Below are 123995 nucleotides of genomic sequence, written 5' to 3'. Positions count from 1 at the left end.
CCATAGACGTGTTTGCCATGGCACTCTATCTGGTTATGAGGATGAACTCTCCCAAAAAATTGCAGGAAGCGGCAAACTACGTACCAATAAATGAATACCTGACGGATTAGCCAACTTTTGTAGGTTAACAATGAGACGCTCAGGCTTGATGTTGGAGCGAACATGGGGGTCAGAGAAGCCATGGAGAATGTCCCAGTTGACGGGTACGTGATTCCTAAAGGCACCTGCGCCATTCTCTTAATAGATGCTGTCCACAAGGAGAAGGACAACCATGAATCCCCCTTGGCTTTCAACCCGTGGAGATGGAAATCAGATGACATCCAGGTAATGAACTTGTAAAGGCTTTGCAGTTCAGTCCTACAACTGGCTGATTTGATACATCTTATAACTAATCAAAAGTTGGCGCTATCTGAGTATAGAAGAAATCATCGATGGATGGGATATTTACACCATTTAGTGGAGGGCCAAGGCTATGCTCTGGAGCACAATTTGCTCAGATGGAGATCTCTGTCTTCATTCACCATTTAGTGACTAATTGCAGGTGACGCTTTCTTCTTTTTCCTTTTTTAACTGATCTCAAAATATTTATTGAAAGCTGTGATCTCTAACCAATTTCAATCCTTGTACTCGAATATCAGGTTATTTGTCGGATCCCAGCTTATTTGGTGAAACTGTGAACTCCTAAGTTGGCACAGAATATACTCGCATGAATGATAACACATTTTGGGTGTATAAAAAGGCGCACTCGCTTCATCATCTAAATATAAAATGAGATTTTTCTGAGATCGCACCTTCCTTTCCAAAATAAAAATCAAATTTTCTCATATGGCATAACATAATTAGTGACGGCATGTGTATTTCCATTTTCATGAATGTTATACTTTTTGTTTTAAGTAATAAGGCACGATATTCAAGTTGAAGGATATGCCGTTGACATTAAAATAGTCCAAAATCTTGGACGTGAGCCCTTTGTTTATTTAGGTGGATCTAGCATGATACCATGCAAAAGATTATACATATATATACAATATATATACACACACATGTACATACATACACACACGTATATATGTATATACCCATGGGAAAGTAGCACTTGCTTTTTTCTAAAACTGATAAAGACAACGGAAAAATGATCACATTAATGAGTCGGGACTTGGATTAGTTTGAAAACTGCCCCTTTTTACAATGTCCCTGTGCACTACAACCTAAAATGAAAGATCGTCAAAGTAGCCATTAAATGTCGCTGTGCACTACAACATAAGTGAAAGATCATGAAACTTAATGTTTGGGCACTAACAAAATACCTTGTAGGATTCATTCAACCAATTCCATTTTTTGTTTGCTTTCTTGACACCATGAACTTGATCACATGTTTTTGCACCTAATCTGCATATTTAATTTAGCCTGGCAAAGTTTATGGGGAGGAGAATTTTTGTGTGAGGGACCTAATTTGGTTCAAATATTGGGTACCCAAATAAATTCAAAAAAAAAGAAACAGAAAAAAGCAAAGGAGCTGACTCAATTAGCTTAGGTAGGGGCTTTTAGCCCAGACCAGTCTTCTCTGGGTTTCAACCGCAGGTCTATTGGAAAAAAAAAATAAAATGAACAAGAAGAAGAAGCAAGTTAATGTGGTTCGGTGTTCAATTACCTACGTCCATGGAAAGCCACAACCGTCGGCCTTAGGGTTGATAGCGTGCAACATCTGATATAGAAGTCATGTATCAAAAAGTTGCTTCTTATATTAACAAGTTGCTACAATTTTTTCTTTCATTATTATTATTAACATATGACATCAAGTATGGAACGAGCAGGTTGAAGACCAGCTAAAATTAAGAAAAAAAATCTCAATAGGAGATTTTTGTGGTAGAACATTATGGTGTTGTAAATGCAAAATATTTTTCATTTACAACACCATGTTTTTACCAAAAAAAATTTCTATTGAGATTTTCTTCTTGATTTTGACTTGCATTTTATAATGCTTATTCTATGCTTGAAGCCATATTGTATTTTTTTTTTCATACTCCCTCAAACTGGATGGCAAAATAGAAAGGTAAGTTTGCTGCTTGTTCATCAGGATCGAGTTTCCACTTTAGTGAAAAAGGTGGTGATATCTTTGTTCTTCTACCGACCATCTTGAGGCTCTAATCTTCTTCTCCAAGCATCTTGCTCTGACACCATTTTCAAATAAAATAAAATTAACAAGAAGGAGAAGAAATGTAACATGGTTCCTTGTGTAATCACTTACATCCACAAAAGGGCCAAACCCATAGACCTTAGGTGATAGCATTAACGGAGCCAGAAATTTTAGCTGGTGGGGCCACTAGTTCAATAACCTTATGTTTTAAGGGGCATATATATATATATATATATATATATATATATATATATATATATATATATATATATATATATATATATATATATATATATATATATATATATATATATATATATATATATATATATATATATATATATATATATATATAAACAACCAAATATATAAAATTATTAACATAAAAATAAGTAAAATTTGTGAGGATGGTGTGGGCAACTGCCAACACTAGCCACCATGTGGCTCAGCTATTGGTTGATAGTGTATGTAGCATCTCATTATATAGAAATCATACATCCAACGTTGCTCTTTTATGTTAAGGAGTTGTTACAACTTCTTTTTTATTATCATGAAATGAAACTCAAAATATTTTTGATCTACGGGGACCATAAAGAGCTTCTATTGAGATTTTCTGCTTGATTTTAGTTTGCCTTTGATATGCTCATTAATTCCATATTCGATCCATATTTTATTGCTTTCAAGGTTGAAGAGCAGTTCCACACACTCATATTACCTACAAGGTATTTTATTGATGTACATCAATGTTGTCTATAACAACCGGCTGCCTACCAGCCATCTGCTCAATGCTTGATGTGGTTATGTGCATCCCGTTCCACCGTATATAGTTTTTGGTGCATGACTTGTGTTCTTCTACCCACTTCAAAGGGTAGGTATCAAGCATATGCGCCTCTGCACAATACCCAGGTGCACAAGTCTATAACCAGCTTCGGCTCAAGGTAGTGTGCCAAACCCCCTCAGTGCCATTAGTTCAATCACTTCATACTTTCACTGTCAAAGGTGGTGTAGAGCAGGTCCTTATTACTCTTAATGCTGCAGTGAGATTGAAGAAAGTAACAGCTGTAACTCTTTCCTTTTTCGTGTAAAAACTACCCATTTCACTATGGGAAGGGAAGCAGCAATAGAGAAAAGAAAAATTAGGCAAGTTTAAAGTTCTGTTAAGTGGTAATCACTAATTAAATACAATAAATCTCATGCTGCTCGTATCTTTGTTATCAGATGTAATGATTATCAAAAGGAAAAGCGATTGCACATGATGAAGAACTCAAGTGATCTTTAATGGGTGCATGCAAAGCACAAGTCATAATGTTCGGTAGATTAACTAATGTGTGCATTGAACTGATTATCAACCCACGATTCTTGCACTAAAGCGTAGATGCAGTAACACGTATTCCTTTTTTTGCAACTTAATTTCTGTTTTATTTTTTATTTTCTCCTCTGGCCAAGAAAAATAGATGGCTGCAAGCCATAGAATATACATCGAAAATTTCAATATAATCTCTAAACAATTGATCAACCAGACGCAACTATCAGTTCAAAAAATCAAATACCAAATTTTATTGAAAGAATGTGACAAATCAAGCAACAGTTATGAACAATAAAAAATGATCTAGTGCACTAGACTCTACTTTGCATCTAGCATGCAGACCATGGACACTAGATGTTCCGGTCTGGCTAAATTAAGAGAAATCCTTAAAGCGGGTAGACTGGCCAGCCGGCAGTTTGGTTACTAAGGAAATAATCGCCGGAGGTTGCCGTGGTTCCGTGAAAGTTCGAGGACGACACCATGAAAGCATTGTTGCTGTAAGTGAACGGGATGGTCATGGAGTTGGTGTTGTGGCCACCAAGGAAGGAGCTGGATGGCAGAGGAGCAGAGGAGTAACTGGTCGAAGCATAAGAAGAGGAGGGAGCGACGACAAAGGAAATTGGTGGTGGTGACTGGTGGCTGCCGGTAGATGCATCGCTGCCATTCCCATCATGAGCTCGTTGGCGCGGTTGGCTGTTGGTGTATGGAACTTGATCCATACTGGACACTCATTTGCAAATGCGGGTTTGCTCTAATCCTTATGTTTTGAGGATGACCGCCGCTTGTTTTGTGTCTGTCTGTATGTTATTCTGAGAGAGAGAATACAAGAGATCTGTGCGACCGTGGACGTAGGAGATTATTGCTTCGAACCACGTAAATCGTTGTCTTCTTTCTTGTTACTTCTAACCCCCTCTTGAGAGTGTGAAAGGAGAGTTTGTTGTGTTGTTCCCGAACCTCATCTCCTCCAGGGCGCCCTTCAACACCTCGAGCTACTTGAGCGAGAAGTTCTCCACGTCGGCATCCCAGAAGTCGCTGCCCATGCGGCCGCACCCCTAGCTCCGTTGCAGCTTCTGCAGCAGGACACGGCGCTTCTTCTCGGCTTCGATCTATTGGACGAGCTCGTCGTTTTGGCGGTTGAGCTCGTCAATGGTAGACGCACGGTGGGCATCGGGAGGGGTGGGGACGTGGGTGGAAGGGTCGAGGAAGCGGTTGATGACGGCATCCATGGAAGGGTCGCCGTAGGAGAAGGCTTTGCCAGCGGGAGAGAAGACGATGATGGCAATCTCTGCACCACAGAGGATGCAGAGCTCTCCGGCCTTCTTGATGAGCCCATTTCGTCGCTTTGAGAAGCAGACCTGACGAGCCTCCTCGTTGTGATCTTCTTTATCTCTATCTTCTACCTCCCCATTCTTGATTTGCTTTTGCACCCACCAGTATTGTTGCTTCCATTGTTTTTCCCCATGAGATCTAAGAAGAGTTGAAGGATTCAATCTTCTTGAAAATCCTTATGATTACTGGATCGACTGCTTTGTGCCTTGCCTTACTCTACAAAAGAGGGGGAACGTAAATTTAAACTTTGACCTTCAAACCGTCACGGCCAACAAAATCAATCTCATAGATTTCTTCCGCAGTTAAAATAGAAAGAAACAAAACACGTGCAAACTCTCTCTCTTTCTCTCGTGTAACTACCCAATGGAATGTCAAGAGTTTACTAATTTGAACCTTTGTCTGTTGACCAACACTCGTTGGTTGGTGATCGAGCCGAGCTTGTTTGGATCTTTGATCCAAGCCGTTAGATGCATGGTTGAATACTACGGATCCAAGTATTAATGTATCCAAACAAATATCCCAAATTTGATATTTGAGATCCATGTTTAATTAGGAAGTTCATGTTCAAATAGGGAATGTGGGTTGGAAGTTCATGTCCAACGTATATTCTTTTAGACTTGTCTTCTAGCATATGCTCATTTATGAATTACACGAGTTTGCTATCCCAAAGTTGGAAATCCCTGAATTAACATACTAACATGACATCAGGATGATACTAGAAATTGCCCAACTTTATCTAGTAAGAAAACATGAATACTGAATGTTTTATTATTGAATCTAAGAACAACATCTATAATTACATCACATTTTTTATAATGTATACACGGTGTTTGTGAATCATGTACCGTAGAACAAGTATTTTAAGGTCACAATGCATTTTTTTTTCTTAGCAACAGGCATCTAAGAAGCATGGCACGGCCCACAGAGATCGAGTTATAATATTATTATTTCATTGGTCTTCTTTCCCTGGTCCTGTTTCCATTCAAGAGACACTTCATAATGCATCAATGTCAAGGACAATGATTTTTATTATAATATACTTTTTCTCTCTCTTTCTCTTTCTCTCTCTCTCTCTTCATATATATATATATATATATATATATATATATATATATATATATATATATATATATATATATATATATATATATATATAACACAACAACACAAGAGAGTGAGGTTGAGGGGCCAACGTTGGGTTGGTGTTTGTACCGGAATCATGTCCTCATCATAAATAAATGAGGCCACAAGCGTGGGTACCAAGGCCGGCGTGTCCACCACTCGTCACCATTGGTAGCGTACAAGGCCCCCCACCTTCGCCAACTTCACCATCATTATCATATCACCCTCTCACTCGCCTTTCACCTCTAACATCACTCCCAGTAACTCTCTCTCTCTCTCTCCCTAAATGACCCCCATGCTTTGTTGTATACATTAGCTCTTTGACCTATTCAATTACACATATTCAATTAGTACGAAATAAAAGTATATAACATCTAATGAACCCTTTCTCTCTCTTATATACATATATAATTGGGGGTGTGGAGGACTTCAATGCCATAAAAAGAAAGCAGCACTTGTGGGAATCGAACTGCAGATGTATGGTGTATCCACTTTTTTTTTTTTTTCAGGGCACTCGTTTTTGTTTCCAAAAAGTTTAAGAAAGGGTTTGGAGTCATTTGGGTGGACTAGGTTAATTTTTAAAAAGTTTTTGCTGGTAAAAATGCATTTTTTCAGGAATTCAAGGGCCTTAAGGTGGTTATTAGTAGGCCTTGATCTCCTGTTAAAAAGAAAAACAGACTAAGATAATTTTACATAAAAGGAAGCTTGGATGAGCACACCGGAAGAATATGCTTCTTTCCAGAGGCACTTTTTCCTCGGCATCAAATCTTGTTCATGGGCAAATCATGGTGATTAATGTGTCCTCGGCTTTTAATAGATGCCGCCCTCTCCCCTTGCTTTTGCTTTCCTCCCATTTTTGTACTTAGAGGTCTGGGTTTTCTTTTTTAAAAATAAGGGCATTCTGGTCATTTCAATCTCAGAACATGCAACTCTTGTTTTCAAAACCCAAAATATGCCCTTTTTCATTTTGCCTATGTACGTATGAATTTTTTTCAATAAGCAACCGACCAACATTTTGGATCTTGATTTGCACATAAGATGGTAAACATGTTTGCACAACTTTTTAAGGCATTCGGCAAGAAGAACACTATGTTCTTAGAACATATAATCCTAAAACACATATTCCAAAAGCATAATATCCTTGTTTATGAAACATGGCGCATTCACATGTACTGTTTGATTGTTAGATTTAGAAATAGCATTCGTGATCCCGTCATATTTCTTGAAACAAGAACATGGTGTTCATAAAACATATGTTGTAGAACAACTATCTAATTTGAAGGTTACACCGATACTGGCGAAAAGTCTTAATCTCCCCATCGTTGTATGTACGTACCCATGTGCATCTACATGTACCATGCATGGCAGGCGGCTAAGAAAACCCTAGTAGGCCTTTTCTTCTCTGCTTTGCCCATGGACCTTCCATTTGTTTTGACATGGGGTAAATGAAGTTGCTCTCCTTCTCACACTTCCACCACCATAGGATGGGGAGAGCTGGTGCAGGTGGTACCAAACGAATAATGGCGGATCCAGAGGCTTCTTCTACACTTGTGCATTATGTGTTGTACCGTGACCAAGACCTGGAGAAGAATGGTTGGTGGCTTAGGAAGGGCAGTGCTGAAGGAACTCTGCTACCTTCCAAACCAGCACGTGAAAGGGATTTGTTCGCAAGTGGCGAAAAAAACGACACAGGAAAATTTGTCCAAGTTGGAACATAGATATTAGGTTCTTTTATATCCAGACATTCCAAATGGGAAAGATTTTCCCAACAACAAAGGGTAAAAGATGTGTGTGTGTGAGAGAGAGGGAGAGAGAGAGAGAGAGAGAGAGAGAAATTGGTATATACATGATGCTTAGCTGCACGACCTTTAAAAAAATCATTCCGTTGATCTTCGTGAAGATGAAAGTCAGAGAAAATCAATGAAGAAAAGAGATAAGATACATCTAGAACTCATCAACAACTTTTCTTCTTATTTTCTCTCAACCTTCTGTCTTGGAAAGATCAACCAAAGTGATTTCTAGTGTTTTATATATATATATATATATATATATATATATATAGAGAGAGAGAGAGAGAGATGCCCAACTTGAGAGAACTAAATAAAAAAAAAGGAAAATATTCTGCATATGTGGGCATAAGCAATATAGGCACTGCAAAAGATATTTTCTAGCTAGCCATTTGCAACATTGTTGGCGACAACTATACGCTTGCTCATTCACGATACGCTTTATCAGTACCTGACCAGTCCACTTGGGCCACAAATGGTCGCCATTGTTCAGAAGAATTGTGGACCTTTTGGAGACCAACAAGCTGAGTATTTTGGATATTAGCAGACCTTCCTCTCGTCCTTGTCCTTAGTTGGGAATTATCTCTACTATTGAACCAAGTCACCTTTTTAATGGTCCACGATGGTTCCTCCGAGCATTAACCCTAGTTATGAATCTGCTTCATTTTCATGAGACAGTAACAATGTGTTACTGATGGCAAAAAGCCCCTTGAGGTCTTGTCTGTTTTCTTCCGCTTTAAAAAGTCAAGCCAGAGTTAGGCAGACTCTAGCTCACTATATATACCACGCTGAAAGAGACAATTCCGTATTTGACCGCCTTTTGCTTTGAAATCTTAAGGCCAATTCCTAGCTTGAAGCTTCATTTCAGAACTAAAAAGAAAAAAAAAAATGGTCAGGATGTTGCCTTCATAACCAAGATGCATTTTTCTTCATATGCAGTTGAATGAGCCCCCAAATATGAATTCTCAAACATGACTATTATGTTACTATTCCCACCTGCTAAATCCAATGAGGCTGATGTTAAAGTAAAGATCAAGTAGTTGCTGGGAAACTTCATTTCATGTTTAGTGCAATGTGCAGCACAGATTGGTGAATTATGGTAGGTGGGGAAACTGGGAAAGTAGTTTGACCTTTGTTGTGGAGGAAGAGATCCTTTCAACTAGTACCTCAAGATATGGGTAGTGCTTAGGTCACTCATGCCATGATGAATCCACAAATGCCTTCTATACTTTTCTTTCTCTCAATAATTCTTTATCAAACTTTTTACTGCTAAGATTGGGTGGGCCAACTCTCACCATATTATTTTCAAAAATGCATTGGTTATTGAACTTTTTTGACCTTTTTCAACTTGAAGGCCTAAAGTTAAAGTTGCTCATCCAATCAAGATCAAAGTCGGCGAGCTAATTCAGCTACGAGTGTCATAGTGTAGTGGGTCAGGTCGGCACCAGTGAAATTTTGTGTCATCAGTTTGATTCTTATGGGCGTTATGTCTCTGTCCAATGGAGTAGGAGCACTATACTATTTGACATACTTTAATCCTATACTAGGTTTTGAGGGGAAAAGAGTTCAGCTCTTAAAGATAAGGTAGGATAAAATACTTGTATTGCTGACCTAGAATGCAATTGCAAAGATATGCTACAAAACCATACAACTGAAAGAGGAAAGTATGAAATGGATTTGGACTACCAAATCTACTCATTTTATAAGATTTGATCTTCAAACCAGATTCGTTTTCTTTCAATTTTAAACTGCCCATGTGTGTGTGTATATATATATATATATATAACCTTTCTGTTGCACAAAGTTTGTAGGCCACATTTGTTTGTTCAAAAAACCTGAAAAGCTAGGTCGAGAAGTGACATTTGTTCTATTTGCAGCACATAGCCATGGGAAAGAGGCACTCGTATGTGTCTAGGAACGGAAAGTGGTTACGTTAATGAATTAGGACTTTGAATTATTGCGAAAATTCCCCCTTTTACAAAGCCACCGTGCACTACAACATAAAGTGAAGGAGAAAGCAGCCACCACATATTTTTTATGGTGTGTTCTTAATTTTCTATTTCTATACAAGAAACTCCACCGGATTGAAGATTTGGTTTTTGGGCACCATCTTATGATCTTGCCCAAAAGCAGAACTGTTCATTCATCCAATTCCTTTTCTTGGATTGCTTTCTTGACGCATGAACATGACCTGCTTTCCCACCTAATCTTCACATTTAATTTAGCCTGGCAAAGTTTCTATGGAGGAGAACTTTTTGTTCTTGCACACCAAAAAAAAAAAAAAAAAAAAAAAGCTGCCTACTCAAGCTTAGAATATGTACCTCTAAGCCCAGACGGGCCTACTGCTGGGTTCGAACGCGAAAGGTCAGGTGACAAGCAGTCCCTACATGCTCATGTTATCTAGATGCCACCAAGATCATGTTAAACTCAGTTTTAATGTCACCCAAACAAATAGTTATGCCTTCTACACACATAACTAGGAATTTATGGGTTCTTCCAAAACTTTTTTAGCTGTTTATGGATCTAACTCACACCATGTTTAGCTACTTAGCACTAACCCTATGCGTACGTGTGCACGTACACATATTCACACACACAGCCTCTTGTGTCAAGTATGGGCATATACTGAGTGGATCAACTTAAGCCCATGGAATTAGGAATGAACAATGAGCTCCAGCTCGACTCGTTAAAGCTCGGCTCGTGAATGAGTTGAAGCCGAGTCATTTGCTTAACAAGTCGAGCTCGAGCTCATGAGTCAACTCGTTCAAATAATCGAGTCAAGTTCGAGTTCATTGAACCTGAGTTGTTAAAGCTTGACTTGGCTCGAAAATGATGTGTAGCAATTTTTAAAATATCCGACCGGTTTATTGACGTTAATTAATTATGTAAGTTTTTACAAAAGCTCATTCAAGTTTGTCGAGCCTTAATCGAGTCGGGCTCGATTTATGACAAAGTAATAGTTCATATATTCAAAAGAGTTTTTTGAGCCTTAATCAATTGGAGCTTGAGCTCAACACACAACTGCAGAGTTGAGCTTGAGTTGTTTTTGTCGAGCTATTCTCGAGCTTGAGGTTTCATTAGTTGAGTCGAGCTCGAGCTAGCTGAACTCGGGCTCGACTCTGCTTTTGTTCAGCCCTACATGGACTTCCATTTTGCCTTTTTGCATTCGTGATTTGCTATATAGGAGCACAGTTCATGCTCGACCGTTATTCAACCAACAAGAAGTTTGTCTATTTAGTGCAGTTCGGGTGAGCAAGAGGAATATCCTACCACCCAAGTGAGTGCCTAAGTAGTTGTAGGGTTGCATCAGCACTTGGTGATGAGCCTCCAAGGCACGCCAGCCAAATCCTTGTTCTCCCTTATTGGCACAAGAGAAGTTGACACCCATGCCGCTCGAACCAGTAACCGCCCTCCTACCAGCCATCGATAGTCCCCACTTGCACGTGCTTGCATAACAACTTGTATCATATGTTAGTCCCCTAAACATCGCCAATAGGTTGAGAATTAAATGAGAGAATATTATTGCTGGGCGACTTAGTAAAAGTGAAATAAATGGCCGCATAATCTTTATTGTTGTAGTTAAGTCGATCATGGTAGTTCCATTTAATGGCTAAAGCGTGTTATATATAGAGATACTACAACGTTTCAGTATATGTACTATTTAATATCAACCGAATCCTCCAAAGACCAGACCGCTTAATATTGATCTTGCTTCTTAAGAGGAATATTTATGGTCAACTCCGACCACCCTGAGCCGAGAAGCCAGAGAATCTGATTTTATATAGAATGCCCATGTGATTTTGCTATTTGAAACTGTTTGCATCTGAATTTAATACTACTTTTGCCTACATTGAACTCAAATCTAGTTAGATGCTGTCTTTTGAACCGGAATTATCTTTAGGCTGTGTTTGATTGCCTCTGATCTCAGGTCCGAGCCGAGATTTGTATAGATCTTAGATCCATGGATCTATCATTCGCCTCCTGTTGTTTTGGGTAGAGATCCATAATTTTTTGTTGATCCGAAACCGTTTGTTTAGATTATAGATTTGAGTCATGGGCGGCAATGCGGATCTCATATCATCGCGGAACTGAAAGCAAACTACCAAATGCAGCCCAATAATGCTCTTGTCAAACAGTTCTTGTGGTCAAAACTCTCACTAAAGCTCGAATCTTGACTTAATCAACAGATTTATTTGGATCCGAATTTAACCTCCTTCAGATATGAGGATCTGTTGTCCACCCCTTGATCGGATTAAAAATCCACAAATTTTGCATTGAATTGTGGATTTGAAATCCTCGAATACTCAAATCCGCTGCTTGTTCTTGTCAAACCGTTCCTGCAATCAAACACGTCGGTCTCTTTCCCTCTCCAAAGGCGCTCCTGACCTGAGTGGGGACCAGGTCAAAGACACCTCTGACAGTTAAAAAGAGATAAGGGATGATCCCAAGCCGTTCATTTCACAAGATGAACGGCTTCCCGCCATTGGTTGAGACCAACTTTCAGCCGTCCATCTCAGACATCAACGGTGTCGAAGGGCTCGGTTGGACCCGTGCCGGTCCAAGAACCTGATGCGGACGTCGGATTGTTCTCCGCCGTAAACCCGTCAAGATGGACGGCTGAGAACCTTTCCCACGGTAAGACATCGATGGGTCCCTCTGACCAGATCCTCAGTCTCTCCTCTCGGAGAAGCCATTTTGTTTTTGCTTGTTCGAAAAATAATTAATTACCTGAAGCGATTAAATTAATCACCGATTTTTTAAAAAAGGCAAAAAAAATTCGGAGTGCGTAGTACGCTTTGGTTCCTTGTCTCGTAGCTCTTTCGCCGTAGGAAAGACGCGCACCGTAAGAACGCTGTTTCCTAGGAGTACTTTTATTTTATCGTACTTATTAACTCGGTTTATTATTTTTCACCGTTTTTCCTAAAATGTGGTTCTCTTAGTTTTTCCTGGATCGCTTTTCCTGTAGTTTCACTTTCTCACTTTTGTTTTTTCGGTTTTTCGTTGGTTGGAATTTATATCCGGGGGAAAGAGGAGGGAATCGAAGGGGGTAGTAGTTGCTATCTCGTCGATCGGAGGCTTCCCAGCACCTCTTGTTTCCTGCAATTCTTGATGGAGGCGAGAGGAATATCCAGCTACACCGTTCGATTGGTCCTATTCGATCTGCTCTGAGGTTTGCGCTGGGTTTTTTTGTTGATTTTTTCGGGAGTTTGTATGGATTTCGGGTTTGGAGGAGGTAGGGTTTGCTGTTTCACTGTGGACAGGGGTTAGGGAAATTTTCCGGGGAATTTTTTTGGCGGGTGTTCTGGCGGCGGGTTCCCGGATGGAGGCGGAGATCGGTGGCGGGAGCGGCAGGTTCTGCGCGGGTGGCGTGCCGGGGTTTCTTGTGAAGGGAAAGGGTTTGGTGCAGAGCCGGGAGTGGGAGGTGGGCGATTGGCGGTGGGACGGGGATCTGTTCGTCGCTAGACCCTTGAGCGGGGTTCCGGCCGGTCGGCAGTTTTTGCCAGTGTCGGGCGGCGAGGGATCCTCGGAAGGTTCGGATGAGGGCAAGGGCGAGGTGGAGAAGCGGCGAAGGTTTCAGGAGGAGGGGCAGGAGGTGGAGGGAGGTGGATTTCTGGCCTTGAAACTGGGGGAGCAAGTGTATCCGGTGGGCGAGGCGAACGGGGTGGATGGCAGGAACTGCAAGAGATCGAAGGTGCAGGGAGGGGGAACAGGAACGTCTTCGTCGGCGGGACGGCCAGCATGTCAGGTCGAGGGTTGCAGGGTCGATCTCAGCAGCGCCAAGGACTACCATCGTCGCCATAAGGTCTGTGAGGTACACGCTAAAGCGAGCATGGTGCGCGTTGGCGGGATTGTGCAGAGGTTTTGTCAGCAGTGTAGCAGGTTCGGACTTGGCCAGTTTCTTTTTGTTTCTCTAGAATTCATTTGTAGGAAGGAGCACCTTATATCCTGTGTATGTCAGATGTTTATTACATTGCATTGGGGCTCCGTGAAACAGGTTTTGTTGACGTATTCCTGTGGCATATATGTATGTGAACATTCTGGCGCTAGCTTCTCTCGTTTGGTTCAATGGAACATAAACTTCTTATCCCTTTTCATGGTAGAATTGCTAAAAGCAACATTGATTTAACTGCTTTATAGTAGGGGCACTAGTAACTATTGAAATGCTTACAGTTTGCTGGTATTGTAGTTATGGTTCATGGATATTTTTAGAATGGTGACAGTAATCTGAAAATGCTACTGATTCAGTCCAAGTTGTTGTGTCAGATCTGAAATGATTTCTATTGTGTTTTTATTTACATTCTTACTGGCCTGAACTGAGTGTAATTGTGATGGCATTGACTTGTTAATTAAGAATACTTAATATTAAGTTATGATTTCCGTTGTTTCTTTTGTTAACTTTTTGTGGCACTTTATCTAAGGTTCTAAATCATGCCTTGCAACCATCGGTAGTTACCGTTTCAATTCCTTCTGCTAAGTAAGCAGTTTCTTATTGTCCTCTAAGAGACTTGTTTTGTCGGATCCCAGCTTATTTGGTGAAACTATGAACTGCTAAGTTGGCACAGGATATACTCGCATGAATGATAACACAATAGATATTAAATAGGAAATGAAGAATATTATTACCTTCTTTCACGAGCTTCTTCTTAACGACTTTGGCCATGGATTTTTTTTTTTTTCTTCTCGGTTCACTGTAGACACTTCCATGGATATTATTGCTAGCATTTTTAGAATTTATTTGGTCATTGTTTGTTATTTCCCTGTTTGATGCAACAGGCAGTGAGGGATGGACCCTCTCTCCTTCTTCTTCTCCCTCTCCCCTTCTCTCTCTCTTCCCCACCTGGCACTTGATATGGAAGCTGTGATACATACGTCCATAAATTTGATTGAAAAGCTTCAGTTTTTCACTTGTGAGCTTCAAATTTAAATTTCGTCATTCTGGCTGTTTCTCAATCTTTCTTGAAATGTTGGTATCTCCTGAAATGTTTATCATTTCTAGACCAACTTGCATATGAATCTTCTGTTATTTGAGTGATATCCTTTCTGCTAGTGGCAGTGACAGTTGTCTATTATTTGTGTTGGTATATCATCTTGATTGACATTGTGTGATGAATTTTCATTACTGCTATTTTGCTTCCATTATCAGTTTACTAAATATGTTTGATGACTTATGCTTAGGTTTCATGTTCTTCAAGAATTTGATGAAGGGAAGAGAAGCTGTAGGAGGCGTTTGGCAGGTCATAATATACGGAGAAGGAAAACACATCCTGAAAATGTGGTTGGTGCAAATTCACTAGATGTTGATCGTGCCACAGGCTACATCTTGATTAGTCTCTTGAGAATACTCTCAAATCTACATTGTAAAGTGTCCAAATCTTTCTCACTATGATTTCTGTTGCTTATACATGCCCAAATTTCCTTTCATTTGATAAGTTTTTTTCATCCATTAGCAATTTGTCTATCGAGAGCCATTGTTAATTGCTGGCATCATGGAAAATATCATCCTGAGTCCCTGACATTTCTTTTCTTCAAAGAGGAATTTCATAGTGAACCATGTTTCTGCAGAAAGCAGAAAAATGAAAACATTTGTATAGCTTGAATGAATATTTGACAAGAATATGCTCAAATTTGCAATCCTTAAGAAATAGAAAGGCATGGTTTTGTATGAATATTTTACTTTTAGCTTCTCAAAGTTATAAACTTATTGCATGAATGGGTAGTTGATTGGTTTTTGTTACTTCATTCAGAGTTAGCGAATTTCATAAATATGCTATCTTAAATCCTATAGATGCTTAAAATATTAAAAATTTGAAGTACCATGTTCCTGTTGGTTGCAAGTCTTATGACTTGTGAGAAACTGTTTGGTCATTAATTTGAAATAAAAGACCTGTCATAACAGGAGTACTTTGTTGTCTTGCTACAACTAATGCTATCAAGGTAAACTTTTTTTTTTGTTTTTGGTTTTTCCATTGTATAAAGAAAACTATAAACTTTTTTTTGTTTCCATGTATAATGAACACTTTCTTTAGTTTTTCTTTTGCTGGACACATGCTTGCTCCTATTTTTTATTTGTGGAAGTACTTGCATATTTATTAGTTGCACTTTCTTGTTAAGCATGTGCATGCTTTCTGACTACCTAGGCTAATATGGTGACTTGTGTCAGACTCGGACATTCAACAGCTGATTAGGGTGGAAATTGTGTCAAACAAATCTGTAGAATTGGACTTCTGAAAATCCAGATGCAAAATCCCTCCTGCCTGTGTAGAATTTATCTGTTATGCATACTAAACTTTAGTAAGCTCATATCACTTTCCTTGTTATACAGCTAATCCAACTGACCATGCGAAGGATCAGGATCTTTTGTCTCATTTGTTAAGCAACCTAGCAAGCGCTGCTGGTAAATGTGATATACAAGGTCTGTTGGGAAAACAGTCTTCTCAAACACTACAAAATGGTGGTGGCCCTCTTGAAACATCACCACAAAAATCCTCTGCTGCAGTTCCAACAAGTGCTGCCAATGTCACTGCTCAAGGTTCACCTCTGCCTATTAACTTAAATGAAGTAGGAGCTTGTTCTAATGGCGTGCATGATCTCAATGTGAGGGGCATAGACCTTTCTGCAGTTGTCATGCCAGATGGCATGCAACAAAACGTATTTGCTGACAGGATAGGTTCTGGTGATACTGAGCAAGCAGATGCATGGCAGAAAGATAAAGGGGAAAAGGTCAAATTAAATGATTTTGATTTGAACAGTGTGTATCATGAATCAGAAGAATATATGGTCAGTCCTGTATGCCATATTTCTCCACCCTTTCCTAAGTTTGGAGCTGGTTCACCTGACTATCCTTCATGGATGGTGCAAGAATCAAACCAGACAAGCCCACCTCAAACAAGCATTCACTCAGATTCAACATCTACTTTGTCTCCATCAAGTTCTAATGGCGAGGGTCAAGTAAGCTTTCCATGTTCTGCATGTTTTTACTTTTTCTTTTTTCTTTTTGGATTCCTCTTTTATATGGTTGTCTTTGCTCCTATATTTGTCTAAGGTCTGCCCAGCATTTCCAACTTATACTAGTCCTATCGTCAGTTGTGCAGTCCAGGTTGAGTTTCTTTCTTGAATTCATTGGAGGACTAAAGATGCCTATTCTGATTGTGATTAAGTGGATCTTTTGTAATAGCATGTAAATGCCATCCTTTTTCTGACCATATTGTTTTGGTATTACTTTTAGTTTCTTGCCATGAACTTGGTATGAAAAGACAAGTTTTGACAGTTACGACTGTTGGGATGTTGGCCGCCTGCAATTAATGACATAAAATTTTTGCAACAAGCACATCTAACTACTTTCCTATCTGAAAGTGTTAAATGGCAGCTTGAGATGATAGAGAAAGTTGACTCAAATTTCCTGCTCTGCTACACAAATATGATTTATAGAACATGCTATTCTAAAACATTAAAAAATACAGATCTAATTGATATAAAAAAATTTCCTTTGTTCAAAGAATAAAATTGTCATAAAGATTTTTTTTTGTATTATTGCCATAAAGATGGACTGAATTTAGAAAAGGAAATTCAGTGTCAATTTGATGAGTAGTCTGCTATTCTTGATTCTACTGTTAGAGAACTGAAAAGACTTGTGGATTCAGCATGAAACCAGCTTCTGAAAACATTTCAACTGGTGATGGAGCTTTAAAGTTTTAAACAAAACCATTCCCAGTGTGATTATAATATATATATATATATATATATATATATATATATAATTGCACTGAATTATAAAGTCAGACTTTTGCAAGATGTTGGAAAAATTGTTACAAAAAGCAAAATGAAGCTGTTATACTCTTGGCAGTGAAGGCTCTTTTGTCTTTTCAATAGCAAACTAAATTCTGCTTATTCAAAATTTGAAGTATGTGAAATATTGGAAATGATGTCTCGTGAACATCACATTTACTCCAAATGTTCGGCAGACTTGACACTAGGAGATGCATCACCAATTACACTATTGGCCTGCTAAATTTTTTCCTGTACCTGCTGGCTTCAACTTGCAGTGTTCTAAGATGTCATAAATTCCCTGACTCCTGGTCATAGATGACCTGATAGGTTTAGACTTTAGATATGACTAGGATGCTGTTCCTTACCATTTAATCTTGCCACACAACATATGGGAATTGGTCGAGACCTGTAAAATGATCATGGATAGGACATGCTTTCTTGTTGGTCAAAATGGTCTTTGATATTTCCTTTGTTCTTTCATAATTTTTTGTTCAGCTTAGACATAACTAGGCCTTCTGGAGAAATGATTAAGTATTAAGCACCAAAATGTTTGCTTTGATGTACTTTTTTTATCTTTCTGTTTATCCAGTTAATAATTTTGATCTTGTCCTGAATCTGGATCCATGTCCACTATTTACTTGGAGTGTGCTCAAGAAGATCCTTTCATTTTTTCAAGATAGTGTTTCAAATGATTGAGTAGTATTTTGTTAATAGTCATAAGGATAGAATTGTTGATTATATTTGTGTCTTAATCTACAATTGCTTGCAATGATGCAATGTCTACATTTCACTGTTAACGTGCCTCTTAGTGTACCATTGTATTCTGCTTATGATCTTTCTATTTTCTTTTCATGTCAGAATCGGACAGATCGTATCATTCTCAAACTATTTGATAAAGAACCACATGATCTTCCCCTTTCTCTAAGAGGACAGGTACTTTATGTTTTGTTCTGTTGTGGCTGTGAATGATTCAAGGTTGTTTCTTTTGTGGAAAACAGTTGGTTTTGCCGCATGATGTTTGGAGTCATGATTGTCTATCTGGAATATGTGTTCAGATTCTTGAATGGCTACAAAATAGCCCTACAGACATGGAAAGTTACATAAGGCCTGGTTGCATTGTTTTGACTCTTTATATACGGTTGCAGCAGTGTGTGTGGGATGAGGTACCATTTGGGTTTGCTTGTAATATGGAACTTTGCTTGCCGTTGTTTTTCTTTTGAACATCCTATGGTTTGACTTGCAGCTGTGCAACAGTTTGAGTGTACATTTGAAGAAACTTCTTGATACTTCTGATGATTTATTTTGGAGATCTGGATGGATATATGCCAGGGTGCAAAATCAGATGGCATTTATTAACAATGGTATCTTGATATTTGTTGTCAAGTGTCAGATTTTAATTTGTTGAAGTTTTCGGCGACTTGTTATTCCAGGACTGAGTTCTATTCTTGTATGTCATTTAGGTCAAGTGGTGCTTGATTCTCCTTTTCCAATCAATTTTTCAAATCGTCCAAGGATCGTAACTATCTCCCCTCTTGCTGTTACAAAATCTCAGCAAGCAACCTTCAGAATAAAAGGCTTTAATCTGTTGCATCCAGCCTCTAGGTAGCCTCTCTTTCTGGGTACATGCATACATCTGGAGACAGACACTGTTCAAGGATGAATAATAGGTATGCACCTAAATCTGTCTTATTTTCTTTTTTCAGGTGGTTTTGCGCATTTGAAGGAAACTATTTAGCCCAAGAATCTGTGTTTTCTGCTGCTGATGCGTGTGGTAGTTCTGGTGAGGGTATCCAGAACTTCAGCTTCTCTTGCTCTTTCCCTGATGCATCTGGGAGAGGTTTTATTGAGGTACCATATAAAAGGGTTTTGCTTGCTAAGTCTGATGCGTCACATATCATGTAGGCTTACTTCTTTCATGTGTTTATCTAGGTTGAAGATGATGGCCTCAGCAGCTGCTTCTTTCCCTTCATTGTGGCAGAACAAGATATGTGCTCTGAAATATGTATGCTGGAGGACACATTTGAGGTTGCTGAGTTTGATAATGACAAGGAAGAGGCTGACAATTTGAAGAACAAGGCTGAAGCCTTGGAGTTTTTGCATGAACTAGGTTGGATTCTTAGGAGGAGTCAGGCGATCTTTAAGATGGATCACAGCATTTCAAGTACATGCTCTTTCACACATTTACGGTTCAAGAGGCTGTTGGAGTTCTCTATAAATCGTGATTGGTGTGCTGTAGTTAAGAAACTTCTGGACATCTTATTTGATGGTAGGGTGGTTGGAGAGGAACAAAGTTCTTCCAAATTTGTTGTTTCTGAATTATGCCTACTCCATGTTGCCGTTAGCAGAAAATGCAGGCCCATGGTCGAGCTTTTGTTAAGATATGTTCCACCCAGGACTTCATCTAAAACGGAAGCTCAACATAACGAATATGGCAGTAATGATTATTTATTTAGACCTGACCTTGCTGGGCCTGCTGATGTGACTCCTCTTCACATTGCGGCCAGTACAGGTGGTGCGGAGACTATAGTGGATGCGCTCATCAATGATCCGCGAATGGTATTTTCTTCATAACCTTCATACCCCATCATCATCAACTTTCTTGTGGAAACAAAAATGGACATGCTATTAAGTGAAATCTCTGCTCTAGCAAATTGTATAATAAACTAGTGCTGGATCTCTTGATTCACTGGGTTGTACAGAAAAATGGTTAAGCTGGAACTGCAGTTTCAAATGTGATGCAAGTTCCCAACTTAATGCTATCTTTCTGGTTTCAGTGAGCTGATCCGAGCACACCATTTAGTGCTCTTCAGTAATCTGCTTTTGCACCTTCTGGGATAAGGTGCTGAAACTTACAAATCCCGTAATTTCTTTCTGCAGTAAAGATGGAAAGGAAGAGAGATCAACTTTTGTTTCATCTATTCCCAAGTTCTATATTGATAGCTTTTTTTGCATGTATACAGGTGGGCCCTGAGGCTTGGAAGCGTGTTAAAGATAAAGCTGGGCTTACCCCTGAAGATTACGCATTAGTGAGAGGCTACACTGCTTACAATCAGCTGGTGCAGCAGAAAGTTGATGAAAAATGTAAATCTGCACATTTGATTCTTGACATAGCCAGTGGTTTGATAGGTCCCAATAAGTCCTTCAAACAAACGCCTCGTCACGATGAAGTTTCAGGAATGCAAATTGACAGCAACAGAAAACAGCCTTGTAAACTTTGCGCTCAACAATTGAGATACAGGAACACCAGGTCATCTCTCGTGTACCGGCCAGTGGTGCTCTCGATGGTAGCCATTGCTGCAGTCTGTGTGTGTGTTGCCTTGATATTTAAGGGCCCACCTGTCCTCTTGGGCTTCCCGCCTTTTAGGTGGGAGCTGTTGGGTTATGGACCTATATGAGCGGCTGGACTACTTTCTTGCTTTTATGTAAATTAACAGGTTTGACTAGGTCGTGTGCAATGTGTCTGTAGCATATTGCTCAGTCGTGTATTTGATAGTGTAATGTCATCCCTGTATCTTTTAAGTTCTCCTCCACATTCCTTTTCTGGGTGGATCATTCCCTAAAGATGATGACGTTCATAAGCTACCGATTTTTCAGTTGGTATAGATGTCTAAACGGTGATCTGCGAAAAACAATATTGGTAGGAGAAAGCGTTTATCGAGTTGACGTTCTCCCCCAACAGCGAAGGTGCTTTCTAAATGAGTATTATTTGCTTAAAACCCTTTTAGTTCAAACTAAAATATTTCTGAGAATGAGGAAAATCATACTTTCAATTTCGAAGATTTCAAACCTCAAACTTTTGGTTTACACCTTTCCATTTAGTTTTCTTTTTTTTTTTTCTTCCTGTGGTTATTCACTTGTAATCATCACCTTTTTTCTTTTCCAAAGCTGTTTCAGGGGGCATGGATTGACCAGTTTCCGATAATAAAATAAATGCCCATTCTGATTGAGGCCGCTTCATCCAATAACAAGGTCCACAACTTTGACCGTGCACCCGTCCATTCATGTCAAATCATGTTACAGTGGCGTGCTGGCGATCACCATCATTGGAAGGTGAAAGTTCTACTAAAGGGGGAAGCATTATAGAAATTCGGGTGACATCTACGGCGTAATGCAAATACTGAAGTGTATTTTCTAGATAAACTTTTGAAATAGAACAATTCAACAAGTAAATAGTAGCCCCTGCCAAATTAGTATCTTCACTGGTAATTATTGCAGCATAAGTTTCTGTTTGAAAGAGAACACGTCAACAAATCAAGTAAGTACAGTTGCCCCTGCCAAATTATCATCTTCGCTGGCAATTATTGCAGGGTAAGTTTCTGTTTGAAATAGAACATGACAACCAGTAAATGCAGTAGCCTTTTACTGGCAGTTCCTGTTGTATCCAAATTTGGCTTGTAGATAGCATTTTTTGCTTGCATCTGTTCATGGTCTTCTTGGGATTGTCTGACGGGTCCAACTTAGAAAGAAGGAAAATTGTTTGAAAAAATCGTGGACCGATGCCTAGCTGTGTGATTCAAGTTGATATACGGATTGTGGCAGAGGTTACAACTAAATCTTAAGACAGCTCACCTTGTACACTGGCCTTGTCTTTTGGAGGTGTTTAAGGGACGAATGATTTGAAAAAAAAGGTACATTGGATGAGTTAAATTTCAACTTCTCACTTTGAAAACAAACGTGGCTGAACTCAAACACAAAAATTTCACCAAAAATAGTTAGCCTTGGAGGATTCAGCTTTACCAGAAAAATTTCACCCTCCATGCAACATGGAATTCTTTTCCAACAACCTTTTTTGTGCTGTTCAAACGCCCCTTAGAAAATGTGAGAAATGTCCAACCAACTGTTTTGCTATAGATTCCCCCAAGGATTGACAATCCATGACACCTGATGCTTTACAGTACATGCGTTAGAAGAAAATTTTTCTGGGGGAACATTGATTCACAAATTTTGATAGGCACTTACATATATAACAAAGTAAATACTAGAAGACCTAATGTAAAATGAAAGAAAATTGAGGAGCTGGTGTGGCCCACACCAGACTATATGTGGCTCCACCACTGGAAATGGCCAGATATTCCCCAAGCTCACCCTTGTTGAGTACAGATTCCCGTAAATTGGTAACTGATATCGTGATGCCTGAGGCATCATAGTTGTACCAAAAGCACACATGCATCGATCTGTGTGCTGGTAATGGTACACCAACTTATCTTGCTTGTTGATGTTTTCTATTGATAAGACAAAGTTTGACACAAGTAACCTGATGGAGTAAGAGTAATAAGAAATATCCAACCCAACTGGTTGCTGGTGAAGAAAAAGTGAATTGCACCAACAGTGGTATCATTTAAGGGGCGCAGCTTAGCTGTTCAAACTGATGAAGTAGTGAAAGGTCGATCGTCAGTCCAATTCTTACAGGCACTACTCTCTTGAACTGTTTGAAACAGTAGGTGCACCACACTTACTTGGCCAGTATCCCACTCCCCTTCCAAAATAGTCATAAACCCAAAAGGAGAGATTTTGACATATTCAGAGAATCTTCTCCTCCAACTTTTCCTTATTTAAAATAAGGTGAAAGGGAAAAAAGAATGTCTTCTCTTTTAATTCAGTATTTTTTCACTGGTAAAAAAATTGCACTCCCCTGCCAGTTCAACATTCTCCTATCATTTGAAGCCGAAAGACAGGTGCTGGAAAGACATTGAGCGAGGGTTGCAAACGTTGCAGGTTCAAAATGCACGCGTCGAGGCTGAAACAAACCCTCGAAAACTCTCGTCGACGCTTCCCTACCAGTTCAACATTTTCTAATCATTTGAGGAAAGACATTGAGCGAGTGATGCAAACGTTGCAGGTTCAAAATGCGCGCGTCGAGGCTGAATCAAACTCTCAAAGACTCTCACCGACCCAAGCGTCGCCGGCACCCATTCCAGCGATCTTGCTCGTTAACTTGTTACCGAAACTCGTATTTCAAGGGTATGCACTTAAGCTACAGAATAGTAATAGTGGGCACCCCACTAGAAGCAGAGAAGACATGAAAGCTCATTCAATAGAAAGGCTGCAAGAAAACCCGGTTCTAAGACTTGTCATCGACGGGGCACATACATTTATATACAAAATGATCTTTTTCTGTAACATACCGTGAGGTGCAGGTACTAAAGTTCGTAGATCTGCATTGAAAGGAAGGAACGAGCATATGGGTATTCTGTAAACGAATTCTTTCTCCAGCTACATTTGAATAAAACATGTTTGAAACTGTTGGAACAAAAAGATCACTTCGACTACATATGTAGTAATCCAATGCCTTCTCGAACTGCGTCCTTCCAGAGTAAAGCACCTGTTTCTCTTCATTGAAGGGCATGCTGTACTCCTGTTCAGAAACCAGAAAAGGAATAGTATTTCAGTCTGGTCAGCTTAAAATTTGTGATTAATGAGACAGGGTTGTGGTGTCTACGACTGTGACGATTGTGTGCAACAAAGCTTGTTAATTTACAAATATTCATAACTGCAATAAGTAACATATTACAATCTACGCAAGCACTAAGCATCATGGTGGCACCTCATGCAAAATGCCGTCAGTATGTTAAAAGCTACAATGCTAGAAAATTCTACAACAACCTTGTAAAAGAAACCCAACTTCTAGAACACTGACATCGCTTTTACTCTCACCATGACAAATTAATCAGGCTTTGGTTACAATCAACTCTTGCCACTATATCCCAGCGGAATCAGTGCATTTGAGAAAATTTAGTTATTCGCAAACACATTAGCGAGTCAAAGCAAGCAGCAAAACAAGCATTCAATTTGAAGGACATAATTAGTACATATTTACAGGTAATCAACTTGTAACCTCTTTCTTACCTTTGTGTGCACATTCTTAAATATGTTAGTTAGGGGTTCCAAGTTGGGATCATGACGGGATTGTGTCAGATATATTGCGGTATCATCTTCAAATCCAAAGTTCACCAACAATGTTCCGATGACAGTGATGTCAACACATTTTCTACTTTTTGGAAGTTCAGACGCTTCTCTGCTAGAGCTGCAATTTTTAGGGATGGTGCCATCGGTCGACAGGTCAATACATACAAAATGACGACCAGCACTTCCACCTGCTTCCCTCAAACGGCTAATAATGTGATCTCCCAGTCTGGCAACAGAAGGCTGAAACTGCAAGGCCTTATACATAACAAGACACCTCAATGCCTCAAGTTCAGGAAGTGGTTCTTCCTTCATCTTGTTTCTACTGACAAAAAAATTCCCAAGAATGACAACAGCACTTCGTTTCAAGGCAGGGCGTATGTCCTCCTCAATGAAATTTGGTGTGGCTTCATAAGGAACATTGACCACTGCTGGAGAAACAGAACTCAGATCATCAGGAAGACGACCAACAACTCGCACAACACCTTGCAGGCTCTTGATGAAGTTTCCTGTGTGGTAAATGTTGTCGAATTGCCTGCATATTACATGTGCAACTGAAGGCCCAATTAGGAAGAAAATTAAGTGAAAATCAGAGATGTTATACCCAATACAAACAAGGTCCATTACACAACTAGTTCTCAACCGCTTATATGACACATTATTGAGGTTTGACCCTATTGTGATTTACAATTATCATAAGCTGGGGTGTGGGTTCCAAAAAGGAAAAGGCATTTTTGCTCAGTTTGTTATCCACAAAATAACCTGAAGCACTAAGGTTCAGGAAATGATAAAAATAGCTTAAAATGCACCACATCAAGAAGGAAAATCTCACCAAAAGATGATCATGTGGGTAAGTAACAAACAGAATGCTAAACACTAGTAAAGGGAATTAATGGTAAGTCCATCGGCACCTACACCTAGTACATGCACCACATCCTGGCAGTGATTTCATAGCCAAATAAAAGGAATAATAACACAGTGCATGGTGCTGTTAAGAGGGAAAACTGAAACAAATTAAGGCCAATCTATGTCAATAGAAGAGGTAAATGTCAGCTTGGAAGAAACAGATGACATGTATTTTGGGAAGTTCTGCAGAAAATTATCCCTTGAGGTCCAATCAGCCTATGTCTAGTTACACATTCTCAGGATAGCTAACAGTTGCTCTTTTGCAATTTAGAAACAACTGAAAATAACAATTTGAATGTTTAATACTTTCAGATACAACAGATCTTGTACTCACCCATTAGGTTCATTCTCACTATTCTTGATGGTTGGTAACAAAAGTGTTGCTCCCAAATACTTTGCAATCACCACAGCCTCAGCCATCTAACAAGTAACAAACTGACAGTTTATCGATTTTTGGCCAATAAAAATCTTCAAGTAAAAGATGTACTAATAGTCAGAATAATTGCTTTGTCCTGAAGAAATGAATAATAATGAGGAAGTTACACTTCCCATAGACAGTAAACTGACAGATTATAATCATTTACATCACAGCAGCGAACATTTAATCAGCCATAGGGCATAAAGATGTAACCAATCTCTACAAAACATGTTCATATTAGTAGCATTTGTGATATACCAAATGACCAAAATAAATGTGATGTCATTTTGGAGATGCATATCTAGATCCAAAAAGAAAAAGACAACATGCAGTAAGATCAAATAAAAATTTCTTAAAGAAAAGGCATGACTAGAGGCATTTTATTAAAAGTTAAAGTTTTTCCAACATGAAAAGAAAATAATTGTTACAAAGTTAAGACTGTTGCACTTTCATTTGGTATTTCTTAGATAGTAGTATATTTAACATACAATTTCAACTAAGGCACAAATGAAGAAGCAGATAAACAAATAGAAAGAAACAACCATCTGCCTTTTTGTTAACTTCCCAAGCTAACACAAACTCACACACACAGCCTTAATGAAAGCCCAGCCTTCACTAAACAGGGTAAATCTCATTCTCCTTTAGGGTTTAATCCCTGCTCAATTTATACAAAGTGTATGCTGAGGTGGGATACCTACCTGTTACCATGACCCAACCCGCAGAGAGGGTCCATCTAAATGACCCACTAACCCGACTTCAGACTGAAGAGTCAACATAACTACAAAGACTCTAACGTGATTCCAGCTTAACACTACTGAAAACCTACTGACTTCAGCATGTCTAACACTTTTTGAAGCTTACAAACCAACCAAGCTGGTTTATGGGGCCCATGCTCATTGCTAGATTGTTTGCTATTGACAAAAGAGGTTGCGTACCAAAATCAAGTTTATACCTGAATATGATGGTACTGTGGCCCATTTGAAAGTACAACACCAATATAGCCCCAAGGTCTCTCTTTCAGCACTGCAGATAGAAAATCAAAATGAATTGAGGACCCATACGCTAGAAACTCAATCTTTCAGGATGTTAAACTCAGAATTCCAATTGAAACTTCAGTTTTAGCATTTATGGACCATCAAGAGGAAATGAACACAGCCAAACAACTGAGGAAGGCGGGAAAAGCCAGACTGCAGTATGCAGAGGTTTAAATCCCTAACGAAGCAATCCCATTAACCAAAAATTTAGCCAATGGCACATTCCGTCATATTTACATGGTTCAGAGTTCAGAAAACTAGATATTGCCTTAAACGATGACAGATTCCACCAAAACAAAGAAGCACTTAAAAATTTGACAGCATGCAGTTGATCTCGCATGGATACAGCTGCATGCACTGGCATGAGGCCCTTTTGTGAAGTTTTCAGTATGAGCTCCACTGATGGGGATAGGATCACAGAAAATAAGCTGGAAACTATGTGTGGGACGTACAAACAGACTCACTGGGTAGATCTCACCTCATATCTACCATCAAATGAGAACAAAAAAGGTGTGTAATGTAATTGAGATAACATATTAATTTTGTTCAGCTTTCAATGGGCTTCAGTTATGTTTTGAGCTCCTACATTTTGATCCACCAGTTCCTTTACCTCGAGAACAATTTTGTTTCAAGTCCAAGAATTCCACATTGAATTCAATACCTAAACAATGTGCTGACATGATGAGCATTTCATGATTGCATCATCATAGAGCTTCAAACTACATAATGCATAATGGTATCAGCAACTGAATGAGCATTGCATGATTAGTAGAGTTGGCTAGGAAAGCTGTTCCATGAAAAGGACGAATATTTCAGATTCACATTGTCTTTGTGGAATTGCTGCTTATCCGATCAGTACTTCAAAAAAAAAAAAAGGCAAACTTTGGAAAAGCTTTACTTGAAGGAGGATTTCTTTCTCCAAACGCAGAACTGTGCACCATATCTCTACCAAAGAAATCTTCTTATGCTACACTTAAATTTTGCTGTGCAACCACTGGGAAACGGCTCAAAATTTGCAGCAATCAATGCAAGTTCTACAATCAAACTCACTATACGAAAAAGCCCATCCAGCTATCAGAAGTGGCATGCAATTCTACCCCAAGCCTAGAATACATTTTTTTTTTCTTTTTCGGTTTTATCTCCTGTGAGATCCAAAGAAAGGCAACCGCATACCAAAACAAGCTCATATAATCGTCCAGAAAAAAGAAGTTTCGTTATGCAAGACTCGATCGTGGAAGGAACTAGCTTCAATTTGCAAAACCAAAACAACGACCAACCGTCCATTTTTCTGGTTGAAAGAAGAAAGGAAAAAAGTGCTACTTACGCGCATTTAAAATAAAGAGAAAGAAGAAAAATATAGGTGCATTACCATGACCAATCATTTAAGTGGCAAAATGTACAAAGTAGAAAACTCATAAAAAGAAACAAAAGCCAGAATCAATCATCAGGGAATGGATATATACCATGAGGCAAGGAAAACGAAAGAAGGGGATTGCCCTGCAGCTAATTATTGAGCAAAAGAGTAACTAACCCGTCAAACGCTCTTCCCAGCAGGGCTGGAGAAAAGGTCCAGGCTCACCCCATAATCGCCGCTGCTTCTCCCTACTTACTTTGTTCACCACAACACCGTCGCCAACCGTACTGGACTCATTCACACTCTTCAAAAATTTTTCCAGAAAACAGAAAATGGGCCATCAAAAAATCGACACAGAGAGAATGCGAGAAGCAAAAGAAAAGGGGAAAGCCAGAAAACAACAAAATCTAAACCTTAAGAACGTAGACAAACAGGAAAGAGAAGAATAAAAAGAAGGGTAACCAATAAAAGGTACCGGGAGGGGAAGACTCTCAGGATCAAACTGTGGTCGATTGGTGGTCATATTGATGAGCAAAACGAAGATTCCGAAAGAAAGAAACCCGACCACCATTTGCTTAACGTCTTTCATCCTGAGATGAATAACTGAGGAAACGAGGAAAAAGCCACGACCAACTATGGCCTGTTCAATTTTTCTTTCCTTGCACGCTTTGAGCACATTGACCATAAGAGAGGACGGACATCCCTTTTGAAACGTAGTCTGATACGGTCTACAGACAGTCGCCTGAAGTTCGTAAGTGGACCGGGTATGAAACGAAACCCAATTCGTAACTGTAACGAATATAATATGGTCATCTGGTGGGAGCAACGGGCAATCACAGATTGCGGAGTAGAAACTAGGTCAAGGCATCATTGTCAGTTCCAAGCCCGCGAGTGCCTGCCTTCTATGTCGAAACAGTTGTAGTGTTCATGGATCCCATCTTTCAGTTGAAAAATTAGAACGAATAGACAATTGATTTCAGATTGAATAATTAAGCATTTGAGTTAAAAAGTTAACAATTGCAGGATTTCGAGGGCAAATAAAAAAACTTAGACCACTCGAGGGTCAAAAAAAAGTTGGTCTTTCATTATACACCGACTGACGAAAATATGGGCAGTACAAAAGCACAAAGTCCCCGATTTTGGACCAAGTAAAGGGCAAATTTTCAGCAAAATTTATCCCTCTTATTTAAGTTAAGCCCTCTGATTGGAAGAGTTTATATCCTTTTTCTGGTTGGAATTTAGGCAGATTGAAAGAGGACGCTTGCCAAGGAAGCACCTCAGTTAAGTCAGTTCGAATCCTTGACCTTTAATTAGGATTGCAAATAGATCGGTTTAGAATTTGTTTTCTGGGCATTTTTACTTGTCCTGAATTCTCTTTCGATACGACGCCGTCTAACGAATTAATTTGTGTAAAGCCAGATCTTTTGCATCCCCACCTGAAAGCTAACTCCAAATCCTTTGTCTGGTCGACTAAGCTCTTGCAACTAAATATGTTTCTTTGAATGAATATGGTTCATCGCCTAATAACTTTGTAAAAAGCACCGTGAAAAATGAAAGCGCCGTTGGAAAGAAAATTGGCTTCCAATTAAAACTGATCATTTGCAGACACATTTCCAAAGGGAACTGCATTATCGAACTCATCCAAACGCTCTCAATGCAAGTCGTCTAACCTACTAAAAGATGAACTATCACTAATGCTCATAACATAAAAAAGGTTGCAGATCTCATTTAGAATATGAATTTGACATATTACGTAGTCGAATTGCTTCTTTGCTTCAAGTTATCAATCGCAAAGCAGGGGCTGTAGTAGCTTGTAAAATATGAATTTCAAATATTACATAGTCTGAATTGCATCTTTGTTTCTAGACATCAGTCTCTCTAGGAAGAATCGTTGCCAAGGAAGACGCTTTCCTTTTGACCAAAGTTCAAACCGAGGCCAGACTGTCGGATGCGATGACAGCTGCAAGCAGCAGATTTTATCCCCAATCTGATCCCCTGAAGCTTTCTTCTGAACATTTCTTACTGGATTATCTCAGTCGGATGAACCTTGCTTATCGAATCCCAGTACGCATATTTAGGTCCTATGACCATCATAATCTAAATTCATTTTGATTATTCTCTCTGGTTAAGCGACATGAGCAAACTTCAACCGCAGGAAAAAGAAAGAGGATCCAAGCACTTCGAATCACAGCCAACATGGATTGCTGAATCACATTGGCAGTCAGTGACTACATCGAATTTGGAGTATCGCTGAAATTCCACCGCTAAACAATATGCGTCGGCATTTAAATAGGCGTTTAGTTCTGTTCTGGATAAATACTTGATTCGGTTCAATTGATACTCGTAAAATCCTCCATTATGTATAAAGGTGGTGGTTGGTTGGTCGGATGATTCTGGACATGACTCTAGAGAGTCATCATTTATAATATATATATATATATATATATATATATATATATATATATATATATATATATATATAAAAGGTCAAAAGAGAAACTAAGAAAGCAGGTTTTGTGGACTATTTTACTTCGCATGTAATGTCTTGTCGACGGTCGAGATTGACTATGTATCTTGCATCACATGCACCGTCTTATCCATTTACAGGGCTGCGGTTTGCAGGAAGAGCCTCACTGCGGTCTGGTGAATCTACAGAACGAAACAAAGAGGGAAAGTGACGAACATTAAAGAGCGTGCTACCGGGTCCATCCATCTCAAGAGCCAGGATCATCGAGATGAACGCTTTCAGACAGTTCGAAGACGGTGACCTCATAGCGACACACCTCACGTTGCTCTTGCAATAGCAGGAGAATTAAATGCAGAATTCTGCGACGCGTGTTTGTGCATGTGTGCGAGAGAGACAGGAAGAAAGAGAGCTGATCGATCTTTATACGGCAAGCCTACAGATTGTTGTGAACCCACAGTTTACAGATATGATATTGAATGCCGTTACACTTCCTAGGCATCCATGACCGCATTTCTTCTATACCATTTTTATATATTAATATATACTTTCATGTGCCTGCATGGATATAAGTAGTCATGGAACAAGGGAGAAGAGACTTTTCACTCTGATATATTCAAGCACAAACTTATTCTACATAGACTAAAGCACACTGATCAGCTTGGAAGAAGTCCATATGCAGATAACCTACATTCAACATATGATGAAACAACAATATCTTCCCTTTTATCGACACCTCATTGATGCTGCAACTTCAAATGCATCAGCAACCTGCAGGAAAGCAGAGAAAAGGGCAAGTAACAATTTGGGCATGCAAGGAAAACGAAGATTGTTGAGTGCATGTTCATTTTAAGAAGACGAGCTACAGAAGACTGAGCAGATAAGTGTAGTCACCTATAGTCCTCTTCTGTCAATCCAGTAGTAGCTCTTCCCCTGTTGTCGACAATGGAGGACCTATAGTTAGGGAAGGGCACATTGCCTGACTCGATGGACCTCAGGTCCTCCATGAGGAGCTCATAGTGGCGCTTCACTTCCTCCGCAGTCTTGCCTCCAACCATGGCAGCCACATTTTTCCAGCGGTCGGGAGTTTCCTTGTCATACACCGCTAAGGCCCTCTCGAAGGACTTGTTCTGCTTCGAAGTCCAAGAAGAGGTAGCAGAACGGGAGGCCATTGAGGAGAGAGAGGGGGAGGATAATAACAAAAGGGAAACAAAGGAACTTCAGAAACTGAAGGTGGCTATCATTCAATGATGGCAAAGGCTTCTGTAGTAATGGGTATTTATAGCAAGGGAGGGAATTTTCCTCTCTGAGAAAGAACAGAGACTGGGGTGCCTTAATTTCTCTCAAACCCAAGAAGATGAAGAAAGAATTGTCCAAAAAATGGAGAGAGAGAGAGAGAGAGAGAGAAAGAGATGAATGAATAAAACCAGAGGAGATGAATGCATAAAAAGGTGGAAGTCTAACGGCTAAAGTGGCGTTTTGTGATATACCCATGATAGAAAGAGAATTAGATTCACGAAAATGCGATCACATGATTAAAGGGGTGTTCCTAGAGGTACCAACAAAAGAGAAAAGTTTTAAAAATTAGATTTTACAGGTTGCAGTTGGAACTTTCTTTAGCACCCTACCATCGCTACAAATTTTTTACTGAGATATTGCCGACATACAGTCTCCCCCAATGCATGTTACAGAGAAAACAGACACCATTGACCAAAGACGGGGGTGGAGATCAGACTTTCCCATTCTCTTCAAATTTTGTGGTAGAGAAGAGGTACACAAATTCTGTAAACTCACGTGACTTGTTCACCTTGGGACAAGACACCAAACGGGATCTACTGATATTGCAGGACATGGTTTACTTTAAAAATGGCAAGCAAACACGGTTACGCCCTTATACTGGAACCATTATTCGGAAAGAAGTTCTAGCGATGAACCCGATAATAAGCACAACAATTCTATGAAAGTCAAAAACTGTATTCTACAGCACTGCACCATTCTTGCATTGGAAGAAGTGCATTGAGATGGGGTCGCTGCCTTTATTGCGAGCAAATGTATTTACAGAAAATAATTGTAACAGGGAAAGAAAAGGGATGTTAAGCGTCGAACGGCATCAGAAAAAACTGGGTGTGAATTGAGGCTCTCACCTCCTGTCAATAAAATCCATCTCTTTCCCAAAGAGTTCTTTCTTATCCTATTTTATCTTCTTTCTCATCCTATTTTATATCTCCCATCAACTTCTCTGCAACCCTTGAAGACATGGCGGCAAGGTTTGATTGAAATAGATTTTCTTGAATAAGGTGGTCAAGATTTACCTGATGTTACCTTCCTTAAATGCTTATTTGTCATCAAAGATGGCATTTGGATAATGTTTAGTAGGATTTATTTCCAATTTTTCTTGCATTAAGCTTGAGCCTTATATCAATATGTTTTAGGGTGCAAAGCACCATCTTTTGTCATCTCGTATTCAAAGTTTGTCATGTACAAAAGCTGTACATATAGCTAAGTGAAAAATTAACTAACACACTAAATAGATCTATTGAAGCATGTGAATAAAAGCATATATATGATTGTAAGGTCAGCCATTTCTTAACAAGATAAATGTCACCGGCCATTTACTTCTGAATGGATCACCATGTGCACTGACAAAAGACCACGGAACAATTACTCTCTCTCTCTCTCTCTCTCTCTCACACACACACACACACACATTATACACACGCGCACACGCACTCACATGCACGTATGCACACACAAACATTAGGTGTGGCAGATTTTGGTTGTGGATCAGATTATCAAAAAAACTGTATGCATCAAAACAAGAATCACAAAAAAGTCATTTATAGACGGACTTTTTCAAGGTTCCCAAAGTTAATAATATCTTTGTAGATCATGTCATAAAGTGAATCTCCACATCCAATTTTTGCGATTTTTTTTGGAAACTTATAGCTTCGGATTTTTGAAAGCAAAATCCAACCAAACATGCTACATGCCCCCACTGAACTGTACACATTTGATCTAAGCCTTTCAGAAGTTATCTGTGTGGTATATTAAAACCAGCTTGAATATTTGAGTTCAAGTCACCTTCTGCATGAATCATCTTGGTAACTCGATCAAATAAAGGCTCTTGCGGCTAGGCAACATAAGAAGCTGAAATGGGTGCTGATCTCACGGTATTCTTATTCCTTGTATTAAATGTACATGTTTGACAACAATACAAAAGAATTGGAGAACGAGTAGCTCACCGTTTGTCAATAAAGATAGAAGAGCTCATTTCTGCAACAGATGGTGCAGGATCTCGTCTCCTAAAAGTGTGGCTAAACCGGCTGCTCGAAGTAATTAACCGTCTTTTCCATGCCTTGATATTAGCAACTCAGTAGTAATTACCTGTCATCGCTACCAAGCATACTAACAAAATTCCAAATATATGATCACATCAATATGTAACTGATATAGCTCACAGTAGTCCACATTCCATTGTCAACATTGATAATTTCATGATGGAACTTAACGTAATTATCATTCATATTCAATACAGGAACACAGTTAGAAAACGAACGTGGAGAGAGAATGGGTTTGTCCACATGTTGGACAGGCAAGACAAAGAATTAACATGCCTTATTGTCATATTTTTCTTAGTAATAGGGTGGCAAGGAGCCGTCCGAATCTAGTGTGAAGATTTCCCTAATTTTTAGTGCATAGATTCTGATTTACATTTGACCTCTAATATGTTTTGTCTCCGGAACAGTTTGCAACGTTACCTTCTAGTGAGGTCTAACCTACCCCTAGATCACTTGAATTATCAGTAAAGCTAACTACATGGGTGGCAGATATTCTCATCCCTCCTGCACCCATCATTCATGTATACTGAAATCCAAAGTTCATAAATCATAATACTAAACTCTTTTGGTTAAAATAACTTGATCTAAAATACTTTTTGTAAATAATCATTCAAAAGTACATGTATGCATTATAATTTCATCAGAAACATCATTTGATATGTTTTTTGTGATGAATGCATTTCTTTCAGTCTAGCCCGAGGTCACTTTTCGGAAAAAACATATATTATGTATAAACAGTTTATCTGCCAGTAGTGATAGTTTATGGTGCAGGACAGTTGTTGTTGCTTTTGGCAACGGATTTTAGTGTAGCCATCTCACAACATCCAGAATCTCACATTTTGAAGCCTACCGGGCCCGAACTTAGGTTTGTCTTTTAAGAACCATTTGGCCCCTCAATGCATAGGCATAGGGTAGCTGGTCAGTAAAGCCCCGTCAACAATTCGATTTTTGTGGGCGCTACTTCTTTAAAATGCAAAAGGCATGTGCACGATGCTTAATTGATGGGTGTCTTGCTTCCCACTCATGCCCTTAAATAGTTTTGGACCCAAGGGCAGAGAAATATGGGGGAAGACTGCAGTCTTTTCGGGTATCTCCCCCTACCATAAAGAATTTTTTCGAAAAGCATTAATTTGGTTTGTTTTTTCCATTCTGGAAATCGTGACATCAGTCATCATTTCCTTGAAAGCTCCCAAATACAACCATAAAAAGGTTCGTATCAATCATCTTGAGAAAACTGAAATGAACCTGCTCTTGGCCGCACCAATGCAAGCTCTATGCTTATGGTTTGGTTTAATCTCATTGTAGCTTATCTTCATTAGCTAACTGATAATTGGCAAAAACAGATAAGTCTCCATTTCATGGTTTTTCGTAAGATCAATGACTTGTATACCAAACTCTAAAAGTAAGAACAAGAAATTGGCAGCCGACTGAAAAAGGTCCACACACATGCACACGCAGGAAAGTTTTTTTTTTATTTTATTAGCCTAAAGCTGGTAATTTTATTCGTTTATGCCCAAGCGACACAATTTAAATATCAACCAGAGGTTTCAAGTCCAAGTCAGATGAATGATGCTCTTTTCATTAATATATGTTTCGAGAAACCGCTATTGGGGTGAGGGATCTGTTACATTGGCCATGTCAACCATGTAAAACTATGGTGCCGAAGGCCCTGAACATCCACATCTCTCTCTCTCTCTCTCTCTCTCTCTCTTTGTATATATATATATATATATATATATAATTGACAAAGTAGTCAAATTCATGAGGACCTTTTAACGAACTCCGAAATTCTTTTGGGAAGAAGAGAATAAATTGAATTACCGAGGGAACTCAAGTGAGAGATGAAGGCAAGTTGCAGCAAAAGAAGAAAAGTTGGAATCGTGGATAGAGTCGAGCAAAAGATCCATTTATCGTAGTTGAAAGCATCTTTTTTCCCTTCTATTCCTTTTTTGAGGGGACGTGAGGAGTACCCTTTTGAAAGTGAGATCACGTAGAAGTCTATAGAAGCATCTTTTTCATTACGAAGCCTTGAAAGTAAACTACAGGTGTGTGTTGGAAAATAAAAAGAAAGAAGAAAGATTTTAACGCTCGGCATATTGTGCTCCTATATATAGTTAAGGAGCTGTTACATGGAGGATTGTCAAGAATGTTTCGTCAGATTTGATTTCTTAATTTGTTGCTCTTTTAGATTTTGAGACACCTGCATTCCGTCGCCGTCACAATCTTCATAAAAATGGCAGTGCAAATGCTATCCATGGCCGGATGATTTTTCAGGACAACTTTATTGCCTTCTTCAGCTGCATTATATCTTGTTGAGTTGTGCATACAGCATGATTATCGCTCTCTTAATATGTGTCCAAAGGGGCTTGCCTCCCCTAGTTAGGCCAGCGGCTGGTAGGCAGCCAATTACTGGTTTGAGTTTCAAGGTAGTCAGCCCCTGGTTAGGCCCATCGGCTGCTGGTAGGCAACCAGTCATGACTAGCTTGAGTTTTCATGGTAGCCAGTCCCTCGCTCTTGCTGAAGCACGCTGAGATATTAGAGATAGGAGAACAGCCTTAGATTGCTGAAGGAGCTGTTTCATACATGATCCAAATGGATGGAAGAGAAATAATTTAAAAAATTACACTGTGCATGCACGTATCTGGGTGCATTGAACACTTTGTGAGCTTTGGAGGAGCCTGCCCCAAAGACTTTGTAAGTATTCCATGAATCTGACCCACTGATCGATGCAGTTTTATGGAATGCTTGTCTAGAGCTTCATGAATCCGAGGCAGATCACTTTGTGAGTGTTTTATGAATCTGACCAAAGCATTTCAAGAATTTGACCTAAAGACTGGGCAGATTCATGGTAATGCTCCGTGAATCGGTCTCAACCAGATTTATGGAGCACTAGCAAAGTATTCTTGCCACTCCATGAATCTGCTTTGCTTTAAATATGTTTGTAGAGTCTCAAGCGCCTAACATTGGGTGGAATATTGAAGTTCCTTGTTTGAAGAGTATGTTGCTCCCAAGTTGAGAAGATGATGACCAAATTATCTATACAAACATATCACCCCAAAAAGGAAAACCTTTTTATGGAATCTTAGAAAAAAGATTGGGTAGGGAAACTGATTAAATCTGACTGACATGGTCCACTTTCAAGGGATGGAAAGAAGTCAACGGATGAGTTACCCTAGACACACAAAGTATGGAAGGACTAATTAAAATCTGTGTCGATCTTTTGAAATAATCTTGGTTTTATCAGTTTATATATATATATATATATATATATATATTGTGGCTTCTGTGTTGAAAGAGGCATATCAATATAATGACCGTTATAATATACATAGGAAAACTGAAAGGTGACTCTATATTTTATGGACATGGGGACATCAAGTTTGAGCTGTCTGATTCTAGCCCAGATCTTGCTTCACTCTCTTTGAGCCACTGGGGCTCCTCCTTTCCTCTACCCATGATAGTACAGGCAAGGGGAGTCCTCCTGCCGTCGCCCGCGAGCCTGAAGCCATTCTGCCAGCCTGCCGGCGATGCCCGGCAGCATCTCTAGGCAGCTCGTCTTGCAAGACGAGAGGTTGTGAGAGTTAGAGGGAGGGAAGATAGGGAGAGGGGAGAGAGAAGGAGAAGGAGAAGGAGAGAGGGAGAGAGAGATGGGTGATATGGATCATATCCGAACGATCCAAATCTGATGTCCCTAGTGTATAGAAAAGCTAGATTCATCATATATATATATATATTCTTCCTCTTTCTGTTCTTCAATGTTGCAATTTGCGGTCCTGCTTCCAGTTTAGGATTTCCTGAAGTTCAGGAAGGTATACCCCATAACCAAAGCGTTAACTGTTACAAAGCATTTTCTAGAGGATGCAACTGTAGGTTTCTGGCATTGATTTATCAAACATGCAATAGACTTGGGGATCATGTGCTAGATGTTCATGTACGTCTACGATAGATTCATTTATTCGATAATTGGGATTTTTGACTCCTGTAGTTTGTGCTATCAGCTTGAACATAGGCAAGGAATTACAGAAAACAACCATAACAAAGACATCGATACCTTTAGAAAGAGAACCATAACAGGACTTAATGTCACATTTAGAATTTGCCTTGATCAATACCGCCCACTTTGAGATTCTGGGTAAATTATGATTCAAACTTGATGTACAAAATTCAAAAAGTTTTTGGGTCCATTTAATTCATTAGACTGCATCCATTTTCTTTAGAGAACCGTAGACTTGCATCAAGGCACACAATTTCTCGTGTAAAGCTTCTTGAACAGTACGGCTTACACATGAGCAGATGGAGACACTAGACAGAGAACCACCAGACGGATGATAAGGAATTTCTGCAAATTGAATTTAACCATCGGCACAAGCTAGAGGGAGCATTTGAGACAGACATGCTGACAAGATAGTTAAGATTGATGAGATAGAACAAAGAAGAACAGAAAATCATCACTCGATTGAGTTGGCCATAATCCCAGCGGCCTCACCGAACTTCTGGCTTGAGATCTCTTTTGCTTGGCCGTTCTCGTTCCTCATGATCGTCGGCTCCAAGCGTTTTCCACATCACTTTCTTTTCTTTATCTTCCTTTATGTTCCCTTTGTGGCAAAGTGTTCATTGCTATTCCTTTTCTTTTCTGCCAAAGTGCAGGTTGCACTTATCCTGCATTTATGATTTGTTCATGGTGCTACATTGCTGTGTTAGGAACTGGTGTGACCGTAATGACAAGCATCGCCTTTACTCGGCAGAAGCCACTGCTGTGACTTCACAAACCTGTCAAGAATGAATCTCATGTTGCTTTCAGGGTACGAAATCGGTTAATTATCGTGATGACCACACAAACTACCGAGCATAATAACTATAATAGCATAAGATGCTTAAAGAACACTATGGTACCAAAAACAAATGAAAAGTGACAGAGAAGAAAAAGATAAGAATGAGATTCAGCAATAGCGGCTGAGACGAATGATCAAACGATTGGTGTGCATACCTAGCTCCAATATCAAGTCCAATGCAACAGCTAGTTCCTTACTGTTCTCACTTACCCTGGTTACTTTCAGTCGTGATGGCTAAGTAGTGGAATCCTGTCATGGCCCTGTGTAGATTAATGACAATGGATCTAGTATGACGGGAGAGAATATGTTACAAGGAAATGGCATGGCAGTAAGGAGGAGGAAGGTGGTTCACAAAGAGCTCTTCTTTGCCGGATTAGGAGATCGGAGAATCTCCGGAACTTCACACGGTAGACCTTTCTTTATGCAAACACTCTTGTGCATCATACAACTTTCAACTAGCAAAACCTCCTTTCAAGATTTTAATTGTTAACAAAAGCACAACCGATGTCAGTACCTTGGAACGCTCTCAGTTGAAGTAACGGAATACCCTGCTTTTAAACAAACCTAAAAAAAAATTGTTTTCTTACGGTTTGTTATTTATTATCAACCACATTTGCTCTCACGTTGGAATTTTAGATATTTAATACAAATTTCACGATTTAAGATCACCAAGCCTCGTATCTTTGTCATGATCTTCCGTGTAAAAGTGGAGTTCCTCGTTCGACCCTATATAATGCTACCCACCGATTCCATGGTTTATTTTAATGAAAAAGCTTTCAACCATTCAAGCAGGCTAATGGCGGCACGATTGGCAGCACATAGATAAAATCAGCGGAGATCTAATAAGGAATCAACAACGCAGCGCCTTAATCTAGCACAAAATTAGCAAAATCCCGTTTGCTTAACAGAGAAGACCTTCAACGCGTCCTGACAGAAGTAGTAGGCACAACACAAGGATACTAATAAAACAAGGGAAAAACATTGGCTTTAACCACAAAAAATAGCACAGCAGTTCTTGTAACGCCTTACTGACAGAGGCCGTAGGCACAACTCAAGGATACTAAGAAAACAAGCGAAAACTAAAATAGATAATGCCAACTGACTCGACCTATTTTTCGATAATAAAACTTGGAAAAAGGACCCAAATAGCCGAGAGAGAACACCAGAGGAGAAAGAATCAAGCAGCGGGCTTCTCCCACTTGAGGGGCTTCACCACCTCCCATGTGAAGTCGGGGTCGTCCCTGCCGAAGTGACCATAGGCAGCGGTCTTCAAGTACCTGTTCCCACCCTTCTTCAGCTCCAAGTTGATGGAGATCATCCCCGGTCTGAAGTCGAAGTTCTCCTTCACGATCTTCAGGATCTCCTTGTCAGGGATTTTCCCAGTGCCGTAGGTGTCCACGAACACTGACAGAGGCTCAGGGACACCGATTGCGTAGGAGACCTGAACAATGCAGCGGCGTGCAAGACCGTTGGCAACAATGCTCTTGGCAGCCTGGCGGACAATGTACGCACCACTCCTGTCGACCTTGGTTGGGTCCTTGCCGGAGAAGGCACCACCACCGTGGGCTCCCCAACCACCATAGGTGTCGATGATGATCTTCCGACCAGTCAGCCCAGCATCACCATGAGGACCACCGATGACGAAGCGGCCTGACGGGTTAAGATGGAAGATGGTCTTCTCGTCAAGGTACTTTTCCGGGATGACCGCCTTAATGACATGCTCCTTCAGGTCAGCAGCGATTTCATCGTTGGTCACCGTCTCGTCGTGCTGGGTGGAAATGAGAACGGTGTGGACGCGGACGGGAACCATGGCACCATTGTCATTGTAGTACTCCACCGTGACTTGGGTCTTGCCATCAGGCCGCAGCCAAGAGCAAGTACCGTTCTTGCGGACCTCAGTGAGGCGAGCCCCGAGCTTGGTAGCAAGGACGTGGCTAAGAGGCATGAACTCAGGGGTTTCATCGGTGGCGTACCCGAACATGTGTCCCTGATCACCGGCACCAATCTCCTCAGGCCGCTTAGTGAAGTGACCATGGACACCCTGTGCAATATCAGGGCTCTGCTGCTCAATGTTCACCAGGACCTTGCAGTTGTCAGCGTCGAGCCCAACGTCGTCGGAGACAAAGCCAATGGTGCGGCAGGTGTCGCGGACGATCTTCTCATAGTCTACATTGGCCTTGGTGGTGATCTCGCCGAACACCATCACCATGTTGGTCTTCGTGCACGTCTCACAAGCGACCTTGCTGTCAGGATCCTGCTCAAGGCACGCATCGAGGATGGCATCGGAGATCTGGTCGCACAGCTTGTCGGGGTGGCCCTCGTTGACGGACTCTGAGGTGAATAGAAAGGTCTCCATTTCTCCGAGCTGCATATGACAAAAAAGGACTAGGTCAGTTTACTGTAACCGTGATCTAACCAATTGGAAATCAATCTACAGTTGAAAGAATATACACATAGGAACCGATAAGAACTTTAAATAATCTCCAAATGGCATCCGAAGATATGCACTCGGAGAAAACATGCGAATAATAGAAGCCAGTCCCAACTTTTTTTCACCCAAAAAAAAAAGAAAGAAAAAGAGATCAGATAAGTTTATCCGATGAAGACGCAAAGGTAACAACTTTTGTAAAGTATAAAAGATTCGAATAGTGCGTAACTCATCGAATCTTGCGAATATGCTAATTCTCACTGCAATTTCTGTTTCTACAAATAGATACGGCAGAAATGGAAAAGACTTAACCTGATAGAACCAGAAACGACGATAATTTTATTCCAAGCAGGTAAAGGTTAAGTAGCAGAGAGGATTTTATACTAAACGATTTCGGAGTACATGGAAAAGAAAAAGGTAAATTATGAACAGCATGAAATGGTCTAAATGCACAACACAAAACACGGACACTTGCTCAGCAATGTTTGCAGAGCAGATTTAGATCAGCAAGAGGGACTACGCTTTCCGATAGATCAGGTTATAGATAAGTACAAAGAAATAAAAGGTAAAAACCAAAAAAAATACTGGGATCTATGAACATCAAGTACAGAGTAGACGAAATCGGGACGAACCTTTCTTGACAAACTTAAGAACAGGGGACTGTCACATGAGCTCAGTGAAGTACAAACATATAAGATGATACTCAAGTTCTAACCATTTGCAGGCCAAAACAAATGACTTTTTATGCAAGAAAAAGGAAGACAAAGTAGGGAATAAAATTTCGTTTGGAGAAGACAAAACCGCACAAGCTATTCTGAATGACGATCACAAAATATATCTCCGGAAGGAAAAAACTGCCATGGTCAGTAGAAAACAAGAGATGCTAATTACTAGATCTAATTTCTTAAGTAGATCCAAAAGTCAGATCTCTTTGTAAGCAGAACAAATTGAGTTTTTACAAACGACGATTCAAAAAAAAATTCACTGACCCAACTAGTTCTGATACGAAACATGAAAAGAAAAAAGAATAAAATCATCGTGCCAAACAAGCTATAGCAAATCGAGGGAAGAGCGCTCTACGTTATGCATCATGGATAGCCAAGGCAGGAAAACAGAGTAGAAAACAACCAGATCTAAGAGTTGGAAAGCAGCCCAACATGTTCCCAGCATGTTATGGGAGATCACAAGCAACTTCAACTAAGATAAACTAGAACAAAGAACAGAACAACAGTTCTCCACCCCTCCACTACCTACCGCCCAAAAAAACAACCATAATAGCTAAACTAAAGCACCCAACATCAACATCTTCTTCGAATAGTCACAAGATTTTCCAACTACCCCCTTACCCAAATCAATCAAACACAACCGAGAGAGATCCACCGACACATACAAGATGGACGCGAACCAAAACCAGCAAATACGGAGACGAGAACCGCCACGGACGGTCTAAATCTCAAGAAATCTAAGAAAACCATACAACGCAAACAGATCTATAGCAAAATTCAACTCTCGAAACGTAAACCATGAAGAAAACCCACTAGTTCCTTCAGCGTAAAGCCCTTAAAATTTCTCCGCAACACCGAACCCAAACAAGACCTCCGGATCTCAAACCAGAAAATGCAGAAGACTCAGATCCAAGGCTCTAAACAGGAAAAAAATCTAAGCCAAGAACGGAAGGGAGAGAAACAACGAACCTTAGATCGAGAGTTGCAACAAAGAGCGGAGGGCAGAGAATAGATCTGCTCGAGAGTATAGGAGGCCCCTTTTTCTCTCTACCGACGCTCTTGGGCGAGACTCCCCGCTTGCCTCGTGGAGGCAATTTATAGACAACCACGAGTCGGGCGACGCAGCTCCCAGCTGCCCACAGTAGCAGCCACCGGATCGGACGGCCGAGATTCCGCGTCAGAGATGCGATCTGGATCGTCGGATTTCGCGGCCAGATGTGCTCCGGACGGTGGTGGGCAGCGACGACGCGTCTACTCGGCACCCGGCTGTGCACGGTGGCGGCGCCCCTGCCCCACCAACACCATACTCCCCGCCTTTCGGGTCTCCCACAATCGGCTCCGCCCCGCCCCGCCCCGCCCCGCTGCCGACACCTACGGGTCGGATCAGATCAGATCAAAACAGTTCGGGATAAAGTGTTGGGTCGCTATCGCTTGTTTGTAGGCATCAATAGTACCTTACCACATGCATCGGATTTAACTGGCCGGACCAACAACTTCAAGAGATAGAAAGAGAGGAATAAATGAACCGTCTAAAAATATATTTGGAACGTGATCGTGTCTAATCTTCTTCAAATGTAATGTTGGAGGCAGAAACGGATGTTTTCCATTGACCTTCATTATTGAATTGCATAATCTTTGGCAAGTCTAGATAACACCTAACTTACTGTTATAAACCTAATGTTACTATTATGTTATCCTGTTAAGTGTCAATAATATCTACCAACTTATAGTAACATTGTCATTTACCTAAGTACCTTATGTTTTATTGTATAGACTAACACTTTCCTTGAAAAACATTTATGACCCAAAACGGGTGAAGAGTAGATTCAAAAGCGATGCATTAAATGGAAGTTCATAAGTTGTGACATTTAAAATATCAACGTTAAGCTATAAGTTGTTCTAAAACAAAATTGTATGAGTGGTTTGGCATTAATTTCATGAATCTTCTTTAAATTTAGAGTAGATTCATAAAATACTTGTTAAATACGGAGAAAAAAAATTACTTTGTGCTCGCGATTAACTCATAAATGCAACAGCCGCCTCGTAATATAAATGCAGAATACATGTGATTCTTTAATTGGTCCCCCATTTTTTAAAAACAAAAAAAAAAAATTTTGCTCTGACGACGACCCTAAGTCATCATCTCTCAAACATTAAGTCAGTGTGGATTACTTTAAACTCTTGCTCGAACTCGAAGATCTATCTGCGCCAAAACACAAGGTGACAGGAGAACACACTCATGGAGAAGTTCAAAATTTTAATCAATAAATGCAACAATCTCTTATGTGTTATTCAACGAGGAAATATAACTTTCATCAACATGATTTGAAAATAAAAATCATGGTGGTACATGTTGAGATCTTGGTCAAGATATCCAATCATGTTGATCAGAACAGGGGTGATGATTTTTGCATGAAAGGTAATTGAATCTTCAACTCATATTAGATTAGATATAGGAAATTGGCTTATTAGTTATTAGTAGAGAGGGTGCCTCGTTATGGATCTGATTTTGGATCTGTTTAGTTGGACTTAGTAAAGAAATTCAGATCAAATTACAAAGCAAATCTAGCTTAGGTTATGCTTTTTTTATAACTGAACCCAAATATAAATTAGATATTAGAAGGAGACATGACAAAAGTCCTACCGGATTGGATACAAATGCCAGATTTTGTGCTAGTTAGATCCGAATATGGTTAAAAAATGGATTTTTTGAGTTCGAGTCTCAATTACGGTAGGATTTAATTACCAGAAATTTGATAAAGACTGGATGTGACCAAAATCTGAGCCTGCGTACATCTAGGGACCGTCTTCGCGATACGATCTGGACCGTCCAACGGTTCCACGTGCAGCCGGATCCAGTCTGGTTTGGTTGGTGGTGGACGGCGACCCGGGTCCACTCCGGGTTATGCCGGCCTGGACCTGCAACCCACCAACCCCATTCCCATTCTTTGGAAGTCTCACCATGTAGTCATCACATTTGAATTTTGTTTGGCTATCACGAATACGACCTGAATTTTGTTTTTAAACGTATAAAATAATCAAATATAGAATTATTCTTGAATTATTAAATAATCAAATATAACTTTATTCTTCAAATTATTTTAGAAAATAGATAATAGTTAGCATCTAGCCTTCTTGAATCAAACAGTGAATCGAATCGTTTTGCTACTGGTCTATATTAGAATTGACCAATACAAACCTGTGACTTGGACTCTGATACCCAGATGACTGGGTCACTAGGTTGGTAGTTGACTCGTCGACTCTCTTGAGTTTCAAAATGGCTTAAATCGGGTGGGTCATGGTCGAGTCAGGCTATGTCAGGAATGAGTTGGGTCGATTCAGGTCGAGTCTTTTAAACAATGGCCAGAGAGCTAGTTCATTCCTTGTTGTCGGCGGTGAGCCTGTAGATTGAATACATACTAAGCACCGACATAATTTTGAACTTGAGGTATGAAGCAAAACTCATCACATTTTTTAATGACATCAACATTTCCTGCGATCGATTGTTGATGATTAATTGTTAAGGGGGCCAGAGGCTCCAGGATTTCGTTTAAGGACGGGCCAAATAATCCAACTTCAAATTTAAGTAGGGCCAAACTGAACCTAACTAAAAAAAAAATCATTGAATAACTAAATTTTTTTATTTTTCTAATGTAATTTTTTTTCCAGCTAGTTCGGGGCGGGCCATAGCCTAGGCGCAATGACTCACGCGCGCTCGCACGCACACACACACATTTCTTCAAAAGTGATGTTGGAGGCGAAAAAGTATATTTCCCGTTGACCCTTATTACTAAGTTTCATAAACTTTGCACCTAAGAAAGATGAGGGCGACGTTATTTAGGTGAGCTTAAAAAATGGTACACAGCGGCCTCGCTCTTCGTCGGCATCATTGTTTGGCATGAGTCTACCAAACCCCTTAATTTTTTTTTTTTTCAAAAATTTTGCATGTTACCACTATGTATCTCAAATACAGTAACTATAAACATTGTCAACCACCCAAGTGTCTTTTTTTTTTTTTATGTAGATTACCATTTCGCTTGAAACATTAATGAGCCAAATTGGTGAGATGCATGAAAGATATAATTGGAGGATATAGAAAGGGGTGCATGAAATAGAAGCAGAAAAACAAATGCATTTAGAAATATGTCTTGAGAGGTAAAACATAGTTTGTCTATTTGAGGATTGCGCTAACGATGTGCCCTCAGTTTGATACGATAAGTTAAACGGTGTACTATAGAAGCGTAGATCACCCAAATCTCAAAGCAACCCTGAACCCTAAGAGTATTATCTTATGTGATGAGCATGACATTTGAAATATCATTATAAAGTTAGAAGTGAATTGCACAACATAATTTTGAATTTTGAAAAAGAGAAGCAGGTTTTTTTGGACATATCTATGGACGAGGAGTTCTGGTTTTATTAGGTGGGGGAACGAAGCAGTGGGCCGGCCTTCATGAATAAGATATAATTAGACAAGAAAAGTTTTTCCCAGATCTGTAGAAAGCAGTTTCAGAACTCATGGACTCCAACTGTCACCAAATATATTAGTGCTGACCAATTGCTACCAATTCCTTTCACAATTAACAATAGGTTGCGTAGTGCTGCATAAAAGATTAGGGCACCGACACCTAACGTCACAAACGAGTCGGATCTGGTGCAGAAAGATTCATTAGATGTTGGATTCGAATCGGATCCTGGTACACTAGAAATTGACAAAATCATCAAACTGGATCTGGAAAACTTACAACGTCATCGACAACCAAGAGGGTGTCAATTGGATGATGGGAACATAAATGGATCGGATTTGAATTAGATACCATCGGGGTATTACATTCATTTAGTAAACGAATGATAGATAATCAGGCTTGGAGTTGATTTTGGATCTGGAAAGTATATTTAAGGGCTTTATTTAGGCAATTCAACACATGGTGAGACCGTGAGGGTATTTTATTCCCTTTACAGCAAGCACGTCTCTGGAGCTCTCTTATATGTCCTCAATTATAATGAGGGTTCTGTAATAATGGACTTTCACCTACGGTCTTTTTTCTACGCATCCGTCGGTGAATCTACGTTTTATATTGAAGACTGAGAGGGATCTTGCGTGATTTATAACAAGATTGTTAAGTCATGTTTTTTTAATAAGAGATTGAAACCGAACCTGCTAGGACATGGGTTAGGATCTGTCCGATCAATGGTCCTAATCTGGTGTCATGTTGCTCACATTGCAACCAATCCAATAACCACGTCTACCAATTGTATTTGTACATCACCGACAGCTGGTGTATTCAAATCTGGATTTGGCTGAGAGTTTGTTCGTACCCATAACCGGACTTTCGATTTTGAGTCAGCCCACGAGATAGGCATTTAAATCGAAGTACCAGAATGTTAGTTTTATATATATTGGCAAAAGTCATACGTACAACCTCCCCCACATATAATTGCAGATCTGCTTCTGCTTGCTTCTTAAATGGCTTCCTTTTCTAAAGGGAAAAGGAAACCTAAGTGAACATCAAGCCAATGCGGATTATTTTACGCGTTTGATTGTGCACCTCTTTAATTGAAGAGAATTCTGGTGACACCGGTCTCGTTTGAAGGTGGGACAAGAAGTCGTGAATTTTTTTTTACTTTTCAATCACGCAAGAAGGAAGAAGACAGCAAGCGTTCCTCCAGTCGGTCGATAATGAACTCCAGCTCGCTCTGCTAATGATAATTTAAAGGGAAAGCAAACCGTCGGTGCGTATTGGGATCTGGGTCAGCACGTATTGTCCAGGACCAGATCCGAAATGTGACGTCGATGGACATTAATGATTGAGCATAAAAGGTACATGAATCTTCCATCTACCACCATATTATACAGTGGGGAATGATTCTGTTGCTAGTGGGAATCCAAGTAGACGCGCTCCCATATGGTTCTAACCATAATATGCTTGTGATTATTAACGAATATAAACCTCTTTTTTCTCCCTCTAGAAGGTAGATGACAAAACGGATACTGCCCTGCCCCTCCCTATAAAGTGGGTAAGTATGTACGTGCATTCCAACTAGGACACCTCATATATATATATATATAAGAGGTGCCCTACGCATGGGACTTTTTGTGTCCAGTGCAACTTGCAAAGCGATTAATTGAAACTGCCAACTGGAAAATCACGTGTTTGCGGGACTCTTTTTCCCATAAAGGATGATGGCTGAAGTCTTTCTTCTTTTCGTATGTTTTGAATCTGATGGTGGGCGTCGAGCTGGGAATCCGGCGAGCTTTTCGATAGCCGGCCCAGGTTGGGAACTTGGCGGCGATGTTTGGGCTATAAAAATGGCTTCTCTTCGGTTCCACAACTTCTCAAGTCCAGCTCTACTGGGATTGGACAATATCTATACAAGATTATTTTTCATATGCTTTTTTATACGTTAAATTTATATATTTCAATTTTTTTTATTAAAATCGGGTTGGACCAGGCTGGCTCAAATCACTGGTCAGGCCTAAGCCCGGGACCGGTGGCACGGGTCACCTTGATGTCCAGCCCTACTTGAACCCGCCGGTTTGGGTTTAGCTAGGGATTTGTTTGACCAGATCTATATCTCTAACTGACACGTGGCAGTTGCCTATACGGTTGGTAAACAAAGCCTTGTGATCCTTCCCTCGGCCGTAGGTCAGAGTTGGTGGCCAACGGTGCGATGGCGACCGCGCTTCATCCTCCCCACCTCTTCTAAGGAAACAATATATATATATATATATTTATGATTAGACTATGGGTTATGATTAAATTTGTTGGGTGGAAAGAGTAGGTGAAGGATCCATGAGCGAGAGGTTTGTGGCCTAACTTTGACTCAAACGTGTTTATATATATATATATATATATATATATATATATATAATGTCATAGCTGATGTGAAGTCGGTTATTAGTTCGATTCTTGTAAGAGTCAACTTTTTATTCAAAGTTGAAACATGCATTTAAGGACAAAATATACTAACTTCAATACATTAAGTCTCTTGGTAAGGGACAAAGAGCACGGATTTTTTTCATGTCAACAAACAAAAAAACTGAAACTAATATGAGTGAAGTTATTTCTGACATTATTATTTTTGCAAACATGAGATGGGAACCCAGAAAATGGAAGGCCAATAAGGCAACTTGGAACCGAACTTTTGTCATCTCTTGAGCACAGGCTGTCTGACTTTGGACTTGACCCCCGTCCTGTAAGAGGGGAAATAAATTAGGCGAGCCCTTAGAAAAGCTGCTTGGAAACGTCATTTTCTCGTGGTTTGTTCAATCCCACTACTTTCAGGTTCACATTGGATCTAGATCTCGATCCAAATTCACCAAACCTTGCTCATCTCTTAAATGCAAGGGGGCCCACTAGCAGTTAGAGATCAACTTGAAAACCGTTTGCTAATCTCTCATGCGCCCAACCGCAAGTTGCGCTTCAGGATATCCTGTGAGACTGTCTATTTAAACCGAGCAATACACCAATTTAGGGTTAATTTTTGGTGATTACCCTAAAGCGAGCCTCACAAAAGGAAGCCCGGGAACGACACTATCATCACTGCTTCTGTTCTCTCTTCCTCTATTTCTCTTCTTCTTCTTCGACTCCTTTCAACAGTCAGTGTTGTCGCTGCTTCTTCACGTGCAAACTGGAGACGCCGCTAGTGAACCTGTTGCGCAGACGAAGAGTTCATACAGGCCACCATTCGGCTGCTGCTTCAAATTCCTACATAACAAGAGTTGGATCCAGATCCTGATTCACGTTAACATCAGCAGAAACATGTACCCAAAAGGCTATATCTCGACCACCCATCATGATTAATATTTGTTAATCCATTGGTTTTCATGCACTCTAAACTGTTGGTTTTTTCTTTCTTTCTTTCTTTCTTTTTCTTATGCATTTGGTTAATCTTCCCTTTTATGCATCAGAAGAATGTGATTTAGCACTTAGGTGGCTTTGATTGCCTCGGATCTTAGGTCCAGGGCAGATTTTAGAACCTCGGATCGAAGGTCTAAGGTTTTAAAATCTTGGGAATTAAAGCCATGGATTTCAGCATTCTCACAGATCTGAAACCTAGAGTTTCATAAACCTCTGATTTACACAGCAAATACGATCTCGAAATTTAGGTCTGGGGTTATCAAACACAAACTTAGTTCCTTATCAAGCAAAAACCATTGATATATATAGCACCAATCAAATTATCTTGGTCATCATCATATGGATTTTAAAAAAGGCAGAATTTGGCAGTACATATAGCTATGAGAGAAAGCGTTCATCCTCTTATCGTTGTTTTATTTGGCACGGAGAAGCATATCCCGGGAAACATTGTGCGGGATTTGACTTACTTTTCTACTTCTTGACTGAGAAGAAGTAAAAAAATCCAGGTGCGGGAAGATGATGACTTACAGGCGAACTGCAGCGTCAGGTTATTTATGGACGGCCCCATGGCCATCTCCTCCAAGAAAACAAAAGGAAAAACACACCCAGAAGAAAACACAGATCGATCCAACCATCGTCTTCAGCAGATGACCCAAAACCAGACGCCATTGAAATTTGACATCGTGGTTGGTGAGAGCTCATCCCCATGGACGGTCTGTCACCATCCCTATCACACAACGTTTATTTCTCCTGTGCCCACCAACTACAAGTATTCAAACTATGAACTCTCCACACAAATCCGTCCAGATTCATAACTAAAATGATACCTACTGGGGAGAATATATCGAACGGCTACTATACTTTCAAACTGCGATGCAAAAAATCTGCACAGGGGTCGTTTGGTATGAGAAACATAGGTTCATGGAACAATCAACAAATTCTTTCATTTGGGGGCAGATTTCGTGAACAAATTGAACCTGCCTCAAAATTTAAGGCACACTCCTTTAGTGTTCTTCCTATCAAACAACCATTTGTATTGCTATTACTTGTCCATGAAGGGCACCATATGAAAGAATAAATAAGAAAAATTAATATAAATCATTTCTTACTTCAAGTCATTTTTTGAAAAAAAAAATGACTTTCCTATTATTAGATTTTTGATGTTATAAGAGTGTTCATTTTTTATTATTCGAAAAATATTGTTAAAGTAAAGAACGACTAATTTAATATATATTTGTCGCCAAATGACTCTTAAGGTTAAATTGCTAAAAAAAAAATAATTAACTTTAATGAATCTGGGTTTTGCTGTTATATATATATATTACTACTTTAAGATTTGAGAAATTGCAAATGTCTACCTGAATTTATAAAATAATTGGAAACATGCATTTCACTAATGGAAGATATTAAAATATACCTCATGAAGAGGGTTATTTTATCCTTAATAGCGAAAGGCAATTTCTTAAAAAAAAAAAAACAGAAATTTCAAGAATATGAAGTCGACTTTTCAGTAACTCCAAATATCTCGCACAAAGGATCTCCCCCGCAGCCCTAACTTTTGTCACTTAAAAAAAAGCAAAAAACAAGAAGAAGCTATGAAAAAAATTGTAGACCATAAAAAGCGTTGTATCTAAAAAGTATTTTCTCCTCCATAAAATGGTCGTTCAAACTATACTTAAATGTTTTTTTGTTCTATTTAAAATATGGTTTGCATGTGAATAAGCAAGTGAACTAGACCCGGGCATCGGGCCGGCCTGATTAGAGTTGGGTCTAGACCGACTTGATGTTCAAAACCTGAGCTTGGGTTCACGCTCGATGCTCAAAACCCGATCCTGGGTCCGGCTTGACCTGACTCGGTGACAATAAAAAAATAATTTTTAAACATAAATTAAATGTTTTTTAATATAAAATATATTTTTAATAATAATAATAAAAATATATATATATTGAATAAAATAAAAATAAATTTTTATTTGTTATCAGACGAATTGGACCCCCATAAGGCTGACTCCGGCTGAGTACGGGGTGCCCGTTGGGTACCCGGCCGGATGCCCATGTTTATTGTGAACTATTTTAAAACCTTAGGTGGTTAACTTGTGATTTTTCAAATGCTAAGCAGCTTTTTTCTAAATATGTCAAAGGTTGACTACATTTCCAAATTTCTGACATAATTATGAACCATATAATAGCTTTAGGGGTCATTTGGCAACAAAAGTACAATGTTTAGTGTTATATATGAATTTGCCTCAATTTCAATAATAGATTTGTGGAATACTTACATGTGTTTCTTTGCCAAACACTCCAATCTATAATAACTGGATATATATATACACATATATATACATGGATCTGACGTCCGTTCTCTTATGATCCTCTGTTTGGTGTGAGTGTGGACCTCATGTAGAATGGGCTTCACATTAACCATGAACTTAAGATTGGAGACTATCAAACAGTAGATCATGTGATTGCCCGTAATTGCCTCAATAGTTGTGTGCACTCTCATCCAAATGTACTTTCACTAGAAAAGCTGGGAATTGAGAAAGTGAGAAGGCGAGGGTTCTATTTTACTCTCTCATGTTGTTATTGGACACAAGTGGAGAAAGTCTTGGGGCCGGGGTACTTTGCCATAGAGTTTTATTTTACTGAAATTGCTGACGTAACTTGTTATTTTAAGTACGCCCACCAATGGCTGTATGTTGTTGAGATTCCCACCTCCTGCCATCACCTTCACAGCTTTCCGGAACTCCTCAAATTTGAAAGTTAGATGCTCTCCGAGTAATGAGCCAATAAATTATTTCCAGATGAAGTAAACAGCTAAATCAACGGACGAGACGACGCTTTAGATAAGGAGATATTCGTGGAGTCATAACGCTAGACGACAATAGATAGAATCGGGATCCTATGCTTGGATCGGTATCCACTTGCGCGGTCCAGTACCCAACTTGTACAATAAAAAAGATTTCTCTGATTTGTTAATTACTTTTAGGAATCATGGTTTTGATTTTTCTTTTTCCTTTGTATTGCATGAACTCCCTTTTGTAACATATCACGTTCTCTTTTATTTTCCTATCTCTAGGTAATGGTTGATCGGTCAAATGAAGTTGATGTTAGAATGATAGATGATGATGCTAATGAAAGTAGCAAACAGCAAAACTCTGTGGCTGACATTACTAAATTGAACTCTCCTACTTATGTGCCAAGTATTGATATGGAGTTTGATGATGATGGCAAGGCAGAAGAGTTTTATAATTCATATGCTCTCTTAGACAAGGATTTGGTGTTCGAGTTCAGAACTCGAGAACCAATAAGCATGGTTTGTTAATGCGCAAGTCCCTTGTGTGCTCTAAAGAAAGTTTTCCTAGCTCACATAAGGAGGAAGTTGAAGTTGAACTAAGAAGAGGTTGACTATGAGATTTGGCTGCAACCCGAGAACAATTTTGAAACGAGCACTGAATGGCAAATTATATGTGGCTCATTTTGAGCCACATCACAATCATGAACTAGCCACTCCTTCTAAAGCTCGCACATTAAGGTCACATAGGAAAACGAGAAATGCTGATGCAGAAATTGCTGATTTGACAAAGCAGGCAGGCATCAGAACCAAAGCTGGACATACATTTTTAGGAGAAGAAGCCGGAGGTTGTGAAAGCTTTGTCACTTTTGCCATTAGATTGCAAAAACTGCCTAAGAACAAGATGTACAAGTTCACCAACCACTAGAGATGCAGGAGCTGTGATGCAATATCTAGAAAGTAAATCAGCAAATGACCCTTTTTTTCTTCAGCTCCATACAATTAGATTCAGAAGGCTTTGTAACAAATATTTTTTGGGCAGATGGAAGGTCAAGGTTAGACAATGAGGTTTTTGGAGATGTTGTATGTTTGGAGACAACCTATCAAATAAATGATTCGAGGAGGCCATTTGAACTGTTTACTGACGCTTAACCATCACAAAACAAGTATCGTTTTTGGTGCTGCATTACTATACAATCAAACAACAGGGGCATTTGACTGGTTATTTTCAGAGCTTGGAAAAGGCCATGAAAGGAAAAAGGCCGAAAGTAATTCTTACTGATCGATCGGAAGCAATGGAAACTGCAATAGCTAATATATGGGGAGATACACATCACCGGCTATGCATATGTTATATTCAACAAAATGCATCTGAACACTTAAGCCATTTGTTCAACAAAAAGGGCATTGAAAGAGATTTTCACAGGTGTCTACTTGATTGTGATGATGAAGATAGCTTTCTTTCAGCATGGAATCATATGTTAGGAAAGCATGATCTTGTGGGTAATGAATGGTTAGAGAAGTTGTTCAGAGACGAGGAAAAATGGGCCTTAGCTTATGGTCGGGATAAGTTTTCTGCAGATATGATTTCGGAGAAATGAAGATATAAACCGGGTTTTAAAAGGCGATTTGACCTCAGACATGGACCTTTCATCCTTTTTGGAGTATTTTGAGAGTGCTAGAAGATAGGAGAGAAGCTGAACTTCAACTGGATTGTATGGCTCCAATCAATCTACCCCAATTTTGTTATGCAATTCTCTGCTAAAAGAAGATGCAAAGGCATACAGTCCAAATGTTTTTGAAAAACTCAGAGAAGAAGCATTGGCAGTTGCAGACTGTGATGTTGATTATCTTGGAGAAGATGGAAATTCATTCAAATATAAGGTCACTGCGGTTGAAAGCGTTAAAGAATATTTTGTGGTGCTAGAAGCTACAGAACAATTAGTTTCTTGTAGTTGCAAAAACTTTGAATTTGCGAATTTTATGTTGTCACACCCTAAAAGTTCTTGACCACATGAAGATTAAACGGATTCCTGAGCAATGTATCTTGAAAAGGTGGACAAAAGGAGCTAAATCTCGGAGCATGCATCTTTTTCAGTACAGTGCAGATGGTAACTACAACCAGAAATCAAGTATGGCAACACGTTATGATATCTTGAGTCATGCTTTGGTGAAAATCGCGATTCATTTGGGGTTTTCCAGAGTTGCTCTGCTATTTGAAACGACGCACTTATCTTATATATTTATTCATTTACTCATGTTTGCCCTTTACCTTGTTTGTATGAGCAAGTCCTTTTGGAATGCAATCTTGAACTTTCTGTCAGATTGACGCTACATTACGCTTGATTCTTCAACTGAACTTGGTCTCCTTGGGCAAGTTTCCAACTGATCTTGTTTAGTGCACTTTGTGAAATATAGTGCGACAGTACTTGTGCTTGATTCACAAATTGAACTTGGTTTGTCATGGCAAGTTTCTAAGTAGCAGCATATTTATTAGAAATCAAGTATGGCAACACAGTCTAGGACTTTCGTGGGGCTGAACTGAACTCATGCGTCAGGTGCTTTTATTCTTATGTGTCGTAGGCCGCACAATAAAGTGAAGATGATCTCGGGCTCTTCGTCTCACGGTCTGCCCGTCCAGTGAGTCGGTTGTTTGAGATTCTTTTTCCCAACAAAGGGTCTAGACATAAATTTCTACATAATAGACGGTATTTTCTAAATTTTCTTAAACTTGGGAGGCTAATGATTAGCTTTTCATCGTAACAACGTTCTCCTAACTGGCCCACAGCGGGATGGACATCAACGTCCCGGTTCTTTCGATGGTCCGAATCGTGTTGGCTGCATTCTGGCTTATCCGGTATCCTCATTCTCTCGCTCTCTCTCCCTCTCTTTCTCGGGGATCTCCCGCGCGCCTGTCTTCTCTCTCTCTCTCGCTCTCCCTCTCTCTGCTGTGTCGGCACGACGACGGCGGCGCGGAGTCGTCGCGATGCTTCGGGGAACGGTGGGACCTCTGGCGCGATTTCTGCAGCGTAGAGTCTCCATCTCTCATTCTCTCTCTCTCTCCAAGAATTAAGGAACTATGGAGAGGAACGGAGCTCCCTGGAACCAGAAGAATGGCGCAGGGATGTGGAAGAGGAAGCACCGATCCCATGATACGGGTTTCGGCTTCCGCCCTCAGCCCTCGATCCACAATCCTGATCCTAACCCTAACCCTAGCCATAGTTCGGTTTCACCGGATCCGTCCCAGTTCGCACCAACCGTACATCAGTTCCTGGCCCACCGGGACGCCTTCCGTTTCCTGTGGGGGCAGCTCGACGATGCTCTTACTGCGAGAGAAAGGTTTTTTTTTTTGGACATTTATCATTCTCCAATTCAATTTCTTTTGGTGTCTTTCTGGTGGTTGAGGAGAATTTTTGGGATATGCTGACCGTTTTTGTTTGCTTTTGCAGGTTGGTGTTGATGAAGGAAGAGGAAATTCGGCGGAAGGAGCAAGCACTTTGTGATCATGAAGGGCTCATCGAGGCATTGAAGAAGGAGGTCGTGCATTGGAAGGCGGAGGCATCACACTACAAGAATCAATTTCTTTCGTTAAAAAGTCAAGCGGAACATCAGATTAGAGGGAATGCGGAGTCGAGAGTATGTCTTCTTTGTTATTGGTTTTTTGCTGAAGTTCTTCATCCTTCTCAACTGGAAGCTTGGTGAAATCTACTGAAGATCTGGGGTTTCGGTTTTCCTTTTCAAATTAGAATCGGTCTCTGCGTACGGATCATGATTGTGTTAACTGCAGAAAGTGGTGGCTTCTTCGAAGGGAAATTGTTGACATTTTAGTCAGTAGAAATTGATGTATATGAGCCAAGACACTGATGGTTGGTTGTGAACGTGATTTTCATTTTTCCAGCTGATTACAAACTGGCTTTGGAGCCTTTGCGTGAGTTTCTGAACGCAAAGAACATGAGTTGTATAGTTTCAAGTTCCTAGAAACGTGGTTCCCAGGATTTAATGACAAAAAACGGTCGAACACCGTCTGTTTGATAGGGTGAACATTAAGTTTAATGAATATAAACATGTAAGAATCTATTTTCTAACCTGAAATGGACCTCTAGTCTTCTGGTTTAAATGATAGAAGTGCCTTATTGTTCGCATTATACACTATATTGATGGAATCATTCAGTCAGTGTGATTATTTGATAAGCTGAAAGGCTTTGCTTTGTTAGCGTTGGCCTTTTATTTTCGAACATGAGGGATGATGGTGGAAACGTTTCTAAAGTTCTTAGATTTTATTTGAGTTATGCTTCCTGTTCTGCCCACCTGCTCTTTTGTCCTCACATTTTTTGCCTTTATTATTTTTCTGTCTTGTCTTGTCTAGTCTAATCATGTGCTGCTGTTTCAAGATCCACGTTTCATGTCCATTTTATCTACTGATGATCACTTTATATGGCTCCTACACGAAAAAAACAGTAGGTTACGGACTAGTTTGGGATTCATATTTAATCAAATTTAACCTTGAAGAAACAAATTTACTGACGTAGAACTTTTTTTGAGTCACCTGACATGTGCTTTAGCGTTTTCTATTCCATGATAATTATCAACCCCAATGACTGGTTTCTGCATCTTCTGATGTTTAATCAATGTTGATCTTTTTTGAATTGTTGCAGGGAGATTGCAGTTTGGTTCGTGAAAATGATGAAAGTCAGTTGTGTAATAGACAAGAAAATGCAAGTGCAAATCCTTGCACATATCAGGTAGGTTTGCAAGTTTTTTTAGTTTCCATTTGTCATTCTTGATCATGTTTTAGCAGTTACTTTCTGTCAATGGTCAGATGGATGTGGGGATGCCCAATAATGGTTTAGAAAAAGGAGATGTTAGTAAGAAGATCTCAACAAGTTAAACCGATTGATTCATTGGAACCTTTTCTTAAATGAAGAAGCCTAAAGGAATGGAATGAGTGAATTATATTCCTGAGAACTATGTCACATGAACACTCCTATTCGAGCGAAGTACCAAGTGTTGGCACGAGTCGACATTGGTACTGGCACTGCCTTGGAGACTTTTCAGATGCAGGGTTGACCGTGTTGAGTGTGGTCAATGCACCGAAGGCCGAATCCATCCAATTTTTGATTCCGTCAAAGATTGATTGAATCCAAAATCGTCCAAATTTTAGGTTTGTTTAAAAAAAAGATTATGCATCTATGCTTTGCCTTTTTTGCCAACATCTTCTACACTTTGACCTTTTGCTTCCGCTTGCTGCTGTGCATTTGTTTTCAGTTCAGTTAAGATACACACACACACACACACACAGGGCCATGTCCCAGTAACCAAGCTTTTTGAAAATACTTTGCACCGGTACGTGTACCAACACCCATGCTCTGGCATATATGATGGTATCATAATTGAAACTAGACAGAAAGGCACTACATGTAATGGTCTCATGCTCATCTTTATTATCAAAATGAAAACCTTTCCATGTTACTACCTGAAAAACTAACAGCATCATATTTACATTGTCTGCCAGCTTATTTGATCTGCTTCAGTTTTCTAAAGGTTTCTTGTCTCTGGCTAGAAATCCTGGAATCTGGATATGTCATTGCCCAATTTTTTGTCTGTCTTGTTAAAAGACCTGGACAATTCGTGCTTAAAGTTTCTAGTCTGTTGCAAAGTATCAAAGTCTGTTCTTTTTTTCCCTTCTGGTACATACTTTTCCTAGACTATGGAAAAGCAATTTGCTCTTTTGAGGTCAAATTTTTACTGCTGTATTTGCAGAAAGAAGAAAATGCATGTTTGTTCAAATCCAGTCGTGTTGACGAACATTTGACTGCTGGAGATGGAATTGATGAGGATTGTTGTTTACCTTCATTGCAAAGTGTAGAAATATGTCATTCATCCAACATAAGTGCCATTAAATGTTTTGATCGTTCTACTGCTGATGCTGCTGGAGCAAGTCCTTGCACAACTGCTCATTCTCTTCCATTCTCTGGTTACCTCACATGCTCCATTGAGGATATGACTGGAAGTTGCCCTGCGGCTGAATCACAAGCAGGGAATTGTATTGGTTCAGGTCAGATACCAGAACCTTCACTTGTGACCAGTCCTGTGAATGGTGACATGACTGTCAATGGTAATGGCAGAGTTGTAGATGCTCCCGTGTCAAATTTCCCAGTTAAAGTGAAGATTGAGCAGATTGAAGATGCTCCAATGGTCACATTTCATGATGAATTGGATAGCTCTGAGAACATTATTCCACAGATGAAACTTGATGATAGCCTTGTGAACAAGGAAAGGAATGTCAACAGTAACAGCCATATGCTTGATACTGCCTTGTCTATTTTGCCAGTGAAAGTGAAGACTGAGCCTATTGAAAGTCATGCAATTGTTCCTGTCTGTAATGGATTGGATAGCTCCGTAACACAGGATCTGCCTGTTAGTATCAAAAATGAAAATCCTGATGACTTCATGGATGAGTTAGACCACATTTCTTTGCATGAGCGCACCAAAATGCTATTGCAGAGTAAGCTTTCCCCACGAAGTATTTCTAGCGAACTTGGTGAGTGTGCCGGAAGGACCTTGCCGCCAGAACATGAGTCTTCTGAATTATTGAATCACAAGGCAAGAGATTTAAAAATTCAGAGCAGGAAGAAGAGAACACCAACGTAAGCATCTGTCTACATTATTATTCACATTTAGTTGGTTCAAATGATTTTCTGAGGCTATTATTTTGGCAATAATTTGTAGGTCTTCTGTGGAGGTAGCCCTTGAAGAAGATGCTCCTGGGCTTCTACAGGTAGAGGATTACACTCCAGATCTATTTTTTTTAATATTACAGTTCATGATTGTGATGTTCACTTAGCAGATTTTGCTGGAGAGAGGATTGCAACTTGACGAAATCAAGCTTTATGGAAACATGGAAAATGAAGATGGGCATGAAACGTTACCTGATGCTGATGGTTTTGCAGAGCTTGAAACTGTTATATCTAAGGTTTGTGATCCACAGTTAAATCCATATTGGAATGTAATATTGTTGCTGACAATGAATTGAGTTTGCAAATCTGATATCTTCCCTGCTAAATGGAAGTTTCTAAACCATGAATTAGGACTCATGAAGTTCCTCCATATGTTGAAATACCAAATGAAATTCTTGAAAAGTACTCTCTAATGCACAATCCTTTGTAAAAAATCTAGGCTGCCTCATCCTTGTCAATTTACTTGCCATGAACGTTTCCCACAACTTGCATCCTCCACTTTGTTTACAATTTGTTCTGCAAATAGGCTGCATCATCCTAGGAGGTGTGGCTGTTAATGATGGATAATTGTCATGCCTTACACTCTAATTCCGAGGCATGTAACTTTTCGGTATTCATATAAACTTCTTTTCGCATGCAGGCACATGTGTGTGTGTGCACACACATGCCTTTGCTTCACTTGTATCGAAGTTCTTTGCCCAATGAGCTACCAGATTGAGTGTGTATGTGTGTGTGTGTGTGTGTGTGTGTGTACAAAAACAAGTAGATACCAGACCTGCAAGGGCGGAGCTAGGAATTTTTCATTAGAGGAGCCGAACGATAGTTTCAAAATTTTAACATAGCCAAAATATATTTTTTCAACATTTTTATAAAATTTTTAAAGTTTCATGTAAAATTTTTCTTTTGAAAATTTGAAGTGAGGCGATGGCCCCTGCTGCCCCCCTGGCTCTTCCCCTATTAGTATGCCAGACTTAATGAGAATTGGCTAGACTATTGACTTGAAAAAGATCATACGGTGGAGATTATGTTGAAAAAAATGTAAACCAATTGTATTTTCAAGAAATTGAAGTACAACTCTCATCTAATCTAGTATGAGGATCTGGTAGGCTGGTAAGTACTTATATATATATATATATATATGTATGTATATATAGTATGTATATAGTTCATAAAATATGTGAACTAAGTAAATATGAAAACCATGTAGATTGATTATGAGCGGTCTGATCAACTTGGTCGATGGTTTACAAAGTGCCATGTGTAAAGTTATTTTTCCAAAGTAAAAATATAAATTGTCATTCACTTTTTAAGGATAGCACCTTATGAACCATCAGTCGAGACTCGAGACAGCAGAGTCGCAGACAACTCATAAATGGTGACCATAATTTTCATTTGGAGAGAACAAGCCAACAAGGTATCTTTCAGACTACTTAGACCAGGGACAGAAACCAGACTACTTACATTCTTATAAAAAAATCAAACAAAAATGAACATGCTAACATGTTTGTGAATATTAATTTAGCATAATATGCTTTAATGCAAGTTGTTTTTTAAAAAAAAAAAAAACTTCCACTATCAAATTTTTTATGCTGTAAGAGCCATTATTTTTTTTGTGATTAAAAGAATATTTTAATCTTGAAAAATGATTGACTCAGATTGCCATTATGTTTCCTCTGACATTACTTTTAATATCATATCTATAAGATTAGATTGCACAAAACTTATTTTGACAATCTATTTCAAAGGGTCCGGCCTTTCTCTGACTTAAGTGGACCAGTGTGTGTGTGTGTGTGTGTGTAGTGCAATTGGCTTGTTTTAGTACTGATATTGCAGGAAACTTACCTGCTCATTTGACACAGAAGGCAAGTAGGTCGCCAGACATGAGAAAGTTCAGAGAGTTCTTAGAATATAGCTTGATGCCAAGCTTATTTTGGAAAAATATAACTTGTGCATTATACATGCACACAATGAACTGGAGAGAGACAGATCGAGTATTTTCTATATATATATATATATATATATTTGAGAGAGAGAGAGAGAGAGAGGCATTTTCTTCATCTGTAACTAATATCTTATTACAAATAATGCCTACAACTTCAAGACTAAGAGAGGCATTTTTTTCACGTGTTAGAGGAATGTGTGATTTGTTTTTCTTTTCCCTCTGTTACGACCCTATTTAATATAATTTGTTCTTACAAAAAAGGCAAAAAGACAAAAGATTGGTAAATACCTACTTTTGTTGGTGAAATTAAGAGCTAGTACAATCTCTTATGTTGCGTATGCATGAGAGATGCAATCTCAGATACTTCAATTGTGGATTCTAGCATTGAGCAAACGGTTACATCTATAGGCTTTATATTGCATGTCAATTTTACTGCAATAGTACCAATAGGTGGCAGTGGAGAAGAAACAGTACCCGTAGGAGTCAACGAAAAAAAATTTTGTTATATAATTCCCCAATTTTTTATTTGGATGGGGACTACCAGGTATGGTTCAGACAACATATCTATCTTGTTTGCCTTTCCATCGAAGATCATTGAAGTGACTTATTTTCTGGAACACAGGTCATGAGAACAAAGAAATTGGTGGAATTACCATTTTTATATAAGAAAGATCAATTCGGTTTGGTGTTAAGTAAGAATATCACCTCCTGATATTTATGGCAGGGAGGAGAGATTGTGAATTGTCTGACATCACATAGAGTATTACAAAGGGGTATGTAGGGTCTGCAGGATTAGATATGTAGCATTGAGTTAACTGTACATACAATGTTATACATACATAAGCTTGAGTTACTGTATAGACACACACTTGCATGTGTGTGCACATGTGTTGCACCAGCATCCAAGAGTTCTTGAAAAATGCCACAGTTGCACCCATGTGGGATAGGTCATATTGGGAATTGCATCACACTGGTGCATTGCTAGAGGGATGCTTTTTCTTTCAGCAAAAATGTTGTGCCTTTTGGAGGTGATTAGCCTATAAATAGTTTGTCAGGATGAAGGAGATTTTTTTGTATCAGCAAGCTAATTACCAGACAAGTTAGTTTCTATTTCCTTTTGCATCCTCTTCCAACAAGAGCTACATCTACTTGCTAAGTGGGGTTGGATGTAAGGTCCTTAAAAGTTCAATCCAGTAGGCTGGATCTTGGGCATAAATTGGTGGGAATCAACCTAACCTGAGTACACCCATGTCACATGGATCACCAGCTGTCAACTCAGAGCGATAGGAGTTTGGTGTATTCAACAACCCATGGCTCTCTTAGAGCAGGTATAGCAAGAGAATGCACCAGCTGTCAACTCAGAGCGATAGGAGTTTGGTGTATTCAACAACCCATGGCTCTCTTAGAGCAGGTATAGCAAGAGAATGTGACCCGTACTTTTTCCTATGCCATAAAAATTTGCTGAAACTCTACTAGACAGAAGTGAAGTTCTCTTGAAAGGTGAAGCAATGCAAAAGCGGTGGTTCTAATCTCCATTTTGTTAGTTGATGATTGCTCATATATGTGTGTCAATCATTGTCCCAATGTCTTAGATTTTCAAAGTTCTCATGTACTGTCATCATAGCTGTATTTCCCTGCATGGTATGGGATATGTTCGATTTTCCTTGTTTAATCCTTTTCTCTTAACAATTTTAAGTTGTGGCTTTTAATCTTCATCTCAGTGCTTGTTGATGTTTACTAATGATGATTCTTGTATGTATGCAGCTATTTTCTCGTCCGGCAATGATACTGAAGTTGGCCAAGGTTTTTCACAATAAGGGTTCCAAAGCCAGTTATTGCTTGGCTTGTTTAATTTCACTAATTGAACAGGCAAGAAATTTTCTGGTATTTTCATTTAGTTTTTCCATTTGTACATCTTGTCCACATGCTATTCTTAGCAAGCTTGCTGGTACTCCTCCCTTTTTCAATGTATAATTTAGTGCCTGAAGGAAGTGTTATTTTTGGATTTGTAGACCCGATATTTACAGCTTCACAAGTGGTCAGTTGAATGGGGATGGTGTAGAGATCTGCTCTCGTTTATTTTTGTATTTGAACGGCACAACAGGTGGCATTTAGTTTCTCTGTTTGATTATCTTTGGGTCGATCTGTTTACTGAGTTTCTTGTCTTGACTTCTGAGTTGCTTCTTGGAGTCAGAATAGTTCTGGAGCGTCCTGAATATGGTTATGCTACATACTTCTTTGAGCTTGTGCCTTCCTTGCCTATTGATTGGCAAATCAGACGGCTGATTGCTGCAATGAAACTCACAAGCTGTACTAGATCAACACTCCTTGAGAACAGACCATTGGTGGTAAGATATATGGAGTACTGGTTCTCAGCTTGTCTCTTTCTCATTAGTTCTCTTTCTCATTAGTTCTTTTAGGCGATTCCTGTAGTGGTTGGATTCTTTGAAAGTGTATGGCCGCATATTAAGAGTGGGTCCGTTTCTTCTAGATTACTTGGATGTTAACTTCTGCCAAAGCATATGATTGATGTAACAGGATAGAAGCTCTTATCTGTTTTCTAAGTTTGCACAAAATACTTCTTTATCCTGCTTTTGGGAAAAGGTTAAGTTGGAGTTCGAAAACAAGTTTCCTTCTGATTTTTTAGCTGTTCTCATGGAAAGGATCCCTTGCCACTCTCTTGTCCCTTGAAACAAGAAACAGGGGACAGATTTTCTCCCATAGTTATATAGCAAATTGCAGAAACGGTAGGTTGTACACATGGCAGACCAGGTAAAATCTTGATTCTGGAGCATTTACTGAGTGATTGTGATTGCTTGTCAGCATAGAGTTTTGAAATTTTTACTCACTAGTTCGGATTTTAGGTGAACTATTTCAAACTCAGTTCAGTGCAATCTGTCTACGACATGATCATACAAAGCAGCTGATTACGTAGTCTAACCTGGTTTGTAACATCATTATATAGAACAGCTGATTATGTAGTCTGATCTACTAATTGTCTAATGTTCACAGTTGCTGTTCACACTTCACATGATTTCATTTTGTAATGGCGAAAGTCCAACATAAACCCCAGGCATAACGTCCTTGAAATCAAAATGGTCCATTGGGCATTCTCATTCGAACCAAGATTTGTGGATTGTAATTGGTGATCACCTGGTATTGGTAGCCAATAAACTTGCAAAAACTGAACATTTGTTTCATAAATAGTTAGCCATCTGGTTTCAGTTACATATAGATAAACCCATGGGTAGTCCTATCCAGGATTGCTTACCTGATGGATGTATTGCATATATCTGTTGTCAACGATGATTGTGTGCTCTGCTAGTATAATGTTTGTCCATTTTGTGGTGGTTAAATTTAAACGACAGAGGCTACACTTTTGAATTGATGAACTGTTCATTTTGTTTACTCGTCCTGGTCAGGCTTTGTGCATTGTAATTGGTGACCGCCTGATGTTAAATAGCAGATGGTGTTGCAAAAAGTACTCATTTGTTTCATAAATAGGTGTCACCTGGTTTCTGTTCCATGTAGATAAAAACTGATTCGCCTGATGTTGAATAGCAGATGATCTCGCAAAAAGTACTCATTTGCTTCATAAATCGGTGGCAACTGGCACCTGGTTTCAGTTCCATGTGGATAAAACTGATGGTTAAGCAAAAATCATTGTTTGCCTCATGAATGTATTGGCATATACATTTTGTCAACTATGATTATGCCCTTGTACAATATTATTCAAGTTCTGTACCTGACTGATTCTCGCTCTACTACCAGGTTGGAGAAGATTTGACAGAAGATGAAGCACGGACCTTGGAGGACTATGGTTGGAGACCAAACACTGGGTTAGGATCAATGCTCAACTACTGTGACAGGGTTGTTCACGACAATAAAACTGAAGATCCATCTGAGTGGAAGTCCAAAATTGGCAAACTACTGATGAATGGGTATGATCAGGGTACTATCTCATTACCGAACATTCCAAAGAAGGTTCTTGCCTTGAAAACAGAAGTTCTCGCATTGGAAACTGGTCTGAGCTCGCAACTGAAAGTTGAACACTGATTTCATTCAGACTGTAAATAAGTCGGCTATCATTTTGTACAGGTCGATTGCCATTGTATTCTAGTGCATGTATCATAACACAATTGTAGTACTCACATTTGTACACATTTATCTTACTGCCATCTTCAAAGCCGTTAAACATTTTATTCATAGTGAGGGAGCATCAGACCTGGTAATATACTATTTAGTTCGCTGTCTGGTCGCCGATGCTTTCATTTTTTTGGGCCCTAGATGCGGGTTTGAGTTGGCTTTGTATTGTCGTCTGTAAGTCGATTTTTGCACCCCTAAGTGGAAAACCATTATTCCCGGCTGTCACAAATGTAGGCTGGTCAGGGTTGGTGAGGTTCAACTGGCATGCAGTTTCGAAAGAGACGAGTCAAGCCAAGGTCTACCAGTCTCCCTCAGCATTCTCACCCATGTTAATGAAGCCTTAAGACTAATCAGGTGATCATGTTCAGCTTGAAGTGAACAAGTTCACTAAGTGTGACATTGGTCTGGAGAAGATTATTTGATGATAAATGACAAAATACTTATGCCTGTGCATTTTGCAGGGTAACTAACTTTGTCCTGTATAGTAACTTAGGGGTCATTTGGTAGCAGGGATGCTCGGTGAGTATCCCATCAATCTGTCCTAAGGATGGGAGATGAACACTAGTTGTAATGTTTCATTAATTTGCTTCGACATTTAAGATAGATTCATGAAAAACTGAATATCTTGGCATTGATGAATTAAACATAATGGCATTTAAATTTGTAATAACCGCCTAGATGGTTTGAGAAACCATTGGCATGACTTGACATTTTGGACTGGAAAAACTGGCAATTAGAGAATGGAGATACATTGACTTCTTTTCAGGCCCGTCACATTTGCCGCAGCATGGAAGCATTGACTGTTCCTCTTCGCTGGGTATTGCCAGTAATTACTCAAACCTAATTCTGTTCCAGAACACAAAAGCTTCCCAACTCCCAGTGACAAGGATAAAAAAACGGCCAAGTACATTAAATTTTGCTGTTAGAGACTGAAGTACAACATTCGCCTGCAGCCTGAGAAAACGCTGCAAGCCCAATTTAGAAGCAAAAAGAATATAAACAAGAATGATAGACAGAAAGATGCTCGGTTTCGAACACAAAGGCTATGGACCGCACATGCCACCGGCATGCAGTACTGCTCACTTGAACATTTTGTATGAGCCCCAATTTCGTAATGTGTAATATTGATGCCCTCTATCATCAATTCAAAGTCAGCCTGAGGCAGGGGATCAGCGAGAACCCCAGGAAAGAATAACAGAAATGTCGAACGTCCACCGATCCCTTTAAAATTTAGAAGAGAGCACTCCAAACAGCTTCAATTCCTTCACCACATCGTGCATGAACATCTTTGATCTTCTCCACTGACTTGCAAATGCCACTGCAACCCCAATCGAAGGATGCAATGCACACATTTCCGGCCTGTGCCTTCCATTCGCAATCTTGAAAATAAAACAGAATGTGCACAGAATGAAACTGATTTTGACCTTTACCGAATGATAGTCCAAATTTCTGAAAAAGAAAAATTGTTCCTGATTCAGAGAAGAATTTTGCTAGAGCCTAGAGATCTTTACCTGGTGGAGTTCCACAGCACATATTTCGCTCATCAATCTGCTCAACGTCCAGCCCGATAAACCAAGAACCAAGAGAGACATCTTCATTTGCGTACTTGTGTAGGATGGGCCTAGAGAATCAAGCATCAACATGAGGTGACTGATCAGGGTATCGATGAAGCAGAACCCATAAATCCCACTTACTGGTTGATCGAAATATAAGTTGCAAGGTCCTTTGAGATAGCGTATATCTGTCCAGTTGCATGCCGGAAATAATTGTTTCCTTCTTCACCAAACTTCCAATGTTCTGGCTCGTGATACTTTACAGTCCTGAAGTGTAACAGAAAAATAAAAATGAACCAATAATGTATAAAGTGAACTGGAAAATTTAATGAACCAATAATGTATAAAATGAACTGGAAAATTTATTATAAGTAAATTACTTCTGCGACAATACTGGTCCAGACTTCATACAGCCAATGTAAACCCTAGGCTTAGAACGGTGTTGGGCAAGAGTGGCAGCGAGCATGCCTGTTAACAAGTCAATGACATCACGATTGCAAAGGCAAGAAATTATTCCGCAAGTGACAAATGCACACTTGGAGCTTGAAAGTCATACCCAAATTAACGTGTACATCATCATCTACTTTAACATAGAACTCAGCATCCCATTTAGCCACTGCAGTGGAGAAGAATATCTTTGTTTTTGCAGAAAGTTCGTGATATCCTTCAACATGGTCCTGCAATTGATACAGCAAGTCAAATACTGTGCATGTCAACATCCATGTTCCACATTTCCTTACTGATAAAGCAGAGATGAATGGTACCAGTCTAAGGAAATCATTATGTTGTTCATCTTCTGAATCAATTGCTTTATCCAAGATACTGTTGGATGTAGCACTGAAAAATAAAAGCCATTCAGCTTACCACTCCTACATATCAATGCAACAACCATTCCTGACTAGGAACAAATGCTCAGCAAGAAGAGACGATAAATAGTAGGAAGAGCAAAACTGAAATAAAAGAAATCATGATATTGTGGGAAAAAAGCAAACAAGCATAATGAAGAGCAAATGCATACATGTGCCAAACATCAAACTGGGCCTGAATTTTAAGACGGAATGTGGTTAGTAACATTGTAACCAATCCCTGCCACTTTTGACATTAATAAAAAAATGATTTCATTGAGAAATAGGAAAATGGCAGAAAGCGCTTAATTTTGTTTACACCACATCAGGAAAGGAAATCTTGAATGCATAAATGATACAATAGCAAGCAACAAAGGCTAATTATACAAATAAGAATATTAGCACTTTATATATTATACATATTAAAAAAAATCTATGCAATACAATGTAATAATTGTAATTAAACAAATAAAAGTGCCATGGAATTAGCAAATGCACAAAAATTAATTTCCATATACTATATTATGCATCATTCACCAAGTGTCAAAACTCAAAAGCAACATGATGATAGGAGCAAAATTAAGCTCAAGAAACCATGTTGAGGTCATGTGACGGTGGGAAGTGAGATAAGAACAGCAGCAAATCAGTACACATAAAAGTACAAATGATATCTAATGCTATTTTAAATACTATAAGGGATACAAATTTATAGCCAACTCATTAGCATCCACTATCTTATCATAAGCACATATTCTTTATGCATTGGGAAACATGAAATATGAGAATTCATCAATACTCTGGGCCTTCTAATCAAATAAATCAAATAATTCACATATTGCCAACTTAAAAATCCTTTTGAAAGTTGAAAAAATAACTAACTCTTCTATGAAAATGCATTTTTCACTTAGCAAGCATTCCCATGTAGCAACTTACAATGGTTTTCATACGTTCGTATACAGATTTTGACTTCTAGTGTTCTACCAATTCTAACACCATGACAATCAAACTCAAAGCATTTCTTGATGGCCAAACACATAAACAGATATGTATTTCATTTTGATGTGCTTATTTATTATTATAATCAAGAACTCATTACTTGTTATATCCCTTAGTTGCAACATTTTCTTGTCCTCATTTTCCCATATGTATAACCATTAAATTCTTAACTTCTTGCCTTGCTTGTCCCTTCTTTAGAAAAAGAATCTCGCCAAAAAAGACACATTTGCAATGACAAGTAAATATCCTTCAGTAAATCATCCATATCGTGAGAGATCACATGCATATACGGTTTTTGGTAAACTCATTGCAATCATTAGCATAATGCACACATTCGTTATTGAGGAAAAGACCTTCGAATTCCATCATGGGACCGCATACTTTCTTCATGCAAGGTCTTACCTAATTACAAAATTTTCCCTGCCCTCTTTAGATGTGTTATTAAATCTCTCTCTCTCCCCTCCCCTCACACCCCCCCCCCCCCCACACCACCAACCTTCCTCTCTCCATCTCCAAGAATACTAGATTCTTATGTATCCTTTCTTTTGATTCATTTTCACCCCATTTTGAAACCTCACACACTCAAATGCATCATTTACTATGTCACAAGGACTCTTCAAAAAAAGGGGCCGCACCCGTGTCGACACGACGCTGATGCAGCTCCGACACGCACCCCAACCGCATCCTTTCTTATGCAAGTTCAAAATATTTTCCTTTTTTTTTTCTTCTCCCTGTCCCTTTCTTTCTCTATGTATAGCAATAAAAGTAAAAGAAAGGACACATTAACCTAAGAAACAAGCTAAAATTATATATATTATGAATACATACATTTATATATATGTATAATAAATATATTATATATATACACCTCGCTGCACCCTCGCACACAAATTTTTTGGGATACATCGCACCGGCACCGGCACCCGCATCTGCACCCGCACCCCACACTCATGTGACATAGATCATTTACAATTGGCGTTCATCCATCTTTCTTTCATTCTCTGATTATGTCAATCCGGTGCTTGATTTTGTTCCCTATATTTGACCTCCTTTGCCCGATCAGCTACTTTTTGAGTTGTTCATATGGTGTGGCCTGCTTCCTCATACATATGTTTCATTGCATTTTTTAATGTAAAATTTCTTTAATTTAAAAAAATCTTATTACTTTGATAGACTGCATTTGTAATAGACTTTTGTATATAAAATGATTCAAAGAATAGTATTTGTAATAATTTTATTTCCATTAACATTCTAAGAGTTTTTTTACTGTTATTAGAAAATATACCTCATATACTCTAAAAATATGATCTTTCAGCCTTTGATAATGTTTTCTTTTTATTTTACAAAATCTTATCATTTTAATATACTTGGTATATAAAATAATTCGAAGAATGGTATTTGTAAGAATTTGCTTCCATTAACATTCTAAGATTTTTTTACTGTTATTAGAAAATATACCTCAAAATATGACTATGTACTTTTAAAATAAAAATTTAGATAGATCTGAGCAATTTCTTCTAAATAGTTTGTTCTGGCAATATATTTACCTTTTTTTTTTTTTGCTCTCCCCCTCGCCATTTTGTTTCAACACATTGTATATACATATATACACACACACACACACACACACACACATATATAACATTGAGAAGCAGTATATTGCTGTTAATAAAAAAGAGCGGCATATTGCATAGAAATTTTTTTTATTAGACATTACAAGGTCTAAGAGATAAAAAAGGAAGTTAGAGAAGGAAAAAAGAAAGTTCTGTATAAACATAGTGACTAGAGCAGAATGTACCTATGACCAACCATAAAACGGACAACAATTCCCTTCTCTTGTTCTAACTGCATCAGCTTCTGTCCTAATTGATGGAAATGGTAAAATGTCAAAGAAACGTCCTACTCCGACGTCCTCAAAATTCCAAATATGACAAGGCAACAGAATTCTGATAGTTGCTTCATAAATTAAGTATCTTTCTTTCAAATTTAGACATCATTTATTAGTACAAAATTACAAATAACAAAGCTGACAGGCTATTTGCAGCGTAGTAACAGAAAACCACTAAAACTACTGGTGCTAAAAAATGGCTGTCCTTGATCATAATGATGATAGCACTAAGTGCTGTCTCGGAGACAGAGTCATAAAGTGTTAAGTCAGACCTACAAATTTGACAAATAAGTGGTTGTTATTACAAAATGAACATTTGGTCTCCCATTGTATAATTGGCTACAACAGGATAATTACAAAATAATATGGAACTTGTAGTAGATTATCATAATTCATAACTGAGGTGAGGTAAAACATTTTTGCAGTAAACGCAATACTGTTCAATAGCTAACTGCAAGTTCCTCTTATTTAACGAGCATACATAATTACCATTTCTCAAGTATGAAGCTGATTTAGCTAAAAGGGAAACAATGTTACAAAAACAGGAACACCTGGGATAAAAATGTGAATATACGGATCAACTACTAAAGCTCTATCAAAAGGCAGAACATGACTATGTTTGATTCTGCCAAACAAGTCAAGCAGGTCTTCTGAAGAATGATATGCCTTGAATCCTCATATTGAAAGCATGCACGTGAACAGAGTAAAATAAACCAATGCAGAAAGGAAAGAACCCGGACACTGTTTCAGACAAATTTACCCTCACAACAGAATTATCTGGTATGACCAAAATATCGCAAAGATATCCAGGGTTTCAAGTATGATTTAAAATATTTCAAATACAGGCAGAGATTGTAGAATAAGCAGGATGATAAAATACACCTTGTGGCATCCAGGTTTCTCTAACGGAATCTCTTCTCTTTCTGCTACTAAAGGCTGTATTTATGCCAATCACAACAAAAGCTTTCTTCCGTGACTGAACATCATAAGAAGATTTCAGTGCCGGAGGTAAGCCTTCAATGTTGTTCTCCTGTTTCCTACGTGTATCTGCTAGCTCCATTTGCAGTGTAGATATAGCTTTATCCAAGATCCTGGAATGATCAATTGAAACTCATTGAGGGCAGAAAAGAAAGAACAGCAAGTTTCTATAGAGGTCTCAGCTTCATATTCAAGAACGGCCTAAAGCATGGTTTCTAACATGATTTAGATGAAGATTTTGGACTTCTGCAAGCTCATGTATGAAAAACTACTCACTGGACAGCTTCATAGGTCCTGTGAACCTCTTCAATTGCACCTCTGTCTTGGCCAAGCTTCTGATAGGAAGGGAAAGAATAGACAGGGACTCAGCATACCACTGAGTAAACAACCACAAAGATATGTCTCGCGACAAAATTCTGTGCAACACTACTAACCCTCTTCATTGTACATCCATCTACGATCTTCAGCCCCTGTTCTTGCTGTCTTCTCGTGATAATTTGCCCACCTGCTTCGGGAGGAAACCACACCCTAAAACACCAATCAAGAAGTTTAGCAAAATCATATATGATTTATTTCTTTTCCAGAAGAGAAAGTGCAAGTTCATTCTAAAAAGACAAAAAATGGACTCTAGCCTAATTTTGCTAACCAACCATGGATAGTGACAATACCCATCGGGACCAAAAAAGAATGAACAAACAAACAAGAAAAAGAACCAGTCCTCCATAAATGAAGGCATCACCAAACAGAAAGCTCTTATGTTCTCTCTGCAGACTGCATTGTCAGGTTCCTTGGTCAAATCCGTTAGATCTGTCCACATTGGTCATAAGCAGGACAAAGAACTATTCCTCCATAAAAGAGAGCATCATAATTTTTTTATCTCCAAAATCATCAACAGGAGGCACCAACTCATCAAATTCCTCAGTTAAAGGCTCTAGATCTGTCCAGATTAGTCACATAAGGAACCAGGAAGTGTTCCTCCGTAAACGAAAGCATCAACAAGTAGTATTTCTCTTTTCCCTCGGAAACCATCAACGGAAATCGCTGCATGGCATCATCAACGCAAATCCCTGCATCGTCAATTTTCTCCCAAATTGATCCAGAAAAATTACCCGTTTTATCTTTTCGACCGGATCCGTCAAGTCGACAATTCTTCATTCGTTGTATCTTCGGAACAATAATTATTTGAAAACCACTAAACAAAGAGAATTGTGAAAGGATGACAACAAATAATTTTCGATTTCCCATCTGGGTGGCAGATCTTCAGAATGTTTTGCGAAGATGGGCATCCATGGTTGATACCAAGAACAGGAAAAAACGACCACAGTAAGAAGGAATAGAGAGAGAGGGAGAGGTAGGGACCTATTGGTGACGAGCGTTCCGACGAAAAAGCAGGCAATGCAGAGGAGGAATATCCTCGTCCTCCTGATGATCTCACGGCTCTCCCGACCACCCTTCATCTCTTTCCCTCTGCCCCCAAAAAGAAAGGGTCCTGGTATCTTCCTTCTTCCTCCTTTTCGTTGTCTGAGGACGTCTGATTGCCCCCACGGAAGTCGAGCACAAAGAAAGAGAGAGGGAGGGAGACAGTGGGCGGGGGGAGAGAAAGAGAGAGAGAGGGAGACAGTGTGGGGGGGAGAAAGAGAGAGAGAGAGAGAGGGGACGGCTTCCTCCTCCCCTTCGTCTCCCCTCCAACTCCTCTTCCTCCTTCTTCCCTCGTCTCGTTCGAGTCAGAAGATAGTGGGCCCACTCTCCCTCCCTTTTTCAAATGGTTACCGCCAAGTCAGCAGTTTCGCTCGAAGAGATCCGTGGCTCGATCTGCCGCCCATGTTGACCGTTCGGATACAAGCCGGCACTTAATTCCAACCCGATTTGAAAAGAATCCAATACAGTCACCGTAACGGAATCGAATCCGATGTGACCTGTTTTTCCGAATCCCAGTAGAAATTCAAACTTCGTTCTGCATTCGCGTTATACTTAGATTCGAACTCTCGAGTCTCAGCAATATTCAACAGATCAAATATGATATTTAATCTATAATAACAGATCCAAGTCCAAAATGCCAGCTTGATAGTGAAAGAATACGTGGGTAGTACAGCTCATTGATGCCAACCTGAAGGAGAGTCTCTCTCTTTCTCTTCACTTCGTTGTCAGCTACATTTTCCGATCTGTTTTTCGTACCATTTGTTTCGGTAAGCAGGTGGGACCCTAACTCAGCTAATGGCCGGAGCTAACTTCACATTGCCGTGCTTCAACTTGTACGTCAGTGGTCCTTGTAATAAAAGCTAATAACATAAATATTTAAAAAGAATACTAGTTGCCTACCAACTCCACCCACATCCATTACACTAAGCCCTTCGAGAACCAACGTAGTTCTCTATTGCAATGGAATGATGTTGATGTCTCTAATCTGCTCAATTTAAATCAATCTGATTGGATATGAAACTTTGGTATTATTTATGTGCAAAGTTGATTTATGCGTTACCTGGCTCATTTAGATTTATAAATTTCAAAGAATGATGTGCCAGTATGTACATTAACTTTGGTCATATAACCAAACATATGCTTGGATTCATCCAAAAGAACAACCATGCTTCAACATATACAATCAAGAAAGTACGATTTCATTATATGCCAAATATATTAATAGAAATCCCCATTCATCCCTGAGGGGGGTAGTGCAACGGACAAGGCAGAGGCTATTAGGCAGCCATTTTTTATTTCGAATTTATGGGACATCAACTTTTTTGTGGTGTAAAAGACACCACAATGATATGCATGTAGAAGTATACCAAATCCATTACCCTAAAGCACTAGAAATAGGCCTGGTACTCGAAGGAAGATGGAGGAAAGGGTGGCAACTTCGGCCCTTTTGTTGGATAGTAGGATAAAATACTCATTATACTCACCCAACATAATCATTCTTAAATAATTTGTCTGATAATATTATTTATACATTTTTGTTCTTGTTTTGCTCTCAATCATCTATTTGTTTTTGATGCCTGATTAAATGGTCAAGTGATAGCTAGTATTTACCCATAATATCAAGAAAACTGACTATAGATTTTGGTCTTTTAGAGCCACCCCACCATATAACTAGCTCTGTAGACAGTTAAGAGAAAAACAAAGAAAAAAATGAGATTATCATTTTTGTCACCTAGTTTTATTCACACATTTTTCTTTTTGTTTTTCTGCTTCAAATAGATGACTTTGTGCAGTATCAATAACCAAGAAATGGATGACTTTGGGTAGTATCAATAACCAAGAGACTTGGATCAATATTATTACATTTACATGTAAGCACAAGCACTTGAACAAGATAAATATCTAGATTTATTATTAATCCTACTACCTAGGCTATTTCAGCTAGTTATGCAACAACCTTCTATTTGGGTTAGTTTTTGTAATGACACTCCTCATTCTCATACCAGGCTCATGGTCTCAATTTGGTGAATCCTAAACTACTCCAAAGCAATTTCAATTTCAGTCTCAAGAAAAGGATAGGAAGTGAAAAACAAATCACTTAACCAAACCCCATTACAAGCTCTTAAAGGTTTTCTATAATTTTTAATATGGAACTAAACTTTTGGAGTATATAATTCACCCCACTTAACATACACAAATCTGCACATGTGGCACGCCAGGTCCATGTGTTGAATTAACTTTGTACCATTATAAGAACCTGATTTGGGCTCCTAGCTTGATGGATCTTAAGCTGCCCCTTAGCAAATTCAGTTCCAACCCAAAAAGATTAGAAACTATGGAAAATAATCACTTTTAAAAAACCCTAAATAAGCCCTTAAAGATTTTCTATAATTTTCAATATAAAACTAAAACCTTTGAGATGTCATAAATTTGATCAAAAAATAATATGAGTGCTTCATCGTCTCATTCCAACTCTAAATAAATTAATAGATATTGGTTCAGTTCAATTTCATGTCTCCTACATCGCAACCGGCAGTTTGCATATTAAGCGTCAGGGTGAGAATTGGATGTGGATATGGTAAATGTGTCGGGAGTTTTGAATCAGAATCAGATGGCCTCAATCACAATCTTGATCAACAGAACAGAGTCAAATAAGATATACCTATAATTGCATCTGTTTTTGGATATTCACATATTCAAATTCAAATTCAGATTTGAATATGAACAAAGAAAAGTTATGTCAGAACCCAAAATCTGATTTTACAATCGGAATCTGAATTTTGAACTGAATATCTATTTAAAGCTAAACTGATGAGCATCCCAATTAGCATCCGATCAGATCTTTATGCATATTTGGATCTGATCGGATGTCCTTTCTTAAATCCAAATCTAATCTGATTTCTTAATCAGATATTATTTTTTTTTTCATATCTGATTTTTTTTTTTTTGAACTATTCAGTGAGATGTCTTATCTAAATCGGATATATTGACGTCACTAACGAAATCCCTAGAGTATCTTTAGTTTTTGAAGCTCACAAAAAACGTGTATTTGGCAATCCAATTATGTAAGAAAGAGATTTCACCTTATCTTATCTGCATTAGCAATCTTCCATATTTATCCTTACATTTATTTTGACGTTTTTCCTCTACTAGCTTACAAATCCTTGCTTAGATTAAGAGGTATAGTTGTTTCTTAATAAAATGGCATTTTGGCCATTTACTTAAGGGACGGCTTACAGCTTAAGTGAAAACTTAAAGTAGGACATACAAATAAATTATGTATATGGCTAACTGAATAAATATTGCTGCTTCTTAATTCAAAGTACAATAATGAATTTTAAAAAATATATTTATGTGTATGTGTAAAAAGGCAAAAAGGAATTCCTATAGACGATGGAAAGGTGAGCAGAAGACTGAAAAGAACAGCTTAAATTTGTTGGATAGAAAGATTGATGTTTCTAAAATAATCAGGTGATGAATTTGAAAAGTCAAAATGAAAAGTTGAATTCGGAAATTAGAGATGATCATAGAGCTTAAAGACTATATGACGGTCAAGAGTCTTGAATCCAAATCCAAATGGCCTCAATCACAATCTTGGTCAGCAGATCTGAGTCTAATCAGATACACCCTTAATTACATCATCAATTGAAACTCAGATTCGAATATGAATAAAGAAAAGTCATTTTCTAATCCAAAATATGATTTTACAATCGAAATCCAAACTTTGAACTCAATATGTTCGATTTGAAAATGTAAAAGAATGGGATGTAGAGTAGTTATTTAAATCTGATGAAATATTTATGCATATTCAAATCTGACTAGATATTTATATTGAATATGATCGGATGTCATTTCTTAAATCCTAAATTTAATCTGATTTTTTAATCAAATATTAATTTTTTTTTCATATCCAATTTTTTTTTAAGTTGTTTAGTCAGATGTCTTATCCAAATATGATATATTGACATACCTAGAGAAATCCTTAGGGTATTGCTAGTTTTTTAGGCTCGGCAAGATTTGGCGATCCAATTATGTAAACAAGAGATTTCTCCTTATCCTATCTGCATTAGCAATCTTCCCTAAACATCCATTCATTAATTTTGACGTTTTTCCCTGATCCATCCTTCACATTTCCTTAGCTTGCAAAGCTTTGCTTCGGGTTAAGAGCCATAGTTCTTTCTTGGGCAATTCTGTCCTTTAATTAAGGACGACTTACAGCTTAAGTGAAAACTTAAGCAGGACATACAAATAAATGATATATATATATATATATATTTTTATTTATATTATATGTGGCGAACTGAATCAATAGGGCGGCTTCTTACGAAAAATACAGCAATGGATTTTTTTAAAAAAACTTATGAATATATGTCAAAAAGACAAGAAAGAATTCCTATAGAAGATGAAAAAGGTGATGAGAAGATTGAAAAGAACCCCTTTAAAAACTAAAAAAAAAAACAAACTGTAAAAACTAATTGCAATGTTGAACACACGTTATGATCCGATCAATATTGCCTGAGTTTGTTGGATAGAAAGATTGGTGTTTCCTAAAATAATAAGTTGATGAATCTGCAAAGTGAAAATGAAAAAACTAAATATGAAAAAATAAAGGCAATTAAGGTGTAGAATATTGCAGGAAAATCTATGAAATGAATGGTGCTGTAAAATTAACCACAAAGTTTGAGGGGTGTATCTCTTTATTCCCTTGATAGTCACTGCTGTAGAAAGGCAGAGCTAGCAATAAAAGGGGGACACCTGAGTTGCTAACAGCTCCATACAGAGGTGCAGTACCCCTTCCCAGGTGTCGATAACCATCTTTCTTTCTTGCCCACTGCAATGGCTACGCTCAGTTCCTGTTCCTCAATTTTGCCCCTGGCTCTCCTCTTCCTGTTACAACACTGCTCCACTCTGACCAGTACTTACTCTCTCTCTCTCTCTCTCTATATATATATATATATATATATATAATGTTCTTCTTTGTATGTTTGATTACTTCTCATCCAACTGAGTCCATGGATCTGATGTAGCATGCTTTTATCGATGTGACGAAAGATTACGGGAGAGCGCATTTCACGTTGTGCTGCACATGGGTAGGCACTCCATGGTTTAAACTTTTTTCCTGAAAAAATTTGCAGGTGCGGCGGGGCCGATTGGTGTGTGCTATGGGATGGTTGCCGACAACCTGCCGGCGCCGGTGGACGTGGTGAAGTTGTTCACAGACAAGGGCATAGCCGCCATGAGGCTCTATGAACCCAACACCGATGCACTCACGGCTCTTAAAGGCTCACCAATTGAGGTAATGCTTGGAGTAAGAAATGAGGATCTGGCATCCATCGCCGGCTCCCAAGCTGCTGCCGACGACTGGGTCCACACCAACGTAGCAGCATATTCCGATGTCAAGATTAAGTACATCACAGCGGGCAATGAGGTCATTCCAGGCCCAAATTCTCAGTACGTCCTCCCGGCGATGCAGAATCTGTTGAAGTCGCTCACCGCCGCCAGCCTGAGCAGCAGCATACGCGTGTCGACGGTGGTGTCCATGAGCGTGCTGGGCTCGTCCTACCCTCCTTCACAGGGCGCCTTCTCCGACGTGACGGCCGCCGTGATGTCCGACATCGTCTCCTTCCTCAGCAGCAACGGCTCCCCTTTCCTTGCCAATGTGTATCCATATTTTGCGTACACCGGGAGCCCAGGGCAAATAGCGCTGCCTTATGCACTCTTTGCCGGCGACGCGCCTGTTGTTCAGGACGGGGCCCTGTCTTACCATAACCTCTTTGACGCCATGGTGGATGCGCTCTACTCGGCGTTGGAGAAAGCCGGCGGTAGTAGCGTAGGGATCGTGATTTCAGAGAGCGGCTGGCCGTCCGCCGGCAGCGACGCGGCCACCGTCGCGAATGCCCAGGCGTATGTCAATAACTTTATTTCTCATGTAACCTCTGGCGACGGTACCCCGAAGAGGCCGGGGAAACCCATAGAGGCCTATGTGTTTGCAATGTTCAACGAGAACCAAAAGCCAGGGGAGGCCGTCGAGCAGAACTTTGGCCTCTTCTATCCTAGCATGCAGCCTGTCTACCCCGTCTTCAACTGATTTCAAAAAATGCAATCGCCAACTCCAATCCGCAGGAGGATTATGTTCACATTCAACCGTTTGACATATGTATGATGTTCGTGCTGAACATTTGAAGTTGATAATTTATGAACTTATCTTTCTTTCTTGTCTTTATTTTTATATTTGCAACACTCTCCTTCTTTCCTATTCCGCGTTTACAGGGCATTCATGGCCTGATCTTATTAAAACTGGTTTGTACACCCTGACGTTGATGCAGCTCTGAAGCTCTAAACCTAAAAGTAAGAAGAAGATAAGAGAGTGTGCATTATATATGCACACAATAGAACTGCATGCTAGGATAACCAATAGGTGGCAGTGCAGAAGAAACATTACACGTAGGAATCAACAAAAAAAATTTGTTACATAATTCTCAATTTTTTATTCGGATGAGGACCACCAGGTAGAGTTAGGACAACATATCCATCTTGTTTCTTCATGTGTTGAAATACAGATGAAATTTCTCAAAGAAAAATTCGGATGATGTATCATATATCTCGCGAAACAATCCAAAATCTTGATGACATAAGGCTGTGAAATAAACATTAAAAAATAACTCATAGAAAGACAATTTATAATTAAACAAGACGAAAAGGAAATCAATATCTCCCGAATTTATCCTTTAATTTTCGATCACGATAGACCAAACTGCACTGGATAGACAGGATTCTTGTCAGGATAAAAAAGACCGAGGTTTGCAAACACGCCGGACCGCCGGTCTTCATTGAACATATTATACACAAACGCCTCCAATGGCGTATTGGGCCTCCTCGGCGTTCCCTTACTGGACAATACATGAGCGACGAAATTGTTGTTATAGATGCTGGCGTCGCCGACCGATGCGCCTGAAACCCCCGCCGACGGCCATCCGGTCTCGGCAATTGCAAGCGTGACGTTCGTCTGCCCGACCTTCTCCATGGCCACGTACAATGAATCAACCATCTGATCGAGAAGATTCAGGTACGAGAAGCTACCGTCTGTAACAACCGGTACAGGGGAAGTGAACTGCGCATATTGAAGCGGTATCTTCCCGGTAGCGTAGTATACAAGGAAAGGGTAGACATTGACGAAAAGAGGGTAGCCTCTGGAATCGAGGAAGGAAAGCAGGGATGACATAAAATCCACAGAACTCGATGAGAAGAAGGCTTGCGAGGGAGGTGTATAGACATAGGTGAGCACATCCATGAGGACCGTGGTGGTAACACTGATTGAGCTTATGCCATGGCGGCTGAGCATGTCATCCAAGTTTTCCATGGCCGTCAAGACGTAGGGAGCAAGGGGTCCAGGAATGAGTTCATTGCCGACGATGATGTATTTGATGATCACCGAACGATGGTAGCTCTGTACATGTGATGTGCATATATATCCATGCGCTGGCTGCTTCTTTCGAGGTACCAAGAAGCTGCACCTCACTGTTGTCTACTCCCAATGCCACGGTTATCCTTGTATACTGAAGGGCATCGAGCATCTCGGAGTCAGGTCGGAACAGCCTGACGCTGGTTATGCCGCTGCTCTCAAACAGCGGCAGCACTTCCTTCTCCGGCGGCAGATTGTCGGCCTGAGTATCGTAGCAGACGCCGACCGCCGGTTGGCCACCTGAAATGTTTCGGAAGCATAAATTGATAAGCACATATGGTCGGTCAATTATCGTCGTGAGTGAGCCATATCATCTGTCAAATCATATTCCAAAACAATCAAAACATGTTTCTAACTTACTACCAACATTGAGGAAGAATTGCAAGAAAGAAAGAGTCAAGACCGTTGAGCAACTGAATGTCCACAGAGCTCCGTCTGCAACCGCCATATGATGAGGTATGAAGGAAGGGAAAGGGAACCAAAAGGATTGCAATTTAATATTGTTTAGGTGACCATTCTCCCTCCCTCGATAGAATAATATATGAAATTTTCATGGTAAGATAGGAATGCTTAAGTTGACATTTTAGTAGCTACTCTCTCTTGCCGCTCATTATAGAAACTAATGAAAGGAAATTAGTGTCATGAACTGGTCATTATCTTGAAAGGAAGTAAATGAAGCCTTCTTTGGTAGTCAAACAGCTCTACTAATGGCTTACTTTAAATGTTTCTACAAGAATATCCAATTAGGAAGTAAATGGTGTCTTAGGACCCATGAAATAGTGAAACTAGGGGATGTAAACTGTTCCAGAATTTGACCTAATCATATTTTACGTAGTTCGGTTTCAATGGGACTCGTATTTAGAACTTTAATTTTTAAAATTGAGTTTGGATCCGACCAGCATAAGATCTTAGATTTATATGTAAATGGGTCATCCCATCGGATCTAGGTACTAATTCAAATACAAATGGCACACCAAACCTAAATTCAACTAATAATCAGATCCAGATTTATTCACCAATTTATCTATTTAGATGAATTATTGATCAGTAATAATTATATCCGATTATTTTACATCCCACAGTGTGTAAGACAATTTGGATAAGCTGTACATGGATGATATCTTGACCCGTAAAAAAAATATGGCATTGATATTTTCCAATAGAACATACATTGAGCAACAAAAACTTCTAAATGCAAGATAGGAACAGAATAATGTTTATTCGAGGAATTTAACAGGGTGAACGGAGAATGAAAGAACGCTTATTTGTGGAACTTAACAGGGTAGACAGGCTTCTTGTTGGGATAGAAGAGCCCGAAGTTCCTCTCAGTAATCGGACCAGGCTTGAGGTTCTCGTTGAACATCGCAAACACAAACGCCTCCAATGGCTTCCTTGGCCTTCTTGGTGTGCCTTTGCCGGAGAGCACATGAGCGATGAGGTTGTTGTTGTACGTCTCCGCATTCGTGATGGTGGCAGGGCCGGCGCCTGCAGACGGCCAGCCGCTTTCCGAGACAACGACCAGGACGCCGGCGCCGCCGACTTTCTCCATGGCCGCATGAAGAGCATCGACCATTGCATCGAAGAGATTTTGGTACAGGAACGGTCCGTCATGAACAACGGGTGCAGGGGAAGTGAAAAGAGCATAGGAAAGAGATATGTGAACTGGGTCGTTAGCATATGAAAAGTATGGATACACATTGGCAAGCAGTGGGCGGCCTGTGGCGTTAAGGAGTGAGACGATGGAAGCCATAACACTAACAACATCTGGTGAGAAAGCGCCCTGTGAGGGAGGGTAGGAATTGCCCAACACAGGCATAGACACCACTGTGGTGACACCAACTATCCCTAGGCCCGCGGCCATGAGAGAGTTATGGAGGTTCTTCATCGCTGGTAGGACGAAATGCGCGAGCGGGCCTGGAATTATCTCATTGCCGACTGTCACATACTTGATTGACACAGAGGAAGCATAAGGTTTCACGCTCAAGGAGATCCAGTGATCGGCAGCGGCCGGAGAAGATGCAATAGCCTGTATGTCCTCATTCCTCACTCCCAAGGCCACATTTATACCTGAATGTCTGAGAGAATTGAGAGCACCCGGATTGGGATCATAAAGCCTGAGACTGGTTATGCCGTTGTCGTGGTACATGTCCACCACTTCTGATGGTGAAGGAAGGTTGTCAGCCACCAAACCATAGCAAACACCAATAGATTGCGCACCTGAATTTTGAAGCAGAGTCGATGAATTAGAAAAGTTATCCATAGCAGAATCTTGCCATTCGATCATGAATGAACTACGGTGTAGCAGTAGCTTAAATGGTAGTTTTAAGAGTGAGGAACACCATTCTTGATTGTAATGCCCTGGTGAAACTAAACGAAGAGGAAAAACTAAAATGTTTACTCTTAATTGACTCAAATGATATCAACAACCTACAAATTTTATCGGCTACCAACTTTTACGGCTTGATATTCTGATTATGTGGGTACATCACAGTCATTTTGTTGCCTCTGGTACTTACCTACTTTGGGGGATAGAATTGTACTATTTCCACATTACCTAAAGCATAGACAACTGCCAACATAGAGGAGAAATGGGAAAACTCTCTCCAAAAGTTCGGTACGATTGAAAAGAAAGAAAACCGAAGAAAATGGTAAGGAGAAAAATGATGAGTTAAACAGTCTTCCTTTCCACCCTTTCCTTTTTTCTGTTTCATAACTACTATGAAATGCTTGACCTTTCTCTCCTGCCTAACATTCTTATGGACTTGTCAGTGGGCATGAAGCATACATAGAAATGAGAAAGAGACTAAAATTGAAATGTACAGCAAATTGGGGAAGACCAAGCTGTCAACTTACTGCTGAAAGTAAGGTAATATTGCAGTATAGCAAAAGCCAGGTAGGCCTTGGTACAACTGGTACTCAACCCTGCACGAACAACAGCCATGATAGATACGAAGAAAACAGAAACTAAGGCAAGATGAGACACAATATGGACTGTGGAGTATATATGGACCTGCTTATACATAGTTTAGCAGAGGTGCAGTTTTAATTGCAGAATGGATAACTCCACCGCATTAGCCATGTTATTTTCGACATCGATTCTTATGGAAAGAACAAGCTGGTCATAAAATTCATGTTCTTGTAACGTGCTTTTCACTTACGCTTCCTCTGGGGAGGCGATAACTTGGAGATTGATAAGCAAAACAGGAAAAAAATGTTTCCCTTCAGAATCCAAGTAGGCATAGCTGGAATGCGATTGGCAAATCTCTACTTGTCTTTCTCGGGGGATTGTACCAAATTAGCATGCAATATGTGTAACATGTTCATAAAAAGATATGATATGAACAAAATTTCAAATTCCTAAAACTCGAGCATAACATGCACATCCGCACACACATTTAAAAAATTCTGGAGCACAAAATACTCAAGTTCATAATTATTTTATCTTGGAAGTGGATTGTAGCCCTTCATAATCATTTAAGTTATAATTACATTGACCTCTCCCTCTCTCCTGCCTCCTCATCTCTGCCTTGCCAGGTTTGTGTTTCTCTATTTTTTTCTCTTATTTCTTGTTTCTTTTTGGGCTTCACTTGCCATCCTTTTGTATGTTGGTGATGCATCATCCGATTTTGTCGGCTGTCTGTCTGTCTGTCTCTCTCTGTATATGTGTGTCTGTGGGTGATTCTCTGCATATTGATCTGATATGTCTAAACACTTACCCGGTCTAGGACCCCTATTTCTGTATGCCAACGAAAGAAGCTTGTCGGAGTGGGTCATGCCATTGTCACTGCTAATTTTTTAGGCTTATGTTCTTTTTATAAATCCATATTTGAGATAGCCAACTTCATGCCTACTTTGTGATCTTCTCCATAGTGAGGGAAATCTGCGAGACATGCCAGACTTGCCGATCTATGGGTTACATATTTATTATAATTCCTTCCGCGTCGAGGCTACCTCTTTTAGCAGACCCTGTGGTTACCTGCAGCATTGTCTTACATTTTGCACGAAGATCGAGCTCAAGGTTCCTTGGATCAGATCCAGTAGAACAATTTAGACTAATAAAATACTCAAAAAGGAGGAACATCACATGATGCACAGACATGCAAGGTATGCGTCTAAAATAGCAATATAACAATGGTGACGGTCAAAGTGGGGAACAAAGACTGATTATTACAAGGAAAGAAGAATACCCAAGTAAGGAAAATCCATAGTTTCAATTTACCAGCTGTATACAAAACATTTGTCCTCCTAAACTTGTTAACAGACAAGTCAGGTAATTCTATTTTTCCAAACACATGATCATCACTCTAGATAACAAAAACCAGAGGCAACACCTCTAAGCTCCTAATTTCCATACCATGCTTCTGGCGCCTAGAGTCGCGGATGGAAGTTGACTGGGTGCATAGGCTGCATGTAAGGATAGAAGAGCCCAAAGTTCTCAGTAATTTCCCCTGGCTTGAGATCCTCTTTGAACATAGCAACAGGTTCGCCTCCAATGGCTTCCCCGGCCTGCTTGGAGTGCCATTTCCAGACAACACCTGAGCAATCAAGTTATTGTTATAGGCACGCGCATTCGAAATCGTAGCAGCGCCGGACCCCGCGGGCAGCCAACCAGTTATCGGAGATCCCGATTCCATCATTGAGTCCCCGACCTTCTCCATGGCAGCATAGGCAGAATCGCCCATTGCATTAAGAGATTATGGTAGCGAAGCCGCCACCTTGAACACTGGTCAAAGGGGCAGAGGAGAGAGCACAAGTGATACGACATCTGGCTCTGGCTCATGAGCATACTATGCAGAGTATGGGTAAACATTGAGCAGCAGGGGTTGGCCTTGGACTAGCTCTGAAGAAGTAGACTATGGCTTACATGAAACCTACAGTGTCTGCGGAGAAGGCACTCTCTGAATACGAGTAAGAATTGCTTAGTACAGCCAGCCGTGGACACCACCGTGGTGAGTCCAATGGTGCTTATTATGGCGGAAATGAGAGAATGGCGCTGGTTTTTCCATGGCCCCGAGGACGAACTGAGACAGGTGATAGAAAACAGCCTCATTTCCGGCCATTATGTACTCAATCATCACAGAGTTAGCATACATGCGGCAGTATGTTGGCAGCGATCAATCGATCCGCAGTGAAAGAAAGGTAAAAGAGAGGGAGAGAGAGAGAGAGAAAGTCCCGGCGGTTTCACGTGGTTCGGAGTTTGGACAGTCCGACGTCCACGCTCTCCTTCACCAAGCACACGGGAGAGAATTTGTTAAGAGATTACACTCACTAACGGAGAGAATTTGCTAAGAGATTCCTCACTAACGGAGAACTGCACAAGGTGTCGAACCAACTCGATTTCAACTCAAACTATTAGTCAAAACCTGCCTCGAACTCGACTCATTCATGAACAACTCAAGCTCCAGCTCAAAATCTATGCTCGAAATGTTAAACTGAGTAGAGTTCGAGTTGTAAGAACTCGACTCGGCTCGACTAGGTAATGAATGTTGAATTATAATGAGAAAATAATTAAACAAGCAGCAACTAAACGAGTTAATAAAGTTGGATGAGTTAAAAAAATAAGACATGCTTATCATAAATGAGTTAAAAGAGTCGAATTCAAACTGGACGTTGTATCATCGAACTCAATTATGTTCTATGCTCGACTCTCATCTTAGTCAAGTTCAAGCTGGAGTTGCTGAGTGGAGTCGAGCTCAAGCTTGACTTGGCTTGTGTGGAATTGGAGAGGATACTTTCCTGTTATCACAATCAATTTGTGTACAAGATAAGGCAAGATAATCTAGGCCTCCGAGATTATCATTAAGAGTATTTCCTCCAAGATCATTACTTTCATCTTTAATGCTTTCCTTATTCTTATATTGCGCCAACCACTTCTGATATCCAATGCTATCTCTGATGGTATTCCTTTGGTTAGATAAATCTGGATCTTGCGCATGATATGTATCTGGTGCTCTGACAAGGAGAAGCTGGGGAAGACGGAATGGCTTGCAAGTCTTCATTTTTCACCTCCAGTGAAAAACTTATGCGTTTACCCCAGATATTGTCCATGGCATCCGGGTGAGGATCAAAAAGTCAGAGACTAGTACTTGTGCGATTACTCTGGTGCATGTCCACCAAGAAACAGCATCCAGGAATGCATGCATGCATGGGACTTAGTCGAGCAATATTTTGTTATTGAACTATAAATGAATGGGAACTTATTGGTCACTTACTTGCAGAAATGAGTCTTGAAGCAAGTGAAGAGCCACAAAGATCTTGGTACAACGGATACTCAAGCCAGCATAAACTGCAACCATGATGAGTTCAAGAGAAAAGGACAAATTGAGTTGAAGCTAAATGTGGATTGTTGTGCATTATATGCTGATTAATGGGAGTTTCGTTTCATCGTGAAGATCACATTATCCTAGTTTTCTTCATTCGGCTAACTTCAGAGTTTTGAGACAATTTCTATTGGCCATTACCGCGGCCAGGGCATTTATGTTTTGGAATTTACATAAGCATAGGCATTAGATAGCGCGTCGAACCCCTTTGGAAGATCACGATCATTATGATGTTAATGCATATTTTCTGTCAGAATAATAGAAAAACAAAAATGAAACGTCCCATACATAGAAATGATTGAAAATGTGTCCTGGTGTCCCCTTTATGGCACATTAATGCAGCACTTCAATGCAGGATGCAATGTTTGGAAGCGAAGTTAAAGTTTATGTAGGAATATGAACTGGATCTATGTTGTTCTGGTATCTTTTACATGTACTCAAGATTGTCCTTTTGTTAAAAACGAACTCTTAGATCATTCTTCAATGAACAACACATTTTCTAAAGTCATATTAAGAAATTGTAGGCCATTGGTTTTTTAAGAGCCTTGAATGCTTGTTCGTGGCCTCTCTCTCTCTCTCTCTCTCTCTCTCTCTCCCACCCCCCCCCCCCCCCCCCACACACACACACACAAAGATACCATGCTGAGTAAATCAAGAAGAGAGGTTAACTGGCGAATTTGTATAGTCTAAACTTTATTAACTAGTAACAACTCTAAAAGGCAGGATAAGTCGTAGATTTCAATTTGAACAACTAGATACAGATATGCTGTTTATTCATATTTAAGTGGTTTTTTGTTCATGATTTAATCAAAATCGTCCTTGAGTTAGAGGCAATTAATGTATCTCTTCTCTCCTTGTTGCAATTAGCGAATTCATCCCTGATATTTTATGTGTTACGACATTCATTTTTTTATTATTTGAACAATGATTAGCAGCTTATAGTAGTGATGCACTTGACGGAAAACCTCAACGTCTTCCCCAACGTCAAGATGTACGGCCAGCTACGGCTTTACCAAGGAGTGAGGGAAGAATCAAGCTAGATTAAGCTAAAAATAAAATAGATTTTCCCTTTAATGAGGGAAAAGGACAGATTTATACAGATTTATCATTTTCGCACCCAACTCATCCTTTAACCATTGCCAAACCCACATGTAGCGGTTGTCAGTAAAGTTCAAGCTCATATCAGGCAAAGTAGAAAGGTGAAGCCTGCGTTTGAAATTAGAACTAAAAGTTGATCCCGTGATGAAAACTTCTCTAATTCTGAGGCAGGTTAGTCAACTCAGGCACAAAGTCTGAACTCAAACCCCTCGAGCCAAATGAGCGGAGATTTTAAGCGATTATGTAATAGATATAATCATTCATGCACTAATGAACCCAAAGATCACACACCAACCTCAACCATACCACTCAATCAGAACCTCACTCAGGTGAAGGATGAAAGGTTTGTTCTTACAAGTCTTTGTATACCCCATTTATCAACTTACAGGGCTTTGGTGATCGAATTGGAGATCATGGAGGATGTTGCGAGTCGAAAAGCATCACGTTGGCAGGATGCTTTTGCCACATTGCGCAGCTAAAGAATGAAAAAGGCCTAGGGGGACCAAAATAATGTAACTGAAGGTCTTACACCCGTGATGTGCTGGAAGATGGAACCGTGAAATGATCCCCGAGTATCCGGTGTTGGTCGCTCCACTCATTGCAACAGAAACAGAAAAAAGAAAAACTCGTGTAACAAAGGGAGAAGAATTAGACAAGCTCAATATTTCCACATTCACCTCTTTTTTCCTCTTCTCAAAAAAATAGCATCGAGAGCAGCCATTCAAATTTTCCAGACGACACAAAGACAGTTGTCAGATATGCCAAGGTTGATGTTCCGAGACTGGTAAATGACAAAAACCACCCCAACCTTACAAAAAGCTTTGGAGCATTACACCACACTTCAGAGAAGAACCACTAGAAGAAGTGAAAGGCCAAACAGAAAGACCCGGTGCAAGCAATTTATTACACCTCCATTTCCAGGAACTCATGTGTAACATATATTTGTTGATCTTTACGGAGTACGCTCCTCAACTGCAATCTATCTCTGAGACCTCAATTTCAGATGAATCCTGAAAACTATAATAGAAACCTTTGATGCAGAAAAACCTACAAAACTAGTCAACCATCAGTCTCAGAATCAGATGAGCTCAGTCCAGAAGTACTCCCAGCGCTACTGATTGCATTAGGCTCAGAAGTTCCATCCTTAAAATACTGAACTCTCTGATGGAATGAAGCAGATGGCCTTTGCTTCATTAGCTGTGGAGAAAACCAACTGTTTTCAGTAGATGGTAGACATGCATAAACATAGAATCAACCACAAATGCACGTGCAGAAGAGATAGAAAGAGGGAGAGAGATGACCTCATAGAAGGAATTAATTTCCTCTTCTGTCAATGCTTCCTCACCAGCACCCTCGTCCCATCCAAGGGACCTCAAGAAAGCTGCCTCTTCTTCTTCTGGGGCAACTGAAATTCCATGTAAATCATCATCCTTCTTTTCATCACCCAAAATGCTTATCGATTCTTCACACACATCACCATTGTCCTGCAAGGCAGGTTCAATATCTGCATCATGGATATCTTTCATCTGATCGACAGAGACAACCTCACCATCCTGCACTTCCAACTTATCTGCATTAGAGGGCAAACCGTGATTAGGCTGCACTGAAGAAGTTGTTGCATTTGCGGTCTTCCTTCTCAGAGAATTGAAGAACTCAGTCCTGTTTTGGCCTTGAGTAGAGGATCTTTTCTCATCAAATATCTGCCCTGCTGACAGAACTGGTGATTTACGATCTGCCACAGGCTTTGTGTATTTTGAGTTATTAGAACCAGATCCAGCTGATGGTGAGATACTGGCAGAGTTAAGTGGAACTTTGGTTGAAGATGCCAAACTATCTTTCAAAGTAGGAGATATTCCATTCACTTCACGGTTGGGCTTGAGAACCAGCAGCTTCCCACCTTGAGATGACTTGGGAGAATCAGGTCTTACAGGTCCACGTACGGAGTTAACAAGCAGAGATCCAGGTCGCACTGTCTTTGGTTTTGCTTTATCTGAGGAGCCAAGTGCCTGCCCATGATGCACAGATGCAAAGAAATTTAATGTGAATTTATCCAAAAATGTTTAAACAAAAAACAACAAACAGATTAAATGAATTGGAAAGAGGCTTTCAACTAATTAGATCACATTACACTGCATCAGTAAATTCAAATTTCAAACAGCCCCAACTTGAGACAAAACTCATTAGGCTAGGTGAGAATTTGGCCGCTGTATCTCAACTTACGCTGCACCGGTACCATGAAGCCACAGAAGTTGGAACCAGGAAGAGCATCGGAAGCAGTTGGCCTTGATGGACACCCTCATGTAGTTGAAGCAAGCAGTTGGAAAAAGGAACTAGGTGGAACAGATTATTCTGGACGGGAAATAAGGCCCTCTAATTCCCACATTTCCTTCCATTCGATTCGTTCACAGGAAGGAGGCAATTACATCTACTTGTTTTGGAAACAGTCTAGCAACTGAAACTCTCCCTCTCTCTCCATATCTGCGTGTGTGTGTGTGTGTGTGTGTGTGTGTGTGTGTGACCTCAAACATCTTAAGCCTTCTAATGTTCTTTAGTAGTTTATTTTTCTTTTCTGCTTACTTCTTTGTGATATTTTCCCTCATTAATAGTAAGCATGCAACTTCTTTATTGGAACTCATTGTAGATTTCAATCTGGATTTTGATGCAAAAAAATCTGTTCCTAAAATGTCTTATGTTTATTGTTAGACCAAATTCCCCGCTACATTAAATTGTTCTTCAAATGAAATAAGGAAGCTTGACGAGTTATAACTCATAAGATTGAATCCGTGTAGGAACCATTAACTCCAACAGGGAGGGAGGTAACTACAAGTCCTGAAAATCATTGTCCTTGGAATCCAGTACTAAATTTCTTTCAACTCCATTTACGTCCATGCAAATACCTTCTCCTAAATAGAGCCTATTGTAATTGCAAAGAGAAATAACTTCATATATACTTATTATAAGACCACGGGCATTTTTTCCACGTCAGCCACTCAAAGTGAAGATACCACTATATCCCATTCCTTGGATCAGAAAAAGTATGCCTAGGCAGTTTTGGGACTAAAAATATCAAGTTAGCAATGCCATTTTTAAGATGGTACAATTTGGAGACACTACTGGCATCTTTTTCATACCTTTTGTAAGAGGCTAGAATTTCAGAATATAATGCCATACTTGGCCAATAGGTAGGTAATCCACTTGGTTGTAAGTGGAAATGCAAAATATCATTTTATCAGGTAAGCTAGAAAAAGGTTTGAGAACACCAAAAGATCTATAAACTCCAAAAAGTATTACTGGTAGACACTTCTAGAGAACCTACATATTGTAAGCAACAGCACCCGTATGGGCCTAGGTGGGGAAACCCCTAAGGCCTAGCAGAAACTAATGCCTAGGCAGGAATTAGGTGGCACCACCTAGAAAGAGGAGCCTCTGCCGTTTTAGTTATCCCATTAAATAAAAAAAAAATATCATGCTTGCATGAAAGGAAACAGTGACATCCCCACCCTGCAGACTACAGCTTTTCTTGCCTAGATAGGAATAACAGAACCATTGGGAGCAAGCTTAAAGTCTTGAAGATACTTCAAATGAACACGTTCTTTGCCATATCACTGGCAGTAACATAAGCAGTAACAAGAGAACAAATTATACGTAACTACATTGCTAGAAAAAAAAAAGTCAGACAGGTGAGTTTCAAATAGCATGAACCATTAACCTGTTGCCCATACACCAGGACATGTTATTATGACTATTTACCATGCATGAAAAACAGGTGCTTCTCATTATGAAGAAATATATTCAGCCTCCAGAAATCAGTTGTCACAGAATATTTAATATTTTCATTATTGATTTAATTAAAAAATTGCAGTTCCTTTGATTCATTCTCAACGGAATGTTATAGGATAGACAAAGTGCAATAATTTTACATCGTTTTATTTATCTCTGAATTGCACTTATATAGATGGAAAAGATCTTAAGATGGGGCGCTATGTTCAAAAGTTCAATTTTATTTATATTTCAAACTTAAAATAGAAAATGTCTACAGCTTTATACATTTGTCTAATACTTCTTGTTTCATTTTTGTGTTTCAGCCTAACCATGTTCCCATGTTTTTCTTTCTTTTTTTGCTGGACAGCTACACTGAGTTTGGAAAATCAAAATCAAACAGATATTGCTCTTTCATGTTTCCATTTGTATCATATAATCATGGTCAATTGGTCATTTATCCAGCTTCTTAAGCATTGATCGATTCACCACTTCACTCTGCCTGTTTTGGTATGTGTATACAGATAGGCACGCACATCTATGCATGTAAAACTAAAAGAGAGGTGACATGCCACCAGACAGCAAATGAACCCTATAGTGTTAGAGTCGCACATATATAAATATAAAATAGTTTCCATATAACACCAGGGATTATATCTTTTCCTCCCCTCTTTTCCTTTCTCCTCCAAGCTCCATCAAATAAACTACTCAATTGCATTCTTCCAAGGCCATGTTGCCAATTGTGAACAATTGTATGAGTCCCAGATGAAAATCATCACAAAATAGGAAAAAGACAGTTGCTCACTCAAGACGGGCTTGAAGGCTATTAACCATCATTCATAAAAGTGGGATCCCAAGGCATCTCTTTATTATAGACCTCTAAGCTGCATATCCCATGGATCTGTGCCTTAGTCCGAAGACTCCAAAAAAATGATTTTCACATCAAACTTCAAGGAATCAAATTCAAAAAAGAAAAAGGAAAACCAGGAAAAAAAAAGGTTCTCAAACCTTAAAAATAAAAAATAACACAAAACAAGAAAACCATCTAATGCAACAAGAGTACACAAGGCAAAAGAAACAGAAAAATTTAGATACCATGAAGGAACATTATATAATATAATAATAAAACTGAAATATTTTATTTCTAAAAACAAACTAATTCTGATCACAATCTCTTTTCTCCTGCTGCATTGGCAAACAATTGCGAAACATGAAAAGCTAGCAGACGGAACAATTTTAAATATTTCACAAAAATAGCTCATTTGCTCCACAAATAGAACTTGTTCAAACATTTGATGAATTGACATATGAGACATGGTATCTTGCAATTCCTTTCTTATTGGCACACATCTCATTTATGTCGCGTCAGGCAAGGGTATTTATATAAAAAACATGTATTATTTATATGCAACCACGGTTGAGGATTTACACAGCCACAACCTGATGGAAGGTACACTTCTAGTCCAGTCATTCCTAGCTCATGTTTTGTTTGATTCTGGAGCATCCATTCTCCCATATCACAGAAACTGGCTGCAATGCTTGATTAACCTTATTAAATTCTTTGCATGATTTAAAAGTGGCTAGGACACTGTCTCTTGCACTTCCTTTCTTATTGGCACATCCATACTTGTGGTGAGTGGTATGCGCACTTGCAGAACAGACTTTACAAGTTTACATTAGTTCATTAAATCCTTGGCATATCACCACGTACTTTATTTTCACATAAACTAGCATTTGACAAGTTTCCTAAAAGGTAGAAAGAAACATCATAGCCAGGCACCTCGACCTACAAAAGAAGCATCATATCCAAGGCTCTTAGCCTAATCCTTCAGTGAGAGTACTGGCATGTCAATCATTGCAGCAACTATGTTCACGACATTACCCTACATTAATCAAGGAGTTCTTTTCCCATCTCATCAAAGAATTCTACATCTAAAAGTGTACCCAAGAAAGCTTCCATTGGAGGCTACACACGAACAAGCAAATGCATTTGTAAATTGCAGAGATCACCAAGCTTGATTTTACTGAAAGGCATATAACAGAATTTAAATAGAAACATCCTAGAGTTTAAAGGCAATGGAAAATTAATGGTAATTAGAAATGTGAAGGAAAAGAAGAAGGATGCATAAATATGCCCATGATCATGCAAAAAAAAACATGTAATCTTTTTTACCAACTAAAAAACTTGCACAAGACAAAAACATATTTATGTATATACAGTGGCTTCATGGCCTCCACAAACACTAGCTTAAATCTCATAGCATCTTTGCACATTGAGACACCAAGGTTCACATCCACTAGACTTCAATTCCTCTCCTCATGCCCCAAAACACAAAAAAGGGAAACAAAAGCTTCCAAAAGTCAAGCAGTTTAGATCAACTGAGATAACATAAAAAAGGAGTGGAAAGATCAGAAACCAAAAAAAAAAAGAGTAGTGAAGTAATGAAGAAGTGTATACAAGGAACATTTTTTCCAGATACGTGTTATAGAGATCAATTAGACACCCATAACACTGTGCATACTCATACAGGCATGCATTAGGGAAGACTTGGAAGTTCATGCATAAAGTAAGTCTACCTGATAATCAAGAGCAATATGGTGGGACATAGAACATATTAAAGTATTTTATCATTACCAGTTAACTGCACTTGCACCCCCAGGGGTTTAAAAACTAAGCTGAACTTAGTCATACATTTGGGTTTAAATCTCCCAAGCATGAAAATCATAACACTATGTTCCCAAGGAGATTCAGTTAGCAACTAACATTTCAATTATCAGTTGGTTGGATCTGCTAAAGAAAAAGGACAATACAATGTGCTTACCAGCTTTGCAGACATTGAAGGTATCACAGGTATCAATTGTCTTGACTGCTTGATAGCCAATTCTTCAAGCTTCTGGGTCTCAATAGATAGCTGCATACAGGAGGGAAAGAATCAGAAAACAGAAGACTCTTGCAGGCAGTATCGAAATCAAAATACATCGGAATACTACCTGTGGAGTAGACCGAGCACGTGCAGGAGCTTGAGCTAATGTTTCAGCCATATTAAGACCAGTATGTGTGTTTGGCGGCACAGAAGCTGCATTTACAGAAGAAGTCTGCTGAGCAGATGGAATCAAGGAACTGTTGCTTCCAATTATAACTGGAACTTCAACCAAAGCAGATGTCCAGCCATCACCACCAATAACCGATGCACTTCCTAATGGCAATCCTTGAGCAACTGTGGTGAGTCCAGGAGAGGGAACCCTACATATATCAGGAGCTCCTGTGCCCAATCGTCCATGCTTGTCATCAGAACCTAGAGAAGGGAAATCCCTTTCAAATGTTGCCTTGTACATGCTGCTGACAAGACCTCCACTGTTAACCAAGCCATTATTTGTACCTCCCAAATCATTCCCTGGCCTTTTAACCTTACTGTCGCTCCTCTCACCCTTTTTCCCAGAAATTGTGGATTGTGACCAACACAAGGTCTCTTTCTCAAGCCTACTGCCCACTACATTATTGGTTAGAGGATCAACATAATCACGGTCCCTGTCCCTAAGATCACCCAAAGTTGTTCTATCTTTCTCCCAGTCTCTTTCTCGGTCCTTACTCCGATCAAATCGTGCAATATCCTTATCAAGCTCATAAGCGTAACCTCTATGATTCCGTCCAAAGCTATTGTATGTGCGTGAATATGATGGAGTGTCCTTGTCATGCATCAAACTACCATTACTACTAGAACTCCGACGAAAATGAGAGGTAGAACTTTTCTCCACAAATGAGGAAGGACGGGGGGCATCATAATCAATAACACTTGGAACGGAGAACTGCAAATGAGATGATCTATTTCTACTCAAATGCATGACAGGAGAGTCATCTGTGAAGAAACAAGTGTCGCAAAAAAAATATAATTACTACAAATAGAAATATGAATTTGAAGATAAACATAAAATTCAGACAATGTGCAAAAGAGTAGCTGCCAATACCAACAATGAACGGCATAATGAAGCAGAAATATAACTTACCCGATTGGGAATTTGAGTTGAGATGGTGGGGGGTGCTTACACCCCCCACTGAGCTCCCAGTGGATGCCTTCAACCATTCAGGAACAAATGTTGGCTCACCTTTCTCCATAGCACTTTTCAACCATTATCAAGTTACACGCGACCACAAGGTACTAATAGTATATTCAACAAACTATCATTGCAAAAGAAACTGTGTCGTCTGTACAATCGGGAAATTAGTAATATCCTAACCTCAAATCAAGGGCAAAACCTTCCCCACGTTCTAGATGTCTAAAACTCAAGAAGACTAAACCTTCGCCAGAGCCTTCTTCACCACGACTAGACTATATAGTATCCCGTTCACAACGGCATTAACCGAAGACCCAAATCTCTCACCAAAATTTACATTCGATCACCAGCTCGGCAAGCCTCCTTCTGACAACAATGACATTAATATCATCTCCTCGTGCCTAGGTGGAGGAGTGACGATACTGGAAATGGAGAGAGCCTGATGAATTCTTCTTTACATAGAGGTACGTATGAATTCGATGAATCAGCAAAGCAACCCAACTTATCTAAGTATCTACAGTTTCCACTTTTCCGGCAATAAATTCCTCCTTCCAACGCCAAATCTTGCATCAACTTAGTAACACGGAACAACACAACTCTTCACCGAATCAGAAATCTTCCCCACATTAACCAGGGCAGGGAAAGCATGCCTGGAAACCGAGCCTGATGTAGATGAAGAGAAACGATGAGGAATGCGCTACCACACCCGGCAGATCGTCAAAAAACCAACCCCACGAATCTAAACCCCAACACCTTCATTTTCCAGCAATGCCATAGCTACAAACCGCCGCGCAATCCACCCATTGCCCCAAAACTCAGAAGGGCAATTCTCTTTGCGAGCGAGAACGGCCTAACAGCCGTTCTCGATGAACCACAAGAGAAGAGTGGCGGAAGAAACCCTAAAATCCGGCAAGCCAGTACCAAAATTAAACTAAAAACTAGAAAACCCTAAAAGAAACCATGCGAGTAGAAGGGAAAGTCGTCCAAAAGAAACCAAACAGGATGCAACCTCCAGAGGATAAACAACGAGAAAGACAAAAAGAAAGAAAGACAAGTCAATAACCCAACGATTACCCCGAAAAACAAAAATCGGATGCCCAAGCCAAGAGGAAAACCGAACACACTTCCCCGCCCTCTATCCGCTACTCCCCTTCCCCCAGAAGAAAACCTAAACCCACCCAAACTTCCTCCCCACTTTCCCCTTCGCCCCAAAAAACAAAAAACCTACGTCAGAATTTACGAAACCGATAACCCAAAAGAGAAACCGAGAAAACGTGACCTCTTTGGGAATCAGGAGGCGTTCAATCCTCTCCCCTTCTGAAGAGGGCAACACAGAGAAAGAAACAGACTCAGAGAGGCGTCCACCGCCGGAAAAACCGCTAAACTCCGGGCTTCGGGAAACTTAGGTAGAAAGGATGCTCTTCTAGCCAGTGCTCTCACCACACTACAGCCAACAGAGGAGACGGGATTCTTTCCTTGCCTCTGTTTTTTCCTTCTTCCTCTTCTTGCTCTCTCTCTCTTTTCTCTCTCTCTCTCTCTCTCAGTCTGTTGGTTACAGAAACGTATGAAACTCACCCCTCTCTTTTCTGCGCCTCTTCCGCCCTTCAAAAATAAAAATTGAAATATCTTTTTATTTTTTTTATTGGCTTCCCTCAATTTTCCTTTTTCGTTAACTATTTCTCTCTTTTTCTTTGATGGCTTTAAATTCTGACTTGCCGGAAAATGATTTCTTTTTCCGGCCAATGTGTGACAGTTTGAGAGTGCCATAAGCAAACCCAAAGGTTCCATGGTCCGGACCTACTGGGCTCTCCAGGCTTGAGCTTGAGCTCGAGTCTCATAAAACCTAGCCCTCGCCACTACCCAGATAACCTTTGACTTTGTCCCGCTGCTTGGTCAAAAGATCTGTTCTTTATCACAATAACACTAGTGATCTTATCAGATGGGAAAGCTTGAGACAAGAAAGAGATGTGAAGAGTGGCAGCACCGTTTCAGCTTGACCTTTTCCTTGTAGTGAACTCAATCGAGGAAGTGAATTTTTTCCATGTTTGACGGGGAAAACTTTTCAGAGAAAGTAATCATTGAATCCGAAGCGGATTGTCCTTCCAACATCTTATCCTTCACATTCTAATGCAGGTGGAAACTTTTCATGTTTGTATGCAAACGCGTGAAATTTCACCTCTTTAGTTCCCTCTGCAGTAATAAAAGAAATGGTGACCCAGTTTAAGCATCGGAGCTTAAAAGGTTTCTGCATTTAAAGAAAAGACAACATCTCATTGGCTTTATATTATAAGATGATGATATGTTAAAGATACTGGGGTCAGATTCAGATCAACTAAATACGTAGAAAATTATAAACTTCGAGGGCATTTAGTACAGCCAGTAAACCAAATACTCTATGCTCTTTCTTAGCAATTTTGATTTTTCTTCTTAATTCTAAATTATAAGGTTGGGAAGCATTGATTTGAAACTATATACATAACATGAAAAAGCTCGTCGATTAGAATCATGCTGTATCTAATATGTATATATGTATGTATATGTATGTATGTATATTCGTGGAAACGGTCAAACTCAACCTGGAGATGTGTAGGGCATTGAATGATTTTAAATAGGGGGAGAGATTTTTGTGGGATAATGAATTAGAAAAACATTGCACTCAAGGGCCCACTGATATCTTTTTGGACCCATCGAATGGGTGGGCATGGTTTGCTTAGACTGGGTGGTTCCAAAGGCTGACCGAACTGCAGACCATGTTCCTTGTGGCTCCAACAGAGTGCCATTGGCTCAAGTAATATATAGACTTTTAATGCAATCCACATAAATGGAGGAGGGTAACTTCAAACTGTTGATTAGAATGTTTGCATCGTGTATAACTATGTTCCAATTTTATTGCATGTCTTCGAAAAGACCATGTTGATATAATCATGTTGACTCAATCGATTTGTTTAGGGATGTCAATAATGGATCGAATTCAAAGTAATTTTTTTCAAAAAAAAAAAGGATATGAAAAAAGAAAGAATAAAAAGAAAGTAAAGCAGGAGCATGAACCAATCTCGGATGCTCTTTAACTGTTCTCATTCGCCATATGTCTAATGAACGGCCTTCAGTTTAATCATACATGACAGTAGAGAAACCGCTATTGGGAATCGAGACATGACCACTTGCATCTATTGTCATCTCCGGGCAATGCGAAGCTCTTTTCATGGCATTTAAGACTCCAAAAATCATCACGCGAGTTTGAATTGTGGAGAATTATGTCTGGCGGGGCCGTTTTGTCTCAACTGTATAATACTTCTCTTGACATCCTCTAGGATACCATGTTAAAGCTGGGACTTTTTCTTCGAAGTTATGTATGTCAGAGACGTTTTCCTCCATGCAGTCAAACAGGCTCTTACACAGGTGGGGCTTCTTCCTCCAAGAGGTCATATTCCTGAAACTGTCGGGATTGAAAAGTTGGAGCTCTGCTGATCCCTGCTAAGAACATGCCCGAAATCATCTATTTAACTTGGTGCACAAAGATCTTATTGGCAGTTTGAATACTTCCTTCTATTTTTCACATCAGATAATTAACAGAAGATAAAGAAGTGGACACTGAGGTAACGCTTGAATAAGTGGTACTAAATACCGGGGTATTAGAATGCTGGGCATTTAATACCGAGTGGCTTTCAGGTGAAACAAAAGTTTTAGATCCGATATGCACCATCTTATGTAATGACTTAGAACGTTTGGTTTTAGACATTTTAGTTTCATGTTTATTTGTACATGAAAGTTTTCTTGATGTACAAACAGGTTTTACCCGAGCTCAAAGTTATACATGTTTATGTGGAATTTTATTCTTGGTACCAAAGTCCTAGAACCTGTTAAAAAGTCTCCGCAGATTTCTTCCACGTTTGTTTCTTGCTGGAAGTTTCACTTCTACAATGGAATACCACGTATTCAAACAGGGCCTGAGTTTCTAACGGTGAGTTTTTTCTTTTCGAGAATGGACAAGAGCCATACCGGAAGCCAATAGAAACGCGAACTGAGCAATGGTATCAGATCAAAATTCACTTGGTCCATGACTCTATGAACGGTCAGTTGCTATACCAAAATCAGATTTCTACTTGTTCCAAGGGAAGAGATGAGTTTAGCTTAATCCAGCATGTAACGTTGAAGTCATTGGCAAGGCAAAGGCAAATTCTGCGAAAGAAAGATGTCTTCCCTTTGAAAATTTTCAAATTATGGGTCAGTTTGCCAAGCATACCGGAAAGGTTTGGTACAACTTGAAAGAATTTCTTCATTAGATTATCAAAATCTGATTTTATTGACATTTTAATTGGACTCAACTGAACTATTGCTTCACCCAAATGGGTGTTTATTCATATGGCTAACCAATTCTAACTTGAACCGGATTGTTTTTTTCTCATACGGCTCAAATCTGTTGTATATTAGAACTTGCTCGTACCTGATCTGTTATGCACAGTGCCAAGTTGTACCCAAATGATTATGGAAATGAACCAACTTATTCCAACTCATTTTCATGTCTCACTTGCTTTAGAATCTATTCGTTTCAGAACCGATCGATTTACATTTATCTGAATCCAAACGTGTTTCATAGATCAATCCCACAATTGGCTGAGTTTTTCTTTTTTCTCCTCAAAAATTATATCTGGACCTGCTTCTGGTTGAGCCTATGCGAATTCTATTCTAAATTCAATTAAGAAGAGAGTATGACGAGACCCGATCTGTTTACTTCCTAGCCAGAAGCGACAATTAGGTTATGCATCATTGAACCCCCACATATTTTGTTGTAAAAAGACAAGAAAGCTATTTGGGATATTCCCTCCTCACTTCAGGGACTGTCTCTATACTTTTCCCTTGCCACTCTTAAAAGATACCAAGTTAACAATAAAGAATTGAGACATGGCTGTTATTTAAAACTTTTTTCAGGATAAAGATAATCTTGCTTTTTGAAATCTTTAACAACCCATTGGCTTGTTTGGATTCACCAAAAGTGGAACCTTTACCCTCATACAGTGTCCACTACCTAAAATAGCAATCTTGCTGGTTTGGCATAAAGAAAATCAGCCCTCCCAATCTGGATTATTATCTTTCATATTGGTCTCTTCTTTTTATCCATTAATTAGGACAAATGTATTGATTATGTCTTGATCAAGAAAAACTAATGAACCCCATGAAGTTTACACCAAAAACAGTCACTAGACAGGGTTGGATAATCAGCCAAGCTCGGCGAGCTAGACCCAGTCTTTGGACAGGCTTGACTAGGGATGTTGATGGGCTAGTCTTGGGTTATAAGAACATTTTTCCTGGACCCAAAACTGTTAGGACCTCCCTAAAGTGCCTAATAAAAACTGAATAATCAACGAGTACAGGGTTTGATAGTGCAATAATCCCAGGTTGATCTTGATGTACTGGTGACCAAATAAGATCCTGCCCAGTATAAGCAGCATTAAGATTGACACTCAACCATACGAAACTGGGCTCAGCTGCAGATTTGGACAAGGCATGGGTTGGACCATCTAGCCTACAGATGCACACTGATTAGGACAATACTTTCTGATGATGGCATGCTTTAAAATTTGATTTTATTATAAGAAGCGACTTATTCTAGGAAAATGAAAGAGCATGACTTTCGCGACTACTCCATAATTGCTGCATTAGTAGCTCCCAAAATGAATCCCATGTCTGCATAATAAATCAGTTCGCGTTGGTCTCTACATAAGTTTTGGACCAAGTGAAAAATGGCAGATCTTTATTTTCAACGGTTAGGTGAGGTAGATTCTTGCAAAGGAACCTAGCACTCAATGCAACGACCACTTCAACGCAGCGTCGATCTTAGAACACAATTTCATACAAGTTTTAGCTACTGCTCAGCTGTGCATCGAACCGTTTCTCTTAATTTGAAGATTTCCAGTTGTGACGGAAGTGGAAAGCTAAAGAAACAAGAACAGGTATCTTTACAGCAGAAATTTTGTTTGTCTCACGCAAACCTATGCCAAAAAGCCCAACAGTAAAAAATATCAGCCGCTGCATTCTCCTCCAGAATTCCTTGAGTGCCAACCAAGCATAAATATTCTGAAGCGAAGATTCACTCTGAAACCACCGAGACCAAATTCCTCAACGTAACCACAGAAGCAAGTTTGCTCTCAAAAGCGAATCTTAACCATGTTGGACAAAGTTCGTTGCACCAGTCTCAACAACCTCTGTCAAACAAAGACGACCAGCCCATGACTGCTTCCAGAAGGGTATCTGAGCATCAACAACTTGTCAACAAGAAATTTGGTACGGAAAATTTCTTCAACAAAGATCAGTAGTCAGTGGCTGCAAATAAGTTGTGCAGTTTCCATACTGTGTCTCATTTCTGCACCACAGTTTGCTCGGACAATATTGTTGGTGAAAACTGAACACTATCCCTTGTGCATTGGGAGCGAATTCCCAAGGATATAATAATTTTTATCCACTTGATGCACGAGATAGTTCTTCTGCAAGTGATGCATCACTAGGGAGTAGGCCAGAAACAGACAGAACATCCATGCTATCCACCCTAACAATTCCATCATGGTTCTCATTCTTAAGCTCTGCCATCTCATTTTTCATATCTGTTATCCCTGAATCTGCTGAACCTTCAAATTCCTTGCTAGGAATCCTCTGCATTGCATGGTCAGGCAAGGATGCATCTCTGCCAGTGCCTTTTAAAAGAGAAACATATTTCAGAACAAGATGCTTATAACTCTCAAGCAATGCTTCTACGTCCTCCACTGTTAGGTCACCAGCACGAGCATACAAGTATGGATATTCTCGGAAAGATCTACTTATCTGATCCTCTTTTAAAAGCGCAAGAGCACCTTTCCTTTCCAAATCAGAGATTGATGACCCTTCGGGTCTTGAAGACCCCCTCACATCTGATTCCACTTTAGTTTCATCCAACTTTACAGAGCCTTGATTTGAATGTTGATCGCCACGTGCAGGCAGAAAGTTGTTAAGCAAATTTTTTGGCTTCCAAGAAAGTACCTTTAGTTTTCTATCTTCTGGAATTTCTGGGTCTGAATTTGTTGGATCGGAGGCATGTTCTGTATAAGCAGAAAGGCCAGCAAGGACTGCACGAGCTGATTCCATGTTCTTGTCAAACTCAACTTCATCCATTGAGAGGGACTGAGCATTAATGCTTGAAATGAAAGACTCTGCTGAGAGCATGTTTGTGTAGAAATATGCTGCTTCAGAGACTAATCTTGACTGCCTTCTGTACCTTTGTATGTATAGTAGATTTGAATGTAATTGTGGAGGGTTGGCCTGCATAGCATTTCCGTTATAAATCAAAGGCTTGTTTTACCCTTATGTCAAGTACTTTCCTAAACATGTCAAGAAATACTATCAATTAGGGACATTGGTTTCCGAGAAATAACCTGTAACAGTTTTATCTATGTAAAAATGATGATCGAGTGGATGAGCAAAACAAATGTTTTAGTTTATCAGAAAAGCAGAGTTCTTTTTGTTTATTACTTTATTACGTGGAAACCACAACCAGGTCGACAGACTTAGTTGCTCACCTAGGATCATAAAACCCCACCCCCTTCCCTAGGGCATATACATATTTTCGCTTGTACGAAGCGCGAACACCCATAGAACTTGAACCACGACTGTCCATCTAACAGATAAGGCCCAACTCCAGTAAGCCAAACCCCCCAGGGCAAGCACAAGAGACTTGAGAACATGTGTTCATACTCAACCAGTGAAAAATGATTTAATGCTTAAGATCTGTTGGGAAGACAAGCTCAACCCTCATGCATAATTGCATCAATTTAAGAATGTCAATAAAATGACATAACTAAATTAGGAATCCTATTGCCAAAAAAGCAAAACTATTTACCTTTATCGTCACATAAATGAGGACAGGAAGAAATTCATCAGCACCAGGGGGATTTTCATTTGTTGCTAAAGCAGCATTCAGCAGCAAATTATTTATAACTTTACAGCAATTCAGGATACAGACAAGTTTGTCTCTTGGAGCCTTGTACATGTTGATTTTCTGAAGTTCCTTTTGTGCAAGCTGCAAGATGGGAAAGAATGACCCGACAATAGAAAAACTAAAACAAAGTAAAAAGTTGCAAACAACAAAAATGTATGTGCCCTTATCTAACAACCAGTTCACAAATGAATGTTTTCATGGTAAATCAATCTATCAGAGAAATGTGCATGTGAGAGGAATGGCGTTTTGATAATAATAGGCTCCAGTATGTACTAAGACTTTTGCATAATTAGCAAAAGAAATCAAAACATTAGAGAATTTAACTTGTTCCTTTAGACATTACTGAAAAAGAATGTAGCTTTAACCCCAAGTCACATAAGCATATCCACTAGGTACAGAAGGACCCATATACATAGAGGTTCCAGAAGCATTTTTAAAACATGAAAAACATTTTAAGTGGTTCAAAACAAACATAAATAACCTAAAGTAAAAGACAAAGCTGATCACATCTTGCAAGAATACAAACAAAAGAGCAAGGAGGACAGGCACAATACAACCATGACAAAAGGAATAGCCAAAGGTGTTTAAGTGATCACTCTTCCCAAACCATGTAATAGTTCCATCTCAAGGAAGAAGGCTAAAATATTTCACCATGAGGAAACCACCTAATGGCTGCAATGAATGTCATAAAATAATCTAAAAAGCATGATCAGTGGACCTGGACTAGCAGAACCACTAGCACAAACATTTCCATACCAAAAATCAGAACACATGTGAAGCTTTACAGCATAGATTAAAGAAAGCACTATGCCCTGTTCCAACAAATAATGGCCATCAAGCTTATAAATGTCCAACTATGCAACTTGTCATGATTTTGTCAGCCATACACTATATGAAAGGTCCAGGCTTCAATAAGCTAAAGTCAATTCATGCCCGTCAAGAATAAAGTGACTTAAATTTTACAAAGCAGAAGTCCAAAAAAATTGTTGCTGATAACCAAAAAAAAAAAAAAAGTATACTCTCTTTTCTATAAGTAATGAACAAAACATGCTTGCGCGCATCATGCATACATCATGTTTGACATCAAGAAAATTTAACGTATCTAACATCAGGATCGTGATACTATGGCAGTAAACTCACCAACCAAGATGTTTCATTTTGGAAATTTGGCTGGATATCCAAATTCTCTGGCCGAATGAATTGTTGTATTAAAGCCATTTTCTCTGACAGTTCTTCATCATGCTTTACTTCCTCAGGAACTGATGCAAATGCACGAGAATATAATTTAGTCATTACATACTTCTCAAGTCCCTGCAAATGAAAAAGGAATTTCACATTATACAATGGTAATGGCTACATCTACCACCGAAGATACAAGAAGAAGTCAAATAATTACGTAAGCCTTTATCAGTATTAATGCAAAGGAAGAAGGCATAAATAGAAACAGAATGGAAATATTTAAAGGGGTTGCTGGTTGCAGAGGGGTTGAGTTTTTCAATGAATACTCTCCCTCCATACTCAGATCAACGTAATCCAAAGGATCCTTGATACAAAGCTGACAAATTCGGTGCAATTACCAAGAACAATGATGGCAGCGGTTTCCAAGAAACAATCTCAAGAACAGACACCATAATAAAAGGAATAGCCTGCTAAGCAGGCCATTTTGTTCCTTTTGAAATAGATTCCATGACAGTTGTAGACAATCTCAATGCAGCAAGGCCTGAGGAACAGTCCAACTTGAAGTGTAAGAAAGTTCACGATGCAACTAGCATTTGGAGTTCCAACACGCCTGCCAAAAAAAAAAAAGGAACAGGGAACTAGGTGCTTGCTCAAAATGACACACCGTCCATATACACAAAAAAAGTAACCAAATAAACGGCCAGTTTGCGCAAGCAAACTGAACACAACCATGAAGTGGGGAACACCAACATAAGGAACTAAACTGAAACCAAAGACTAGAACAAGATTCACCAGCTTGCGGAAGCCACTACCAAATTTAAAACAAAAATAATAGAAGCATTTGCAGACACCACTACCAAGTTTTAATAAAAACAATAGAAGCATCGGCAGACACTACCAAGTTTGAAACAAAAATAAAAGAAGCGTATGCAGAAAATCAAAACATTTTTCATCCATCAGCAATCAAGAGAATGAGGAATTTACCTCATATGCACTCTCAAGCTCCTCCTCCGATGCACCCGCCCAAAGCGAATGCGTGCGAAAGGCGCCCTCCATGCTGCTGAGGAACTCCTGTACAGAGGCACTATCCTTCTCTGGGTTAGGCATGTTATTCACGAACGTGACAATGAAGCTGCCACACAGAAGAAAACCGTGGACAAAATCAGCTTACACATAACTCAATAATGCAGAAATCTAAAACTTTTCGAACCTAAGCGCCAAAGATAAGAAGGATGTCAAGATGGAATCAGAGGAAAAAGAAAAAGAAAACGGCATTAAATGGACAAATCATAATCAGTTCATCTCCACAATTTAAGATCGGACGAAGGAATTGGAAAGGAAATAAGTTCTTTTGTCTTCCTCCTGCGCCATCGGCTTCTTCTTCCAGTTCATAATCGAGAAGAAAACGAAAGCAAGCTTTCACGATCTATTATCTGCCTCAGTTTGCATAAAAGACGCCTTCCTATTTAAATACACCTTAATTGAGTAATCGATAAGGAAGGGGAAAGAATGTGTATCTCTGGATTCATAAAGACTAATATAATGGTATAATCAGAACCAACTGCATCAGAGTTTTCCATTTTCTTCTTTGACAAAAAGAATTTCCATAATAATTATACCAATCAAATCCATCAAACAAAAAACGCCGTCAAAGGCAAAACCCAGAAGGAAAATTTAAAAAGGAATCGAGTGGTAGATGGACCGGGACCTTTTGATCGACTTGACGAAGTCGGAAGCAGAAGGGTGCCTCATCCGCTCTAGGAAATCGTGACATGTGACGGGCGCAGTCGACGCCGCGAAGGCGTCGGCGTTGTCCATGGGCACGAGAGAGAGAGAGTTCCTTTCCTGCTCGAATCAGAAACTTATTCTTGCAGTTGCAGAGAGATGTCGTCGGCGAATCGTAGAGGGCTTGAAGATGAAGGGAGGAAGGGACGGGGTCAAACGGATCGGATCGAAATTCGGGACGTGATTAACATGTCTTTTTTCCTCTGGAAGTCATTCACAAGCACACCCAAAAATGCTGTCAACAATAAAAAAACAAACTTATTTTTTGCATAATTTCAAACACACGTTTGAGTTTTGCACCATCCGATAAAACATTAACCATCGTTGATGTGATTGAAAAAACGAAATAAAAAAGAAAGTTTGAAGGTCCCTCATTCCTCTTCTTGAACAATGTTTTTTTCTTCGTTAATAGTATAAAGTTATTTCATGGAAAGCTATATTTATTAAGAAAATTATGTACGCTTTCATGTTATCTTTCAAAAACACAATGGCTCTCTTTAAACAATTGACTTGTCCTAAATAATCTTACATATCGTTTTTGTTAACCATGAAAAGACTTAGGTATTATTTTAACAGTACGAACAAGTTAGATCGTCAAAAAATAATGTGAACGTGTGACTACGCAATTCAGGTTAGAACTGTAATTCAAAGATGAAACCGATTTTAGAGTTTTACACTATCAAAATGTGATAATCAAAACTCAAGTTTGAAAAATTTTAGATTGACTGTTTTTTATCCTTTAAATTGTCGCTACACGACATTCGAGTTGAAGTATGTACTGCAAAATATTTACACGGCGAAGTGGCTGATGGATTTTATGAAATCAGATCAAATTTCTTCATGTGAAATTTTTATTTGGCAGCTTGTCTTTTGGCTAAGATCTCCAAAATGGGCATAGCTCTTAAAAAAATGATACTGATGGACTTAAAATAATTTTACGAATAAACCAGAAACATTCAAAATATTTCCTTTTTCCCAAATACGTCCACCCTTACGAGCTGTTGGCATAATCACCCCCACTTTGTAGATGTTGGTAAATTCATCTATGCAAATCAACATTAAATATGCAAACACTGTCAAAATTCATTCAAGCGCTTGAAGGTGTTGTTGGTGATATCATGTCAGGTTGGGTTCGTTTGTACCAGACAAGACAAGACGCAAGGCTAGAGGAGCCTGCAGGTTGACAAATCTAACGTGCATTGATTTTATGAGTTCGATTCAACCTAATCAATAAAAAAAAAATACATGAAGATCTTTTAGACAAAGATTGCTTCACGCATTTAATTCAAAGGTTCACACTAAGCTTTGTCCAACAAATCATCCTTTTATATTAATATTATGGTGATCATGTCAATTACATTTAAGAATTCGTTGGCAGGCTCCTTATTAACTTTTGGCTTATTCCTATGTTTGAAAACCCTATGTTACTTCAAAGAACATGGGTTTGCCGACAAACCTGCTCCCACCTTTAATATTAATATCTCGGTCTTGGCTCCAGATCTAAAACACAATATTATTATTCCCTAGACAGGATTCAGCAAGACATGATTTAAATGTTACCATTCAACCATTGACACAATGTACTTTTTCTCGGTATAATAAGGTAAAGTTTTTTTTAAACAAAAAAACTTTACTGAATTTTTAAAAAATAAAAGTTCTTAAAAATAAAATGCATAAATTTAGTAATAAAAATGCAAAAAAAAAAACAATAATATGAAGAAACATGTTTTTCATACTTTTTTGGCATTTTTTTCATTTTGACATTTTTCCAAAAAAATATCCTTTTCAGCTGACCTAAATATTTGACGTATAAAACACGTATTTTTTTAAAAAGACACAGTTTCTATGACAATAATGATCTGGATTGCATCTACCATCACAGTTTCTATGACAATAATGATCTGGATTGCATCTACCATGTCAATCTTCAAAAACTCCGGAATCGCATTACAGATGACAAAGGTACAAGATTCATGGGCCAGGCAACCACCAAGATTAATTTGATTTCCATTCGTTTTACAAGCTACAATTAAATGAATCTAGGAAAGACAACCTCCGAAATTATCAATACAACCCTTATATCAACAGATAAATACATTTTGAACCATATATTACACCAATGCAAACTAGGCATGCTACTTTCAAGACACCTATAATGCACAATCAAATGGTACAAGCAAAATATGCCGGCAAAGCAGTATGGGAAGCCCACACAGTGCTCCATCTCTGCAGCTCGAATCTTCACATATTCCCACGCAATTTCGTGGCTCAAATGCAAAGTGTACACGAATACTTGCTCCATTAGTATTGGGTAAACAAAACCATATGACTCGGGACAATGGTAGGCATCACTAGCCCCGAGGCAAAAGAAAGAATGGAAAACCCTCTTGCATTTAAGCTCGCCTGTCATGACCCCGTGTTGAAATTGAGGATCTCCTGACAAAAGGATGGTCGAGAAGCTTAGCTGCAGTGGGCCTCATATCTGGATCCACTTGTAAGCATTGATTGATAAAATCGCATGCATCTTTTGATAGTTGATCAGGAACAGGCGGTGGTTCATTCCGGCCAATTTTGAATATTGCAGCAGTCTGTAATGCATCGCGGAAATGGTTAATATCGATGGACATACACCGACATCTTAAACTGTGCATTCAGCAACAATACTATGAGCTTGCCAGACATTTAGGAAAGAAGTCAAAATCAACCACATCCTTGTAACAGGCATTTTGCCAACATTAGTTAAAGGCTCAGACCAGACAAAAACAGATGGTAAGATTCCAAGTTCACGTACAGCCTCCATCCCATTAGTATTTCACTCCCTAGCCCATTATAACTTGGTTCCCAGGCTTCACAGAGCAGACATATGCCCAACCGAATAACTCGAAAACTTCAACTAGTATTTTCTAATATAACCCTATGAATTGGTGTTTGGTGATATCTGCCTACATAAAATACTACAAGCTTGCCTTTAGATCAGCCAAACAACACTCTGGCTAACAGTAACAACATTCCTGCTTAATGGAACCATAAAAAGCTACAGATGCGGTAAGAACTTTCAGAGGCAATAGTTGTTCAGTTGCTTACAAAACACTTTCCCACAGAAAGTAATTGATTACATTTCTCAAGAAACTGCATGAAACAAAGCACCAAGAACAAAAAAAAAAGATGCTTGTAGATTTAGGAGGAAAAACCATCACTGATGCATAGAAAGCAACACATACAGAATCAGGGATGTCGAAGGTAAACAAATTTAGAAGGCAGCAAAACTCAAGTAGCATAAAAACCAACTTGCGATAAACTCAAATTTCCAGATAACATGAATTTGCCAAGGACTATTTTTGAAAGATATACCCTGATAAACACTCACCCATTCCAAGTTTCCATACGGAACCTGACCAGTTAACATCTCCAATACTGTGCAACCAAGGCTCCAAATGTCAGCTGGAAGGCCATATGTCTTTCTAGGATTTACAACCTGCAAAACAAGTCAAGCAATTGACAATCTTATATGCATAATGTAATACACAAAGCAGAAGCAAGCATATTAAATAATATTAAGAGGGATCAATTGATGATTGATGGCTAAAACTCTAAAGAAAAGGTAACAAATCAAACCTCAGGAGCCATCCAGTATGCGCTGCCCTTGCAAGACTGCAGCATATTTAATTTGTCCACCTGAAAGGATGGGTTCATCCAGAACATGCCATTCAGCACAATGAAACCAATTAAAAAAATAGCAGCAAAATTCAAGGCCGACCTCCTTCGCTAGTCCAAAATCCGCAAGCTTCACCATGCCATTTGAATCCACCAAAATGTTAGCACATTTTATGTCCCTGAAAGGGAAAAAGTATAGATGCTTAAGGCTGAAAGTGAAAACAGAAAACAGTCTCCTGCTGTAGTGAAGTTCGCTTGATATGAGTTGACACTCATTAAAGCACTTTCACACTCCATTAGGACATGACATTAAGCCCACAAAAATAACTATTCCAATATTCTAGTATCAACTTTTAAATGCTTTCAAGCATCTGCAAGTATTTCAATATGCAGCCAAAAATGCTTATAGCATTTGCAATCATTTAAGCACTAAATTATAGATACAAGCAAATACTGTGGTTTTGGACCCACCGACACAGTATAACCATATGCATACACCGATAGACAAATGAAATGTACATATTTACATATCCACATCTGTGCCTATCACCCCAACAGACCTTATGTGGAAATGGCTAGGCTGTATAGTGGACGCTCAGATTTCTTTCACACCAGTATTCCCTAAGTTCTTCACATATATCAGAGACGATAAAGAATTCTTGAAACATTATTGATAGCTGGCAGCATCTTACACAAAGATATCTTAAAGACTATGCCATATTGACATGCCTAAAAGGGCAAAAGAGAAAATGTTTTCTGTAACCCTTTTATTAGAAATAGTATATGAGAGGCCATGACACAAGCAAATTGGTGTTTCCACGAGACTATTGCTCAAAGGACCACCCTAAATGAGCCATCAACAACCATAATCATCTCGCATGGAACCATAAGCATTCGGGATTTATGCAACATTACAGCATTTGTGTTGTATTAGCAATGCCAAAGGGGCTTATAGCCCAAATACCGGGTTACGTAAACATGTGGAGACCCTAAGTGCTCAAAATGTGTGATAATGAACATAACTCACAAAATTTGAAAGAAAAATTAGCATCTTACCTGTGTAATACACCCTTGTCATGCAAATATTTCAGACCATTCAGGATCTGCCTTGTGTAAACAGATACTTGAGAATCTTGCAGGTCATACTTTTGATAAAGAGATGCCAAAGATTTTTGTGTCACAAGTTCGAGGAATATATAAAGTTTATCGTTCTTCTGTACAAATCAAACAACAAAATTTTAAGACCAAATATTTTTCAACATAGAGAAACATCAAACGAAGTTAATAACTTAAATACAGCAATTTGTTTTCTCGTTCTTTCAACACAATAAATTGACATATAGTACCAACAAACACAGATGCACTGCTATACTGAATGATGTATGGATGAACAAAAAACCAATTTAGCAAGCAATAATCTGTGAAGCTACTTTGATTTCATAGTAAAAGCAAATGTAGAAAGAAAAATACATTTGAAAAAGTAAACTCGGTTTTATAAAGAAAATTACATTTCAACAGGAAAGACACGTTATACAACCATGATGACATAGCAACACAGAATGTTCACTAGCATTATTTAGTAACTAAATCAGGAATTATCCCATTTAAAGGGCATTTAAATGTCATTTAAGCACAAGCTTCATATTTCCTTTTTCAGGTCCAATGGACACACTTGTACCAATAGAAACAATAAGTGGTTATTTACAGTCACTGTTTGGCATCCAAGACATAACAAAAAAAGTTCAGGTATAATCCAACTCATAGTAAAAAAAGGAAGCTCGGGTATTCATTTTCAGATTAGTAGTGCTTTCCAGTTGTATTTTGTTCACCAAACTAACTGCAAAAGTGCTTGTGGTCCACTTTGCTCATACTGCCAAAATTTAGTGTGTTTCATATCTTTCCTTTTGTTTTGTTTTCTTTTTGTTCTACTCTTGAGTAGCATATAATCCTTTAGGAAATTACCTTTGTAAAGAAAAAAAAAAATGATAGTGTTTTCAAGATATTACATCCCTCTCGAGTCCTTTGCAATATTTGGTTTGTTTTCTTAATTTACCAATATTGTAAGCTTTTCTGGCACCATTTCTTCCCCACTTGTCTAATCAAAGTGTCTGTACTTACTATTCATTTTGTGGTACTTCTATCAAAATCATCCTCTGAACTCTGAAGTGATCATTTGGGAATTTAAGAAAACAATGAGTATTCAAGAAAAACTGAAGAATGACTTAATGAAAGGCACCAAAGCGATCTCACCTTGTCAGTACCTAGATACTGAACAATATTCTCATGTTCGAACTGACTCAGCAGAGCAATTTCCTGAAAGGAAGCAAGTTATAGGGTGTGATTAGAGGGAGAACTTTGCCTTCCAACTATGCAGCATATAATCTAAATGCTCAAGTAACCAGCAGTTGTTAGCAATCTGATCTTATCATGATTCACATTTAGCAAGTTCAATTGGAAAGTAGAAAGTGGAATAGGCTTCTGCTTAAACTCACATGTTCGAGCTGAGTAATTTGGTTGTTGCCGCCTTGACCAATCAAAATAACTTCCTTAACCGCAAAGAAAAATCCATCACTGAGAAAAAAGAAGATTTTACATATCATAAGAAAGAGCAAGCAAATAACACAACTTTCCTTCTCTACTAGAACAAGATAACCAAATATCATGTCATATCTACATGAAAATAATTTTGCTCATCCAAGATCTTCCTTGAAAGAAAACTTATTGACCAGCGACTCTATAATGACTCACAGCTGTCAAAAAAAAAAAAGCTACAGTATACAAATTCATTTAAAAGTTCAACGCTTGTAAGTTCATGAAATGTTCCCTCTTCCTTTCGGTAACATAAGTCTGTGAGTGTTAGCCAACGGAGGGATATAAATGCCTTGTCATTAACCAATCTCTTATCTTACAACATGCACATTTTTAAAACGAGAAAATAAGAGCAACACGGCAATAGCGTTATAAACCTTTTTTAAATAATAAATCGTGGCATCGCATTTTCTTATTCGTAAAAACTCAGGGCAAACTAATGTGCCCGTAAAAAATGAAGACTATGGGGCTATTTCAAATATCAAATGGATTGTATACAGCATAGATTGACTAAGGCAGTTTTCATATGCACTCATTGTCCAGAACATCTACCTTATTCATAACGAATTTTAAGATAGATATGCCCCTGAAACCCTCTCAAGTTTATCAAGGTAATGTTACACTGCATAAAGCTGCAGAAAGTAGAATCCAGCTTATCCTTCTATATGGATGAACCTCATAGCTTTTCTGAGTATTCTATCCACAAAATGCATATACAGTATACTGCAATTTGCTGTGGATATAAATAAGCAGCTCAGACACCAAATTATTTGGCTTCTAAACTAAGCTAAGCTTACCGTAAGTTCAGGACAATAACATCGATTAATGCTCTTCCTTGCGCACTTAGAATCAACTAGTAGAAACCATCTATCAACAAATGAAACAATTATGCCGTTGAGGAGCAAAGATCAAGAAAGCCACGTACCTGCTGATTCCTTCATAGACCGTCCCAAACGATCCGCTTCCCAGAACCTCGCCCCGTTGCCATGACTTGATCTCCCGCTTGGCTTTCGCAATAGGAGATACAAATGTGGATTCCGTCGTTGTGGTGGAAGAATCGTCATCATTGGAAGTAGTGAATGAGCAACAGGCGGAGATGTTGTTGCTAAGGGGTATCCTTTCTACCGTCTCTTCCTCCTCCTCCTCTTCCTCTTCCTCTTCCCCTTCCTTGTCCATTTCTTCGTCGCTCTCTGACGATTCTACGAGAGTATTCTTTCCCCGTTCGTCATCCTGGGGGGCCAATGAGTTGAATAGATCCCATGTCGAGAACCCGTTATCTATTCTGGGCAGAGACATTGCAGGAGGAGGCGCAAGGGGAGACGCGAGAGCCGGCGGCCGGACGCCCTTAATTCCCAAGGTCTCCGTCCGACGAGGAGGCCATTGATCCCGCAACTCATTCCCTACAACCAGCCTTTCACCATCTTCCGAGGCCCTACCCTCTGTGTCCGGAACCCTAGCCTTATCCTCCGGCCTTGGCGCCTCCTGGGCAGGGGCTTCCCCACCACTGACAGCTACCTTTGCCCGCTCCAGCCCGTTGCCCCCCCGGGATTCAGCGTTAAATTCCCGGATACCCGTCTCCAGCGCCACCGGATCGCTGCTAGTACGGGCCGTGCTGCTCAAGTCCTGAAGGCGCGACCGCGGCAACATATCGGAAGCAGACCGCGCCTTCATCACTTCCCACGCGGCCGCCGGGATGCCGAAGTCCTCGGGCGAGCTGATCCCGAGCCGCTCGTAGATGTCCCCAAACTGGCCATCGATGATGCGGAAGCTGGTGACGGCCGAAGGGTCGGAAGGCGAGGTCTCCAAAGAGCGGACGCGGCGGGTGGGGCCGGAGGACGACGGGGAGGCGTCGTAATGGATGTTCTTAACGGCGTTCCGACGGTCCAGCCGGCGCCTCGCCCCCCGCTCGCTCTTGGACTCCGTCGGCATGGGCGACGGCGGCGACGCGCCACCAGCACCCGCTCCCTTGTTTCTGCCTCTCCTATCCGATCCAAACAGGCGCGTAAACATATGGCGATGGTGCCATCAACTAACCAGCTTCCATTCAAAACCTCCCCCCTCTAATCGCCTTCCAAATTCTCCAATTACAAGAACAGGAAGATCCACAACAGCACCAAGCCGCAGAAGAAGAAACAGCCCCCTCTCAGAGAAAGAGAGCGAGCCAGCGAAGAGAAGATATTGATTATTAGTGAGGGAGGGAGGGAGAGAGCGCGTGCGGATTGACGGAGAGAGACGCCGGAGGAGGACGGAGCCGTGCGTACAAGGAACGTCCAGACGTCTCTCTCTCTCTCTCTTTACACCGCCCGAGTTGACTGACCGAAGGCTTGCGCTTCCCGCGGGATAGCAGAGCAGCTATGATGTGGCGCCGTTGGTCAGCACAATTGACTTAACTGCCCCTGGCCTTCTAGACTAACGACAAGAAAGCGGGCGTCCCTCCCGGCCGGCTGGCGGCAGCCGCCACCGCCACCGCCACCGCCAACTCCGGCGCGGTCCCCTCCCAAAAATAAACGGCACCAAAGTCAGCTGTTAATCAACTAAAACCAATCGACACCCTTAAATTTCCTACTACTAACAATATATCTATTTTAAAATTAAAATATTCCTTTTTAAAATCTTTTGAAATTTTGCAAAAAATGTGTAATATGTAGTTGGCTTTTGCTAATAAAAAATAAAAATAATTGTACTATTTATCAAAAGCCAGTGCCAGCTTCGGCTCAATAAGTTAACCATCGGCTTGGCTGGTCATGAAAATGACATCGTGTACACCAAAATCCTCCCCTTTTTGCCTCGCTTTACTTTGCTTACGGTCAGACTATGGATGGATTTTGCACCATGCAAATGCAACTTGTGCTGCGGTATGATTAGTTCCATTTCTTATGACGCCTTCTTTTTACTCCTAAAAGGCTTCACAAATTTAGTTTAATATTATGTTAATGTTTTGATATATTTGATTGTTTATATATATATATATATAAGTACTTTTAATAAATTAAACATATTAAATAAATACCCCACAAAAAACAAATCAGGCTCAAAAGTTCTAAATCTCCTAGTCATACCTGTTCATTTCAAAAATTCAAACTAATCTGTCATTAAAACAATCATTTCCCAATAAATTCACTGTAGATCTATTGAATTTCCCAATAAATACACTGTAGATCTATTGAAATACGCTTCGATCCGGTGATCTATAAGTTTTTCAATCACTTTTTCAAGTGTTTATACCAGATTCCTACAAGATATGCAGAGCTGGATGGAGATTGAGGGGCATCTGCGCCCATGTATGTCAAATATCTAAGAACCCATTCATTATTAAAAAAAAAAAAAAAAAACTTTGCCTTTTCTTTTTACATTTGTAAATTAGAGATCTCAAGTAGGCAAGATGTCGATGTTGGTGTAGGGTTAAAGTTAAAATTTCATTCCCTAAAAAAAAAAAATCAGGGACATAAGTATTAGAGGAGTGGCTTATGATATTTTTAACAATAGTTTATTACACTCTCAGCAGCAGCTTTTCACTTTTTGACCATCCAGCTGTTTGAATCTTTATATATATCTCTGCTTATTAATGCGTTTTGGACTTTTTTGTTTTCCGTCTCTACCATTACCATGCAACATTTACGAAATGTTTTAATTATATAAGAACATGAAAAGTCATTTTTGTTGCAATATTATAATGTGCAAAAAAACATGGTTCCTTTTTGCATGACTCAGTATATTTCCTAATGCCTAAATCCTCCAAAGCTTGTTGTAAACGTCTGATCATGGCATAGTCTAGAGATGTCAACTGATCGGATTCGTACCTGACCTGACTCGAATGGACCGGTCTAACTTTAAGGTGCTAATTATAAAATCTATGTCCTTTCGACACCAAAGTAGAAGAAACCCTAAACAGGTATTAAAAGACCTAAATGAACCCCAACGGACTAAACTAAAGCCCAATAAAACAGTTTTCTTATGGACCAAACATTCAGCCAATGGGGGTATTTTAGTAAATTTCATCCTACAACATGTTATGCCCCCACAATATATAACCTGCTTCCACTGACTGAGGAGGAAAGCTATAAATTTTTGGCCAAAGGGCACTTTTAATAAATTTAAATTTTTTAAAGACCATTAGCATATAAATAAAAAAAGCATTACTCTAAAGCATCAATTTAAAAATAAGTGTCTTTTGTGGCTTCATATGGGTAATTGCCCATAGGTTGCCCACACCCTGCATCGGATTATAAAAACCTGTTTAATTATCGTCAAAATTGAAAATTATCTTTTTAAGTAATTGAAGTCTTATTCTTACATTTATGTTTTTCAGGAAGGTTCTATCTCGGATCAATCAATTTTGCAATTCAAGGTTGAAGCGAAAATAGTGGCTCCGATAGACATAAAAATGAAAGGTACGCACAATTTAATATGATTCAGTGCTTATCAACATCATTTTTCAAAGTTGAATGAAAGTGACATTGTTTGAGCAGCACCCTCCACTGTTCATACGGCTGCCAAAATCAATGAGAGAGAGCAATAATCATGTAGATTAAGGATTATGAACCATTGAAGCCGGAGCCCTCCGCCATTCTCCTTGTCCTTGAAGTCATTCATTTTTTCCGCTCTCAGAATTTAAATCTAGTTTCGTAACGTTGTATTATCAATTGGGTATGATGCCCCCAATGGCGGAGCCACATATAGGTTGATGTGAGCAGTTGCCCACACCAGGTTCTCAATTTTCTTTTATTTTTACATTAATATTGTTTAATATTTACTTTGTTATACAAGTAAGTGTCCCTTCAAATATAAAAATCCATGAATCAATGTCTCTCTAAAAAAAATTTTAGCTCCGCCACAAGATACCCTATGGTATAAGGCATAGACGGTCGTACACATGCGTGACGCCTACAAAAATCCAATTAACTATGCTGGCACCAGTTTGTCTCCTACCACAATAAAAAAATAGAACCTATACGATGAAAGCAACTTATGGATAAAATGTTTGTGACAGCAGTGAGACATTGAAGTTTAAATAATTTGAAAAAACTTGTCTGAAATAATATCGGATCAATCCGTTCCGTCCATAAAAATTTAATTTTAAACTACTTAAAACAATAATCGGTAAAATAAATTATGTATAATAAACAAAATGTGTTCGTAAATCGGCCACACTTTCAAATATTTTGAATTTAATTTGAAAATTGTTAAAATTGCGCTCTTGATTCAGCCACCTGTTTGATGTGACCCATCAAATTTGCATGCAGCAAGTTATTAAAGTCAAAAAGCTTCACGCACCCATTTGCTTATCTCTCTCAAATTTTGAAGCGGTTAGGTAAGAAATAAACGCATACCAAACAATGCTCTCTCTTTAGTATATTTATTTGTAGGAAAAGCTCAACTTTTATTGCGAGTAAGAAAAATCATCTAAACCTTTTATAAAGTTACCAAAATAACTTATTTGTTACGACATTTTCATCCTTGTTTTACAGTGGGATTATAAGCCGAAAGATAGAGAGAAATGGGCACTAGAAACGCAAATTCATTGAAAAATCGGCTTTAAAAATGTGATGAGCAAAATTTCCATCTTTAAAGAACTTACTTTTTTTTTTTTTACTAAAGCAAAGTTATTTTTCCGTGTATAAATATTTTAACGCTTTTCGTTGAAGAAGCACGTGTGTGGTACTTGCTTTTATAGACACGAACAATTATTATAATATTTCAATCGTATAAATAAAACATAAAAAAAGGTGAGCAAGTATTTATAAATATCCGGCAATGAGTGATGACGTCATGGGGCTGAAGTAAGCAGATGGGAGAGACATGGCTGTTGCATGGCCACGTCTAAATAAGGGTAAGATCATCACCCACATGGGAGCAGGGAGCATCATTGCTATCCACCAATGACGGAGTACATTTAATATGCACTGCACCACCAACCACCAACTACTGGCCTTAAAGGCAAGGATATATATATATATATATATATATATATATATATATAAAAAAGGAGGAGAAGAAAGAGATCTTTCTCAATCAATCCCCTTGTCCATCATTCTTGGAGAACCAAAAAAAAGAGTGTTTCAAGCTCGATTTTGTTCATTTGGGATCCTTTCTTTCTTTCTTTTTTTGTTCCCTTCAATTATTCCTTTAAGTCCCAGTTTGCTCCTCTAAAATCTTACTCATTTTTTCATCCTATGAAGGGTATAAAATCCTTCTTATGTCGGATAATTGTTGGATGCTTAGAATTTAAAAAGTTGCGGATTATAAATCCTCGTTAAAGCCGCTATAAGCCATTGTCTCACTATAAGTATCTATAAGTATGACTAATACCAATCTAGTAATTGGTTTTTAGTAATAAATTTTTAAATTTTAACCATATGTCATTCGACAACACCAATAATGGAAGGCTATCATATGAGCGGTCCTTGCATAAATTCAGTTTCTTCCCTCCATTATATTATGAGGCAACAACATACCTAGGAACTCAATCGTCAGCAAAGACCCAACTGTATTTCTGCACGACGAGTCGAGGTTACTCAAAGCTCAACAATAAACCAGTGGCGGAGCCGCATATATACTGGTGTGTGTAGTTGCCTACACTAGCCCCTCAATTTTACTTCATTTTTATATTAAGGTCTTCTAATATTTACTTTGTTATATATATAAGTGCCCCTTCATGTATGAAAATATGTGAATTAGTACGCCTCCGAAAAAATTTTCTCGTGCCGCTAGTGCAATAAGCATTGTTGAGTTTAATTTAGTGTTTGATATATTAAGATCTCAGGTTATACAAGCTGATTTGAAATCCCTTTGATATGGGACTTATAGAGTAAACAAACACTGCTTTTCACCACGGGCAAAAAATGAGGGTTTGTGAAATCTTTCTTATATGGTCTCAAAACAATAACGTGATATTCTTAAGGAAAAGAAAAGGGGAGGATTATGCTAACAAAAGATAGCGACGATGAAACTGCTATAACATCGAGCAAAGGCTTTACTGTTGTAACAATGGAGATGTTATAAAAAATGAGTAAGTTGCAACTATCTACTCCTTCTCTTGATGTGTAAATTTAGCTTCCTTATGTCAATAAGGATATAATCTAAGTTGTTGATTTAAGGCCGAATCAAATGTCATTTCTTAAGCGTGTATCTGATCTGATTTCTTAATTAGATATTTTTTTTTTCTACATCCAATTTTTATGAAAATGTTCAGTTATATATCCCATCCAAATGAGGTATATGCACAAACATGTTTCAACAAATACAATGAAAATATTTTTGTCCTCTAAAAATATTCGAATATCTCGACATATGTGATAAGATAAAAGAAATCACTGAGGACGTTGGTTGGATGCGGGCCGTTGAGAAGGAAGGAGGACAAAAATAATGACATAAAGTTAGAGTGAGTTTGGCTGGGCACCATCCAAAAGCTTCTCAAATTAAAACGCGGGGCCAGATCCAACTACCCAGTTGACACATATACATACTTGCATATTCACAACTCGGCCAATCTATCGAATTCACGGCTTGGCTAATTTCATTCTTTTTGAGGTCGTTTGGCAGAAGGGACACTTCATGAGTATCTCTTGAACTTGTTCCATAAATTGGAGCTTGTTCATAGAACTATTCAAGAGATTGGAGCATGTTCATAGAACAGCAGTTCTAGTGCAATATTATTGTTCTATGAACATGCTCCAACCTTTGGAACAGGTTCAAGAGACACTCACCAAGTTTTCCAGCTGCCAAACAACTTCTTCGTAACATAAGACAATAGAATTTGATCACCTAATAAATGAAAACAAATTTTGCATACTCAAAAGGGTTTTACTGCTACTCTACAGAGCAATCATGTTTGAATTATTTCTTCTACATTGTTGTAGAAGAAAAGTTTTAAACCTAGAAGTCAGATCTCTGACAACTCTAAGCTCTTCCCAATAATTAGGAAACAAAGGTCAAATAGTTGTCATGCTTTCTTAGGGCCCCAGCCTTAAGAAAACCCCAATTGGCCCATTAAAACAAGGAACAAAAAAAGATCTCCCAGAATTATTAGGCCCCTTTTTGTCATTGTGGCAACTTCCATAGTACATTACATCTCTTTCTGGAGTGTTATGTTTATCTCTCCATATGTAGGAAGAGATGTACAATGGAAATTGTCATAATGACAGAAAAGGGCCTCATAAATTGAACAATGGCCATCAAGCTTGGTTCAATTTTATAAGATTACCTCATACTTAGGGATGTCAATATATCTGATTTGAATTGAATATCTAACCGAACTGATATGAAAAATTGGATATGGGAAAAAATCTAATGCCCGTTAAGAAATCGGATTGGATTCAGATTTAGGAAAACAATCGGATTCAGAATCAGATTTATTTTCAGACAAATATCCTATATCTAATGCTATTACATTTTGAAAATTGATGAAATCCAGTTTAAAATTCGGATTTGGGTATGAATATAAAAATCAAGTTCAGATTCAGATTCGGATTTGGATATGACTTGTTTATTTGTATTTGAATTTGCATATGTGAATATTCGAAAAGGTGAATATGATTAAAGGTATATATGATATGAATTTGATCTGTTGACATCCCTACTATTACCTTGTGGCTGTTAATGACTTGGCTCCATGTCCTTTCAACTGAAAGTCATAGTACTGCACCAAAGCGATCACAATAAGTTCAGTGAACTTGTTCACGTTTGATGCAATCAAATACTGTTTGTGAGTGTGACAATTTGGTGCAGCTTATGCGTTGGTCCCCACGACGGTTAACTTGACCAGACTTGACTCACCTAATTCTCTTCAAGAATCTCCGGTAGCTACACAACAGATGACCAGTACGTTTCCCTTGTATTTTTACTTGGGGAAGCTAGAAACCATGTCTGAGCTGTGAGACTTAGTCATACTCCCGGCATCTCGGATCCTCGCCTTGGCGCTTATGTGGGTGTTTTGCGGAGAGTGGTGCCTGTGGGATTTGAAACGTTACCTAAAGGATAGCCAAAATTGTACCTTGCTATACCAAATTTTCGGGCGGCCCCACCCCCCCCCCACCCCCCCCCAACAAATTGAAAAAAAAAATTACATTGAAAAAATAAAAAAAATTTAGTTGTGTCATATATTGTTTGGATTTGGGTTCAGTTTGGCGCCACCCTGATCCAGAGGTTGGATTGTTTGGCCTATTTAACCGGTGGTTAATCACGATTTAGCAAGCATTGCTTAGGTTTTGTGTGCATATTCATATTGTTCGTAAGGACAGGTCCAGACATTGAAAAAACCACTTTTTGTAATTTGCTTCACTTCACGGAACCATAAAAAATCTGGCTAATGGACGCTAGGTATTAAATTTTAAATTTTTAAAGAGCACCAACATGTAAATGAGAAACATTACTCAGAAATATCCATATCAAAATAATTTTTTTTTTAGGTTTACATGAAAATTGCCCATACTTAGCCCACGCCGGCCTCCGCTCTTCATGGAAGCTAGTGGAATTTTCTCTCTTCATGATATTTTTCCAGTTTTAATATCTGCCCTAGATTCAATTTCAACTCCCTCCTAGGGATGTCTATATATTTGATTCAATCTGATATCCAACAGAACCAGTCAATTGAATATAAAAAAAAAAGTTGGCATTCTATTAAGGATTGAATCAGATTCAGATTTAAGAAATGATAAGAAATGACATCTGATCCGATTCGGATTTTAAGTAAATATCTAATCGGATAAAGATTCAGATTGGATACAATTTTAAATAAATATCGATAGCCATGTCCATACATTTTGAAAGTAGTATCTTTTGGATTCAGGTTCAGAGATGTTAAGTATCTAAAAAACGAATTAGGTTTGGATTCAGATTTGTGACTTTGAATTGGGATTCATCTATAGAACAGTTTTTTCTTCATTCACATTTGAATCTGGATATATAAACATGAACAAGCAGTAATGGGAAAAGTATATCTGATTAGAATCCAGACCATTGACAGCACTAGCTACTTTCTCCTCTCAGTGAACGTGAAGCATATAGCGTCAGAATCAGCGATACAAGCACAAGGAATTTGAGGATCACAAGAGTCATAATCGCCAACAAAAGTTCGTCTATTTGAAACTAAGAACAAAAGTAGGATGAATAATTTCTAAGAGAGAGAGAGAGAGAGAGAGGGATTTCAATTTTTTTTACAACTGACGTTGCTAAGAGTATATGCAACAGCCAACAGATCCACCATGCAAAGTCGACGAAAAGTTGGTATGCTGCATACTTCTGATTGCAACATGTTTTGAATCTATCCGTGACTAGAACAGAAACAATCAAGCAACATAAGAGCATCATCATTCATTTGATCCTTTGGATCAAGATCTAAATTCACATTGAGGTTTCATTGCCTTCTAGCTTGCTGTTCTTCCCCAAAATCAGGAAACTAGTCCAAATCAAAGCACCGCTAAATTTAGCATCAAAGGCCAACTGATTACTAGGAACTGGACGTTTGAGAGTGAAGAAGTACCACGTACAATATTGTGTAGCAGGGATCGTCACAAATGAAATTTTCTGCCATGGGCAACTACATGGCTGCAATTTCATCATCACTTCATCCGCCATTACTTCTTCCATTCTCTCCTATGATTGAGGCCTATGTGACAGAGTGGCTTATCTCTGTAACCAAGAATGCTTATGGAGACAAATTTATGCAGGTGTATTGAATACCTATTAATTGATGGCCTTTGCTTTTATACTATAGCAGTTCCACTATCTAGCGTTTGCTAAATAACTGTCATGTTTTTATTTCTTGTTCGCTTGTTTTAGTTCTGCCTAACTCATGATCCTTTATTTGTAGTTTTGTTAGTTTTCTTTCAATTTTTTTTTTTTAAAGTAACATTGATGAAGTTGGTCAGCATGCATGGGGTCTGCTTTGCTTGTCCTTTTTCATTGGGCAGCAAAAAGTTGCAAGAGAGGAGCACGGTCATTTTCGTCGGTTTCATTTACATTAACAGTAAGCATGGTTTCAATTTATAGTTATGTCTGGTAATAAATAGACATTATTGAAAGACTGCAATAACATGTTTCATGGTTGCGCTTTTTAACTTTTCTTTTGTCGATAGAGTTTTCACTACATATTGAATGGATGCACTCCTTAGCACAACGCTAT

At 39.1% G+C, this 123995-nt stretch overlaps 12 protein-coding genes and 1 long non-coding RNA gene across 14 annotated transcripts; 3 read left to right on the top strand and 10 right to left on the bottom strand.

The window, feature by feature from the left end:
- Positions 1 to 12637: 12637 nt before the first annotated feature.
- LOC116263258 (squamosa promoter-binding-like protein 1) lies at positions 12638 to 20968 on the top strand. The gene is made up of 10 exons (XM_031642920.2): positions 12638 to 13561; positions 14858 to 15039; positions 16005 to 16630; positions 18308 to 18382; positions 18505 to 18612; positions 18693 to 18810; positions 18910 to 19051; positions 19153 to 19297; positions 19379 to 20005; positions 20410 to 20968. The coding sequence occupies exons 1-10, from the start codon at positions 13002 to 13004 to the stop codon at positions 20842 to 20844; spliced, it is 3018 nt and encodes a 1005-aa protein (XP_031498780.1). The 5' UTR covers positions 12638 to 13001; the 3' UTR covers positions 20845 to 20968.
- A 2484-nt stretch (positions 20969 to 23452) lies between these two features.
- Positions 23453 to 28811, bottom strand: LOC116261724 (protein MANNAN SYNTHESIS-RELATED 1-like). Its single transcript, XM_031640543.2, has 6 exons — positions 28540 to 28811; positions 28242 to 28368; positions 26629 to 26699; positions 25593 to 25678; positions 24296 to 24887; positions 23453 to 23804 (listed from the first exon to the last, which is right to left on the bottom strand). Exons 1-6 carry the CDS (start codon positions 28747 to 28749, stop codon positions 23511 to 23513), a joined length of 1380 nt encoding a protein of 459 aa, XP_031496403.1. The 5' UTR covers positions 28750 to 28811; the 3' UTR covers positions 23453 to 23510.
- A 2372-nt stretch (positions 28812 to 31183) lies between these two features.
- LOC116261725 (protein RADIALIS-like 3) lies at positions 31184 to 31861 on the bottom strand. The gene is made up of 2 exons (XM_031640544.2): positions 31423 to 31861; positions 31184 to 31299 (listed from the first exon to the last, which is right to left on the bottom strand). The coding sequence occupies exons 1-2, from the start codon at positions 31698 to 31700 to the stop codon at positions 31266 to 31268; spliced, it is 312 nt and encodes a 103-aa protein (XP_031496404.1). The 5' UTR covers positions 31701 to 31861; the 3' UTR covers positions 31184 to 31265.
- A 6161-nt stretch (positions 31862 to 38022) lies between these two features.
- On the bottom strand, positions 38023 to 39203 carry LOC126410472 (uncharacterized). The gene is made up of 2 exons (XR_007574520.1): positions 38909 to 39203; positions 38023 to 38636 (listed from the first exon to the last, which is right to left on the bottom strand). It is a non-coding gene; the product is annotated as an uncharacterized LOC126410472 (long non-coding RNA).
- Positions 39204 to 39655: 452 nt separating this feature from the next.
- Positions 39656 to 42976, bottom strand: LOC116262471 (S-adenosylmethionine synthase 1). The gene is made up of 2 exons (XM_031641886.2): positions 42821 to 42976; positions 39656 to 41063 (listed from the first exon to the last, which is right to left on the bottom strand). The coding sequence occupies exon 2, from the start codon at positions 41052 to 41054 to the stop codon at positions 39876 to 39878; it is 1179 nt and encodes a 392-aa protein (XP_031497746.1). The 5' UTR covers positions 41055 to 41063; positions 42821 to 42976; the 3' UTR covers positions 39656 to 39875.
- Positions 42977 to 55361: 12385 nt separating this feature from the next.
- Positions 55362 to 65389, top strand: LOC116262539 (uncharacterized). Of its 2 annotated transcripts, XM_031641991.2 has the most exons (10): positions 55363 to 55843; positions 55954 to 56140; positions 57160 to 57246; positions 58265 to 59151; positions 59234 to 59282; positions 59352 to 59477; positions 62948 to 63052; positions 63196 to 63287; positions 63378 to 63531; positions 64955 to 65389. In XM_031641991.2, the coding sequence occupies exons 1-10, from the start codon at positions 55584 to 55586 to the stop codon at positions 65237 to 65239; spliced, it is 2232 nt and encodes a 743-aa protein (XP_031497851.1). In that variant the 5' UTR covers positions 55363 to 55583; the 3' UTR covers positions 65240 to 65389. The 2 variants fall into 2 exon arrangements, with proteins under 2 accessions (XP_031497852.1, XP_031497851.1); XM_031641992.2 differs by lacking the exon at positions 64955 to 65389 and having other exon boundaries at positions 55362 to 55843; positions 63383 to 63530.
- Positions 65390 to 66218: 829 nt separating this feature from the next.
- Positions 66219 to 73303, bottom strand: LOC116263100 (beta-1,3-galactosyltransferase 7-like). Its single transcript, XM_031642692.2, has 11 exons — positions 72949 to 73303; positions 72024 to 72117; positions 71866 to 71924; positions 71494 to 71702; positions 70522 to 70585; positions 67647 to 67719; positions 67439 to 67559; positions 67263 to 67350; positions 67024 to 67149; positions 66841 to 66950; positions 66219 to 66708 (listed from the first exon to the last, which is right to left on the bottom strand). The coding sequence occupies exons 1-11, from the start codon at positions 73044 to 73046 to the stop codon at positions 66560 to 66562; spliced, it is 1191 nt and encodes a 396-aa protein (XP_031498552.1). The 5' UTR covers positions 73047 to 73303; the 3' UTR covers positions 66219 to 66559.
- A 4544-nt stretch (positions 73304 to 77847) lies between these two features.
- Positions 77848 to 79096, top strand: LOC116263101 (glucan endo-1,3-beta-glucosidase-like). The gene is made up of 2 exons (XM_031642693.1): positions 77848 to 77923; positions 78144 to 79096. The coding sequence occupies exon 2, from the start codon at positions 78176 to 78178 to the stop codon at positions 79094 to 79096; it is 921 nt and encodes a 306-aa protein (XP_031498553.1). The 5' UTR covers positions 77848 to 77923; positions 78144 to 78175.
- A 651-nt stretch (positions 79097 to 79747) lies between these two features.
- On the bottom strand, positions 79748 to 80918 carry LOC116262665 (glucan endo-1,3-beta-glucosidase-like). Its single transcript, XM_031642146.1, has 3 exons — positions 80831 to 80918; positions 80523 to 80710; positions 79748 to 80455 (listed from the first exon to the last, which is right to left on the bottom strand). Exons 1-3 carry the CDS (start codon positions 80916 to 80918, stop codon positions 79748 to 79750), a joined length of 984 nt encoding a protein of 327 aa, XP_031498006.1.
- Positions 80919 to 81731: 813 nt separating this feature from the next.
- LOC116262664 (glucan endo-1,3-beta-glucosidase-like) lies at positions 81732 to 82730 on the bottom strand. The gene has a single exon (XM_031642144.1). It carries the CDS (start codon positions 82728 to 82730, stop codon positions 81732 to 81734), a length of 999 nt encoding a protein of 332 aa, XP_031498004.1.
- A 5806-nt stretch (positions 82731 to 88536) lies between these two features.
- LOC116262305 (uncharacterized) lies at positions 88537 to 97292 on the bottom strand. The gene is made up of 5 exons (XM_031641544.2): positions 95653 to 97292; positions 94639 to 95504; positions 94470 to 94559; positions 89190 to 89894; positions 88537 to 89085 (listed from the first exon to the last, which is right to left on the bottom strand). The coding sequence occupies exons 1-5, from the start codon at positions 95759 to 95761 to the stop codon at positions 88948 to 88950; spliced, it is 1908 nt and encodes a 635-aa protein (XP_031497404.1). The 5' UTR covers positions 95762 to 97292; the 3' UTR covers positions 88537 to 88947.
- A 4241-nt stretch (positions 97293 to 101533) lies between these two features.
- LOC116263190 (vacuolar protein sorting-associated protein 9A-like) lies at positions 101534 to 106804 on the bottom strand. Its single transcript, XM_031642819.2, has 5 exons — positions 106554 to 106804; positions 105830 to 105977; positions 104807 to 104977; positions 103568 to 103747; positions 101534 to 102990 (listed from the first exon to the last, which is right to left on the bottom strand). Exons 1-5 carry the CDS (start codon positions 106661 to 106663, stop codon positions 102154 to 102156), a joined length of 1446 nt encoding a protein of 481 aa, XP_031498679.1. The 5' UTR covers positions 106664 to 106804; the 3' UTR covers positions 101534 to 102153.
- Positions 106805 to 108606: 1802 nt separating this feature from the next.
- On the bottom strand, positions 108607 to 115207 carry LOC116262496 (mitogen-activated protein kinase kinase kinase 1-like). Its single transcript, XM_031641932.2, has 8 exons — positions 113799 to 115207; positions 112777 to 112855; positions 112535 to 112597; positions 111341 to 111498; positions 110388 to 110463; positions 110246 to 110305; positions 109998 to 110105; positions 108607 to 109218 (listed from the first exon to the last, which is right to left on the bottom strand). The coding sequence occupies exons 1-8, from the start codon at positions 114881 to 114883 to the stop codon at positions 109024 to 109026; spliced, it is 1824 nt and encodes a 607-aa protein (XP_031497792.1). The 5' UTR covers positions 114884 to 115207; the 3' UTR covers positions 108607 to 109023.
- Between the last annotated feature and the right edge of the window lie 8788 nt (positions 115208 to 123995).

This window comes from Nymphaea colorata, chromosome 10 (assembly GCF_008831285.2).
Source record: "Nymphaea colorata isolate Beijing-Zhang1983 chromosome 10, ASM883128v2, whole genome shotgun sequence".
Lineage (NCBI taxonomy): Eukaryota > Viridiplantae > Streptophyta > Magnoliopsida > Nymphaeales > Nymphaeaceae > Nymphaea > Nymphaea colorata.
This window is presented reverse-complemented; position numbering and strand designations above follow the sequence as displayed.

What these genes read in the sequence shown, in the direction of transcription:
- LOC116262471 (XM_031641886.2), bottom strand. Translation starts at nt 41,054, where the DNA reads ATGGAGACCTTTCTATTCACCTCAGAGTCCGTCAACGAGGGCCACCCC.
- LOC116263190 (XM_031642819.2), bottom strand. Translation starts at nt 106,663, where the DNA reads ATGGACAACGCCGACGCCTTCGCGGCGTCGACTGCGCCCGTCACATGT. An exon ending in AAAATGAAACATCTTGGTTG is followed by an intron (nt 103,748 to 104,806) that starts GTGAGTTTACTG and finishes CCCATCTTGCAG; the next exon opens with CTTGCACAAAAGGAACTTCA. An exon ending in TCATTTATGTGACGATAAAG is followed by an intron (nt 102,991 to 103,567) that starts GTAAATAGTTTT and finishes AATGCTATGCAG; the next exon opens with GCCAACCCTCCACAATTACA.
- LOC116263100 (XM_031642692.2), bottom strand. Translation starts at nt 73,046, where the DNA reads ATGAAGGGTGGTCGGGAGAGCCGTGAGATCATCAGGAGGACGAGGATA. An exon ending in AGGACCTATGAAGCTGTCCA is followed by an intron (nt 71,703 to 71,865) that starts GTGAGTAGTTTT and finishes TGATCATTCCAG; the next exon opens with GATCTTGGATAAAGCTATAT. An exon ending in CGTTTTATGGTTGGTCATAG is followed by an intron (nt 67,720 to 70,521) that starts GTACATTCTGCT and finishes TTTATTTTTCAG; the next exon opens with TGCTACATCCAACAGTATCT.
- LOC116262496 (XM_031641932.2), bottom strand. Translation starts at nt 114,883, where the DNA reads ATGTTTACGCGCCTGTTTGGATCGGATAGGAGAGGCAGAAACAAGGGA. An exon ending in AGTATCTAGGTACTGACAAG is followed by an intron (nt 111,499 to 112,534) that starts GTGAGATCGCTT and finishes TGATTTGTACAG; the next exon opens with AAGAACGATAAACTTTATAT. An exon ending in GACAAGGGTGTATTACACAG is followed by an intron (nt 110,464 to 111,340) that starts GTAAGATGCTAA and finishes TTTCCCTTTCAG; the next exon opens with GGACATAAAATGTGCTAACA.
- LOC116262665 (XM_031642146.1), bottom strand. Translation starts at nt 80,918, where the DNA reads ATGGCGGTTGCAGACGGAGCTCTGTGGACATTCAGTTGCTCAACGGTC. An exon ending in ATTCTTCCTCAATGTTGGTA is followed by an intron (nt 80,711 to 80,830) that starts GTAAGTTAGAAA and finishes GAAACATTTCAG; the next exon opens with GTGGCCAACCGGCGGTCGGC. An exon ending in TGGGAGTAGACAACAGTGAG is followed by an intron (nt 80,456 to 80,522) that starts GTGCAGCTTCTT and finishes TCACATGTACAG; the next exon opens with AGCTACCATCGTTCGGTGAT.
- LOC116263101 (XM_031642693.1), top strand. Translation starts at nt 78,176, where the DNA reads ATGGTTGCCGACAACCTGCCGGCGCCGGTGGACGTGGTGAAGTTGTTC.
- LOC116261725 (XM_031640544.2), bottom strand. Translation starts at nt 31,700, where the DNA reads ATGGCCTCCCGTTCTGCTACCTCTTCTTGGACTTCGAAGCAGAACAAG. An exon ending in TTGACAGAAGAGGACTATAG is followed by an intron (nt 31,300 to 31,422) that starts GTGACTACACTT and finishes GCTTTCCTGCAG; the next exon opens with GTTGCTGATGCATTTGAAGT.
- LOC116263258 (XM_031642920.2), top strand. Translation starts at nt 13,002, where the DNA reads ATGGAGGCGGAGATCGGTGGCGGGAGCGGCAGGTTCTGCGCGGGTGGC. An exon ending in AGCAGTGTGTGTGGGATGAG is followed by an intron (nt 18,613 to 18,692) that starts GTACCATTTGGG and finishes TTTGACTTGCAG; the next exon opens with CTGTGCAACAGTTTGAGTGT. An exon ending in CTGGGAGAGGTTTTATTGAG is followed by an intron (nt 19,298 to 19,378) that starts GTACCATATAAA and finishes GTGTTTATCTAG; the next exon opens with GTTGAAGATGATGGCCTCAG.
- LOC116262539 (XM_031641991.2), top strand. Translation starts at nt 55,584, where the DNA reads ATGGAGAGGAACGGAGCTCCCTGGAACCAGAAGAATGGCGCAGGGATG. An exon ending in AGGAAGAAGAGAACACCAAC is followed by an intron (nt 59,152 to 59,233) that starts GTAAGCATCTGT and finishes AATAATTTGTAG; the next exon opens with GTCTTCTGTGGAGGTAGCCC. An exon ending in GTATTTGAACGGCACAACAG is followed by an intron (nt 63,288 to 63,377) that starts GTGGCATTTAGT and finishes TCTTGGAGTCAG; the next exon opens with AATAGTTCTGGAGCGTCCTG.
- LOC116262305 (XM_031641544.2), bottom strand. Translation starts at nt 95,761, where the DNA reads ATGGAGAAAGGTGAGCCAACATTTGTTCCTGAATGGTTGAAGGCATCC. An exon ending in GTGCTCGGTCTACTCCACAG is followed by an intron (nt 94,560 to 94,638) that starts GTAGTATTCCGA and finishes TCCTGTATGCAG; the next exon opens with CTATCTATTGAGACCCAGAA. An exon ending in CTTCAATGTCTGCAAAGCTG is followed by an intron (nt 89,895 to 94,469) that starts GTAAGCACATTG and finishes CATCATGGGCAG; the next exon opens with GCACTTGGCTCCTCAGATAA.
- LOC116262664 (XM_031642144.1), bottom strand. Translation starts at nt 82,730, where the DNA reads ATGGATAACTTTTCTAATTCATCGACTCTGCTTCAAAATTCAGGTGCG.
- LOC116261724 (XM_031640543.2), bottom strand. Translation starts at nt 28,749, where the DNA reads ATGGTCAATGTGCTCAAAGCGTGCAAGGAAAGAAAAATTGAACAGGCC. An exon ending in CTGGGAAGAGCGTTTGACGG is followed by an intron (nt 26,700 to 28,241) that starts GTTAGTTACTCT and finishes TTCTATCTGCAG; the next exon opens with TGCTGAAAGAGAGACCTTGG. An exon ending in AGTGAGAATGAACCTAATGG is followed by an intron (nt 24,888 to 25,592) that starts GTGAGTACAAGA and finishes TGTAATATGCAG; the next exon opens with GCAATTCGACAACATTTACC.